Below are 130,784 nucleotides of genomic sequence, written 5' to 3' on the forward strand. Positions count from 1 at the left end.
TGGGCCTGTAGTGAATCTCTAGGGTAGAGAGACAGTGAAGCCCTGTTAATTAGATGACTTGGGAAGCATGCAGCCGGACAGCTGGTCAACCCTCTACATACCACCCATTTCTCATCTGTAGAAGGCAGTGAGAACAGCTCTTGTCAATAGGGTGGGTGGGAGATAAAACAGAACACAGACAAACACTTGAGAGCGCCTGCACAGAGGAAGTAGTCAGTGGTGGGAGCTGCTGTCTCTATAATCCCCTGAAGGCAGCAGAGATGGAGGAACTAATGGGCTTTTGAACTGGAGTTTGAAGAATGGACAAGATGGGAACCTTCTCTGAGGCTCAGTCTGTCTCCTCAAGATGATGGAGCTTGATAAGTTTATCAGTTCAGTTCAGTTCAGTTCAGTCGCTAAGTCGTGTCCGACTCTTTGTGACCCCATGAATTGCAGCACGCCAGGCCTCTCTGTCCATCACCATCTCCCGGAGTTCACTCAGACTCACGTCCATCGAGTCAGTGATGCCATCCAGCCATCTCATCCTGGGTCGTCCCCTTCTCCTCCTGCCCCCAATCCCTCCCAGCATCAGAGTCTTTTCCAATGAGTCAGCTCTTCGCATGAAGTGGCCAAAATACTGGAGCTTCAGCTTTAGCATCATTCCCTCCAAAGAAATCCCAGGGCTGATCTCCTTCAGAATGGACTGGTTGGATCTCCTTGCAGTCCAAGGGACCCTCAAGAGTCTTCTCCAACACCACAGTTCAAAAGCATCCATTCTTCGGCGTTCAGCCTTCTTCACAGTCCGACTCTCACATCCATACATGACCACAGGCAAAACCATAGCCTTGACTAGACGGACCTTAGTCAGCAAAGTAATGTCTCTGCTTTTGATTATACTACCTAGGTTGGTCATAACTTTTCTTCCAAGGAGTAAGCGTCTTTTAATTTCATGGTAAGTTTATAGGTAATCATTATTTTTTTTTAAATTTCACACAGAGGGATATGACTGGAATCATTTTGGAATCTTCAGTCTCTTCTTTCTCCTCTCTCCTTTCTCTTGTTCTTTCCTTTTATCGATTTTATTGGCTTGGCTAAAAAGTTTATTCCGTTTTTTCCTATAAGACTATAGAATTGTATAGAACTGAATGAACTTTGGAGCCAACCCAGTATCTGGTCTTTGTGGCTGCATGCATACTAAGTCACTTCTGTCGTGTCCAATTCTTTGCGACCCTGTGGACTGTAGCCCACCAGGCTCCTCTGTCTAGGGATTCTCCAGGCAAGAATACTGGAGTGGGTTGCCACGCCCTCCTCCAGGGGATTTTCCTGACCCAGGGATCAAACCCGTGTCTCTTACATCTCCTGCATTGGCAAGCAGGTTCTTTACCACTAGCGCCAGCTGGATCCAGGGGTTCAAAGAACCCTTAATTTGCTGAAGAGAAAGGACTTCAGACTTGCCTGCCGGCGCCTGTGGTAGTGGACTGAAGGGAAGGTTGGGCGTCTTTGCGCATCCTCGTCTGACATGCCCTCTAGTGTCTCCTCTTTATCTGTCCCCACTCTCCTGGGCTACTAACTGTTCAGCACGTCCCCAGGGCTTGCATACAGTAAGTGCTCTGGAAAAGCTTATGGAGCATACGGTGAATCAGTGCTCCATTTTTCCTGCTTGGAGACATGACTGCTTCTCACTTCACTGGGCAGGTGCCCTTGCTTTTGCTGTTTTGCTTTTTTAATAAAAAGATTTTATTTGTGATCGAATGACAGACAGTTCTTTCAGAAAACGAGAAGAACTGGTTTGGACCATTGTGAAACTCCGTTTTAATAGCAAGAAGACAGGGCTCTGGCAGCTTCAAAAAGGGCAATCAAGAAATTCTTGTTTGGGCAACAGAAGGAACTATTTAGAGTGGTTACATGGGTTCAGAGTCGCTCCAAACTCCATATAATTCCAACTTCTAATGGCTTTTTTGGCCTCTGAGGTAATTGGTGGAAGTTAATTTACAGGAGTGTTCTAGGTTGGTTTCACCAAATTGCCTACTGTCCCAGGCATATCTGGAAACATCACAGGAGAAATTCGGCTGGGAAGGAGACATGGGTAGGGTATGATTTCCAACGTGTTTTCTCTGCTCTTGGCATGGTTCACAAAGCAAATATTTTTGAGCGTCTCTTCTGCCTGGCACTGATGAGACAGGAGAGGGAAGGAAGATGGGACTGAATTAGTGCAGTAGAGTGCGGTCAGTGTGAACCCCGCACCCGCCTGACTCAGGAGAGCTGGAGGGGTGAGGGCAGCGTTGGATATGGAGGGGCTCGCCATGGATGAGAGAGGGAAGGGCATTCTGGACAGTGGTCACTGCACGAACAGCATCCCAAGCGAGTCAGTGAGAGGTAAAGCACGTCTGCACGGTGCAGCCTTGTGTGCAGTAAGGCCGGGATCCCGTGTGTTCCATCTAAGGGGAGCCGTTGCCACTTAGCTGTACCTGCCTGTGGTCACGTCGGAACACAGGCCCAGGGTGGCCAGAGCTTCAGATTTTCTTTTCTTTTCTTTTTTTTTTAAGAGAAGCTCTAGATCTAGAATTTTATGTAACATTTCCTAAATTTCTAATTATGGCAACTCATTGAAAAATTTTTAAATAATGTAAACCGTGCTCCCCCCACCCCGCCCCGCCACGCCCAAACCCATTCCAGGCCACCAGCTAGTGAAACCTGTTGGGGGAGATTGAGAGAAACAAGGATGAAGAGGGACTCAGCCTGCCATGACCTGTGTCCTGTCCATTGCCAATGTCAGGAAAGAGAGCTTGGCCTTGAATTTTGAAATGGAGGCCAGGTGAAACCTGACCTTCCCCAACCTTATTTACTTTGACTCAGGGAATGGGAGTCAGAAGTTTTGGACTTTTAGGTTTTCTCTTTATTACTACCCACCCCCCCTTTTTTTTCCTTTGCTAAAACTGCATGGGGAGTGTGACGGTGACAGGTGGAGCTGGTTTGCCTCTTAGGACTTCTAAGCTCTCCTTGCCGCGCGCTCCCACCCTGCATGGTTCTGGCCCCATGGGAATTTCTCCCCTTCCTACCCTTTCATTCTGTTTTGTGGGATAATGGAGAGAGGGCCGGTTAAATACACTCTTGAGCCTCAACTAGCCACAGTTAGCCACATATGCTCATTTTTACCCTGAAGTAGATGGATAAACATTTTGTTTAAAATTCTTGTTCTTAAATTCATAACACAGAGTTGTCCAGTCGAAATATAATGTAAGCCACATATGTAATTTAAATTTTCTAGTATCCACAACAGAGGGGAAAATGACAGTTGAAATTAATGTTAGTAACATAATTTATTTAGCCCTGTACCTCCAAAATGTTATCGCTTCAACATGTAACCAATATAAAAATTATTTTATGCTACTATATCATTATATACTATATTATTATGTTTTTAATTTCGTACAAAGTCCTTGAAATCTCTATTTTCCACAGATAGCCCATCTCACTTTGGATTCATTACAGTGTTTCAAATGTGAAGTCACATGTGGCTAGGGGCCGTCACGTTGGACAAGGGTGGCTGTTACAGGTGCACGTGAGAAGGTGACATTCCACAGACACAAAGGAATATACAGACCAAGGACTTCCCTGGCGGTCCAGTGGTTAAGACTTCTTGCAATACAGCGGGTGCAGGTTCAATCCCTGGTCCGGAGGGCTAAGATCCCACATGCCTTCTGACCAAGAAACCGAAACATAATACAGAAGCAATATTGTAACAGATTCAATAAAGATTTTTAAAATGGCCCCCCAAAAGTCTTTAAAAAAATATACAAGCCAGCTGTGAACTATCTTCCCCGGTGACCCACTGGTCAAGAATCTGCCTGCCAATGCAGGGGATATGGGTTTGGCCCCTGGTCTGGGAAGATTTCAAATGCCTTGGGGCAGCTAAGCCTGTGGGCCACAACTACTGAAGCCCAAGCTTTAGAGCCCAAGAACCACAACTAGAGAAAGCCCACATGCAGCATCGAAGACCCAGCACAGCCGTAAATAAATAAAGAATATTTTTAACAAAAGGGCACGTGTAATGATGCTTTTCCCCTGCCTTGGGTTGCTCTCCCTTCCCCTCAGGATGGAATTCTGTGGGCTCTGTCCTCTCTTCAGCTCCGTCTGCCACTCTCTCTCCCTCTGTCTTACCAGACGGGCCTTCTCTTCTTCTTCAACGTGCCAGGCACCTTCCAGCCTCTGCGCCCTCATACGGGCTGTTCCCGGTACCTGAATTGTGCCTCCCCCGTTTCCACCTCCTCCTTGGCCTTGCTGCATCTAACCAGTTTCCAGGTTAAATGTCCGTTTTTAGGGAGGTCTTCCTTGATCCTCCTGCCCTAAACTCCAGGCTAGATTATGGTTCCCTGTTTAATGCTGCCAGGAGGGGAGGAGAGAAATCTCTTTCTTCTCGGCACCCAGCACAATCATAATTACCCAGTTATCAGTGAGATAATCATTGAACATGCCTCTGCCCCACTGGGCCATGCGCCCCAAGAATGCAAGGACCATGAGTGTGTTGTTTGCTTGTTTTATGCACAGCAGCTCCTGTGGCGGCTGCAGGAAATAGATTATTAGAAAATATGAATGATGCAAGGCTGAGATTCAGTCTTGTAGAGGAACCAGGGGCCACAGACCCCAGAGGGCACAGACCCATAGCAGTGAGGCGGTGGGCGGGGTGGGGGGCTGTCCACCCTGTGGTCAGTGCTGATCTGCTTTCTCACCGGCAGAACCCACCACTCCCTGTCCCCCTCTTGACTGGCTTTCAGTTGCCTGTAAATTATATTTTTGGTGGCTGTTAATAAAAATATAGGGCTGGGGAAAAAAAAAAGACTTCTCCTAATAGAATTTTATTAAATGGCACTAGTTTAAAAATGTCTTGTAAAAAGTTAATTAATTTGGGATTTGGGGATGAAAGGCGTGATATAAATGTCAGTTATTATTATTACAATTTCAGCCTCACGCTTATGCTCTTGATCCAGCCCCTGATCTGGAGTTTCTCCTACACCCAGGGACTGGCAGCTCTGCTGAAATGCCAGAGGCAAATTTGAGCTTTGGGGCTCCATCAGGGACAGAGGGACTTAGCCAAGTGAGGTCGTCCTGCCTTTTCATAGAGGATAATGCCAGGCCGTGAGAGCTGGCGCCACCAAGTCAGGGCCGGGCGCGCTTCAGAGCGGAGTGGTCTTGGTGCTCCAGGGAGCTCCGGGCCTTCGAAGCATCCAGGAGCATCAGGGTCACATGCTCAGCCCGAGCCTGGTCACAGAATCCTGTTGAGCTGTCAGACCTCTGAGAGATTAGAGCCCACTCTCAGTTTACAGAAGGGGAAACTGAGTTTGAAGAGGGGTGGAGGCTTACCTAACCCGTGGTCACATAGCAGGTTAATTAAATTTGTAGAGAAAAAGGCAGTGAAAGCAATTAGTGAAGTGGGGAAAACCTTCCAAAACAGAAAAAGAATTCAGGCAATTTGTCGGTGACGGGGCTAGAAACTGTTTGCCAAGGAAACAAGGAGTCCTGGGACTTCCTGTGAGTTCAGAGAGACAGACAGCCTTTCGCTCCTTCAAGACACACACCCTCCCCCATCATTCCCCTGACTGCAGACATAGTACCTAGAGGGAAGAGCTCCAGACCTGACCCCGTGTGTAATTACTTCCGCGAGGTGGGGGGCAAGCTGGGATGTTAATCACCATCACAGACCCTTACATTTCTCTACTGATTGTGGGCCAAGCAGTGAGGATCTGTGTGTTTCTGTCTCCTGTTCTCTGCAGCAGGGTGGGAAAACACCCCTTGCAGGGGTGTGATGGGGAGCAGGTGGGTGGCAGAGTGTGTGTAAGTGGCAGCTTGCAAGCTGGGAGCCTCGTGCTCTTAGACTCACTTGTGCTTACAGAGCTGAAGGGGAGACACGGGTGGCTGGTTGGTTATCCAGGGCAGCCTTCCCAGATGTCTGTCCCTGAGACAGGATTCCCAGCCAGGCTGGTCTGTCTCATTTCCAGTGATGGACTTCACCTGATTCTTCCCTGCAGCCCATTCATTCTCTGGAAGGGCCTGCCTTCTGTCTGTGATTCTCTAATCCTTGTTCTGTTTTCAGGATTAATCTCTTCTCTCCCAAGTGAACCCAGTGTTTGTACACCCCACCCTTCACTCAAACTGTGTCGGTTGAGTATCTGATTAAGAGGAGGGGCTCAGAGAAGGTTTGTAGAATGAAGGAGAGAAGCAAGCTTATGCCCATCTGGGTCTCTTGACAGTCCATCCTGGGGCTTTTTAGTGAAACCTTATCCATCAGTGGGTTGGGATCTTCCAGGGTATTTGGAAATCCAGTAGAGCTGGATTTGAACCTGGGCTTATTCATGTAAACAAGATACTTAAATCTTAGTAGTTCTGTTTCCTCATCCGGACAGTTGAGTTGTGGAATACCTACCCTGCAGCATTACTGTAAGGATCAAAAGAGGTGATGTGTGTAAAGTACTTAGTACATGCACAGTGAGCGCTCTGGTACCAGGGATTACCCTACACTCATGGTGCGTATGTCGGAGTTGGACCATAAGAAAGGCTGAGTGCCGAAGAATTGATGCTTTCGGATTGCGGTGCTGGAGAAGACTCCTGAAAGTCCCTTGGACAGCAAGGAGATCAAACCAGTCAGTCGTAAAGAAAATCAACCCTGAATAGTCACTGGAAAGGCTTGATGCTGAAGCTGAAGCGCCAATACTTTGGCCGCCTGATGAGAAGAGCTGATTCACTGGGAAAGACCCTGATGCTGGGAAGGCTTGAGGGCAAGAGGAGAAGGAGGTGACAGAGGCTGAGATGGTTAGATGGCATCACGAGCTCAATGGACATGAGTTTGAGCTAAATCCAGGAGATGGTGAAGGACAGGGAAGCCTGGTGTGCTGTAGGTAATCCATGGGGTCAAAAAGAGTTGGGCACAACTTACTGATTGAACAACACTACCACGACACTGATCCAATTTCCAGGAGACAGCATCCTGGCCCTCCTCCATAGCAAGTTCCTTAGGTGTCCGTTAAGTCCCACACAAGACTAGACATACAGACTTGTAGAACCTTCCAATTCCTATGGCCACATGCTTCCTCTGATTATTAAGTGATTGTTCAATGGAACTGAACTGAAGAGTTTTGGCCTGTGTTAGAAAGCTCAGGGTCACATTCCTGGTTTGGGACTAGGCCTGCCACGTCTCTCTGACTGCTCTCCGCAGCTGGAACCAGCCCTGATGTGGGCGCTTTTGAGCAGGTACAAGGTCTCCTAGCCTTTTATCAAGTGAAAAGAGCCAGCAGTTGTCTCCACTCAAACTTTTACTCCTCCTGCCCCATCCCTCTCCAAAAAAAAAAAAGAGAAAAAAGAAAAACCCGCACAGCTGCCTCAGACATTTAAAAGGCCTTAAAACTGGAACCCTGGAGCAATGTGGGGGGAAAGGGTGAGTCCAGGGTATCCCCTTGGCCAGCATCTTGTTGCCCTTGACGAGGAGCAGCCAGTTAGCTGTTTGTCTTCCCATTGGTCGTTGGCAGAGCCAGGCAGGTTGCATGGAAGGAGATGCTGTGGCTCTCTCCAGGCAGAGCAGTCTTCCTCGCCTCTCATCTTTATTGGATTTCAATGAATCTGTCTGCCCTGGGTCATATGTGCAGTGCAGCCCCATAAACGGTGCGGTGGAATTTCTGCTCCCTTTGTATGGAGAGCCTCAAGCACACTCTAGCTCCATTGTCAACCCGAATGTGGAAAATGCATAAAATTCAGCGGAACTCACTTCTCTCAGGCATCCCTGAGGTTTAGAATATGACCGTTCTTGTCTTGTAGGCACAAGCTAGTCAGGAGGTAGGGCGGGGGAGGAAGGCAGATGGTGGAGTGGCAAGCAGTCTTTGCCTGCAGACCCAAAGCCTCACACTTTTCTGTGGAATGTTTCAGGGCTCTAAAGAGGTTTGCTCCCTGGACCTCACAGCTTTGCAGTCGTCAGACTCAGAGGAGGATCTGAGAATGTATGTGGCCTTGGGAATTGGAGAGTTCTGGAAAGAATCTAAGCCCTCTCCATGTTCAATCACCTGCTGGTTCGATCCCTGGGTTGGGAAGAGCCCCTGGAGAAGGAACTGGCAACCCACTCCAGTATTGCCTGGGAAATCCTTTGGGCAGAGGAGCATTGTGGGCTACAATCCATGGGGTCGTGAAAGAGTCGGACACGACTTAGCGACTAAGCAACAATGACAAGAAGCCCTCTCCTCTGAACGTGAAGCTGAGATGTTTACAGACAAAAACTCACTTGATTAAAAGGACGTGTGCCATTTCAACAGCTCTGGTTGATGCTTAAGTAGGTTGATCCACCTACTTTTGAGTGCCTGCTGTGTGCCAGGCATTGTGCTGGGAGCCAGCTGTGCTGAGGTGAGCAGATGGGAACCCCTGGCAGCGTGGCAATGCCAGGTGTAACGATTCAGAAGGCAGTGGCCTCCGTGGATGAGGTGTGTATACAGGCTCAGATACGTGTGGTGGCGTTATTGCTACACTTACTGGCTTGGGTTGGAAAGTGTGCTGGAGATAGGAGTGGTTTTGGTGTGTGTGCTCAGCCTTCCCTGGTGGCTCACACGTTAAAGAATCTGCCTGCAATGCAGGGGACCCAGGTTTGATCCCTGGGTCGGGAAGATCCCCTGGAGAATGAAATGGGAAATGGTAAGTCACTCCAGTATTCTTGCCTGGAGAATCCCATGGACAGAGGAGCCTAGCGGCCTACAGTCCATGGGGTCTTCTGTCCCTGGGGTCGCACAGAGTTGGACACGACTGAGCAGCTAACACTTTCACTTTTTTTTCAGTGATGTGCGACTGTAGCATACCAGGCTCCTCTCTGTCCATGGAATTTTCCAGGTAAGAATACCTGCGTGGGTTGCCATTTTCTACTCCAGGGGATCTTTCTAACCCAGGGATCGAACCCACATTTCCTGTTTCTCCTGCAGTGGCAGGTGGATTCTTTACCACTGCACCACCTGGGAAGCCCATGGAGTTGTTTGTACAGTCCCTCAAAGGCATTTGGTTCTTCCTCCTGGTTGATTTCTCTGCATCCTCACCACAAGGTCATCCAACTTGAATGCCTCTGTTGTCAGGGTGCTCACTATCTCTCAGCTGTCCTCTTTGCCTGGAGGAGAATGTTCCTCTTCATCCTGAGCTCAGAGCTGCCTACCTCTGACTTCTGTTCCCAGGGCCACAAAAACGGTGTGCTCTCTCTGCATGGGACCACCCTCCCATAGTGGAGGCAGGTCCCTGGCCCCACACAGCCCTGCTCCATCAGCTGCCGCCACGCTGGCTTCCACTGGGGAAAGCACTGCCCGCCAGTGTGTAAGTGTGTCACTGCCAATAATAGTGCAAAGGCTCCAAATCCAAGTCTTTCTAGGATCGTTTCCTGATTAATTAGGTCAGCGTCTCCAAAATCAATTTCCAGTGAAGTCGCGCCGCCCGGTAGCGCCGTTCCCTGCCCAGCCGGGCGAGTGAGTTGGCGCGGGAGGCAATTCCCCGGTCTCTGGTGCAGTTCAGGCCTCGTCTCTACCTGGGAAGAAAGTCACATTGCACGTCTCTTCTGTGATTATCCTGACTTTTTATTTTATCTGCCCTCCCTCCTCAAATCTTCCATTAAACCCCCGTAGATCCTGCTTCAAACAGGCAATTAGACTAACAACGTAATTATATCCCTCAATGCTAATTGTAACTGGTTTAGGGGAAAAACAAAGAGAAAGAGGCTTCAAAATCTCTGGGAACTGAAAGCGGCTGTTATCATTTCCAGGTATTTCTTGTCCCCGTGTGTTTCTTTGGGAGCCTGGCTACTGGCCGGCGGGAGTCTGCGTCCAGTAGCTCTGGCTTTGGTCCCCAGCACCCTTAGGACGACTCTGGCCTGTCCCCTCTCGCCTCCGCACGTGCTCGTGGCATCATCTTCGTGTCCTCCTGTACTTTGCTGTGTCTCTCTGCTCCTCTGGCTCTCATTCTTTGACTCTCTCTCTCAACCCTTTTTATACTTTTAGAGCCACTGAGAAAAGGATGAACAAGCAAGGAGGTGGATGTTTTGGGGAAAATGACATTTCTTCTTGCCAACACTCCATCATCCCCAATATCTATAGGCTGCTGGTTCGTGTGATCTCGCTTGGGGAGGCTGGACAGAGCCAGACCTCGTTCAGGGTTTGAGTCTGTCATATGACAAGGATGCTGTAGAGAGATCTCCTGCCACCCTGCCCATTCATCCTCAGCATTTTCCAGGTCTCTTCTCCTGGCCAGGAACTCTATGTGCTCAGAGGTGAACAAGCGTTGGGGGCCACCCATGGCCTGGGGGAGAAGGCAGGCTGGTAGGTAGTGAAGCAGTGGGGCCATTGAGAAGAATGTACATCACAGGGGATCCAGCCCTGCCTAGGGTGGCTTGGGGCAGGGATGGGAGGTGGAGGAGGGCAGGGTGGGGATGTTGAGAGTTTTCTAGATGGAGGTGATATCTAGGATGAGACTTGAAGGACGAACAGGAGAGTTAGCCAGGCAGTGAGTGTGGGGAGCAGAGGCAGGAAGCCTGGTGTGTCTGGAACATTAGGTGTAAGGGTTGTGGTAACGGGAGACGTAGAGGAGCATGGTGTTTGCCTTGCAGTAGAACGGCAGCCTGTGAAGGGTTTAAATGGGAATGGTCGTATTTAGATCTTACAAAGACCATGCAGGCTGTCGGTGGAGGCTGTTGGACTAGAGGGCCATGAATGGAGGCTGGAGGCCTGTTAGAGGCTTTTGAAGAAAGTCTGGTGATTTTTTTTGAGTTTTGACTTCCCAGGTGTCTGCCCGCCTTGATGTTGATCCACTAGCTGTGCTGTGTGACTTTGAGATGGTCATTTCACTTCTCTGAACCTTCCTCTCCTTGCGAGATTAAAATGAGGCTAGTCATATTTACCTTTCCATGTTGTAGGGGGTGTGTATGAGAAATAAAGTCTGTAAAGTTTCTGGCTCTGTGCTTGACATAGAATAAACATCAGAGTGGTACTTTTGAAAAGGGAGGGTGTGCCCACGTGGCCTGGGATATTTTTCCAAAATTCAGGTATACCCCCCCACCCCCATTAACTTACATTTCCAGAGGAGGGAAACTCAGGCAATTACATGGTGATGGACTTCTTGAGAACCCCAGCAGAACGTGATAGCTCCTCAGTTATCACGACTTTTACCATTTCTGGAGTTGAGTCCCAAACCTTGGCCTCTTGCCTCGGAACAGATTCCTGGTTCTCTGCCATTTTCCTTTTCTCAGAAACAGGGTCTCCCAGTTTGACGATGGAACGTGCTGATGATGTTTTCCTTAGGGTAGATGTCATGCACAGTGCCGCTTTGAAACCTGGAGTGGAGACTTTGTCGTCTTTCAGATATCGATGAGCTTGGAACCCCGCTTTCCATAAATGTGTGCAAGCTTTTGTGACATCCAGTTTGGGCTGTGAAATCCCAGGTATTTCAGCCCTCGGTTTGCCATCAGTTATGCGGATAGGGTGTTTTCATTAAAATTTCCATTAACTGCTTTTTTTCTCATTTTTTAAAGCCAGTGAGCAATTTATAGATTCATTAACTTTTTACTACACTTGTGAAGTCGGGAAGAGGGGAAAAGAGGAAATGAAATATTTGGTAGTCCTTAAATATGGAGGATGGAAAAGCTGGATGTTTAGAGCTGGTCTGTGGGAGTATTAGGAAGGCCTGAGATTTTCCAGAAGAATTCAGAACTGGAGCAAGGAACACCGTACCTTTCGCTCTCTTCTTTTTATCCCCTCCCCCTAGAGCAGATCCATCCTTTTGTTTGTAACATTGGCTATTTTTTCTCCAGATGGCTGTCCTTTCTCTGATGATGCACCTCTCCCCCAGCAAGCCCACCACTTCTGGGCAAACTGTGCGGCTCTAAACATTGTTTCCTTATTTTATTTTGTTTGCTTGCTTTGGGCCATACCCTGTAGCATGCCGAGCTTCCCGGACCAGGGATTGAACATGCAGCCTCTGTCGTGTCAGTGCAGAGTATTAACCACTGGACCACCAGGGAAGTCCCCTTATTTCTTTGTGTTGTGTTTCAGTCTGATTATTTATAATGCTTTTATTTCATTTTATTTGGTGGGTGAGTTAGTTACGGCACTGTAGTTGAGTATATGGACTTTGGGGCCAGGCAAGCTTGGGTACAGATTTGTTTACTAGCTGTGTGATTCAGGGCAGGTAACTTTACCTTTCTGAGCCTCACTTTATCTGTTAGTATAAAATCACAGTAGTATTGGGGATTCTGGGAAGCTCCAGGGATGTGGCAACAGTATTCTTCACTGTACACAAGTGGCAAGGATAAAATGAGATGGTTTACTAAAGAACCCAGCTTCACGTTCCAGACTGTGCCATGCACTGGACGACTCAACTGTGAACGTTCTCGCTTGGACCCAGTTCCCTACCACCTCCCTGGACCTCAGTTTCCTCAGTTCTGAAGTGAATGAATGATCTCCAGATAATGAGGATGTTGGATGATTGCTCACATGTTTAATGAGCCTTTTAGAGTCATTGGCACAACGTAGTATCTCAATCCACACTAGCAGTCATATAGTTTTTGTGGCTGCAATTACATACAGCATAAAAACCTCACTCTCAGGGTCTACTGGATTAAAAAGGGAATAGGCTAAGCATTACCTCCCCCAGAGCCTCTTAGGGAAAAGGTCAGTGCTTAAAGATGTTCCCAGGTCATCTTGTCTCAACGCTGGGTGGAGCTTGGCTGCTCTGAGTGCTTCCCAGTGGATGGATGTGTACCTGGGCTCAGCCACCGTGTCTAGTGGCCGCATCCTGAGAGGACACAAGGTAGATTCAGGTCTTCGGAGATTCACGGATCTTTAATCTGGAGAAGGGTAGCATCCCAGGAAATTCCCTTGTCCAGATACCTGCCTTTATAGATATGCAGGCTGGGTCTTTTAAAGTTTGGTCAGAGTTTTTCCTCAAAAGTAATAGTGATAGAAAGCTAACTAGGAAGGAGAGGAAAAAAGTTGTCTAATTTTTTAGTCATCCAGGGCTGGTGCTTTTTGGCATATTGTATATGTGCCTGCAGTGTTTATATAAAATTGTATACATATTTTTGACATACATATCTTTGACTCTGTTCACTGTAGTACATATGCGTTTTTCATGTAGGTCTCCACCATTCATAAGCATGCATTCTAATGGCTTTGTAAGAAGGTATTTATTTACATTGTTGTACACATAGGTCATGGGCTTCCCAGGTGGTGCTAGCGGTAAAGAGCCCGCCTGCCAATGCGGGAGACATAAGAGACGCGGGTTTAGTCCTTGAGTTGGGAAGATCCCCTGGAGGAGGGCATGGCAACCTACTCCAGTATTCTTGTCTGGAGAATCCCAGGGACAGAGGAGCCTGGCAGGCTATAATCCATGGGGTCACAAAGAGCTGGACACGACTGAAGCAACCTTGCAAGCATGCATATAAGGGTCACAATGATGTGCTCTGTTTTTGTACACTTAAGACTTCATTTATAATAGTGTCCGCTGTTATAAATAACACAGTGGACATCTTTGTGCATGAAGCCTTTTCTTTCTCTCCTACAATATGGATAGGATTTGTTCCCCAACGTGGTTAAAAAATGTGAGAGTTGGTAAGCTGGTTGTGACAGTGAACCAAGTTAAAATTCGAGAAAGGCGACAGTGGATATGACAGCTGAGGGCACGCAGCTGCTTTGGAGAGTCTTTGGAAGAATCCCATTTGGGCAGGTTGACATGGCAGAATGCTTCCTTCTCACCCTCCATCTTAGCTGAGGTTGGAAGCCGATGACTTGTTTTATCTGCCCAAAGACTTCGGATCTAGTGGCTGGAACACTGATTTTTTTTAATTTTAACATGCCTAGCCTAAAACGTGTATGCCCATGACTGCAGCGTCCCGCACGGGGCTTCGCAGAGCACTGTGCCTGATAAAGCTGACACCTGTGAAAGGGAGTTGCAGATGGCACTAAAATGCATGTGACCTCACTCATTTTGCTCCCACTCTGGGCCCTTATTTTCCATCTGTATAACCGACTCCTGGCCCTAAAGAGTGTGCACGGATGAGAAAGTATTTTGTGCACTGAAAGTGTTCCCCACTGAAGTCCATCAGGGAAGGAGATTCAAGCTTAATTTTGAATAAAGTGTTCGTGGTTGCCTGGTACAGGGGAGGTCGGTGCTTTGAGTAGACTTCTGAGAATCATACAGTGTCTTCCGATGCCTCCTCTTAGCTGTTAAGTCATTTGCGCTTCGGTCGTTTTCCAGTTTTAATTAAATGTAGGCATTTTCCGTATTCTACTGCTTTGGCTATCAAGTTTGCTGACTATAGATATTGTGATGGGTTGACTTTTTGAAATGAGCTTATGGATGGAGAAATAATGGTGGTACCAATGAAGACAGGGGTAACCGTTACTTACATAGCACTTAGTCTGTGCCAGGCACTGTTCTAAGTGCCTTACATTTATTAACTTTTATCACCTAATGATTTCATTTAATCAATTCATTTCATGAAAGAGAAGCAAGACAGGGGATCTTGGAAAGGAAGACTGGAGCCAGGAGACAGAAGGAGCTCAGTATTTGTGCTGGAAGAAGACTTGGATTTGAAATTCTGCCCTGCAAGTAACTAGTAACTTTGGGCAAAGTTCCTTAACCTCCACTCCCTCCTTTCAGAAGGGGAAATTGTGGCTCCTACCTTGTAAAGAATTAAATGAAGTAATGGATGTAAAAATCCCATCAATCACTAAACAGGTATGAATCACTGATAGAAAATGTTATTCCTGCCTCACCCCAGACTCAGGATTTGGGGAAGCTGGGTCATTTTCTCCTTCAAGGATACCGTGTAGACGCTTTCATCTGTTGGGCTGTGTGGTAGGCTCTGGGGAATCCAGAGGCATGGCCTCTGTCTGGGGAAGATGTATGGTCCAGCTGGAAAGACAGGTCATAAAAAGATGACTGAGTGTACCAGCTGGTTGATCAATACTATTTGAATGGCTCAGGCAATAAGAGAACAGGGGAGCGAGGTCAGCCTAGGAAATGGAGCCTTCAGTGAAAGGGAAGGGTCTTCTCTTTCTTTGCAGAATGTAGTGTGAAGCTACGCCTTTAGCAATAGCCAGGACAAAGAGGGACACAGTTGAGTGCATGCTCCAGGGGACAGGAACGCACCTGTCCCTATGATACGGTTTAGAAGCCACCACCATGCCATTGCAGTGTGGATCTGGAGTGGCCTTTGAAGATGGACGGTTCTGGGGTCTTCGCAGCCCCATCCAGCTGGCATCAGACTTGATACCTCAGAGCCCCTACTCCTGATTCTTGGAACACAGTGTTCTAGATCTGGTCAGGAGATGCTTCTAGAGTATCCACTGGGTGCTTGGGTCTTCCAAGTAATTTTAAGGACAGCTGGCTTTTCAGGTGACACTCGTGGTAAAGAACCTGCCTGCCAATGCAGGAGACGGAAGAAATGTGGGTTCGAAACCTAGATTGGGAAGATCCCCTGGAGGAGGGCATGGCAACCCCTACTCCAGTACTCTTGCCTGGAGAATCCCATGGACAGAGGAGCCTGACGGGCTGTAGTCCCTAGGGTTGCAGAGAGTCAGACACGACTGAAGTGGCTAAGCACACGAGCTCACAGACTTCCACATTATGCGTTTCCTGTCAGTAGTAGATTTCTCAGCAACGGCCAGAAGCAAAAATATGTGGGAGGCCATTCAAGCACCCCCATGTTGGGGCGCTAGGACTGGAGGGCCAGGCTTCCATTTCTCAGACCGCCAGGATCCTTCCAGCCCTGAGCTGTGACTGCTGGATATTGTGGAAGACAGTGAAGGTCAAGGGACGATAGTCGTTGCCTGTGAGGAAGTTACAGTCTAAACAGGGCAGCAGGACCCAGATGGGCCCTGGGGTAGACTGTCAGGACCCTGCTGTCGAGGAGTTGCAGCCCTCCAAGAGCTTTCCCATCTGAATTGATCAGCTGTTGGTTTGCCCTCAGCTGCATCCCTTTTGGTCCTCTGTGTGCTGTGAATTTCAAGAAGCCATGTTTCTCAGATATCCTTGCTGTCTGGCCTTTGAATGGTTTAGCCGGAAGGATGCACAGCAGGAATGTTGGGAGATGGAAAGAAGGGAGAAGCCAGGGTGTTTCTCCCCACTCATTCCCTGCCTCTCGTGGTGTTTTCCATGTAGTTCAGTGCCTCCCTCTGAACCACTCCTATTGAGCGGTGCCTACTGAATTGTCCCAACTCTGGTTAACATGTGTTCCTGTCTCTCCAAGCCTAGAGGGGGTAGCAGCTGCTCCTCACGTGCTAATCCTCAGCTGCTTTTCTGCCCCCGTGTGTCTTCTCTGCCCAGAGTTGAAGTCGTTTGTGTGCTTGGTCGTGTCCGACTCTTTTCGACCCTTTGAAATGTACTCTTTGCAACCCTTTCAGCTGTAGCCTGCCAGGCTCCTCTGTCCGTGGGGATTCTCCAGGCAAGAATACTGGAGTGGGTTGCCAATTCCTACTTCAGGGAATCTCCCGACCCAGGGATCAAACCCGCATCTCCCGTGTCTCCTGCACTGCAGGTGGATTCTTTATCCACCGAGCCATGAGGGAAGGAGTAGCTTACTCTCTCAGATCCCGTATTAAACTGCCTCCACTTTAAAGATCCAAAGTGGCTTGTCTTCTGCCCCAGACCCTGAAGCACGTACCACCCAGATCAGACCCTGCGGAGGCTTTGGTTGCTCCCACTGTGAAGAATCCCGTGGAAGCTATGGTAAAACAATGGGTGCCCTAATGAATTCAAGATACCAGATTTTGTTTTCCCCTGCAAAGAAAACAGAGTTGTAGAATAATTTCAAAATAGTCTGGCTGTCTTGATTTCTCAGCAGGCGCCCATGGGGATGTGTAGAATCGCAGTCTTTCTTTCCTTCACGGGCCTCTCATTTTGAGGGTAATGGGCAACTCCTTACTTTCCAACTGTGAGAAGAACTATTTTGATTTTTTAAAAAAAATTTGTGCAGTCATTTTCCCCCTCCCCCTATTTGCCTGGGCTGTTGATCTTGTGATATATTTATAGAGATTGTGGTTGGCTGACCAGGAGTTATTTTGCAATAGGAATTTGTAAGATTTCTACTTTGAGCATGTGTTCCAGACTTTTCTTTCTTTAAAAAGAAATAAAAAATCTTCCGTAGAGCTTCCACTTTGCCCTTCTGTAATTATTTCTCTTTCACAACCCAAGTAAGCCTTCTGTTTTGCATAGTTTTTTAATGTGTATTTTGTTTCTCTCTGGTCTTCTCTCTCCTTTGGTGTCTCTTTTTAACTTCAGACTTTAAAAGGCCATGGTTCCTTCTTCATGTAGGAATGTTTTTGCAGATGAGAATGTGAAGACTGGAAAAAGGGTGCTTTAGAGACCAGGAGACCTCTCTTTCTCTATCTGTAAAAAAAGAGTATTGGGCTAAATTTGTCGGGGCAAGCATGCTACTGTCCCCAGCTTTACCTCACTCACTGCAGACATCAATAATCAATCACTCTTCCTAGAGGAGCGCTGGTGTGGCCCCAGCATCCTTCTCAACACATTGCCCCAGGCAGCCACAACTAATCGTGTGGAATTGGCGCTGAACAAAAATGCCTGTTTGCCATTCTTGGACTAGATGATCCCCTTGATCCCATTCTCCATAATGGTTCTCTAAGTATTGTCAGTGTAATTCCTTTATTCTTTAAATCAGTTGAAAGTTGTGTCTGACTCTTTGTGACCCTCATGGACTGTAGCCCGCCAGGCTCCTCTGTCCACAGAATTCTCCAGGCCAGAATACTGGAGTGGGTAGCCATTCCCTTCTTCGGGGATCTTCCCAACCCAGGGATCGAACCCAGGTCTCCTGCATTGCGGGCAGATTCTTTACCGTCTGAGCCACCAGGGAAGCCCCTTAAATCAGTTGTCTGACCTTTATCACATTCCTGTGTGCTGCACAGCTGCTAGCCACCCTCATGGGACTTGCAGTTTGGTGGGGAGCAAGGCTGCAGAGTGGTGATGTTCCCAGGTATGCTCAGGTGCACCGTTGGTGCTGTAGGAGATTGCCCCTGTGGTCAGGGAAGCCTTTTTGCAGCAGTGTCAGGGGTCCAGCGGGTCAGAGTGGAATGTAGTCTAGGCAGTGGGACAGCTGGAGGAAAAACAAGTTTCAGAACTAAGAGGGTCCTCAGAGCTCATGTGGTCAGAACTCTCTAGATTATAGCTTAGAAAACTCAGGCTCAGAAGACTTGCTTGAATTTTAATAAGTGATCATTATTTAGCTAATGTTTAATACACAATAAATCATTTTGATTTATCATGAGAAATCATCATGAGAAATGCTGGGCTGGAAGAAGCACAAGCTGGAATCAAGATTGCTGGGAGAAATATCAATAATCTCAGATATGCAGATAACACCACCCTTATGGCAGAAAGTGAAGAGGAACTGAAAAGCCTCTTGATGAAAGTGAAAGAGGAGAGTGAAAAAGTTGGCTTAAAGCTCAACATTCAGAAAATAAAGATCATGGCATCCGGTCCCATCACTTCATGGGAAATAGATGGGGAAACAGTGGAAACAGTGTCAGACTTTATTTTGGGGGGGCTCCAAAATCACTGCAGATGGTGACTGCAGCCACGAAACTAAAAGACACTCCTTGGAAGAAAAGTTATGACCAACCTAGATAGTATATTCAAAAGCAGAGACATTACTTTGCTGACTAAGGTCCATCTAGTCAAGGCTATGATTTTTCCTGTGGTCATGTATGGATGTGAGAGTTGGACTGTGAAGAAGGCTGAACGCTGAAGAATTGATGCTTTTGAAGTGTGGTGTTGGAGAATACTCTTGAGAGTCCCTTGGACTGCAAGGAGATCCAACCAGTCCATTCTGAAGGAGATCAGCCCTGGGATTTCTTTGGAAGGAATGATGTTAAAGCTGAAGCTCCAGTACTTTGGCCACCTCATACAAAGAGTTGACTCATTGGAAAAGACTCTGATGCTGGGAAGGATTGGGGGCAGGAGGAGAAGGGGACGACCGAGGAGGAGATGGCTGGATGGCATCACGGACTTGATGGACTTGAGTCTGAGTGAACTCCGGGAGTTGGTGATGGACAGGGAGGTCTGGCATGCTGCGATTCATGGGGCGTGTCCGCAAAGAGTCGGACACGACTGAGCAACTGAACTGAACTGAAAATCATTTTAATAAATGATAACTATTCCTATAGTTAATACTTATGCAGCACTCTGTGTCAGGCGTGTTTGCTTATTTCTGGTTGCACTGGGTCTTCGCTGCTGCGCACGGGCTTTCTCTAGCTGCAGTGTTGGGGACAGTTCCTTGTTGTGGTGCATGGGCTTTCACTTCGGTGGCTTCTCTTGTTGCGGAGCACAGACTCTAGGCTCATGGGCTTCGGTCGTTACAGCACCAGGGCTCCCTAGTTGAGGCTCACAGGCTTTAATTGCTCCACTGCATGTGGAATCTTCCCAGACCAGGCATTGAACCCATGCCCCCTGCATGGGCAGGCGGATTCTTATCCGCTGTACCACCAGGCAAGTCCTGTCAGGCATTGTTTTGAGAGCTTTAATATATTAACTGATTTAGTCCTAAGTAACCTTGAAGAATTGATGCTTTTGAACTGTGGTGTTGGAGAAGACTCTTGAGAGTCCCTTGGACTGCAAGGAGATCCAACCAGTCCCTTCTGAAAGAGATTAGTCCTGGGTGTTCTTTGGAAGGAATGATGTTAAAGCTGAAACTCCAGTACTTTGGACACCTCATGCAAAGAGTTGACTCATTGGAAAAGACTCTGATGCTGGGAGGGATTGCAGGTGGGAGGAAAAGGGGATGACACATGATGAGATGGCTGGATGGCAGCACCGACTTGATGGATGTGAGTTTGAGTGAACTCTGGGAGTTGGTGATGGACAGGGAGGCCTGGCATGCTGCGATTCATGGGGTCACAAAGAGTCGGACACAACTGAGCACCTGAAGTAAACTGAACCTTGAGAGATGACCAGTATTATTTTTCCTATGTGGACAGGTGAGAAAACTGAGTCCCAGAGGGTTAAGTGATTCACCCAATGTCACATGGCTTGTAAGTGGTGGAGTCAGGATTTGAATCTAGGCATATCCGGCTCCAGAGTCTCTGCTGGGAACTTCTGAGCCTAGTAAATCCTGTTGGGAGTCATCAAAATACGTTGTCTTATTATTTTACTGTGTTAAAATCTTCCTCACCACCACCACCAGTGGAATCATAGTGACGGCAGCCAGATCTCTGCTCTTGTAGTCCTGTTAGCACCAGCTGAGAGTGTTGCAGACATACCTGGCAGCTGTGGTTCATGGGGATTTTTCTCTCTTTTACATACGAAGAAACTGAGGCTGTGAGGGATGATGTGACTGGAGGCAGATCGCAGAGCTGCGTAGTGTTCCCGGCAGAATCTGAAGTCAGGTCTGCCAGACTGCAGATGTCAGAGTTGGAAGGTTTCTGAGAGGTCGTGAGTCCAGCAGCCTCACTGGGTCGGTGGGCAGATGGAGGCCAGACATTGCCTCTGCCAGCAGCCAGAGGCAGGGTCTTCTGGCCTGGGGGGGCTACTGCTCTTTCCTCAGGGTTGTCCAAACATGCGCGCATCACCACGCCCTTTGCTTGGTCCTCTTGAAGAGGTTTGAGGTCCCCTTACTTTGTTGTTGCTCAGTCTAAGTCATGTTCGACTCTTTGTGACCCCATGAACTGCAGCACTTACTTACTGCCTTATTTAAAAATACCTAAGGGGGGTGGTCATGGTTTAACGGAGTTGACTCAAAAAAACTCTGTCCCCCAACCCCCCAATTCTGGGTTCACTAATTTGAAGCTTGACACACTCTGTATTCATAATGGATTTCTCCCCCCATGAAGCAAAAAAAATTTTTTTTTACCCACCCTCCCCAAGTTCCTGCTGATCTGAAGCGAATATTTATCATGTATTTAATGAGTAATCTGAGTCTTGGCTTGGTGAGGCTGTACCAGGACATAGTTTATGGCTGATCTGGTTTTAACTCGCTCCAGGCGGTTTTCCCTGGAGTTTTCTGTAAAATCATAAACCTGGAGAGAGAATTTTTGTGGAATCCAGTCACATGACTCGCTCTTTTGTAAATCGAGAGATTAACTGTGTGACGGTAAAGAACTGAGATGCAGTTCTTTTTTCAAAAGAAAACAAGCAGTGAGTATTCGTGTACCCAGAGGAGTGGGTCCTCTCCTGAAGGTGGGGAATGTCACTCTCCAAGGTCACCCTGCTGGGCCTTGGAGCAGCATGGCACTGGGTTTGAGAATGTGAACTTGAAATTGGAGCATCTGGATTGGAGGCTGGGCTGAGGCTCTTCCTGGCCATCCCAGCACCCTGCAAACTCTGGGTCCTCGCCTGGGCAGTGGGGGTGAAGGTGGTCCCTACCGCTCAGGGTTGTCATGGAGATGAAACGGTGCACATGATGTCTGTGTCCTGGGCTGGCATACGGGAGGTGCTCAGTAGATGGTGGGCGCTAGGGATTGCTGGTGCTATCCCTCTTGATGCCCTTCATGCTGGACCAATAATCCAGGCTGACACTGTGCGGAGTAAAGGTCTTGCTCTAAGTGTGAGCCTGAGGAGCTCAGTTTGTCCTCCCGGCAGCCTGTGAGGTGGCCACTTGGCGTCACTCTCATTTTACAGAAGAAAGCACTGAAGCGCTGAGAGGTCAAGTCACTTGGCCAGGGTGCAGCTAGCAAGTGGCAGGGCTTGTGCCCACCCCCACCCCCACCCCCTTGCCTGACTCCCAGTGCCCAGCACCCCTGCTGCTGGGGCCCTTCTTCGTGGTTCAGCCTTAGAGCCTGAAGGCTTTTTGACTGCTGGGCCTAGGGAGGGAAACTGGGCTTCACCTTGCTTAGCTCAGGTCTCAGCTGACCCTCCCTGGGTGCTGGCATCAGCCCCTGAACTGGTCTTAATCCCTGCGTATCACCCCTTCCAGCAGCCCCGTTTACAGACAGAATCCCTATAGTTTCTCTGCAACTGTCTTATAAATGCAACATTATTTCGGTATAAAAAGTAAGAAAGCAAAAACAAAAACTAATAATCTTGCTGGGCCTGACCCCAGGAACAGCCTCATGCTTTTTGATGCAACCTTAGAACTCTCTATGATCCAGCCCAGCTGAGCAAATAGGATTTATACCCATTAAGCAACCAGGAACTATTCTAGATCCTTTAGTTCCAGGTAGGGGCTGAGGGTTCCCATAATGGTGGCGTCCGGCACCCTGGGATGAGAATGAGGCTTGTGGTTTAGGGGTGAGTCCCACACGGCAGCCCAGGGGAGGCTGTTGCCCCTCCTCTCTGAACCAGGACTCCCCGCTTCTTCTGAGGCCCATGAGTCAGGCCTCAGGGGTGGAAGTGGATTCGCCTTTTACTCCCAGTTGTCTGCACGCAGTCCACAGCTGACAGAGTTTCTCAGCAGCTGCAATGGTGCATTTATTTTTAAACCTGTCACTTATTGAGCAACTATTGCATGCTAGCTCCACCCCGGGGACTTTCCAAACGCTATCTCAGGAGATCTTTGTCACTCCCAATAGCTCTAGGCCTTGGAGCATTCTCTCTTCGACCACGGTTCTCAGAGCATCATCTCTTCTCTGGAAGATGACAGTGGCCTCTGTGGTGGGCTCCCTGCCTCCGTACTGTAACCAGTAGTTGCTTTCAGAGGTGCACGTGCCTTCTGAGCAGCCTATGAGCCTTAGAGTAAATCTGAAACTCCTCAGCCTGGTTTACAGATGCTCAGTAGTTACCAGCTGCTGGTGGCAGTGACAAAGTCGATGCTGGTGATGCTGGTGGTGGTGGTGCTGCTGGTAGTAATGATGGTAGTGGTGGTGATGATGGTGATACTGTTGGTGGTAATGCCAGTGATGGTAACAATGACAGTGGTGGTGATGATGATGGTGGTGGATATGATGAAGTCAGTAAAAGGAGCCTGCTCCAGTCTGCATGGCTACCCCCCAGAGAGGAGGAGAAACTTGCATAAAACAGAGACAGCCTGTGCTGGTTCCATTCCCAGGAAGCCTGATGTATTCTTGACACATGTCTTCAGATAGCAAGGGCTTGGGGAAGAGCAAAAGACATGGTAACCTAGAGGAATAAAGACATTGGTCATTTCCTATGGATTTCTCTAATAGTCAGAAATCTGGCCAGTCAGTGAGGGGCCTGCCTGCCTCAGCTGCTAGATTCTGGCCTGGGGTCTGGTCAGATGCTTCCTGTGTGAGCCTGGCCATATCAGTTGGCTGGTCCCTTCCTCCAGAAGTAGAGGCCGTCAGAGAAGGCTGTAGCCCCACAAGGTTCAGAGACCCAGGCTTTCCAGCTGGGCCAGATGGCACCCTTCTGCTGGCTCGCTGGCACCCAGCTTGTGTTAGCGCCATTTGCATTAGATTTTGCATTCCCACTATTGAATGGGAGTGCTGTGTGCCCTGTTCCAACATCCTTCCCACAGGAAAGTCCTTCCCAACTCTGTCATCTCAATGGATCCTGTTGTCAAAGATACTCAGGGAACTCAGGCCTTTCTCTTCAGAGCAAGTCTCCTAGTTGATAATTATAAACTGAGTTCAAAAAGAGAAATAAACCAAGTTCAGTTCAGTTCAGTTGCTCAGTCTTGTCTGACTCTTTGCGACCCCATGACTCGCAACAAGCCAGGCCTCACTGTCCATCACCAACTCCCGGAGTTCACTCAGACTCATGTCCATTGAGTCAGTGATGCCATCCAGCCATCTCATCCTGGGTTGTCCCCTTCTCCTCCTGCCCCCAATCCCTCCCAGCATCAGAGTCTTTTCCAGTGAGTCAACTCTTCACATGAGATGTCCAAAGTATTGGAGTTTCAGCTTTAGCATCATTCCTTCCAAAGAAATCCCAGGGCTGATCTCCTTCAGAATGGACTGGTTGGATCTCCTTGCAGTCCAAGGGACTCTCAAGAGTCTTCTCCAACACCACAGTTCAAAAGCATCAATTCTTCGGCGCTCAGCCTTCTTCACAGTCCAACTCTCACATCCATACATGACCACAGGAAAAACCATAGCCTTGACTAGATGGACCTTAGTCAGCAAAGTAATGTCTCTGCTTTTGAATATACTATCTAGGTTGGTCATGACTTTTCTTCCAAGGAGTAAGCGTCTTTTAATTTCATGGCTGCAGTCACCATCTGCAGTGAGTTTGGAGCCCCCAAAAATAAAGTCTGACACTGCTTCCTCATCTATTTCCCATGAAGTGATGGGACCAGAGGCCATGATCTTCATTTTCTGAATGTTGAGCTTTAAGACAACTTTTTCACTTTCCACTTTCACTTTCATCAAGAGGCTTTTCAGTTCCTCTTCACTTTCTGCCATAAGGGTGGTGTCATCTGCATATCTGAGGTTATTGATATTTCTCCCGGCAATCTTGATTCCAGCTTGTGTTTCTTCCAGTCCAGCGTTTCTCATGATGTACTCTGCATAGAAGTTAAATAAGCAGGGTGACAATATACAGCCTTGACGTACTCCTTAGAGTGTGAAGTAAATAATCATGATCTGCCTCCCCCATTGTTCTTGTTGCTATTGTGTCCACAGTAATTATCTTGGTACCCACCACATAGTAGGCACTTAATGGGTAGGGTAAGGAGCCATGTGAGTTCCCCCAAGGCCTTGCTCAGAATCACACATCTAGTCTGAACTTTATAAATATCTATTGAAAAGTGGTATCAGCCTTCTGGGTTCCAGTTCTTTTAACTCAGAGTCTTCTCAGGCAGCCTCCACTCCATCCCTCATGCTTCGGATCCTTAAAGCACCCGTGTTCAGTTGAGAAAATAAATAGAAAATAAAACCACATACCACATGGTAGAAACATATCACTGACTGTGATCTAAGAAGCAGGATCTAATTAGGGAATTTATAATATATTTAGTTCCCTGGGAATGGAATCCTCTTTTAACTTGCAAAGCTTGTTGTTCAATGCTGATGCAGTCACGCTTAATGGGTGTGTTTCAGGAATACCTGGTGAGTAAAAGTGGGGACTACCTGTGTTTGAGTTGGAGCCCAGTGGTTGAATAGGAAAATAGTTCATCTACATTGTTTAGGACCAGGCTTGATTCATCAGTTCTAGAGATGAAGGGCCAAGTATGTAGAGGAAATGACCGTGGAGTTAGGTGAGAGACCTGTGTGAGCCCTGCCCAAGCCTTGGGCCAGCTGTGTGACCTTGGGCAAGTCACTTGGCCCCCTTGGGTGCTTGGTTAATTCTTGGTTAAAGGGGCATAAACTGCATTGTCTTCTTCATGGGGTTATTTGGAGGATTCAGTGCGGTGGGACAATCTGTAAAGTGATAGGCTGATGATTAATATTCTCATCAGCAGACGAATGCAATTCCATTTTTCTTGGTCCAACATTTTTAAAATCTTTCCTGATTCTTCTTTTTTTATGTCTCGTATCCAGTTTATCAGCAAGTCCTGTTGGTTCTACCTTCTCATATATTTAGAACTGAGAATGCCTCCTCAGCTCCCATACTCCCACAACCCTCGTGCCAGCCACCTTCATCTTTTACCTGGATTGTGACAGTAACCTCCTTACCAACCTCCCACCTGCTTCCATCCTTGCCCCGTGGTCTGTTCTCAACAGAGCAACCACAGTGATTTTTTAGAAAATGGAAGTCAAATTATATGGCTCTGCCCAAACCTTCCAGTGGCTCCACAGTGTAAAAGCAAAGCCCTTCAGTGGCTGTGAGGCTCTACACAGCTGACCTTCTCTCATCCTCGCTTGATCTGCCTAGACACGCTGGCATCCCGTCTGTGCATTGAGCATACCGTGCACACGCCTGCCCTTCGGTCTTCCCACTGGCCATTCCTCTTTTCCCAGTCACCGCATGGCCAACCCCCTCACCTTCCATTGTTTTCCCAGTGACACCTACTCTGATCCACTTACTTAAAATTGCAGCCCACAGCTCTTCCCTAGGCCCAGCATTCTGATTACCCCCCTGCCCTTGAGTGTAATTATACTTGATTATACGCCTTCCCTGGTGGCTCAGTGGTGAAGAATCCACCTGCAATGCTGGAGTCACAGGAGATACAGGTTTGATCCCTGGGTCAGGAAGATCCTCTGGAGGAGGGCATGACAACCCACTCCAGTATTCTTGCCTGGAAAATCCCGTGGACAGAGAAGCCTGGCGGGCTACAGTCCATGGGGTTGTAAAGAGTCTGACATGACTGAAGCCACTTAGCATGCACACACACACACACACACACTGGAGTATGGGGCTTCCCAGGTGGTGCTGGTGGTTAAGAATCTGCCTGCCAGTACAGGAGAGCAAGGAATGTAGGTTCGATATCTGGGTTGGGAAGATCCCCTGGAGTAGGAAATGGCAACCCACTCCGGTATTCTTGCCTGGATAATCCCATGGACAGAGAAGCCTGGCGGGCTACAGTCTATAGAGTCGCAAAGAGTCAGACACGACTGAGTAACTGCCACACAGACTTGAGTGTGATCACCGTGAGGACAGGGAAATAATAACAGATTCAACCATATTTGCCTAGAACAGTGTCTGGAACATAGAAGGAGCTCAGTAAATACTTGTGAGATGAGTGAATAACTTTCTCCTGACTTGAGTCATGTGACTCACTGGGACAAAAGTTCAAGTTAGATTTGAGGGATCCGTTGGTGGTTGGAAAGGAAAGAGATATGTAAATGGGGCTTGAGTTGTTTCAGACCCACTTGCCCTCCTGTCCTCTGTAAATTGTAGGGGACATAGAGTCATCCTCTGGGCAGGTCCTGAGGCTCTGGTAGGTTCTTCTCAAAGGTTTGGTGCCTCCTGCAGGCCTCCAGGTCAAGTGCACTTGATTTCATTCACTGCTGAGGCTGAGCTTCTTCTTGCAGGGTCGGTTGTACCAGTTGGTAATTTAAAACAGTTTTTATGTGCAAACTAAAGTACACAGACATATTTTGGACCAATATGCATTTGGTGCTTGTGAATATAACAGTCACGTGACTTAGTAAGAAAGAGGATGAGACTTCAGAAGGATTTGAACAATCAGGGAGCATCCCTTCCTCCCCCCATTTGTGTCCACTCTTCCCTTCCAAGGATGGACGGAAACCGAGAAGCAGTGAACACTGGGGGTATGGAATTGTCCACCAGTGGGTTTGAGGTTGTCCGTCCAAAGCCGAGCATCGCACGTGACACATAGTAGGCTTTCAAGAAATATGTGTTGAGTGAATAAAGGATTGATTGATTATTTAAGATCGATTGTCATAGCTTACCCATGTATAATTGCCAGTGGAATTTATCATTCATCGAAGCAACCTCAGTATCAGAGAAAGTGAAAGTGAAAGTCACTCAGTCATGTCTGACTCTTTGCCACCCCATGGACTGTGTAGTCCATGGAATTCTCCAGGCCAGAATACTGGAGTGGTTAGCCTTTCCCTTCTCCAGGGGATCTTCCCAACCCAGGGATCGAACCCAGGTCTCCAGCATTGTGGGTGGATTCTTTACCAGCTGATCGGTATTACCAGAGAAATAGTAGTTAATGGATTCAACCATATTTGCTGGGTATTTGGCTTGTGCCAAGCCCTTAGCTGGGTGCTAGAGACAAAACCACATGTGGGATGTGGTCTTTATCCAGGAGGAGTCTGGGGCAACACAGGCTCTCCAGGAACTGTGGTCCCCGTCCCGTAGAGCTGGCGAAAGGCACTGGTGGTAGGGTGTTAGCCATGTTGGGAGAACAATGAACAGGGGCTAATCAGATCTGGTGGGGGGAGGGGGAGTCATTTAAGTCTCCAGGGAGGAAGCAATTTTTGAGTTGCAGTGGGGGAGGGAAAAGGCAAGATCTTAATTATACTACCACGGAAATGTGCTGTCTCAGGTCTGTCCTGGGCTTGACCGCTGACGCGCCATCTTGGAGATGCCTGCTCCATCTTCTCGGAGCTCCAGGGCCACGAGCCCCCACATTTCCAGTGGCCCCTCAGCCCCCCTGAGCCTCTGGCTCTGCTCTCTTATCGCAGAAAGGCATTTCATTCTTCCAGATCAGGCAGCCAGGACCCAAGGAGCTGTTTTCCTCCATTGTGCAAGCATGACAAATCATTAATTTTTGATTGATTTGCTTAGAATTATGGGCGCCCCAGCATTCTTTCCGCCGCTGAACAGCTGTATAACAAATGAATATATCAGTGTGCACAAAAGATCGGCAATCTAAGGGAAGCAATTACATTGGCCACCCTCCCCCACTCTCACCCCTTCCCGGGCAATGAAGGGAGGAAATTTTTACCAGAAATTCCTCAAGTGGCTTTAAAAAAAATGCCTTTTTATAATTGAATTAAATCTTTATCTCTTCATCTTTTGCAGCAGATTTCCAAACACACACCAGTTCCCCATGTGCTTGCTTGGGTTCCATCCATCCAGGAAGAATCTTTAATAATGAAATTTCAACTCATGAATTAAAACCAAAATGGAAAAAAGAAAAAAAAAAGGAGCAAATTCTACCCCTCCTGTTTGCTTTTTTTTTTTGGTCGCTGCTATTCCTTTAAGATTTTGGAACCGTACCAGTGCACTAAATGTGACCTCCATAACTTTTAAATTAAGAATTTATGCTGGCTTGAAATTTATGAAATATTTCAGCATGAAAGAAAGCCTTTTTCCCTCAGGAAAATTGAGCAATAAATCACAGCACTGTGGATTTACTGCCCTGGAGCCAGCGAGAGATAGGATTTTTTTTTTTTTTTTTTTTGCTTCATTCTGAAAAAAAAAAATGTAATCATATAAGACAGCTTAGCTGCTATCCTCCCACTCTCTAGAATTTTTAATTTCAGCTGTTTCTGCTTGGATTTATTTCCAATATTCCTGCTCGGCTTTTCAATTTCCTCAGTTATTAAATTTTAATTCAGTGCATTAGCATTTAAATTAAAAAAGGGTTTATTTTATCGAAATCGTTGGCCAGCCCCCATCCCGTAGCACACGAATTGCCTGTTTCTGCCATTTGCACAAAATGTGAAATGCAGCTAATGTCTTACAACTTACATTTGCACAAATTTAGAAATAAAATTTCTGGGTTAGGAATAATATTTTCTTTCCAAGAAAATCCTTAATAAGAGGATGGAAAAGAACAACTCAACGTTCATTTGGGAGGGAAGAGGAGGGTCGGATGAAACCAAAAATAGCCTTGCTCAGGCCCTGAGAAGCTGGTGTGGTAAGGAATGGGTGGGACTGGGTGCCCTTGTGGGGAGCTGGTTGGGGGTCTGGGTTTGGGTCCCTTTACCACCACCTGCATAAGAGGAGGAAGGTCTCTCATGAGCCCACTCCCCCACCATATTTCATTTACCCTTGAGAGGTCTGGTTAGGTTTGGTCAACTCCACATAGAGCGTCAGAGATGAAAGGAGGTGCGATGATCTGATTGAACTCTTGTGCCTCCTGTCTCTGTTTTTACCTATGAGAACCTCAGGTCCAGGGAAAGGAAAGAGCATGCCCAAGGTTGAAGGTGAGACCCAGAGAGAGCCAGGCGGAAGCTGCATCTTTAGGCGCACGTGGTCCAGTGGTGGCATCAGCAGTAGAATTTCCATTTCTACACATACCTGGCCTCTGTTTAGTACTTTACCAGCATCACTGTGGGGTCTCACAGAGTCGGACACGACTGAAGCGACTTAGCAGCAGCAGCAGCAGCATCACTGTATTCACTGTCACTCTGACCAGCCCTTTGGAGAAAGCCTCAAGGCCCTGGGTCTGGTAGATGCTTATGACCTTCTGTCTTACAGCGGAGGATTCAGATCAGGCCCTGGGACAGGCTGGGAAGACATGTGGCTCGGTCTAGGACTGATTCTGCCTCTTGCCCATCTGCTGTGTCCTCTTGTACAACTCACTCTGCTTTTCTATGCCTCAGTTTCTTGGGCCCAATAAATGGTACCCTTTATAGCTATATCTAGGGTTGTTAATGATTATTATTATTATTACAGCTGGGCTCACACTAAGTAGTCTTATGTATATAGCTTATTTATCATGTTTAAGTCTCCCTTCAGTCCCAAGAGATAGATCCTAGTGTTGGCATATTGCCATTTTGCAGATGAAGAAACTGGGGCCTAGAGAGTGCAGATGGCTTGCCAAGGATTGTACAGCTCAAAAATGGCAGACCCAGGACTTGAATTCAGACCCTCTGACTCTTAAGCCCTGTGCTCTTAAACTCTGGTTCAAATTGAGAATCAGATCAGATTACACTGGGTAATCTGTGAGTTTGTGGTTTGGGTCAAATTGAATGAAATTGCTGGTAGTAGACCATTTGGGCCCAGGAAAATGGCAATATCAACTTAATTCAAATAGTAAGACTTGCTTTGAGATATTTGTGAGGACACAGACAAAGCCAGCCTGGCACCTTAGGGATCTCTTCAACTGAGAATTGGTGTCCTCAGCACTGTGGCTGGTGGGGGTGGGAGGCCCATCGAGGCTGTCCCCTGTTGTTAAAGTAGTCTGGTTCAGTTTGGTTCAGTTCAGTTGCTAAGTCATGTCTGACTCTTTGTGACCCCATGAACTTCAACACACCAGGCTTCACTGTCCTTCACCATCCCCGAGAGTTTGTACAAACTCACGTCCCTTGAGTCGGTGGTGCCATCCAACCACTTCATCCTCTGTTGTTCTCTTCTCTTGCCTTCAATCTTTCCCAGCATCAGGGTCTTTTGCAGTGAGTCTGCTCCTCACATCAGGTGGCCAAAGTATTGGAGCTTTGGGTGGGTCTGGACTCAGGCCCAAAAGCTGAGACTGAGAGAGGCTGTGATACTGACGTGTGCTCTCTTGAGCATCTCTCACTCGTGGTCCGTGGTCCATCTCTATCACCCTCCCATATCTGCTTCTCATATCTGCCAATAAACAGACATTTCCCACCCTGCAGGGATGCGCTCTTCCCTCCAGTTATCCCACCCTATCTAGGCTTCTACAGAAAGATTTGCTTGGACAGCTATTTGAACATTTTTAGCACTTCATCTTAATTTGATAAAAATGAATGGAAAACAAAAATGTATGTAGCTACCAGTGATGAGAAGTTCAAATATCATGAACACAATAAAAGGGAAAATGGGAACACACATGGAGATGGGCAGCTGTGCCAAAGAGAGACTCTCTTCCCTGCCCAGTTGCATGTTCAATACACTTGAACTGGTCAACTTTGTGTGAAATTATGTGTGAAGGAAAAGGACAAAAAAAAAAAAAAGATAATATTAAAGAGAGGTATGAAATTCTACAAATACACACGTAGTTGAGTCTGAAAGGTGTGCTGGAGGTTTTACTGTGTTTAAGCTCTCTGGGAACAGAATTTCCACCCCTACCACTTTTGCCTTTTCTGATATGAGCAGTCAAACAACTCCTTGCATTCTTTTTCCTTACAAGTTTGAGGAATGCAAGATGTCGGAAAGAGGCTGTAATTGATCCTGTTCTTTTGCTCCCAGTGAAATTATTTGCGAACCATCTTCTGTGCTCTTGTTTCTTCCATGGAAATAATACACTGGCATCCCATTAGCTGTTCCCTCCCAAGCCTTGTGTTTCTGCCTCCTTGTTTCTCCTTCACCTGTCCATTTCCTTCCTGTGGGCAGTGGAGGCTGTGTATATTCACCCAATTTCCCAGTTGGCTCTCTTGAGTGTTGGAGAGAGATAAAACATTCCAGAGCTGAGGAAGGTGGGCATTAGAATGACCCACACCTGGACTTGTGGCTGTGGGATGTTGGATGAAAGTGAAAGTGAAATTCGCTCAGTCCTATCTGACTCTTTGCAACCCCATGGTCTATACAGTCCATGGAATTCTCCAGGCCAGAATACTGGAGTGGGTAGCCTTTCCATTCTTTAGGGGATCTTCTCAACCAAGGGATCGAATCCTGGTCTCCCACATTTTAGGCAGATTCTTTACTAGCTGAGCCATGAGGAATGTTGGATAAATGACTTAAATTCTTTGACCCTCAGTGCCTCACCTGTAAAATGGAGAGATTGTGTATGTGTGTTGGGAAACCTGTCCAGAGGATTAAATGAGAAGCATTCAGTGCCTGTACATTAGTGCTGGGTGGGAAGTTGGCTGCGGAAGTGAGTCTTGGTACCCACAGGGGACTGGGTGGGGAAGTAGACAAGAGAGGGTGGTGAGGACTGTGGCTAACCAGGTAAGTCAACTCAAGGTGATTGGTCACGTGGGACTGTGTGTTGCTTTTAGAAGCTGAACATCTGGCTTTGGGGGGGATGAAATCCCTTTATTTTTATATATTGACTGTTTAAATCAAAGTCCACCATCTGGTTTTGCCAGTTTGCAGCTTCTCAGAGGCACTCATTACCAGGTAGCTGCTGCTGTTTTTAAGTCCTCAGTCCTTCATTTGCAACCCTGAATTTCAAAAAGCTTGGAAACAGACGTTTTCTAACTGGTGAGGTGACAGAACTTGACCAGAAGAGGGAAGAGGCTAGTTGCTGGCTTCATGTCACCCATGTGCTGACTGCATATGTTTCACTACAGAAATATCCACCTGCTTGAGCACCTGGTGCTCCCCAGACCCTTCCAGGGTTGTTGCAAAATATAGAACACATGCAACACATTCCCATTCTAAAATTGGAAAGAGTCCGAATTTGGAAACACATGTGCACTTGAGTTTTGAACTTGCATTATTCCAACTGTGGTTACTATTATCATAAATGTTTCCCCAAAGCTGGGCAATGCATCTCCAACTAGGGGTCTTGGAGAACCCATGGCCTTAGTTTTTCCCATGTCCATGGCTTTGGCATTGAGGTCTCTCCCGCGTGGGCCTAAGTGTCAGGATCGCTGGGTGTTTGTGACTCAGTCCTCATGAGACTTCAGGCAACTCCCTTCTCTTCTAGCGCCTCAGTCTCTCCAGCTGAACCAGAATTTTATGATTTCTGAAAATTTCATTTGGTTAGCCTTATCTCCCTACCTCCCACCCCCCAAATAAAAGTGATTACAAACCAGCATTCTCTTGCCTCCCTCTGCTTGCAGGGTTGGGGGACAGCCTATTTTAACATAATAGGATTTTCCCCCTCCAGTTGGTAGGAATAAATCTGCGGCTACTGTTTTATTGGAAATCCCAGCTGAAAATAAAAATGGTGCAATTCAATCTCAGATTTAGCTGGTTACTTACTTTTCACTGAGTCCCAGGAGCTCTGTGGTTGCTGGGTTTATGTTGGCAGTGGGTGTTCAGCTGGATTTAAAGGGCCAAGCAGATTGGTGGTGGAGGGTGGGGTCGGGGTATGGCTGTCCTGACCCCCTCTTGCCACTGGGGGCAGATTTTTCCAGCCTGGAGGAGTGGAGCAGGGGGTGATGGCCTGCTCGCCCCTCTGAAAGCTGGTGTTTGAGTGGGAGCTTGGTAGGGTACAGTGGGTAGCCTCTGTGTCTTCCTCTTGGCTGATATAGGTGTTCTGGATTTCCTTTGCAGGCTGACGGAGCCAGTGCAGCTGGAAGGAAAAGCGCGGCAAGCAGGTATGCCCCCCTCCCCTGCCCCCCGCCGCACTCCCCTTTCCTTCATCCCTGGTTGCATGGCTACCTCTGTCTGGTCATCACCTGCCACCTGAAAGAATGGCTGGTCCAGGCCAGCCCCCTTTGCTGAGAAGTAGCCATACTTCCCTGGAGGACATGGAGCTGTGAGTAGCACTTCCCAGCTCTCCTGGTACCCTCTGTGGGCACCTGTGACTGGAATCTAAGGATGACTCAGTGCTGAACTGGCCTTGGCTGCTCAAGTTAGCAGAGACTTGGGGGTGAAGTGCAAGACTGGGCAGGAGGACCTGGGGTTGAATCCCATCTCGATGGCCTCATCATGAAGTCCAAGGGTGCCCAGCCTAGTCTGGAATTCATTGGCCTGACTTCGGTCCTGTGCTCCTCCCCTAAGCCCGTCCCTCCAAATCAGGAGGGTGGAATATTCTGCTTCGCCAGACCTCACCCTTGGAGCTGGCAGGGGATGGCGGAAGGGTGGTCCCCAAAGGAGAGCGGGAAAGTCATGACCGAAGATAGGGGGAAAGCAATGCTGGACAGGCCCATGGAGCAGACGTCTGCCACCAGGGGCGCAGGCAGACACTCACTTGCTATAAACGTGGTGCTGTTCCTGCTGTTCCATTGGATAGAGCAACTGGAGTGGCCAGATGACCTTTATTTAGGGCATTGATGGCAAGAAGAAGGCAAGGGACAGCCTAGAGAGAAGGCTTCCCAGGCCACATCCACAAAATGCAAGACAGGCTCTAGGATTACCTACTGGAGCTGGGTGTGCCGAGCACAGGAGTATGCCCTTCAGCTCATGGAACACTGGTTCTTTAAATGTTAATAGATTTTTATTGGTGGGGGGAAGGGTTCTTTGGCCAAATAATTTGAAGAATGGCGAGTCAAAGTCCGCAGATTTCTTTGCTGTGGGACTTTCCAAAGCATTTCACGTGCTAGGGTGCTTGCCTGAGAGCATCCGAGAGAGAGAGGAGAATGACATGTTTCTCAAACTTACTTAACTGTGGCATGCTTTTATTGAAGTTTATCCCGTGGAGCTAGTGTTCCTTGTAATGTGCTTTGGGAAACCATGCAAGCAGAAGGGTACGGTGCTCAGCTCTGCGTTTCAGCGAGATCACCCTGGCCCCCATTTGCAGGATGGATTGGAGATGGCTCGAAAGGAGGAATTGACGCCAGGCTGGAGATCAGCGTAACCCACGCAAGCCAGCATGGCCTGGCTTCCACCCACCTCCCCGGTCTTCTCGCACGTCTCCTCCTTGCTCAATCTGTTTTAGCTACCCTGACCCTCTAACTCTGTAAACCAGGGGTTGCCCGTCTTTACCTATGAAGGGTCAGATAGTCCTTCACACTCCACAGGCTGTAGGTCTCTGTGGCACCTCTGCCAGCATAATCCAGAAACGGCCACGGATGATACATAAATACAGGAGCGGCCATAGTTTGCCAGCTCCTGGCCTGAGGGGCTTTGCAACTGCTGTTCCTTTGCCTGGGACGTTCTTTTCCCCAGTGTTTCCATGATCCTTTCCCTTTCATCCTTTAGCTTTCAATCCCATCCTCCCCTCTGAGACGCCTTCCCTGAGCCCCTCCAGCCCCACCTGTGGCCCGTGTCCCTTGTGGCCTGTTTATGCTCTTCAGTTACTCCTCGTATTTCTGTGCTTTTCTCTGCTTTCCAAGTGCCAGCTCCAGAGGCCACTTCTGTCTTGTTCAGTGCTGTGGGCTGATCCCCAGCCAGCCCTCAGGGAGTGTTTATGGGATGGGTGCCCTGAATGAGGTGGGAGAAGATGGGATAAGGTAGGGGCAGGGAGTGTGGGCTAGATTGAAGGGCTGAACAGTCGAGCCTGGGCTTGGAAATCAGACAGTGACTCACGTAGCCAGTGGCTGCCCAGCGCCCTTGTATTTCTCTCCTGGGCCCCTGACATTAGAATCTTGCGTAAGAACAGTGTGTGAGGCTGTGGGTAGTGTGGAGTCCCTAGACTGCCAGTGCCTGAAAATGCTTCCTAGATCTGAATGTCAGGACTGAAAGGGGCTTGGGCTTTGTCTAGTCATTCCCTTCACTGAACGCATGGGGACAGAAGGCCCTGCTCAGGGTCATGTGCTGAGTGAGTGGCAGTATCAGGCCTTGGCCCTCCCTAAGCTGGTACTCTGTCCACTTACTGATGCTGTACTCGAGTGAGGGTCTAGCCAGCTGCCCCCACCGCCCTCTCTTGTTCATTGAACACCTGCTAGGTTAGACCCAGTAGTCTATGCTATGGATTCAGATAGATTAGATGCTAATTTTTCCATCCCACAGACATTTGAGCACCTGCTCCGTGGCAGGCACCATTCAAAGTGCTGGGTATGCAGCAGTGAATACATTTCCCTTCTTTCCTCATCACTTGTATGTGGGTGTGGCCCTTGCCCTCACTCTCTAATGCACGAATCTCTCCCAGGCTACCATCTCTGCCTAGTGACCGGAGAACAGCAGATGGGTTTCCCCACAGTGCTAACAGGTGCCTGAAGCTCTATATTGTGTCTTATCAGCCCAAGGCTGTAGTGAGTGCTGAGATCAGCTAGAGATGCCTGGCCTGGTCAGGGGAGGTGGGAGGTGGCCTGTGTGCCATCTGTTTGCTCTCCCTGATTAACCTGTATCTGCATACACTTAGTAATGGAGCCCCATGTTATTACCACAGTGCCAGAATATACACCAGAAAGAGTCAGCCCAGACCTTACTGTATGACTTGCGATGCAGAGAAAAAAATTCTAATAATAACTACCATTTAGCCAGGCTCTGAGCTAAGTGATTTACATTTATTAAGCAATATCATCTTAATGAGGCTTCCCTGGTAGCTCAGCTTGTAAAGAATCTGCATGTGTGCAGGAGACCCTGTGGTTTGATTCCTGGTTTGGGAAGATCTCCTGGAGAAGGGATAGTCTATACCCACTCCAGTATTCTTGCGCTTCCCTGGTGGCTCAGAGGGTAAAGAAACTGCCTGCAGTGAGGGAGACCTGCGTTTGATCCCTGGGTCGGGAAGATCCCCTGGAAGAGGGAATGGCTACCCACTCCAGTGTTCTTGCCGGAAGAATCCCATGGACAGAGGAGCCTGGCGGGCTAAGTCCATGGGGTTGCAAAGACTCAGACATGACTGAGCAACTATACACAGCACAGCCCATAATCTTTATCACAGCTCTGTGAAGGATGATCTTATTATTCCCACTTTACTACTGAAGCTGCCGAGGCCCAGAGAGGTATGTACACAGTTGGAAGTGAGCAGCACAGCCGGGGTGCCTACCCGGGTCTGACTCTTCTGATGCAGGTGCCTCGCCACCGTGCCCTCCTGCTGTAGGAAGCGATCAATCAGTTCACAGAGTTTAGAGGAGCCTGTGAGGGGACCAGGGCTGGGCCGTCGGCTGGGGTCTTGTCCAGAAGGCGGGGCCTCGGAAGGAGCTCACAAGGGATTTTATATTGATTCTGTCTTTAAAGCTAATAGAGCATCTTTGAAAGACCAGAGCAGTGTTATTGTCGAGTGACCCAGCAATCAGTGTGAGAAGTGAGTTCTGCGTTAAACGTCCAGAGAACATTAACATAGCCCTAAGCTGATGCCACTGGTGAATTTGACTCTTGGACAGAGGAGCCTGGTGGGCTACAGTCCATGGGGTTGCAAAGATTGTCAGGCATGACTGAGCCCAGATATTGGGTTAGATTGGCCAGGTAGGGTTAAGAGTCTTGGATGCTTTGTGGAGCATTAGACTCATGCAGTCCCAGCTTCAGATGGAGAGACTAAAGCCCGAGGCTCCCCGAAGTCAAGAGTGAGGCTGGATGGGCCCGGTTGGGACTGACCCTGACGGACCTGTGACTCTCTGGCCGCCGCTCCAGGCTGTGCCATGCATGCTGTGTTATCACACCAGGGTCTGCTTTCGTCCCAGCACCTTCCTTTTGGCCCAGAACACCTCATGTTGTTCCTTCTCCAGAGGGCCTCTGGCTAAACCCCAAAAGCAACAGCATGGGCTGCTAAGGAATTAGTGTTAAATTGAGGGGGACAAGGAGAGGTGGTGTTTCTGATCCTAGGAGACAACTGCCGGTGGTTTGGTTTACTTCCCTGTAACCCAGCCTGGATCGGTTTTACGCGACCAGTGATCTCAGCACTTGAGGTTAATGCTAACCTGGTGTTCAGGTTACAGATCGCGTAGCACAATGCATTTAAACCTCATTTATTCTAAGAGGCGTGGAGGGCTATGGGGCCTTAACTGTAGAAAATCCTAGCATTCTGAATGCAGTTTTCATAGGCAGATAAATGTAGCTTCAGCCTTGCTGTAATGAAGAATTAGCCCCCCCCCCCCGCCCCGCCTTTTTTTGGTCAGTTGAAGGTTTTTAGAGCTGGAAGGACTTTGTCGATAATCTGGTCCAGCCCTTTCATCTGGAGATAAGGCAGGCCAGGGATAGAGGCGGTGAGGGACTCATTTGTTCGCCATGTGTACCAGTTGCCTAACAAGTGATCCAGGCCGTACAGACAGGGAGGCTGGGGTGGAGGAGAAGGTGATAAGACCAAGGCTCATTCATTCATTCCACAAACACTTACTGAGTGCCTGCTAAGTGCTAGGGTCTGACCTTGGTGCTGTAAATAGAGTGGTGAACAAAACAGAAATGCCGGGTCTTGTGGAGCTCACGTTCTTGTGGGAATGGGGGAGACATAAATACTGAAACTATATCACCTGTCATATGGTAAGAAGTGCTTTGGGGGAAGGGCAGAGAGGGAGATGGGGAGAGTCAGGAGTACTGCACCAACAAGAAGGTAACATTTGAACAGAGATTTGAAGGAAATGAGGGACTGAGTCAAGCAGTCATTTGGGGAAGTGCATTCTAGGCAGAGAGGACAGCAGGTGCAAAGGCCCTGGGGCAGGAGTGTGCACAATGAGTTGGAGCAGCCACAGGGAGACTGATATGGCTGCATAGGGCCTTGGAGACTGTTGTCAGGACTTTGGCCTTTACCCTGTGTGAAATGGGGAACCACTGGGGGTTTTGAGCAGAGGAGTGACATGATTTGGTTTTAAAAGGATCATTCTGTCTGCCAGAAGAATAAACTGCAGGGGCAAGATGTTAAAGAGGTACTGCCAAAAGCTCAGGACAGGCAGGACCTTAGACAGTAGGCTTGGAGGGGAGTTTCTGAAAGGCCATGTTTTTCAGGCCTGAGGAATTCATTTCAGCAAAGCATTTTGTGAGTCCTCCATTCAAAATGCACAGCCTTCTGCTTGGTCCTGGGAGAGCCCCAGAGTGGAACAGGATGGTCCCTGTGGCTCCCACTTTGCATGCCTGGTCTGTGGGGCATCTCACTCACCCTCTCTCTGAGCCCACACTGCCTGGGTTTAGATCCTGGCACCAGCTACTGTCTGGTTGTATGACCTTAGGCTAGTTACCTGACCTCAGTTTCTTCATCTGTAAAATGGGGGGGTTGTATTCATACTGCCCTCAGAGAGGTGTGAATGAAGATTAAGTGCACTAATGACGATATGCAGGGACTTGCCTGGTGGTCCAGTGGCTAAGACTCCATGCTCCTAATGCAGGGGGCCTGAGTTTGATCCCTGGTCAGGGAAACAGATCCCACATGCCGCAACTAAAAGAGGCTGCATGCAACAACTTTAAAATAAAAAAAAAGATCCTGTATCCGCAACAAAGCCCTGGCACAGGCAAACAGTTTTCTCTTTTTTTTAAGTGGTATTATATACCCTTAGCCCAATGCCTGGTCTGTAGTAGATATTCGGTAAATGCTTGTTTTTATTGCCACTGTCGCTGCAATGCTGGATTCCATTCTCAGGAGGAGGGAACAGTGGGTGGCAGTTGACTTCTCATAGAGCCTGGACATCAGAGGGATCCTGGAGGTGGACTATGGGGATGGAACTTATGTTTGAGGGCCCTCCACGATCCACTTCCTGTGTCCTGCAGTTTGCGCATCTCAAGGCACCAGTTGGCATCTCTCCTTCTCACAGGGCCTGAGAAAGACTGTTCATGGTCAACCAGATAATCAGATGGCTTTGGGCCTCGCTGAGTCTTGTCCTTTAAGCCAAGGTTTTCCCCCCGATGGACAGTTAAATCTCATAACCACATGTGTATGGCTGTGTAATTGTTTTTAAATGATAGCTTCTTCTTGTTTAGCGTTTTGGCTTTCAGCAGGAAAATTAAAGTAGCCCTAAACAAATTAACCTTATTTGCACAAAATTCCATAGTACCAGTAGGCCTGATGCTGGTCAGTGACCAGGATGGTATTAGCAGAATGAATTATATGAGAACCAGCCAGGCGCCATCTTCATCTTGGCTTCCCTGGTGGCTCAGAGGGTAAAGCATCTGTCTGCAATGCGGGAGACCCAGGTTCGATCCCTGGGTTGGGAAGATTCCCTGGAGAAGGAAATGGCAGCCGACTCCAGAATCCTTGCCTGGAGAATCCCATGGACAGAGGAGCCTGGTCGGCTACAGTCCATGGGGTCGCAAGAATTGGACACAGCTGAGCGACTTCACTTTCACTTTTCAGTCTTTATCTTGACTCTTGGTTTGTGTTCCTGTAATTGGAACTCATTTGATTTCCAGAAATGTGTGTTCTCACCCAACCAGACTTGGGACCAGAGTTTGGCTATAAAAATCATAAACTGCAGGCTGACTGTAAGGGTTCATCTGCTTACTCCAAAGGGACCCCTTGCTTTTCTGATGGGCACAGTTCACTCTGCTTAATCAGTTACTGTTAACTGTACAAATAAGGCAGATGCTGGAAAAATTCAGACATCCTTAGGATTGTCCTCTGGAGATGGCCACAAAAATGCAAACTGCAAGTCATATGTATCAAAAACGGTGAATTGCTTTTCCAAATGGCCCTGCGGTTCTCAGGCTTGGGGTGGTCCAGCAATGGGAAGTGATTGGGGTGTCTCGGGAGCCCAGACTGTCTAACCACCCAGCTCGAGTTTCCCACCTGTGCTCCTTGAGCATATTTAAGAAAGTTCTCATGAAGCTGCAGTGGCCAGTACAGAGCATCTGGAAGTCTTCTCTTGTCCTGAAGAAACTCATTCTTGAGCATGGAACCAGGATGATCTGACCGGGTTGCTTCTCAAAAACTCCCCCTGTTTTAAAATGTGTTTGATGGTGCCAGGTCTTAGTTGCGGCATGTGGGATCTAGTTCCCTGACCAGGGACCGAACCCGGCCCCCCTGCATTGTAAGTATGGAGTCTTAGCCCCTGGATCACCAGAGAAGTCCCTTGAACCCTTTAATGGCAAAAGCCCTCAGTCTGAGAAAGCAACCCTGGAAACGTCCGCAGCCTCACTGTCTATATCGTTCTCCTCACCCTTGGCTTCCGCCTCCTCCAGGTTTCACACAAACCACGATGGTTAAGAACGTGGGTACATCACACCCACCACCTTGATGACACCACCTTCCCATCCTGCAGTGAACCTGTCCACGTGTGTGCCCACCTCTCCTTCCTCTTCATTGCGGATGTATGCAGGGGCCCCTACCCTCCATTCCTTTGGTTTTCACAGGGGCTAAGCACTCCTCTCCTGCCTTCATTTATGAGTCTCCACCTGTGACCTAAGAGTTCGTCTTTTCCACAGTTGGACCACACTTTTCATGTTTTGCCTGACAAGTGCTTGGTGGAGACAGGAGAAGAGAACTAACTTACTGAGCGCCACTAGGTGTCTGATGCTGTGCTGGGCGCCTTATGAACATCTCTGTGCTTTAATCTTCTAAATAACCCTTCAACGTTAGTGCTTACACATCAGGAAAGAGAGGTGTGTGCAGGTTAGGAAGCTTGGCAACAGCCTGCACACCTAGTTTATCATCTTCAAACCCCTTGGGGAGACTGGACTGTGTATGGAGGAGTCTCGTTTGTGTATCCGGGGGCAGCACACCTCTGGGAAGTGAGGGACCAGGCTTGGGTGTTCATAGTAGGGCGCATGGATGGAGCTGGCTGTGCATTCCAGATCCCAGACAAGGTCATCAGCTGAGCTGGTGGATGGAGAACAGAGGGGTGGAGGCCAGATGTAGTGCCAGGATGGGGCAAGCACGGTGGAGGGACGGCAGAGCTTTCTAAGCAGCTGGGCAGCTCCCGGCATCAGTTGTCAAGGTGGGCAGGAGAGAAGGGGTGCAGTCCTGTCGGGAGGCCTCTTTACATTTCATGCCAAGGTGAATGGCCAGGAGTGTTGGGCATCAGTGATCGAGGCTAAGTCACAACCTCAGTAGGAAGTAACGTTGATGGCAGAAGGGGTGTATTCTCTGTATTGCTAGTGTGAGAGCCTAGGTGTAGCCTCACTCTTCATGGTTGAGACACCTGCTCCCGGGGTCTGTGTAGGACACCATGGGTGCCCTGGAATGTGCAGGACAGTGGGCATAGGCTCCTATGTGGCCTCACCTGCCCCACCTGCCTGTCGAGGGCATTCTGAGTGGGTGAGAATTCCTGAGTCTGTAGAGTCCCCAGAGTTGTGTAGGGAGAGTCATAGCATGGCAGGTCTTTAGAGAGCAGTGCTCATTGGTAGCTGATACGTGTCATACCATGGACCAGCCCATTGGAAAACACAGTCAGTACCTCTGTGTAAGATACTGTTAATAGCAACTCTTATTACTGACCTGGGCCAACCTTCCATGTGCCATGACTCCTTTGAAAGAAGCTTCCAGCTTTCCCCGGAGGGCCCCACCTGCTAAATGTCGGAGTTTGTGACTTGACAGCTGTTGCTCAAGACTCCTGCTCTTCTCTATTTTAGGTTTAAATTAACCAGGGAATTAACTCGTAATATTTAAGTCTTCACGCTGTCTTTCCGAGCTGCGGTATTACCCGGCGTTGTGGCTGACTGACAGCCATACATTGTAGAAAATTAAGTGCCTAAAAATTAATTCAGACTAATGATATATTTATGCATTGTAGGATATTTTGAATTTCTAGACTGTTAAGAGTTGTTTAATAGGTTAATAGTTTTTAATCTATTAATCTAATCTTTCCTACTTGACTATTTATTAAAATATTTCAGTGATACATGAGAGAAGTGGATGATTCTGGGGGTTATTAAGGCATGGGTGATGGCGTGAAGATTTGGATCACGGGTGGAATAGTAAATATAGCTGCCTCGATACTGGGGTTTGCAGCAACTGGGGTTTTGCTGTAGGTTCTTTCTCTTTTGGCCCTTCCGGGTTCGTAGTGAAGCTGTGACCTTTATCCTCATGATTTCTGTTCTTGTGGCTGAAAACAGGAACCTTTTTACATCCAAAGGACATCAAGGAGAGCTGGAGGTCAGCGCTGAGCAGAGCCCAAGGACCTTTCTCTGCGGCAGCGATGGGCCCTCTGTTTCTCTGTTTCCTTGCATTTCTCTGTTTTCCGTTTTTAGCATTGAGCGTGTGCCTGTTCGGCCAAGATACCAAGGATACGGTAGGAGACAAGGAGATGCACGTGTTCCCCGTCTCTTGGAGCTTCTGGTCATTCAGTCTTGCATTTCTTCATTCATTCAACAAGTGTTTTTTACTATTTTCTCTAGAAAAAAAAAAAAAAACAGAAATCATCCAGATGATGGTTTTAAAAAGTCCAAGGATTGGAGTCAGACAGACCTGGTGGAATCCTGCTTCTGTCACTAGAAAGCTGTGTGACCACGAGAAAGTCACTCTGTTTCTCTGATCCTCGGTTTTTTTAATTTGTGAAACAAAATTACCTGCCGCGTAAGGCATTGTGAAGAGCAAGGAGATGGTACTTGCACACGGCCTGAAGCAGCGCCTTGCCCCCGCCCCCTCCTAGCCGCCTGGTGTGTCCTGGCTGCCCTGTCCTCGCTCACCTGTGACTGTATCATTGCATCAGCATCTCCACTTCATGTGCTGGCATTTTCACACCTGGCTGTTTACTGCTTGCATCGTGGCTGACATCTGCCAGGGTCCAGGTTCAGGGGTACAGAAAGCAGTGGGGTGGAGCCACAGGGAATTGGCAGTGAGACTCGGAGCCGGACCCTGTTAGAAGCAGAGGGGGAGCCCAGAGCCACTGGTCTGAGGCTGCAGGCTCCTTTGTGGGTATCACCCTGAGACTTCAGTGCCCTACCCCTGCCCAAAGGCCTGAATCTGCTAATGGAAGATATAATAATGGCCCTGCATCTTCAGGGGCTGGAGTCATTTTGTAATGCCAGATCACCATCCTGTCCACCTTGAACTTGCATGTTATATATCAGTTCAGTTCAGTCGCTCAGTCGTGTCCGACTCTTTGCGACCCCACGATCCACAGCACTCCAGGCCTCCCTGTCCATCACCAACTCCCGGAGTCCACCCAAACCCATGTCCATCGAGTCGGTGATGCCATCCAACCATCTCATCCTCTGTCGTCCCCTTCTCCTCCTGCCCTCAACCTTTCCCAGCATCAGGGTCTTTTCAAATGAGTCAGCACTTCACATCAGGTGGCCAAAGTATTGGATTTTCAGCTTCAGCATCAGTCCTTCCAATGAATATTCAGGACTGATTTCTTTTACCAATAGTATCTCAAAACTGGAGGAAAAAAAAAGTGATGGTGTCAGAGCGTTGCTAAGGCTGCCCTGTTGGTATTTCAGAAAGTAGGAAGAGCTTGTTGCAGTCAAGAAAATTTCCACCAGAAAGGCTGAAGACAAGACTGTGACAGTTCAGGAAGAAGCTTCACTTATTCAGAACTTTGGCTCAAATGAAACATCTCCAGCTCATGTCCTCCCGAGGGCCCGATGGGTGGGACGTTGCTGCCTTCAGTTCTGGGTGTCAGCTGAAGCAGTCTAGACATCAGCAGTTCTTTTGGGGGCTGGGGAGAGGGAGACGCCTCAAAGGCCACGCTGCATTGACCTTTGCAAGGTTCGTTCTTGGCTCCTTAGGCGAGCAGGCGTTGATTGGTCACCTCACCCAGGCAGCGCTGCAGGTGACCGCAGACCGAGGAAACAATGTCCCTGTCCTCGTGTAGCTCTCGTTCTAGCTGGGGAGACGTTGACGAGGACGAGCGGTAACAAGGGTGTTAACATGAGTGCATGGTAAATACTGAGCAGAACACGTAGGGCAGGGAAGGGATGTGGACGTTTGAGTGAAGACCTGGAGGAGGGGAGGTCCAGCCATGGGCATCTGGGGACCGGGGAGAGTATTCAGAAAGAGCGAAGAGAAGATGCAAAGGCTTGAGGCAGGAGCCTGCGCCACCTGCTCAGGGGACAGGGAGGAGGCTGCTGTGGCCCCCGGGGGAGGAAACGGGAGGGACAGGGTTAGCAGATGAAGTCAGTGGGCACGTGAGGTGTGTCTCAGAGCCCTGAGGGTTGAAGCAAGGAGTCTGGCTGCCACTCTGGGTGAGATTCAGAACCGTAAGTGGGTTTTGAGCCAAGGAGTGACATGAGCTGGCCTGGCCAGGATAGAAACAGGGAGACGGGCTCTGAGAATATTACAGCAAAACGGGAGCTGGGAAGGCAGCTTGATGAGAGTGGTGGCGGTGGGCTGGTAAGCGGTGGTCGGCTTCTGGACATATTCTGAAGGTGGGGTTGATAGGATTTGCGGGTAGACTGATGAGTAGGGAGTGAGAAGGAAGAGACGAGGATGGTCCCAGAGAGGTGGAATCGTGCTAACCGAAATGGAGAAGACTCCTGTTAACCGATGACTGTGTCCTTGGCTGCAGGGTTTAGCTGGAAGAGCATTGGGATTGTAGTCAGGAGAATTTCCTGACTTGGGGGAAGGGGCACAGCCGCAGCTCAGTTTGAACCTGTAAATAGGGGTGCCTGCCTGTTAGACATCCAGGTGGAGATGTCCACCGGGCAGTTGTTCAGGTAGGTCTGGATCTCAGGGAGCGGTCCAGGCTAAAGATAGGATTTGCAATTCATCATCACATAGTTCATATGTAAAAGCACGAATCTAGATGCAATCGTGTAGGAAGTGAGTATGAGTGAAAATAGAAGAGGCTTCCGAACTTATCCTTGGGACAGGTTGACATGGAAAGGTTGGGTTGGTGAAGAGGAATCACCAGAAGAAAGGGGAGTGGCTAGAAGGTGAGAGGCCCACGGGAAGGCCCAGAGCATAGCAAGTAAAGTGTTGGAGGAGAAGAGAGGGGAGCTCGTTAAAGCCTGCCGATAGAGATGTATTCAGTCAGGACCCAGTAGGGACTGTTGGACCTAGGAGCTTGGAGGTCCTGGGAGGCCTTGGAAAGAACTGCTCTGGTGGAATGGGGGCAGAGGGCAGAAAGCCCACTGGACCTGGAAGGCATTGCCGAGGAGGAGCCTCCCAATATCTGCAAATAAAAGTCATTTGTGCTTCAATTATTGGTAGGTGGGCAGCTGGGTAGAACTGGAGGACTGGGTCAGTGGTCAGCCTCTGCAGCAGGGTACACACGGCCCCTGACATCTTGGCTGGATGTGTGTGAGTTCATTTAACACTGCATGCATCCATGCATGCATAGAGAGTGTTGTGTTTAAGCGCAGCTTGAGGCCAGTTAACCCTCTTTTGTAATGAGTGGAGTCTTTTAATGAGGTTTTATTCTAGAGAGAGTTAACCCAGTCATTACTTACACACTGTGATTAGAGATCCCTCCCCACCAGCTTTAGCATTATTTCAGTGGCTAAAGTACCAGAGGAAATAAGCAGTGGCCTTTGGTGGAGGTGGAGTGGCCCTGAGGCTGAGCCTTGCCGCAGAGACAGGAGACACCTGTGGGGCAGAGGTCAGGCCTCCACCAGGGCCTTAGACATCTCAGACTCCAGCTCACTCATCATCAGATGGAAAAACTGACTCGAGTAGGGGCAGGACGGAAGTCCAGTGTGCTGAGGACTTCTCATGACCCCTGAGACTTGCTAGAATTTTAAGTGCTAGCATTTGCGGTGGGATGATGTAGAAACTCCACCCAGGAAGAACTTTGGTTGACTCCTGGGCATCTGGCATCGCTGGGACTCTTCCTTCAATGTGGCCAGAAATGGCATTTGTCTCTGGGCCTCCAGTCCACTGAGAAGTTGTTTGGTGGCTCTCTTGGACTGCAGGGCTTAGCGGGAACAACTCTAGGACAGAAGTTGCAAGAACTGGTCTCAGATTCATTGCTGGAGGTTGTGTGTCCTTGGGCACACCGTTCATTATGCATCGTGTTGATGAGTCTGTCCTGTGCAGCAGGCCCCAGGCTGGGGCTGGATGTGGAGCGGGGAGGAACAGATATGGGCCCTGCCCTCTGCTCTGGTTCCCTGTCTGGCCACAGGGCACTTGTGAGCGCCAGATGTGATGGGGTGTATATGAGCAGCGAACCGTCTGCTAAGACCCAGAGGAAGAGGTTTGTTTCTGAAACCTCCCAGAGCAGGCGTGTGGGCGCATTGACCAGATCAGACCTGGCCATGGGGATGAGTAAGAACAAAGCAAAAGAAAACTTTGGGACTGGCGGAAGCCACGGGTTTGCAAAGGTAACTGCTTTGGGGCTGTTTCTTCTAATTTAGTCACACATCATGTATTAGTTTCCTGTAGCTGCCGTAACAAATACCACAAATTGAGAAGCTTAAAACAAGAGAAATTCGATCTCTCACTGTTCTGGAGGCCAGAAGCCTGAAAGCAGGTCTAGACCGGGGTCCCACACCGTCTGGAGGTTCTGGGGGCAGATCTACTCTTGGCCTCTCCAGCTTCAGGTGGCTGCAGCGTTCCTTGGCTTGTGGCCACATCCGCCCAGTCCGTGGTCCTCCTGCCTTCTCATTTTCTCTGTAGTGTCCCCTCTTCTGTCTGTCAGATGTCACCTGTGTCTCTTAGAAGGGCACTTGTCATTGCACGTAGAACCCACCCAGAGAATCCAGGACAGTCTTGTCTCAAGATCCTGAAATGAATTGCATCTGCAAAGAGCCCTCTCCCAAATGAGTTCACATTCATGGATTCCGGGGATTAGGTCCTGGGTCTATCTTTTGGCTTCCCCAGTGATTCAGACAGTAAAGAATCTGCCTGCAGCAGGAGACCTGGGTTCGATCCTTGAGCTGGGAAGGATCCCCTGGAGGAGGGCATGGCTACCCACTCCAATATTCTTGCCTAGAGAGTCCAATGCACAGAGAAGCCTGGCAGGCTACAGTCCATGGGGTCACAAAGAACGAGACACCACTGAACGACTCACACTTCCTATCTTTTGGAGGGGCCACCATTTACCCACCCCCCACCCCCAACCACTAAAAGCAAAGTTGTTGGTATCAGAGACAGAAAAAGTGGTGTTCCTGGAGGCCTACCCACCACCATCCTTGTAATTCAGGCCCCATGGGTGCTTTGGGGCCATTGCTCTGGAACCACTAGGCCTTCAAGGATCACACTTCAAGAACCATTGCTTAGTGAAAGGCCAGGTCCCTTAGGGAATTCCTTGGGCAGGGACCTGCTTGGTCTGGCTCCTATCCTGGCATTCTGGCCTGAGCAGTAAGCAGTGACCACAGACATCATGTACTTACTGAGAAATATCCTTTTAGTGCCTGACTTTAGATTTTATGTTGAAGTGTGTCTTCGGTTAAATATAAAATTCATAGCATATCTTGAGCAACTATTTTGTAGTTATCTATATATAAATCTATTTTACAGCGACACAAATAGAATGGATTATGGAGTGTCAGCATGTAGATAGATTCCAAGTGCTTTTTCACTAATATACCTAATGATTCGTGCTGAGAATATCCAAGGGCTCCACTGTACATTTAAATGGATATAATTAAAATAATGAGCTCTATTTTAAAAAGTGATATATGAAAAAAATTTTTTAAAGAAGTTTGAAAGAGCTGCACTACTAATTCAAAGTGATATAAGGACTTCTGCAATTCCATTGTTATGAGGACACCTAATTAAATGTAAAGCACCCAAGAAAAGCAACATTTGGGCTTGTAAATCTAAATTGTGAAGCCAGAGGAAGAGAAGTCCCCATGTTCTCAGTGAAGCGTGGGCTCGGGGGTGTCACCTTTAAGGGAGTAGATGGTTGTGTGCCATTGTGCCTGTGGGCGAGACAATGGTTGATGTAGCTCCTGGTGTAAGAGTCGCCCATGCCAGGCTGGGAGGGGGGCGGTACATTCAGAGGTGGGGGGGTCTAACTCCATCCCGAGCAATCAGGGAAGGCTTCCTGGAGGCAGGGACGTCATCGTGGAGCTGTGTCATTAAAATGGCAGCTGCCATCCATGCACATCCATTCTGTGCAGCTCCCTGGCTCACCACCTGCCCCGCGCTGGCAAGGTTCATGGTGGTCCCTCTTTAACAGACAAGGATACTGAGCCTCAGAGAGGGCAATGTCTGGCCCAAGGTTGCAGGGTTTGTGGACACCCAACCTGTCAGACTCCCAACAGCCCAATCTGTCAGACTCCCAACAGCCCTCCCTTGCACCAGGATGGCAGGTGCTGTTGAGGTCCTTGAGGGCAGGAAGGGACCCTGAGTCTGCTTAGCTGGGATGGTCTCAGACCCCAGGGTGAGGGTGTTCTGGACAGGGGGCTGTCCTTCCTGCTCTGTGACGTCAGCTGCAGGGACCACTGACAGGTGGGACCCCTCTGCTCTGATGATCTCTTCTCCAGCCCTGGGAAGCATGTGGGCTCTGAGCTTGGGGCTGAGCGCCTTCTCCAGGCAGGGTCGGGGCCAGCCAGGGTCCAGCCAGGGAAGGGTCCTCAGTGGCCTGCCTGCCCAGCTGCCCCAGGACCTGTGGGCTGTGTCCTTGCCAGATTGGCCCCTGGCAATCAGACAGGGTCCCTGAGTCCCATCTCTGTGCCCCGCGAGCCTTAGAGTGGGCAGGACTGACCAGTGGTATCTCCTGGTAGGTCTCAGGGCAGGAATCGGGGTTTCAGCAGCTTCCATCAGAAGTTTCTCTTAGTCACTCTAGACTGTGTTCTGGTTCTACATTTTTTACAATTGATCCTCTTGAGGCCTTTTGAGTAGGTGCCGGGCTCCCTGCCTCCCTGTGCAGAAACAGGCTCAGAGAGGGTCAGGGCCCACACAGGGGTCCAAGCTGGGATGGCAGTACTGGGGTTTAAACCCCACTGGTTTACTTCTGCAGACCCTGCAGTAAAATCAGTGCCATGTAAGACTCTTCTCCAGTGTCCTCTGCACGCTTCCTTTCCCTCCCACCATCCTGTAGATGTTAGGTACCCTTAGAATGTCTCCACTGGGGCCATTCTTCTAGGTCCCTTGCAGACGCTGCCTTGTATCTGCATCACAGCACTGTGGAGTAGGTGCTGTGTTTATCCCCGTTGTATAGGTGTGAAGACTGAGGCTCGGGGAGTGACGTCACTTTTGCAGGAACCCACAACTTGAGAATTGCAGTTCTGACATTTGGCCCTGGGATGATCCAAATTTAGTTCCTTGCATCCTTTTCCTGCCAGGCCGTTAGGCCTCCTCTGTTCCCTCTTCTTGGTTTGCAGACAGCCTCCTCTCTGTGTCCTTACCTGGTAGGGAAGGAGTGGGAAAGATCTTTCTCTTTCTTCAAAGGCCACAGTCCTATCAGATAAGGGCCCCACTGTTCTGATCTTCTTTAACCTTAATTACCTGGTAAAGACCTTATCTCTAGATGCGGTCTCATTGGGGATTAGGACTTCACCCTATGAAGTGGGGGTGGGGGGTGCAGTGCCATCCACAGCCCCTCCCCAGTGGCCCTCCTGTGCCCCCTCCTCATCAGCTAGGGCCTTCCTTCTCTGTCTCTGCTCAGTTCCCCCACCTGGGAGAAAGCTGAGACCTGGGAGGGACAGTAGCCATGATAAAGTCCATGCTCTTGGGGTAGATGGAGCTGGAAGCCCAGAGGGGGAAGAGTCGTCCAGAGTCACACAGCAAGCCCCCTGCCGATCCAGGATGAGACCCCAGGTCCTGCCTCCCAGCCTGGACACCTCCGCTAAGCTCCAGTTGGTATACTAGCTGGCCCTGACGGAGCCTGCCTGGGTCTGGGCTTGAAGTTTACGGTGCAGCTGCCTTTCTGGAGCAGTGGTGAGGGCTGGACCTGGCCAAGGCAGCATCACAGGCCTGGAACATGATCAGATTCCCCAGCTTGTGCATACCTTGGCTTTTCCAACCATGCCAGAAGGACGAGGGGCCCTTGTGATAAGACAGAGAGTCTCCCTGAAAGGAGAGTGGTTCCAGTGGATGGCAGGAACTGGCTTCTTGCCTTGGCTGGCCACCAGTCTTATGTGTGGCCCTGGGCAGGTCACAGCTCTGCGTGAGACCTCAGTGCTCTTCTCCATATTGAGCGTATTAACTTGAGGATGGTTTCTCTTATTTGAAGAGCCACCTAGAGGCCAGAGGGTGGGGGCCTAGATTGGTTCCATAGCTTCCCTGCCTTTCGGCTTGTATGTTTCTCTCTATAAAGCAGGAGGAACTCTGCACCCCTTCTGCAAAGGGTGGGGCGGACCCCACTCTGCACACATCAATCCGCTGACACCCCTACCGCTCCAAGTGTAGCACCTGCCCCCCGGCCACTTGTTAGAAATGCACGCTTAGGCAAGACCCCAGACCTGCTGAACCAAATCTGCATCTTACCAAGATTCTCAGCTGATTCATGGGCACATCGAAGCTTGAGAAGAGCTGATTTCTTCTAGCCAGAGCTTTCCTTACAGGTCTCATGTAGCTCCAGTTATAAGAATTACTGGTCACATTTAGACCTCAGCTTCTCTATCAGCAAAATGGGTGGAATTGGAGCCATCAGAGCCCAGTGATTTTCAAACTGTGTTCCTCAGAGCCCCCAGGGTTCCCTAGAGGATCCTCAGGGGCACCTGAGTGGCCTGTGCTTTTTAAGGTAATGGTTACTTGAGAGGTGGGTCTGTAGCTGAACATTTTGCAACCTCCTGGACTGGGAGGGGGGTTTTCCAGGTAGGTCTGGGGCGGTGCTGGGGTCCAGTCTGAGCAGACTGTCTTCTTTGCCAGGGAGCGCTTGAAGCGCAGCCAGAAAAGCACCAAGCTGGAGGGGCCAGAGCCCGCACCGGCTGAGGCCTCGCTCAGCGCCGAGCAGGGAACGATGACAGAGGTGAAGGTCAAGACGGAGCTGCCGGACGACTACATCCAGGAGGTGATCTGGCAGGGCGAGGCCAAGGAGGAGAAGAAGGCAGTCAGCAAGGACGGAACCACCGGCGATGTGCCTGCCGAGATCTGCGTGGTGATCGGCGGCGTCCGCAACCAGCAGACCCTGGGTGAGCACCTCTCCAAAGGGTCGGGCGCGGGGCCGGGGCGGGAATGTGCGGCAGAGTGCTGGAGGAGACAGGCTTGGGATCCCTGCCCCTCCCTGGCTGAAGGGGCCTTCTGTGGCTCCCCTCTGCCCTCAAGGAAGGGCCTCGGCTCCTGACACTCACCTTTACCTGCTCAGCTCTGCTCTGGAGCGCTTGTCTTCCCACTTGACGTGGCAAAAGCTGACCTGTCCTTTAAGATTTCGCTCAGGTCAGATGCCTGGAGCTTCCTGCGGGCCTGGTGGAATCCCTCCACTGTGCGTCCAGCACAGCACACAGCACTCAGTGTCCTAAATGCCCGTCTGCATTTCTTCCTTCTGGGCTTCCCCGGGGGCGGCTTTCAGTGTGGGTCCTGTTCAAATTAGTTGTCTGATCAGGATCGGATGAGTCGTCGTCTGGCACTTTCTTCTACCACTTGTGGTCTGGGCTGGGCTCCGAGGAGCTCAGAGAAATGAGCTTCTTAGAAACCATCTCTCCCCGCTTCTCAGCGTGAGCCAGGGGATACCCCTCCGAGGCTGCGTACAGTCCTGCCAGGTTTGCAAACGCAGATGCCCGCAAGGCCCAACAGATACGTTTATTTAGCGTCGTGGAGATGAGCCAGACAGGCAGGTGGTGGGGCTCGGGTCCAGCTGGAGAGTTACGGTAGCTAACTAGGAAGATGGGCTCAGCGTGGCTAGATCTCTGGACACAGCGCATGCCAGAAATGAGAATTTTAAGGTAAATTATTCTGGCTTTAAACGTTGGTGACTAATTTGACTTTTAAAATCTGCCAAAGGAAACATATCTGTGGTCAGAGTCCTTCCATGGGCCACCAGTTTTGCAACTCCGGCCTGTAAAATATTACAGTCCACGTGTCCCATCCTGGCACAGAGGCCTTGCCTGGTCGGTTCCCAGACCTCCATTTGCATCCTTGCTGTCCTCCGCATTCGCGTGCTCAGGAGGCCACCTGCCTGTCCCTCCTGGGGCAGCTCTGCCCACCTCCTCCTGACTTCCAGGCTCCTGTCCTGTGAGAGGCAGGCAGGGCCTGGTGGGGGGAGGCTCCCCTAGCTCTCTTTCCCGAGTTTAAACTCAAGTCCTGTTGCCGTTTTTCCCGACCGCTGGGGATCAGCCTCGAGCTCCCTTTCCCCGCTGTGCCTCAGCTGGTGGTGGTCTCCATGCCCCGCCCGGGTCGCTCCAGCGTCCTGCTGGCAGCCTGCTTCTGGCATCGTCCGGGTGAGTCAGGGAGCATCCTCAGGGAGGCTGGAAAGCTCCATCCTCCCCTGAGACAGAAGGTGAATGAGCCAAAAATGCTTGCTGAAGAGCGTGAGTGACCTAGCCCGGTGTCGAGTGAAAGAAGGGTCTGCTCTGGGACTCTTGTCTTAGCTCCCTCCACCCGGCTTCACACCCCACGGCCAAGGACTGTGTCAGCCTATAAGGGAGGTGTTCGTTAACTGAGATGATCTGCCCATGCTCACTTTTGCGGGGTGGGCGGTGTTTTAAGACTCACTGGACTCAGGAGCTATGTATGCCCTTCACTGGGAGATGTCCAGTGAAGGGTAGTTGAATCTAAATCTTGAGATGGGGTCGGCAGTCAGGCTTCAGGGGGGATGCCTGGAGCGGCCACGCTAAGGAAATGCTGGGGTGTCCTCTCTGGGTCAGCTGCCTGCACAGTGAGAGGCCCCAGGGCTTCGTGCCAGCCACGGACGCTGGTCTCCAGTTCAGCTGCTTCTCAGCAGCAGGCTCCTTGCCCTTGCTGTGCCTCGCTCTCCTCTCCTGCTAAAGCAGGCATGCTCCCTGTCCTGGCTACCCCACGAGTGTGGGAACCACACAAAGGGGCAGTGGGTGGGGAACAGTGTTGTACGCGGAAAACCTCGGCTCTTCAACCTGGGAACGCAGGTTCCCTGACTTAGTGTCTGTTACAGCTTGGGCAGGCTGCTTGACCTCTCTGTGCCTCAGTTCTCACAATTGCAAATGCATGGGGCTTTGTGAGGATGCACCATGATCATGTGTATAAAGTAGTCAACGTCGTACTTAGTAAATAATTCACCATTATTCTCAGTAATACTCGAGTTGATAGTATAACATACCCTTTCAAAAGGAAAGAGTAATAATAGTTTCTGCTTTTCCCCCAAGTCTGAGAAACAAGCCAGTGTGCTGTAGAGAAGAAATAGGATGGGGAAGAAAGTCGGCACTGGATGAGGTGTCAGAAGACATGGCTTCTTGATTTTCTCACCTGAGCTCCTTTTAGTACTGCTCCGCCTTGCCCCGCCAAAATCCAGGGACTTTCAGGATGTTTTCAGATTTCTGAGTAAACTGCTTTTGAGGACCCTTGTGGAAAAGGTTTAAAAGCCATGGTTAGCTGTGGAGCTGCCATTTGGGAGCTGGTACCAAAGCTGGAGCTGGGTACTTCCTGTTGGTGGTGATGGTTGTCTCACACCCATCAAGGCTGACCTTGCCCCTTGAGGGTGTAGTTTCTGCCAAGGGTCAGGCTTGAAGGAATCTGGCTTGGCCTTTTAGTAGCCAGAAAGAAAGGCAATTAAAAAAAAAATTGATGTTAGAATGAAACCTTATGAACTCATCCCTTCTCAGAATGGCGTGTAGACATTATCTGATGGGCCAAGTCCAAGCAGTCGCTGCTGGCTATTAGGAGTTCCGTGCTGAAGGTTCTGAAGGGTGGCATGATTGATTATTGATGTCTACCATGGATGTGGAAGTGGGCAGTGGAGCCCCACGTGCTACAGATTTGGCACGCGGCGCCCTCATTTTACAGAGGGGCAAGCAAAGCCCTGGGAGATGGAAGACTTGGCACCTCCACTTCATAACACCCCGTCCCACCTGCTCCTGGAAGTAAAACAAGGAGGGAAGGCAGTCCCTGGGCTGTGGCCAGGGCGGAATGCTGGTTAGAGTTGCTCTTTGAATGAGCTTGTGCTACAGTGTGGCTGGGCACTGTGGAGTTAACATGTTCCCGAGGCACTTGGCAGGGACGCAGAGGGCTCTGGCCAGCTCTGTCACTGAACAGAATAGCGTTCCTATTCGATCAGCCAGTGCTATCTCATGAGGGAACCTTCCGTTTGCCTGCTCTCTGAGCTCCATCCCTCTTGTCCCCACCCCCAGGTCCTCACTGGCCCTTTAATAGCCATCGGATAAACAGTGTTCCCAGTGACACAAACATTATCCCAGACACTTCCTAAGGAGGAGCCTGGGTCGTGGACACATGGATGGCACTTGGCAGCTTCTCAGACGAGAAGCATGGGGAGGGGCGTCGGTGCCCAGGAGGCTGGCTGCCAGGCTTGCAAGTAGTCTCTGCTAGTTCCCTGCTACCCAGAAATTTTTTGTACCAAAAAGGGTACTTCTCACCTTTGAAAGAAATGTCACTGCCATTGAAATCATTATGGAGCTTGGGAGCAACATATCAAGTTTCTTTTATAGCAAGAAGAGCAGAGATAATATTGACCATGACAACTTTGTTGGGTAAAACCAAAAGTGAAAGGCATCCCTAACTGTTGGCTGCACATGTCCCAACAGTGTACCTCAGAATCCTTCTCAGCACAGTCCACTGAGAAGTCACGGCCAGTCAGCTAGAATTGAAAAATCTGAAATGGACACCTGCTTGCTGCCATCCTTGTCCTAGGCGATGAAGACAAGCCAAGCTGGGTTTACAGCAAAAAGCATGCAGCCCATGGAGGAATGGTGCAGAAGAGATGATGGAATATAAGTGTTCACAACTTACAGCATTTTGATGGGAGGGGACCGAGCAGACACATTCCAAGTAGCCCCAACTCCAGTGCAGGAAAATCACCAGGAGGTGATTGCAAATCAGTACGAGGGAGGGCTCTGTGATTACAGAAAGTGTTTGGTAACTGAAGACAGGCCTGTGAGGGAGGGAGGTCCTGTCCTGGAGATGGGTGAGCAGAAGGGGGTCCCTAGATCTGGTACAGGAGGGAGAGTCAGTCAGCTGGGAGCCTGGATCCTGCAAGGATGTTTCTAGGCAGCAAGCTTTGGGCACCAGGGCTTGGGGTGCTTCCACACACACAGGGCTGCCGGGGGAGGAGAGGAGGGGAAAAAGGAGGTGGGGGCTTGGCCACAGCTCTGGAAGGAGCAGCGGAAGAGCAGACAGCCATTCAGACACAGCCATGTGGGTTTTGGTCTGTTATGAACCTGAGCGGTGGGTCCTGCTTCGTAGTGCCAGCTGATAGTTAGTTTCCTGTTTCAGTTGGTGTTGGCAGTGCTTTGGGCTTGAGCCTGCCAGAAGCAACCCTCAGCTCTTTGCTGCAGCCACTCAGAAAGGAAGGGTTCTGGCCTCCTTCCCAGGAGCATCTTATCCCTGCTGCTGACTCTTCATCAGGTGGTCCAAGGTGGGTTGGGGGTCCTGATTGGAGGGTCTCCATGGCAAAAGACCCCTGGCCTGTAAGCCGAGAGACTTGGGGTCTGCCCCTTGTGGGGCTGTGCATGGGCCCCTTAACCTCTCTGAGCCATAAGGTCTTCATTGATCAGTGGGTATAATAAAATCTACCTGTCTTTCTAGTAGGATTGTTGATGTCAGAGTAAAGTGATTGGTATGAAAGTGTTTGTAAGAGGGGACCAAAAATGCAAAGTGGGGCTTCCCAGCTGGCGCTAGTGGTAAAGAACCCATCTGCCAATGCAGGTAGATGTAAGAGATGCAGGTTTAGTCCCTGGGTCAGGAAGATCCCCTGGAGGAAGGTGTGGCAACCCACTCCAGGATTCTGGAGACAGAGGAGCCTGGCGGGCCACAGTCCATCGGGTCACAGAGAGTTGGACACAACACGACTGAAGCGACTTGGCACACAAAATATGCAAAACGGAGGCCGGTGGTAGCAGCCGAAGCCCTGGATGTTGACATGTTCAGGGTTACCTCTGGAAGCGGAAAGGCTTCCGACTTCTTTTCTTCAGTATCTCCTAAAAGAATTTTGAGGAATTGTATTCTCTTCCACATTTTTGAGTTGACATCCAACATTTCTATCCAAAGTTTAAATAATAGCAAAGGACAGAATTTCTGGAGTACTGTGTTTTTTAAAATGTGGCATTTTGGAAATAAAACTGTGAACTACTCTTTTAAATGTATCCAGGGGACTCCAAACTCCACCGTTTCTGATATCCACCATCATTCATTAAAAAATAAAAATAAAAAACGTAATGAACAGGCTCGTCTTTAACAGTCAGAGATTTTTACATCTTTCCTTTTTCTCCTTGAACTCGTATTTCCAGTCCGCTTCTCTCACAGGATTTTATCCTACTGTAATATATTTTTTATGCTTGAGAGTCTTTTATTGATCACTGTTTCACACTCATCTCCCACAACAAGATGTACATAAATTGAAATAGAAATTTCTAAAAAATTTGTTGGGATCATAAAGCTCTACGTCTTAAAACATTTTTTCCCCTGATCGAGTTGTTATTAGCATATAATTTGTCAAAAGCAAATTTAGATAAATAGCAAACGTAAAAGTAAAACTTTATGGAAAATGCATCTCTTAATGAAATGGATGGGGCTTTCGGATGGGGCTTTCTTTCTTCTTCCATTGGCTCACGTTTCTGTGAATTAATATCTCTTATTGTTGAGCGAGACAAGATTCAGCGTTAATTTAATTCCTTTTTTTCCATTTTCTTAAGTGTAAGTGCTTAGAAGGCTTGACCATATAAATAAGGAGCCAGGGATAGGATGGAACCTTGTTTCAGCAGTGTCACTCAATTCCTTGAACTCCTTCCAAGTTGCATGCCAAAAATCACACGGGTCTATCATCAGACATTATTTTCAATGGCCTCTTCACTGACAACTCCATTAGATCCTTCTTCAGTTTTGTGGAAAGCAAAGAATTAGAAATCACCCAATTTACAAAAGGAATTATTCCCAGTCATTCGATGCACCTGCATTCTAAGTCCAGCTTCTCTTTGCTTGGAGCTCTCAGATGTCCATCCCCCCTTGTACGCCACTGTAGGGGAATTAGGGGTGAGTGAAAAGACCATCGTGTTAGCCGTGTGGAAATGGGTGGTGGTGACGAGACCAGTTGAGCACGGCCTCCCTGCCTGCTATGTCCTCTGGCCCGTTGGTTTTAGGGTTTTAGGAAGAAATGCGTTGGGCAATTGATAATTGGGAATTGATCCTCTTAAAATTCCCTGTGCTCCAGCACCCCCAGGGGATTTGTACTCTGTGTGGAGGACCTGGGCCCAAGGACATTCGTTCTGAGTCCATGCCCAGAGAGCCTCAGGAAACCTGCTTGTCCTCTTTCCAGCTTACCTCTCTGGGGTCCCTGTCCCCCAGTAGGCCGTGGGCCCAGCTCTGCTGCATGTTAGAATCAAGTGGGCAGGACGCTCCCGAGCACTGCGCTCCCGAGTTGCTTTGCGCTAAATACAGGGTTGCCTGTTGCGGTCTCTCCGTCCGCCCGCCTTGTGTTTTTCTTCTCTCCTTCACCTGCGCTGGATTTCTGCCTTGGTGCATCCTGTGTGTCCTGCAAGGCGTTGGAACTGATCAGGAGCTCGACGGGCACAAGGCACAATAGAGTTGAGGATTGCTGCCCACTTTGCCCCTTTACCGCGGCCTCCTACTTCGCCCCTCTGTGGCTTTGGAAGCTACACCTGCCTGCTCTCACCTGGCCCAACCTGGTCTGTCCAGTGCTTCCGGGAGGGAGCGTGAGCCAGGCTCTCTGCCAGGTTGTTATAGACAGTGCTGGACAGATGCTGTTCATCAGTACTTACTGATTCCTGTGTTACTGGTGACAGCAGGACGCGGAGAGGAAAAGACTCGAATCCGTGTCTGGCGTGTTCTGCCAGCCACCCTCAGGCCCTTGATACGGTGCTCTGGGGGGTCGTGTTGTGGTGCCAGACATGGTAGGAGGTTCTGCTCCCCAGTGCTGGGAAAGCTCCATGTCCAACAGGGGTTCACGGCTCCCACAGCATCTGGACCTGGCGTGAGGATGGTGGGTTGGCTCTGGATCCCTGAGGGCCAGCCTGGAGCCCAGTTGCTCACTAGCCACTAGGTGAGTGGCCCCAGCTCTGGGGCCTGAAACTTCACGTTCATGGTTGAAGTGGGTGTTGAGTTGGGACTTCTGGGAAGATGGAGGGTAGAAACAAAAAGCCTGGATATGCTTGGTAAATGGTAGCCATTAGCAGGCACCCTCTCTTCTTTGCTTGCTCCCGGGGGCTGACCCTCTTGTGATCACATACAGGCTCCGGAGCAGGACAAATCAGGCCACCTTCAGCCTGATCTGTGTTGCCCCATCGTCTGAAAAATGGGGATAATAATCACCTTTCTGTGCTGGACTTGTGAGGATGGATTGAGCTGATGGGTGAGAAGCCCCCGAGTTCACACCCCGCCCCACTCCCACCCGCTGGCTGTGTGAAGTGGGCAAATTGCTGCTTTCCCACCCATGCAGTGGGGTGCAGTGGGGTCAGAGACCAGCCCATGCGGAGATTTTGGAGAGGCACAAGTGAAGACTTGTAGCACCTGCACTGAGTAAAGAAAGACAGAGACAGGACAGGAGAGTAGTTGGGAAATGAAGCAGACTGAGGAAGCGTGCAGGGCAGGGAGTCAGGCGATGGAACGGGGACCATCGGAAGTGAGAGTCCCCGAGAGGGCCCTCCATCTGCCACTGCATCAGCCTGGGGTACACGGTGACCACGGGCCAGGGGGATACCAGGCCACAGCATGCATGAGGCATATCGCCCCTGGAGGGTCATTTTGCTGGCAGGATTATGGCGAGAAAAGTTGGGTTATGACCTCACGATTGCTGTAGAATTGATGCTTTTGAACTGTGGTGTTGGAGAAGACTCTTGAGAGTCACTTGGACTGCAAGGAGATCAAACCAGTCCATCCTAAAGGAAATCAGTCCTGAATATTCATTGGCAGGACTGATACTGAAGCTGAAGCTCCAATACTTTGGCCACCTGATGCAAAGAGCTGACTCATTTGAAAAGACCCTGATGCTGGGAAAGATTGAAGGCTGGAGAAGAAGGGTCGTTGGAGGATGAGATGATTGAATGGCATCACTGACTCGACGGACATGAGTTTGAGCAAGTTCCGGGAGTTGGTGATGGACAGGGAAGCCTGGTGTGCTGCAGTCCAGGGGACTGCAAAGAGTTGGACACGACTGAGCGACTGAACTAAACTGAACTGAACCTCATGATGGATATTTTTATGTTCTATCTATATTTTAAGTCAGGACAGAGGAAGCACAAAACTTCAGGAGCATTTGGTCCTGTGGCTGCTTGCTGCTTTCTGCCACACCCCAGCCTCCCTTGGGGAAGCATGGCTGCCGCTTAGCCAGCACAAGCTGTTCAGTGAAAAAGCAGGCAGCATGACCTTGTCCATCCATCTCGTGCGCAGATGGGGAAACTGAGGTGCTGAGAGCTCAGGGGACTGGCCAGCCCTAGACTCGAGAGTCCTTCATACCTGGCCCCTCCCAACCCACCCCATCTTTACGGGCTCCTTCTGATTTTTCACGTGATTCAGATGGAAAAGCACCAAATGGCAGCCCCCACGGCAGATCTGTGTGAGGTCAGTATTCGGGGACCTGGATTTTTGACCAAGCGTTGAGACGTGCATCTGGTACGTGATGGTTGAGGGGCAGGAGGACCCGATGGGGCCAGCATGAGGGTGGAGGTATGGCTGAATGTCGGCATCAACTGCAGACCCCTGAGTACGCAGGGCCAGTTAGTATCTGCAGAGACTGACCCTAACCTCCTCTACACCATCACTGCCCCCGGTTAGCAAATCTGAGCCTGCCTGGGACCCTGGAAGCTGACTGCTGGAGGGCTGGTAGAGCGTGCAGGAATCTGGGTGTTGGGAGTGTGGGGCCCGTTTTGGCAGAACTTGCTGTAGACTACAGCTCTGAAACGAGCCTTGGAGAGAAAGAAATTCTGTGGTCAAATTGGTTGGGAAACCTGGGGTTAACGGTCAGTTGCGTTCCTTTACTGCAGGTCCTCTTCCAGCCAGCACAGCTCCTGGGCGTGTCTACCCAGATGGGCCATGCCTCCCGCTTGCTTGACTATGGGCCCCTCTTCCCAGGACCCATTCAGGAAGTTGGGTCCAAGAGCGCTTCGGGGAAAACTGACAGTAATGCCAACTCTCCTTTACCAAGTGTCTGCTGTGTACTGGGCACTGTGCCGAGTGGTCTCAGTGTTATTGCTCATGTCATTTCTACCCCGTCTCCTTCGATGGGCACTATTTTACTGTGTCCATTTTATAGAAAGGAAGCCTGAGGTGTGGGCTTTTCCCTGGCTTGTCCAGGGCCCCATCTGTTTTGTGGTGAGCTGGGATTTGAACCCAGGTTCGCTGGCGCTGCTGCCCTGTAGGGCTGCCGCTCTGTTGCAGTCGCCCCATGCCCCAAACCCCTCTGCCCATCCAGACCCTTCTGCAGACAGGGCACCTGCAGCCTGGGGTCCCAGGGTGAATGAGGGGCAGGCAGGGCCTTGAGCTCAGGTGTCCCTCCTGCCAGCACAGTGTTCAGTCTTGAGACTCAGCATGCCGGGCAAGTGGTCCATTTTGCTCTGGGGCCAGGAGAGGGCCCGAGGGTGGTGAACTGTGCCCCTCTGACTCTGAATGGATGGATGTCTGTGCGCAAGGCTGCAGGTACCCTCGGCGCTCTGTGGGTTGAGGGAGAAGCCAGTGGGACTGACCTGATTATAAACAGTGTCAACTGGGTGAATGAGTTGGGGACATTGCAGCCCGCAGGCTCCGTCCATCAGCACACACTTACTGTACAGTTTGAGGAAAGACCTCAGGTCATTGAAGGCAGTTGGAGAAACTGAGGCCCAAGTCTTGTGGCAGAGAAGGGCAAAGACCTCATCTGGAAGTGGGTCAAATCTGAACAAGGCTGTGGCCTTGGTCCTTTGGGGAGAGAGAGCCCTGCCTCGCCTTCCATGGGGCTCCGGCCCCTCTACCTCCCACTTGCCTTGCCCTCCTCCTGCCTGCTCAAGTCCCCTGACCAGCCACCCTTGCTGCAGCCTTGTCAGGGTCCCTCACTGTGGCCACCAGGTCCTGCACTTGGCTGTCATAGCATCATCACCCTGCAGGTCCCCTTGCCCAGTGGCCTGTCTGCTTCCCATCAGGCAGAGGGCAGTGATCGCGTCCTGCTCATGGTTGGGGCCTCGGTGCCTGGCCCGTTGAAGATGTTCAGAAAATTCCCAATCATTGAAGGGGAATCAGCAGAAACTGTTGAGGAGCGGGTGGAAGCACAGGGAGGGAATCCAGGTCTTTATTACTCAGTGACAGATGAGGAGAACAGCAGGATTCTGTGAATTTACTGAGCCCCTGCTGTGTGCCAGTCACGGGGCTAAAGACAGGGAAATATATGCTCTGATCTTTGCCCTCCGTGTGTGTATATTTTTCCCGGTGAGACAGGGGTAACACATATAAAACTGTTGAATAACAGGATGCTAAATCCCGTGCTAAGGTCCGTCTAGTCAAGGCTATGGTTTTTCCTGTGGTCATGTATGGATGTGAGAGTTGGACTGTGAAGAAGGCTGAGCGCCGAAGAATTGATGCTTTTGAACTGTGGTGTTGGAGAAGACTCTTGAGAGTCCCTTGGACTGCAAGGAGATCCAACCAGTCCATTCTGAAGGAGATCAGCCCTGGGATTTCTTTAGAAGGACTGATGCTGAAGCTGAAACTCCAATACTTTGGCCACCTCATGTGAAGAGTTGACTCATTGGAAAAGACTCTGATGCTGGGAGGGATTGTGGGCAGGAGGAGAAGGGGACGACCCAGGATGAGATGGCTGGATGGCATCATGGACTCGATGGACATGAGTCTGAGTGAACTCTGGGAGATGGTGATGGACAGGGAGGCCTGGCATGCTGCGATTCATGGGGTCACAAAGAGTCGGACATGACTGAGCGACTGAACTGAACTGAACTGAAATCCCGTGCTGGTTTGGAGGACAGCGTCCCCTTGAGGGACCCACGGTGGCCAAGTGGCGCTGCCCACTGGTGGGCCTGCTGACTCATGGGTTGTAGCTCATTCATCCTGACCTTGATCATGAGACACAGGCATCATAGTCTTGTTTCACAGGTGAAGAAGCTGAAGCTCGAACTGGAAAAGGAGTGTGCCTGCTATTAAACAGCCAGGGAGGGGGTGGCAGAGCTGAGCTCACCGTCAGGCTTCCAAGCCCAGTGCTCTTCTGAATTAACCTGATACCTGGAGTTCACACCCAGTGGTGGCTCAGATCTTAAAGAGTTTGCCTGCAATCCAGGAGACCTGGGTTCGATCCCTGGGCCAGGAAGATCTCCTGGAGAAGGGAATGGCAAACCTCTCCAGTATTCTTGCCTGGAGAATCCCATGGACAGAAGAACCTGGCAGGCTACAGTCCATAGAGTCGCAAAGAGTCAGACACAACTGAGCAACTAACGCAGACGGCCCCTGGGCCTGGGTGAGACCCCCAGAAGGGGAGGTTGGTGGTGCCTCGACTCACTATCTGGTCTTGTGGCGGGAACACCACTCATTCTTCATTCAGTCTCCCATACATATTTTCCAATAAGGAGACTAACGCCTGGCCAGTAAATGGTTGAGCTGAGACTCTATCCCAGAGCTGTTGGATTTTAAACCAGTGGTTCCCACACTTAGTTGCTGAGCATCAGAATCCTCTGTGGATACTTGAGGGGGAAACCAGCCGTTCGGGTGCCCTGAGTGTGGAGTGGGGCCTGGGACTCTCTGTGTGTGCAGGCTCCAAGGCCGTTCTGTTAGGAAGGATGGGGCTCGGACCTCGGTCTGTGTGAGGGATGGGCAGGGCCTTCCAACTCCTGGGGCCTCTGCCAGGCTTTGCTGGCTTCCCTGCTGTGGGTCTTTGCCCTGCCCTGCATGGCTGGGCTCTGCCTTTGACCCGTCTTTGGTGCCCGCTGGGAACTCAGCCATTTCAGTCTCCCTGCCTCTGGGAGAGGGCTTCTCTAGTGGCTCATATGGTAAAGAATCTGCCTGCAATGCAAGAGACCTGGGTTCGATCCTTGGATCAGGAAAATCTCCTAGAGAAGGCAATGGCTACCCACTCCAGAAGGGCCTAGAAGAGGGCTGGAGTCAGGCATTTACATCAGGTTGATCTCTGCACATCAGAGGAAATAAAATGGCACCTCAGTAGATGAGAGGGGTCCTCTCCTTGCCAGACCCGTGCGTAGTAGGGCTGGGCACTTTCTGGGGGCTGTATGGAGCCACCCCTATGAGATAGGTACTTTTAGCCCCATTTTACAGTTGAGCAGACTGAGGCTTCATGTGTTCAAGGAAATTACCAAGGTTGTGTTGCTGGTAGGTGGCAGAACAGGGACAGGGATCTAGAAGTGTCTGGTTCAAAGCCTGTCCTCTTAACCTCTGTCCATCCTGACAAGGAGGAGTGGTAGCTGGAAATTATTCTGTTGCAGCTAAGGGATGATTTCCTTACATGGGTGCAGTTTATTCCTTACTCTGAAATTCTTTTACATTCATCTCCTTTTTCCTTTCAAGGAATAGCTATGAGTAACCTTAGAAGTTACATTCTGTGTCTTACAGATTTGGAAGCTGAGGCCCAGAGGTGGGAAGTGACTTGCCAAGGTCACTCAGAGAGTTGAGACGAAAACCTGAACTCCACCCCAGCCTCCCGGCCTCCAGCTCAGGGCTGTCTTTGCTGGTCCTTACTGCCCTCTTGCTTGTAGGGAACAAGATAGCCTGTTGGCACAGAGTTGGTGTTACCTGGGGCTTCCCAGGTGGCGCAGTGGTAAAGAACCTGCCTGCCAGTGCAGGAGATAGAAGAGATGTGGGTTCAATCCCTGGGTCAGAAAGATCCCCTGGAGGAGGAAACAACAACCCGCTCCAGTATTCTTGCCTAGAAAATTCCACGGACAGAGGCGGCTGGCGGGCTACAGTCTGTGGGGTGGCAAAGAGTTGCACCCCGCTGAGCACACCTGCTGTTACCTGAAGTTGTCACCAAGGGCCTCATGCTTGTGGGCATCAGATGCTGGCTGACCAGTCCCTTCTTTCCTGGTTTCCAGGGTCCTATGAGTGTGGAATCTGTGGCAAGAAGTACAAATATTACAACTGTTTCCAGACCCACGTCCGGGCACACCGCGGTGAGTGGCGTGTGCTGGGGCAGAGCCAAGGGACCCCGTCCTCCCCATCCCCTGCCTGTTTTTTCCACCCCGACCCCTCGAGGACGACCTCAGAGCACTTTTTGCAGTGGAAGTGGGGCCCGAGGCGAAGGGGAGAGGCCTCCTTAACTTGGGGGAGCACCCTGGGGTGGGGATGGAGTGGGGAGGAGTGCACAGGACGTCCCCCCGAGCTTCTGCCAGCAGTGCTCTGGACTGCCGCACGTGGGCCCGCATCCTCCCAAGGGGCTTCGGAACCGCCCGGTGTCAGCGGCCTCTGCCAGAAGGGACTCGTGTTACCTCGTGTGTTGCTCACGGGATAGCACCCTGCTGGAGATGAGGACGCCGGGGACAGGAAGGGTGGTTGCCGCTCCCTGAGTCTGACCCTGGCAGGTAGGGACGAAGGGCACCAGGTCAAGGCCTGCCAGGCGGCAAGAAACCCAGGGAAGGCTTTGGGCCTGATCTTGAGTGGAGCAGGGGCATCCTTGGGCTCACAGCGTTGGCCTCTCCTGGCCCCCACATTCTCGGCTTCTCTCCCTCTTGGCAGCGGCCCTTCCACTGTCTGGTCGGCTCACCCCCTTCTTCTCTCTCTCTTACAGACACTGAAGCCACCTCAGGGGAGGGAGCCTCCCAAGGCAGTGAGTATTTTTCCCTCCTCCTGGGCTGCGGGGGCTGAGAGGGCCAGGGGTGGGGAGAGGAGGGAGAGCCAGGGCCGGGGTGAAGCTCTCAACTCTACACCCCAAGATGGCCCTGGGCGGCTTCTAGGAGGCACCTGAGAACACCTTTGCCAAAGTGTGCTCCATGGCATAGTCGTCCTAGGGAGGTTAACAGGCGATCAAGGGTGCTCTGGCCAGATCACCTGGGGAAACCTTGAATTCTGCCAAGATGAACATGTTTCTTTGCTGGAGACTTCTCAGGGCCCTTCATTGGCAAAATATGTACATGCACCCCTAAAGGGACCCAGTGTGTGCACTCTGTTCTTTTAACTCCCACTCATGGGTTGAGGCGGAGAAGGCGATGGCACCCCACTCCAGTACTCTTGCCTGGAAAATCCCATGGACGGAGGAGCCTGGTAAGCTGCAGTCCATGGGGTCACGAAGAGTTGGACACGACTGAGCAACTTCCCTTTCACTTTTCACTTTCATGCATTGGAGAAGGAAATGGCAACCCACTCCAGTGTTCTTGCCTGGAGAATCCCAGGGACGGGGGAGCCTGGTGGGCTGCCGTGTATGGGGTCGCACAGAGTTGGACATGACTGAAGTGACTTAGCAGCAGCAGCAACAGCATGGGTTGAGGGGCACCCCCTGTTGGTTCCAGTGCTAAAGAATCCGCCACCAATGCAGGAGACTCGAGATCAATCCCTGGGTCAGGAAGGGAGGAAGAAATGGCACCCCACTCCAGTCTTCTTGCTGGGACAATACCACGGCTAGAGGAACCTGGCGGGCTACAGTCCATGGGGTCGCAAAAGAGTCAGACAGGACTGAGCGACTAAGCACGCACTCATGCACGCATGGGTCGGGGGTCGGTCGCCATAACTGATGTTTGGGAAATGCTACTTCGGAGAGTTATTTCAGGAGCACTCACAGGCATGAATCCTGGGGCGTGGTGTCCCCGCCCTGGGGATGCACAGAGCCTCAGCATCTGGGGACAGTGTTCCACTTGGCTGCTTGTGGGGGCCCTGCCTGCCTTCCCTCCAGATCTAAACCCACAGGGCTGGTAGGCAGCCAGCCAGAGGGTGTAGGCGGGGGTGGAACCTCTCCCCACTCAACAGACCTGAGCTCCAGAACCCAGAAGTTCTCCTCCCAGGTGTGTGTGTGCACATGTCCACCCAAAGCTGGGAATTAAGACATTCTTAGCAGGGACTTCCCTGAGGGTCCAGTGGTTAAGACTTCACCTTCCAATGCAGGGGGTGCAGTTTCGATCCTTAGTTGCTGAGCTGAGATCCTGCATGCCTCAAAAAAACCAAACAGAAAACAGAAGCAGTGTTGTAACAGATTCAATAAAGACTTTAAAAATGGTCCACATCAAAAAAAATTTTTTTTAAAAAAGATGTTCTTAGCAGCACTGTTCATAACTGCTTCAAACCAGAAACCACCCAGGACTAGCTGAATAGGTGAGTAACTCACAGCATGTTCTCACAGTGAACTACAGGACTACAGTAGAGCCGTGAGAAGGAAAGACGGTGGCTACACACAGCAGTGTGTGTTACCCACAGACGGAACGTTAGCAGAAGGAGCCCGGCAGAAAGAGTTCCTCCTCTTCCGATCTGTGTATAGAAAGTGTAGAGGCAGAAGGAAACTAACTCATGATGCAGGAAGTCAGAGCCACAGTCACCCTCGGAAAGGGGCTTCTGGCTTTCAAGATTGGAGCTGGGTACTGGCTACACAGATGTTTGCAGCTTCTGACAGGGTGATGAACTGAACATTTAGGGTTTGTACATTTTTCTGTATCAGTGGTCAGCGTATTTTTTGGTAGGGGACCAAAGAGTAAATATTTTAGATTTTCCAGGCCAGATGTCTCCATCACATCTGCTCAGCTCTGCCATGGAGCATGAAGGCAGTCAGGGACCATATGGAAATGAATTCTTGACCAAAACAGATGCTGGGCAGGCCACAGTTTGGGCACCTCTGTTCTACTTGTTTGGTATACCACCAGAAAAAGTTTCTTAAAACGATAAATAAACAGGACTCCCCCACTGCTTGAAAATCCAAAACAGAGTAGTTCAAGGAGGTAGGAAGGACCTTAGTTCCATTGGGTTCTAACAGGTTTTCTTCTGAGGCGCTTTCTCATCCACTCTTTCTTTGGATTCTTCTTGTTCAGTTGCTAAGTGATGTCCAACTCTTTGTGACCCCATGGACTGCAGCACGCCAGGCTTCCCTGTCCATCACCACCTCCCAGCATGAGAGTTTGCTCAAACTCATGTCCATTGAAACAGGGATGGTATCCAACCATCTCATCCTCTGTTGCCCTCTTTTCCTCTTGCCCCTTAGTCTTTCCCAGCATCAGGGTCTTTTCAGTGAGTCGGCTCTTCGTATCAGGTGGCCAAAGTTTTGGAGTTTCAGCTTCAACATCAGTTCTTTCAGTGAATATGCAAGGTTGACTTTGTTTAGAATTGACTGGTTTGATCTGCTTGCTGTCCAAGGGACTCTTACCACGTGATTCTTACACCACATGAAAGGCCGGCGCGGCTGAGACTACCCTTCGTTTTCTGGAGAATCTGAGCATCAGATTGGCCAGGATCTGCCCCCAGGCCTGCAGAAGGAGATGGCAAATCCTGTGTCCGCTCCTTGAGCCCCACCCTGCCCCTGCCTGGCCCCTGGCTCCTTCTCCCTCAGTAGCTCCCTTCTCTTCACCTGCCTGTGGTCAGCAGCACAGTTGAAGAACTTCCCTATTTATCTTTCCTTTCTTGACTTCTCTGGGCCCCCGCCTCTCTGGCAGCCTCTCAATGCCCTGTTATGCTCCATCTGGCTTCCGTCGTTCCCGGAGGCTCACTGGTTGTGGAGGACTTGGGGACTGAGGTATTTTTGGTCCTTCCGTCACTTTTCCCTTCCTCCCTGCAGTATTCTTTCCCCGTGGCCAGTGTGCTCGACTTGACCCTCAATCTTGCATTGCTGCCCTGACCCCCCAAGCAGCCACGCCTGCTCATAAAGCCTGATGTCTTCACACCCCAGCATGTGACAGGAGCCTGGCCGTGGAGTCCTGGGGAGAAGATTCAGTCCAGCCTTGTTTTTGCAAAGGAGGATACCAAGTCCCGGATAGAAGTCACGCAGTTTGTTTAGGGTGGAGGTGGGCAGAGAAACCAAGTCTCACCCCTCTAGTCCAGGGATCTTTCATGTATTTCTTAGAAAAATAGCACAGGCATGCATAGCGGCATAGATCCAGTTACCAGTCTCTCAACTAAGAGCCTCGAAGATGAGCTCGACATCCAGCTTTCTAGCCACTGTTGCATTCATTCCCTTTGTTCAACTATATTAGGTGCCATTTACTGAATATTTATTGCATGTTATGCCTCATGCTTCCCTGGTGGCTCAGACGGTAAAGCGTCAGCCTGCAGTGTGGGAGACCCTGGGTTGGGAAGATCCCTTGGAGAAGGAAATGGCAACCCATTCCAGTACTCTTGCCTGGAAAATTCCATGGACTGAGAGGCTCCTCAGAGCCTGGTAGGCTACAGTCCATGGGGTCGCGAAGAGTCGGACACGACTGAGCAACTTCACTTTATGCCTTGTGCTCATTTATTCTTTATTACAATTCTGGGAAATGAAGAATTTTTTTTTATTATTATTCCCATTTTGCAGATGAGAAAATCAAGGTGTGGAGAGTTTAGGGCACATGTCCAACATTAATGACATCTGAAAGTGGTAAAATTGACTTCAAACTTGGGGAGCCTGCCTACAGGGCCTGCCTGCCTCCCAGGGCAGATTGGCAGTGGCATTCCTAGAGACGCTGAGCTCTCCTGGGGTTCTGGAGACATGGTCTCACTGACGAGAAACTCATTTTGCCTTTCTTCCCTTGGGTATAAATCCATCCTAATTCCCTCCAGCCCTTAGGTGAGCCTGGGGATGTGGCCCCATCCGTGCAGTGGTTTGGGATTTGACAGAGCAGGGTGGGGCCGCTTCTTAGCGGCAGAAAGCTGGGGGTTTCTGCCCATCAGAGGTGGCAGATGTACGTGGCCCAGTGGGTAGGAGAGAGGCAGTGTGGACAGAGATGATATACACGGGGCAGGTAGCTGCAGGGCGACCAGCAGTGACCAGTATGGGGGCATCGCAGGGGCAGGAACCCACCTGGAACCAGCAGACTCAGGTGGCCTCGACTTATCCACCTCTGTTCCCCAGATGTCCGAGAAGGATTATGGTCCAGATGGCACTTGATGGGGGAGGTTGTCTGTGCTGGATTGCTGGCCACGGGCGAAGATCATGTGCCAGGCTTGGAATTCTGGAACCGTCAGCATGGGAGAGGCCCTGGGAGTTGGCTCATCTACCACTCTCCCAAATTAGGCAGGAGATGGGGGACTCTGAGTCCCATGGTGGGGTTGGTACTTGCTGGCAGTCTGGGTGAGGCAGGCCAGGACCGAGACTCTCCTACACCCCCACCACCTCTCCCCGCACCACTCCGTGGCTGGCTGGGGCAGAGGCTTGGAGATGGAGGGCCCGGTAGGATGCTGGATGCCTGGTCCCCACGAAGGGCCGCGTGCAGGGCTGCCTTGCTGTGGGGCTCGCGGCAGGTCCCTTCCGATCCTCGGTGGCCTTGAGTGTTAGATGGTTGTTACTTCCTCCCTTGGCTGCAGGGACAAAGGCAGGAAACGCCCGCCGGCTCCTGGCCTGGCTTCTCGCAGTGCAGTGCTACACGTCCAGTCCAGTCGCTCGGCCGTGTCCGGCTCTTTGCGGCCCCGTGGACGGCAGCACGCCAGGCCTCCCTGTCCATCACCAGCTCCCGGGATGGTTATTCTCATAGAACTTCACAAAGGAAGGGGGGCCAGTTATGAACCCGGCCCTTAGGAGCTCAGCACACACGGGGTCCCATTGGGAGTGCCTTTGAAAGTGACTTCCAGGCTCCCCGGTCTCCTTCTGGAGAAGACTCTTAACACCCCAGGGGCTCCTCTCCATGGATCATCAGTTGGGCCCAGTCTGGCCCAGACCCACCTCTCACGGCCCCCAAGGGCCCGAAGCCCCGGTAACCCTGTGTCCTTCCGTCCTCCACAGACAACTTCAGGTACACGTGTGACATCTGTGGGAAGAAGTACAAATACTACAGCTGCTTCCAGGAACACCGAGATCTGCACGCGGTGGATGGTGAGTCAGGCCCCTCACCCCTGGGGAGTGGAGTCGTGTAAACAGACCTCTCTCCGGGGCTCTCACCAGGCCCCCGCCCCACCCTCAGTTTCCCCTCCCTCCCTGACCCAGGGAAGGCCAGGCCGCAGACAGACCGCAAGCGAGCGAGCAGAGTAACCAGCTTACGAGGATTCTGGGCGAGGGAAGGTCCCCACCATGCTCCCTCTATATATGCTTCTGATTAGGGTAACCCAAGTGAAGTTGCCATTTTTGTAGGTCAAAAATCAGTCGAATATCAGCAGTTTTATATCAGTTCGTTTTACAATTTCATGTTGAGTATTCACATGCTCTGGTGAAATTAAAGCAATTTTTAAAAATGAATGATGTTATTTTAGCATCTTAGATTATAGAGTTAGAAATTAGAACGATAAATTTAGGTAATTTATTTTTGGGATCTTAAGAATCCTGGAAATAGGGTCTTCGCCTGGGAGAGGATCCTGGAAAGTTCCCTCTCCAGCCCCACACCCACAGCCGGAGTCAAGCCCTGACATCCAGGCCCTATCCCTATAACCACTGGCCCACCCCTCCTCTCTCCTCCTCTTTCTCTTCCCGTCCCCTTATCCCTCCTTCTCTTTCTGCTGCCCTGGCCCCTCCAGTGAATGGCGGAGATCTGAAAACAGGCCAGCCAGAAAGCATCTTCCTGCCCTGGGGTGGTCCCAGCCCATGGGGAGGGTCCCAGCCCCATGGGGAGGATGAGGAACAGAAGGACGTGCCCTCCCGGGGCCCCTGGCTTTCTGGGGCATCCACAGTGGCTAAAGCAGGCTTGTGGGACCGAGGCCTGGGGCATCAGGCAGAGGCGGGGACTAACAGGGCTCCTGTTTGCTTCTTTCCTTCTGCGGCTGCCGCCTCCCGCCCGGGCGCAGTGTTTAGTGTGGAAGGGGCCCCTGAGAATCGGGCAGGTAAGTCCTCGGTGGCAGCCCACCTCCCTGTCCCCAGCTGAGCTCTAAGACCTGGTTACCAGGGTGCTAAGGGCCGTGTGTTCTCCCACAGACCCCTTCGACCAAGGTGTCGTGGCCACTGACGAGGTGAAGGAGGAGCCCCCGGAACCATTCCAGAAAATCGGGCCAAGTATGCAGGCCTCTCTGGGGCCGGGGCTGGGTGGGGAGACAGGCAGGGGGTGGCCGAGGGCAGCAGGGCAGGTCCCACTCCTGGAAGGGGTAGTGTTGGGAATCCTGCAGCAACTGGCTCTGGCCAGTGAGCCGCTGGCCTCCTTGTCCCTCACTTTGCCCACCTGTCAAATGGGTCAGTCACTCATAGGACTTTAGTTTTTGAGAAGCAACAGGACAGCACAGGGTCCAGGTCAGAGCAGTAAAGGTACCACAGGCTTGGTGGCTGGTCTGTTAGCCATCCTGAGCCCCGGCTCCTTACCTGTGGAGTAAGGGGGATACTTTGCCGCAGGTTTGTTGGGGGATTAAATGAGATCATGGATGTAAATCACCTATTCATTAGCACAGTGCCTGGTACATAGTAGTGCTCAGAAAATACTGTTGTTATTTTTGTCGAGTGGGTTTATTAGCCAGTGAAGCTGTCCAGGGGAGCCATGCGCGGATGCTCTAGTCCTCACCCCAGTAAACCCCTGGAGGGCAGGAGCCATTCACTTGACCTGCCTGTTTGCAGCACATGTGTTGAGTGTCATAGGGACACAGCAGTGAGCAGGACAGATGTGGCCCTGTTTTGGGTAATTTACACGGTGGGGGCAGGAGGTGGGCATTCGGTCAATAAGCGAGTAGTTACAACATTAGAAGCGCGGGGAACAGTGAGGCCAGGAGGCGACTGACCAGCCTTGGGAATCCAGGAGGCTTCTGTGTGGGGCTGAGAGTGGGGACGAGCCCCTGCACCCCACGTGAAGGCAGGAGGGCTGCGCTTGTCCCAGAAACTGAAAGGCTGATCGGGCCTGAGTTTAGGTCTTAACAGAGCCTTGGAAACCAGAAGAGGGCAGTTAGACTTCATCCCAAGGGGACTGAGCCAGTGTTTACCCAGTGGAAAAGGGACCTGATCAGACTGGCATTGTAGGAAGGTATTTTGGCCGCTGCAGGGAGTATGGATTGGGGTGGGGCACGGGGGTGGGGTTTTCACAAGTGAGTTCTTCAGGATTTTGCGTACTTGCTCCTTCCTCTCTGTTTCCCATGCCTCTCTTACCACTCAGCAAGAGGAGACCTCCGCTGGCGCTGCTTGTTGCAGTGAGGATTAAGGCAGCTTGTGAAAATATACTCACATACGCAGATTGAAGGGATGAGGAAGTTTAGCAAAGGAGAGTCAAGGAAGCTGGGACAGCGAAGCCAGAGACAGATCTCAGAGGGTGGGACCTGGGCCTGGCCCTGGGAAAGCACTGGACGGACCTCTGAAGAAGGACCTTCCTCCTTCCTCTCCTTTTCTTTCCCTCTTAAAACACTCAGGGAACTGGAGATGTGATAACATCTGTAAAGGGGTTCCACGGTGCCTGTCATGTGCATGATAAAATCTGATAAACAGTGACATTAATATTCTTGAAGAAAATGATGAGATCCTTCACACTGAAACTGCTGGAAGTTCGACTGTGGGAAAACCCGGATGTAAATCAGACATGCCCCACGACAGACACTCGTAGACCAGTACAGGACAGGGACGTTGGGATCTCTGACCCTCCCCTCCCACTGCTCCAGTTCCATCTAACAGCAGCCCCAGCACAGCACCCCCACTTCCATCTGTAGCATCATATTTAGGAAGACTGAGTGTAGACTACATAAGCTCTAGAATCACACAAGCCCAGGTTTGAATGCTGACATCCCCAATTTACTAGCTACTTACCCCCTCTGAAAGTGGCTCAGTCATGTCTGACTCTTTGTGAACCCGTGGACTATAGCGTCCATGGAATTCTCTAGGCCAGAATACTGGAGTAGGTAGCCTTTCCCTTCTCCAGGGGATCTTCCCAACCCAGGGATTGAATCCAGGTCTCCCACATTGCAGGCAGATTCTTTACCAGCTGAGCCACCAGGGAAGCCCAAGAATACTGGAGTGGGTAGCCTATCCCTTCTCCAGCAGATCTTTCCAACCCAGGAATTGAACCGGGGTCTCCCAGATTCTGCCTGCAATGGGGGAGACCTGGGTTCGATCCCTGGGATGGGAAGGTCCCATGGAGAAGGGAAAGGCTACCCACTGCAGTATTCTGGCCTGGAGCATTCCATGTACCATATAGTCCATGGGGTCACAAAGAGTTGGACACAACTGAGCAACTTTCACTTTCTTTTACTCCTCAGTGTCCTTTGACTCATGTGTAAGTTGGAACAAGAGCATCTATCTCAGAACTTCCCTGGTGGTCTGGTGGTTAAGACTTCACCTTCCAGTGCCAGGCGTGCCATAGTTGAGTCTGGCAGGGAGCTACCCCACATGCCTCAGAACCAAGACATTAAACAGAAGCAATGTTGTAACACGTTCAATAAAGACTTTTTTTTAAAAAAAGAACATCTATTTCTTCTTCAGCGCTGTTGGAGGATGACCAGCCACATCAGGTGTCTAACCCAGCACCTGGCTCATGTTCCGGGCTTAACAAATGAGTGATGTTGCCGAGAGACAGTGGAGCGTTTAGAGCCACCCCAGAGATGAACCCCAGCTCTACACTTAATGCCTGCGTGACGTCCTGCAAGTTTTATAATCTCTCTAATCACAGTAGTGACAGTGAAACTCACCTCTCAGGATTGCTGTGCTGATTAGATGAGATTATATTTTTAAAGGAATTAGCATAGTCCCTGACATTGACATGGAAAACATTAAATCCGTGGTACCTGTTAATTACCCAGAAAGGTACAGAGCAAGCTGAAACTTGTTCTTTGTGTCAGTATCTACATCTGACAGCCAGCCAGTTGCTGGGACCTGGGACAAATTATCACAAATTATATGGAAGAGAAGTGCATTGAGAAAACTGAACTGAGTTTGGCTCCCAGCTTGACGCTGTGGAACTGAGATGTCTGTATAAGAGTTACAACTCGGGGGCTGCCTTGAGAGAGAAGAATCCTGCTTCTTGGGCTTCTGGCACTTTTTGTAAGCTGGCTGATGCTATAGAACCGTGATGGTGATGAGCCACAGAATAAGAGGAGCTGGTAGAGGTACAGTGCTCTGTGGGGAGGCTCGTTCCCATGGGTAGAACTCTGTAGGTGAGAGAAGAGGAGAAACAGCGGCAGCGGAGCATGCTGGGAAGTACACCTTCCACATCCATGTCAGCTGTGCAAAGCAGAGAGCTAGGTACTCAACGAGGAGAAATCCAGAGCCAGAACAGAGCAGAGGAGTCCTGCCAGAAAGAGGGAGTTGGTCTGAGAGGCCCCCTGTGTCAGCTTGCTCTTCAGCTGCACATCTGAAAACTGCTCCCCTGGTGATGGTCTGCCATGATAATGGGACGATCAAGGACAATTCACTCAAGTCTGTTGAAACAGAGTAAATCTGGATTTAGACGTTAACTTGATTTTTATACCTAGATAAGGAAGCATCCAGTCCCAAAGGTAATGCCAGAGAAGGTTCAAACTATCGCGCAGTCGCACTCGTCTCACACACTAGCAAAGTAATGCTCAAAATTCTTCAAGCCAGGCTTCAATAGTACGTGAACCAAGAACTTCCAGATGTTCAAGCTGGATTTAGAAAAGGCAGAGGAACCAGACATCAAATTGCCAACATCCATTGGATCATTGAAAAAGCAAGAGAGTTCCAGAAAAACATCTATTTCAGCTTTAGTAACTATGTCAAAGCCTTTGCGTGGATCACAACAAACTGTGGAAAATTCTTTAAGAGATGGGAATACCAGACCACCTGACCTGCCTCCTGAGAAATCTGTATGCAGGTCAAGAAGCAACAGTTAGAACTAGACATGGAACAACAGACTGGTTCTAAATCAGGAAAGGAGCACGTCAAGACTGTATATTGTCACCCTGCTTATTTAGCTTATATGCAGAGTACATCATGCGAAATGCCAGGCTGGATGAAGCACAAGCTGGAATCAAGATTGCCAGGAGAAATAACAATAACCTCAGATATGAAGATGACACCGCCCTTATGGCAGAAAACTAAGAAGAGCTAAAGAGCCTCTTCATGAAAGTGAAAGAGGAGAGTGAAAAAGTTGGCTTAAAACTCAACATTCAGAAAATGAAGATCATGGCATCCAGTCCCATCACTTCATGGTAAATAGATGGGGAAACAATGGAAACAGTGAGAAACTTTTATTTGGGGGGCTCCAAAATCACTGCAGATGGTGACTGCAGCCATAAAATTAAGACACTTGTTTCTTGGAAGAAAAGCTATGACCAACCTAGACAGCATGTTAAAAAACAGAGACATTACTTTGCCAACAAGGGTCTGTCTAGTCAAGGCTATGGTTTTTCCAGTGGTCATGTTTGGATGTGAGAGTTGGACTATACAGAAAGCTGAGCACTGAAGAGTTGATGCTTTTGAACTGTGGTGTTGAGTCCCTTGGACTGCAAGGAGATCCAGCCAGTCCATCCTAAAGGAAATCAGTCCTGAATATTCATTGGAGGGACTGATGCTGAAGCTGAAACTTCAATACTTTGGCCACCTGATGCGAGGAACTGACTCATTTGAAAAGACCCTGATGCTGGGAAAGATTGAAGGCAGGAGAAGAAGGAGACGAGAGAGGATGAGATGGTTGGATGGCTTCACTGACTCAATAGACGAGTTTGAGTAAGCTCCAGGAGTTGGTGATGGACAGGGAAGCCTGGCGTGCTGCAGTCCATGGGATTGCAAAGAGTCGGACACCACTGAGTGACTGAACTGAAGGAAGAGTGACTTTAAAAGTTTTTGGTTTTTGGTTTTTAAAAAAGAAAAGTTGGGAATTACGAAAATTCTGCATGACAAGAAAAGGAATTTAGGAAACCTAGAGGAAGAGTATGCCTCTGAAAGTGATGTACCAGTGAGCCTGGGAGGAAATCCTATTAGACAGCCGCAGTTGAGTATGAGAAAATATGACCTTAGTTCAGTCTGGCTGCTATAACAAACTACCCCAGACTGGCCTGCATAATAGAAATTTATTTTTTCACAGTTCTGGAGGCTGAAGTCTGAAATCCGGGTGACAGTATGTTTGGGTTCTGGTCCAAGGATGTTCTTTCTGGCTGTACTCTCACATGGTGAGAAGGAAAAAAGAGCAAGCTCTCTGGTGCCTCTTGTTATAAGGATACTAATTCTATCATGAAGGACCCCCCCCCCCCCCACCCCATCCCCTGCCTCCATCCTCATGACCTCATCTAAACCCAATTACTTCCCAAAGGCCCCATCTCCAAATAGCATTGCATTGACATCTATTGTGGAGATAGGGCATCAGCCTCTAAATACGAGGGCGGGGGAAACAGTTCAGTCCGTAACATGACCAGCGTGAGAAAGGAAGCTGCATCATGGAAAAGCAACAAGATGAAAAGGCAAAGAGAGAGGAGTGAGATGAGAAAAAAGGGAGAGAGAAAGGAAATAGAAGAACAGAATCGGTATGTAATTAAAGCCTTCATTATAGATAGTAAAGAGCAGAATTGGTCTGCAGAGATGGAATTAATGATGTGAAGGACAAACTTGAACAGATGAGCATCGTAAGAGGAAAACATGATAAATACAGAGAATAGGGAACCTGTTCCAGATCATTGTTGTTCCTCTACCAGTGGGCCGGAAGCAATACTCCAGAGACTCAATAGAAGAAACAACTGCTCAGCTCAAGGAAGACCTATGTATGCAGATTCAAAGGCTTGTCATATGTCAGGTAGTCAATATAAAATACCCATAACTAAAAGATATTAGTGACTCCTAATGAATATAAGGGGGAAAACCATACAGGCATGTGGAAATAAAAAGCAAGTTATTTTCAAGTGACTCAGTGACTCCAAGGTAGATTTGCCTTGGATTTCCCTACACTACTAAATACTGAAGTATTGTGGAGTATATTCTGAACGGGAAAGGTTGCAATCTTAAGAATTTTATATCTAGACAAATTTCTATTTATGTGTAAAGAAAAAAGCAAGGGCTCAAAATCAGGCTGGTTCTCCTGTGAACCCATCTTCAAAAAAAAATTACTTGAAGATGTACTCCAATGAACTGACTGGTTGAATAGATTTAAGGGCTCAATTTTGAGGCATTAATTCATAGCCCCATCACTTCATGGCAAATAGATGAGGAAACAGTGGACACAGTGGCTGACTTTATTTTGGGGGGCTCCAAAATCACTGCAGATGGTGATTGCAGCCATGAAATTAAAAGATGCTTACTCCTTTGAAGGAAAGTTATGACCAACCTAGACAGCATATTCAAAAGCAGAGACATTACTTTGTCAACAGAGGTCCATCTAATCAAGGCTATGGTTTTTCCAGTGGTCATGTATGGATGTGAGAGTTGAACTATAAAGAAAGCTGAGCACTGAAGAATTAATGCTTTTGAACTGTGGTGTTGGAGAGGACTCTCGAGAGTCCCTTGGACTGCAAGGAGGTCCAACCAGTCCATCCTAAAGGAGATCAGTCCTGGTTGTTCATTGGAAGGACTGATGTTGAAGCTGGAACTCCCAATACTTTGGCCACCTGATGCGAAGAGCTGACTTATTTGAAATGAGTCAACCTGATGCTGGGAAAGATTGAGGGCAGGAGGAGAAGGGGACAACAGAGGATGAGATGGCTGGATGGCATCACTGACTCGATGGACATGGGTTTGGGTGGACTCTGGGAATTGGTGATGGACAGGGAGGCCTGCTGTGCTGCAGTTCATGGGGTCACAAAGAGTCAGGCACGACTGAGCAACAGAACTGAACTGAACTGAATTCATAGTATGGGAGGACTTGGGTGAATACTGAACCCAGGTAAACTAGAAGTAAGTTTAAAATGTTGCAAATCTGATTATAAAATTAAATGAGGAAGACAGAGATTATTTTAAAATATTACGAATGAACTTTCAAACCCGAGAAGGAAGGAACAGGTGAGGGATACAATGAAGTAGGTTAAGTCAGTCCTCATAGTGCAGTCCCCAGACCAGCAGCATCAGCATATCCTGGAGGCCTGTTAGAAATGGTAACTCTCAGGCCCTACCTACACCAGACCTGTGGAATCAGTATCTCCAAGGTGGGGCTCAGAAATCTGTTGTAACAGCTTTTCTAGATGATTCTTATTCAGGCTAAAGTTTGAGAGGTACTGAGTTGAACTGCCCTTCTCAATGGTAATAGATATAAAAATAGCACTTCTTGCCTGAATATAAAAATTAGAGAAATGTATCTTTTCTCTAAAAGCAAATGAGACCATCTAAAAGCAATGGAGAATATTGGAAAATGATGGAATACCAGAGAATAATGGAAAAGCAAAGAAAAGGGTTCATACATCAAACAACCAAAAGCTAAGGGGATAAACCAGAAAAAAAAAAGAATCATAAAACCAAGTCAATAATAGCAATGAAAGCAAATGTCATAATTTCCTTTATTAGAAGACAAAGATTCTCAGGTTAATTTAAAATAGTCCATGGAAGTCCAGTCATTAGGATTAGATGCTTTCACTGCTAGGGCCTGGTCTCAATCCCTGGTCAGAGAACTAAGATCCTGCAAGCCACATGGTGTAATCAAAAAAAAAAAACAACATCCAGTTGTTACTAGTGTATTAGAGACATAACTAGTTAATTCCTTATTTTTCACACTTCTCTTTCCCAGGGAGCACTTCCCTACTGTCATAACTAAACTGAATTCCCTGCTAGGGTTCCCATAGCGCTGTTAACATCTCCTTAAGAACACCTGTTGTGCTTCTAATTTTAAATTTGTTTGTGTCATTATTTCATTATTTGTATTTCCTTTCTCCATTTCTAGACTGTAAGCTCCTTAAAGGCAGGAACCATGACTGTTTTTGCTCAGCGTTTTGTACCAGCATTTAGCAGAGTACCTGTTAAATGAAAGTACAAAAAATTTTAGTTTAATGGCCTTAGACACGTGTGAACAAGTAGCAGGAAGAATCTAACACAGTCATTATCAAGAATTAATAATATGAATACCAGACAAACTAATAAAACAGTGTAATTAAAAGAGCAGCAGTTCTTAACTTTCCCACACTTCAGGATTCTCTGTAGGACCTGTTAAAACAGTTTGCTGGATCCCATACCTTGGATTTTTCTTTCAGAAAATCTTGAGTAAGTCCCGAGGATTTGCATTCCTAACAGGTTCCCAGGTGATGCTAATGAGGGACCACCATCATTTGAGAAGCACTGTGTTAGAAAATAGAGCTTCCCCCGTGGCTCAAAGGTAAAGAATCCACCTGCCAAGGCAGGGACTCAGGTTCAGTCCCTGGGTCGGGAAGATCCCTGGAGAAGGAAATGTCAGCCCACTCCAGTATTCTTGCCTGCGAAATCCTATGGGCAGAGGGGCCTGGTGGGCTACAGTCTATTAGGTCAGAAAAGAGTCGGACATGACTTAGTGGCTAAACAGCAGCAGCAGTGTTAGAAAATAGTGTAATATTAATAAAGGATCCAGTTCACAGTGGAGGTTTTGATCTCATGAGCCTGTCTGCATCAAACGACATTATATCTAATATACAAACTAATTTTAGAAACACAATCAAATGGAAAAATTGATCACAACACTTAGTCTTTGACAGAGCGAGAAGAGAAACAAGATTATATAGAGTCTGAATAAGACAATTAATAACAGTTGATCTAACAACTTAAAAGCCTACAAAGAGCAAATAATATATCTTTCCCAGTGTTGGTGATTCAGTTACAAAAATTACTTAGCTACTAAAATTTTTAAAGCTTCTGTATGCCAAGAAACAAATGTAAACAGACTTAAGAAACCAATCAAGAGAAAATAGATGTAACTTATAGAAAATGTTGATGTCCTTAGTCTACAGAGTTCTTGGCGATTTTAACAAGGTAAACATGCATATAGGAACGTTGACTGTAAATTCAAATAGGAAAGCCAAAGAAGAAAAACCGTAGTTCATTAATCCTGAAAAATAGCTTCCTGAGAACTCAGAGAAATGGAAAATAAAATCAGCAGTGCAATATATTTCTCCCTCTCAGGCACAGTAAGAAGATGATAGTACTTAACTCTGGAAACAGTCATTTTCATATTTTTCTTATGGGGATGAAAATTGACCCAACCTTTCAATAAGTAGTTGGTGCTTTGGTGATCAAAAGCCTTAAAAACACACACCCTTAATTTATCCTGAAGAAGTATTGTGCACAGATTATGAGGGATAATCTTTATTTTGCAGTGATGTGCAAAAATAATGAGCAGATGTGCAAAAATTTCTATGAGGATGGAGATCGCAGCATTTTTTTTTTTATAAGGAAAGAATTTTGAAACAATCTCAGTGTCCTCTGGTTTAGGAGACTGGCTCAGCAAATTTCAAAGTCCAGTGGGAACCAGGCAGCCAATAAATGCAGTGGAGATCAATGCTTATTGATTTGAGCAAGATGTCCACAAAATATTGTCAACTGAATGCGCCAGGTTACCAAGAGCATATAGATCAGGGCCGGTTAATTCAAGGCCTGTAGAAGACTGACGGCTGATGTCAGTGAGAGATGAGATGGGAGTGAGAGGTGGGGTCTAGGGCGAGTGGCCAGGTGAATGCTCCACCCCGTGGGGTACCTGCTCCTCTTTGTTTGGGGATTATAGATGATTGAAGTTTCTCTTATATTTAAAATTTTGTATTTGTATTTATCAGTATTTTATAATTTTCCCCCAGTGAACAATATTACATCAGAAATTTTTAAGAAGAAAGAAGTTAGGCAGTGCCAAAAGAGAGGTAAAGATGAAGTCCGGTGGGACCCAAGAGGAAGAGGTGACCCCTTCTGCCAGGGGGTGGGGGGTGTTTGGGGGCAGGGAGCGTCCTGGAGATGAGGGGGCCCAGGTGTGGCTATTGCAGAGGGCAAGGCTTGAGCAGGGGGTGATGAGGAGGTTAGCACTAGAGGCCAGTCAGTTCACCACGTGTTTCCTGAGCACCGGGGTCTAGGGGTGGAGCAGTGGAAGAGGACAGCGTGTGCCAGGTACTGTTCTAAGCATGTGACACACAATTTAATCCTCACAGCAACCCTATAAGGTGGGCCTGTCATTACCCCCATTTTACAGATATGAAAACTGAGGTTCAGAGAGGTTGAGAGATTTGCCTAAAGTCACACAGCTTGAAATAGAGGAGTTGGGATTTGAACCCGGGCAGTCTGACTCAGTGGGGCTGCTGATTCTACCTGGTGGTCCCAGAAGGAGGAGTTTGGGGGGAGGGAGCACACTGCTGCTTCTGGATGGGAACCAGGCGCCCATTCCCACACTTGTCTCTTCTTGGACAGAAACCGGCAATTACACCTGTGAATTCTGCGGAAAACAGTACAAGTACTACACGCCCTACCAGGAGCACGTGGCCTTACATGCCCCCATCAGTGAGTACCTTCTCTGCTTGGGGGAGGGGTGAGCCAACCACAGGCTGAGGCTCTGGAGTTTTGCCAGGGGAGGGCCAGTCTCTCGGTATCCAGGTCTGACCTGGGGCCAGCTGCCTGCAGGGGCTGGAAAAGTCCCACCCTTAAGCCAGGAAAGCCTGAGACCTCCCCCGAAGGTCTCAGAGGCCTGGGGCCCACGGGGATCTGGGGTTAGGAAGGGTGGGCATCACTTGCCCGAGTCCCTCAAGGGCCGTGTCCTCACCTCTTCTTGTCTGTTGTTGTTGTTGCTAAGTCGTGTCCGACTCTTTGCAACCCCATGAACTGCAGCACGCGTGCTTCCCTGTCCTTCACTTTCTCCCGGAGTTTGCTCACACTCATGTCCCTTGAGTCAGTGATGCCATCTTCTAAGCACCTGCACGTCATGTGGTTCCTGAGTCCCTACCCCTGAAGCCAGCACCTTCAGTCTGAACCAGTGCAGGGCCTAACGCAGGCTAGAGCATGGTTGGCTAGACGAGACAGCTTTGCCCTTGGAGGTAGGAAGGGTGAGAAGTCAGGAGTGCCAGGCCAGGCCTCAGAAGCCTTGGATATCAGTTCCAGTGGGGTCACAGGCTTGTGTGTGGTCTTGGGCAGGCTCCATCCTGCCTCTGGCCCCCAATATCTCCCTCCTTCTCTGGCCTGGAAGAGAAAGGGTTTTAAGGACCCCTACCACAAGGACATCCTGGCCTTCCATTCCGATTTGCCAGCTTCCTTTCTGGGTGTCAGAGGTGCTATATCCTTAGATCCCCAAGTATATGAGCCCTCAGTTCTCAGCCAGAGTCCTGACAGGGCGGGGCTTAACCAGAATTGCAGGGCAGTGGGGGGGAATGTCTGCGAGGTCTTTGGGAGTATCTCTGCCTTTATTTGTCCCAGCAGAGCTGTGGGAATCTCCCTCCACAGTCAGTGGGTGGAAAGATTTAGGTTGAGGAAGGGGGAGGGATTATGCAAGGTCATCAGGGTTCAAGGTGTCTGGAGTGTTGGAGGCCCGACCCTCCTTGAGCCCTGATATTGGTACAGGCACGTGACCCGCTCAGGGCCTTCAGGTGGTCCGGGAGAGATGTTCAGAGCCCCTGAAGGTGGTGGAGCCAGCTTCCCTAAGATTCTTGTCTTGCTTGGCCCCTGACTGCTGCATGACCTTTGAGTCTGTCACTTCCCTTCTCTGGGCTCAAGTTTCCCTCCTATGGGAGCTCTCAAGGTCTTTTCAGCCCAGGAGTCTGGGTCCAAGTCATCTCTTCCTTATGGAGACCTTCAGGCGGGTGTCTGCAGTGGCCCAACTAGAGGAACATGTCCCACCACCCATGCTAAGGATGTGTGGCTTACCTGGCAAGGTCCTGCGAGTGGGGGAGGGAGGACCCAGTTTCTTCCTGGTGGGCACTGACCCATCCATTTTGCCCATTCGTGTTGCTGCTGCTGAGGCATTAGGGCTGCGGCTTGAGCGCCATCACTCAGAGCCTTCTGAGGTCCCCACTTTCCATGGGCGGGGAAAGGGTCCACTGCACGTGGACGCCTGCTTACCCGTGCTCTCCAGGGTATACTTGCAGTTACTCACCCAAAGTGCACTCGCGGTGCTGTTAGTCACAAAGCCAGCCTGCCACTTGGGTTTCAGCCTTTGGAGGAAACTTTCAGTGCTGTTTCTCCTCTCTTTCCCCCAAATGACTCTTGGAGCAAGTTGAATAAGATCATGGAGTTAATAAGAAGAAGGACTTGGCTTTGAGCCCTGACAAGCGACCTCCAGGCCCATGCTTGTAACTGTGAAGTTCTCCTGCATCACGTGTCAGGTGGTGCAGTGGGAACGGGTACCTCATCTGTCCCCTGATTCTCTTCCCGCTAACATCCAGGTACTTCTCTCCTGAAGGGCTGTCCTCTCTCCGTTCCTCATTTTGTTCTGTCCATTGTGGAGACTCTTTGTCTTTCTGCATCTGTTTGTTGAACGCATCTCTTTATTGCTGAAGGCTAGAGACTCTGGGATCATCTGTGTTTAAAATACAGAGTGAGAGATTTAGGCTGAATGCAACAGAGGACTGATTCCTAAAGCTAATCAAGAAGTAGCCCCTCCCGTGGCCTTTGGATCTAGCGATTTGTATGTCCATAGGTTTTGTGTGGAATTGGGGGCTGTACTTGATGGCTTCATCCAGGGTAACCAGGGCCAGGCCTTGAGAGCCCCTGGGCCTGGTGAGGGCATCCAGAGGGACATAGGCTGACTGTGGGTGGAAGAAGATTCATACATGTTGTTGTTACATCAGTTCTTTTTTTTTTTTTTTTAACTTGTTAGCAATATTCTGTTGCATGAAAATACTAGTTTGTTTAGCCATTTGCTTGTTCATTTGAGTTGTTTCCAGCTTTAGACTATTACGAATAAAGCTGCTATGGAAATGGTTGTATCAGGCTTTCTGTGGACATATGTGTTCATTTCTCTTGGATAAATTCCAATGAGTAGAATTGACAGGTCATAGGGGAGAGCGTGTTTACCTTTTTAAAAACTGACAAACCATTTCCCAAGATGACTATCGCACCTTAGACTCCCACCAGCCGCGAATGGGAGTTCCACTTGCTACGAATTCTTGCCAACATTTGGTGGTAGGAAGCAATTCACTTCGAGCTAGTCTGGTGAGTGTGTAGTGGTATTTCACTGTGTGTTAATTTGTGTTTTCTTGATGACTAATGATGTTGAGCGCTTTTTCTTTTGCTTGTTGGCCATTTGTATATTTTACTTTGGGAACTGTTGCAGTCTTTTGACCATTTTTTTGGTTGGGTTGTTTTTATTGTTAAATTGTGCCAGTTCTTTTTTTTTTTTGCCATGCCACACACTCCATGGCATGTGAGATCTTAGTTCCCCTGAGGGATTGAACCCACGCCCCCTGCATTGGAAGCTGGGAGTCTTAACAGTTGGACCAGCAAGGAGGTCCCTAGGAGCTCTTTATATATTCTAGATCCAGGTTCTTTATCATATATATATATATATATGTATGTATATTTTGTTGTTCCGTCACTCAGTTGTGTCTGAGTCTGTGACCCATGGACTGCAGCATGCCAGGTTTCCCTGCCCTTCACCATCTCCTGGAACTTGCTCAAACTCATGTCCATTGGGTCAGTGATGCCATCCAACCATCTCGTCCTCTGTCATCTCCTTCTCCTTCCACCTTCAATCTTTCCCAGCATCAGGGTCTTTTCCAATGAGTCAGCTCTTTGCATCAGGTGGCCAGAGTATTGGAGTTTCAGTTTCAGCATCAGTCCTTCCAATGAACATTCAGGACTGATCTCCTTCAGAATGGACTGGTTGGATCTCCTTGCAGTCCAAGGGACTCTGAAGAGTCTTCTCCAACACCACAGTTCAAAAGCATCAATTCTTTGGCTCTCAGCCTTCTTTATGTTCCAGCTCTCAAACATCCATACATGACTACTGGAAAAGCTGAAGCTTTGAATATATATATAAAATGAACATTTTCTGTTAGTCTTCGGTGTGACTGTTGATTTTCATTCCGTATCTTTTGATGAGCAGCTGTTTTTCATTTTTAACGATCTAATTTATCAAATTTTTATGACTAGTGTTTTCTCAGTTCTACTCAGGATATCCTTGTCTACCTTGGTAGTGAAGATATTCTCCTTTATTATATTTTAGAAGCTTTCTACTATCAACTTCTGCATTTTAGTCTCTGATCCATTTCAAGTTAATTTTTGTGCATGATGAGAAGTGTGATTTGAGATTCACTTTGTACCATATGGATACCTGGTTGTTTCAACACCATTTGTGGAAAAGATTGTCCTTTATATATTACATAACATTGGGACCTTTGTTGAAAATCAGTTGAATTCATGAGTAGGTGTGAGTTTATTTCTGTTCCATTGAGCTGTTTGCCTATGTTTATGCCAACATGGTCTTATTTACTCTAAGGCTTAAATCAGGCGTTTCCAGTTTTTCAACTTTGTGTATTTTTAAGAAACAAGGAACTTTGCCTTGCAATATAAATATTAGTCTTCTTGCCAATTGCTGCAACAAAATTACATCTCGGATTTTGTTTAGGATTACACTGAATCTATGGACCAATCTGGGGAGAATAGACCTCATAATATTTGATCTTCCAATTCATGAACATAGTATGTCTCTTCGTTGGTTTAGGTCTGTTTAAATTCCTCTTAGCAATAATTTATATTTTCAGAGTAGAGGTCTTGCACACATTCCCTTAAATTATATCTAAGTTTTTTACGGTTTTTTTTCTGTGCTACTGTGTTTTTTCTTAGTTTTTGTTGCTATTACATACAAACAATTAATTTTTATGTATTGAATTTGTATCCTACAATTTTGTTAACGTCACCTACTAGTTCTGTTAGCTTTTTTGTAAATTTCTTGAAATTTTTCTTGTACGTAACTCATGTCATCTACTAATAAAGACTGCTTTACGTCCTTTTTTCTGATCTGTATTCCTTTTATCTTTCCTGTTGTGCTGATTAGGACCTCCCAGTTAGATGCTGAATAAATGAAATGAGTGGATGGTTCCTAATCATAGGGTTCAGGTTTTCATCATTAAATTTGATCATTTTCATCATTAAGCATTGTATTAGCTGAAATAGGTTTTCATCGATACCTCTTTATCTGTTGAGAAAGTTACCTTCTATTTCTAGTTTATGAAAGTTTTTGTCATAAATTGGTGTAACGTGTTTTTTCTGCATCTGTTGAGCTGATCCTATGATTCTTATCTTTTATTCTGATAATGTGGTGAATTACATGGATTGATTTTTTTTTAAGTTATCATGCCTGTTCTTTACTAAAATACGTTGATTATCAGAAAACCGTAAAATGAACTAAAAAACATTACAGAATTGGAATGCTTCTTCTCCAGAAGAATGACTTCTTTTTTTAAGCTTCTTTTTCTTGGAAAGGCGTCTAAATTACTTTGAGACCTAGGGTAGTTTATGGAGTTAATCTGTTATCAAGCATGTGTTTTCTGATTACTTCTATCTAAAATTCCCTAGGGTTTTACCTGGGCTTTTAATATCATTTCCAAAACTGACCCTTCAACAGTGGGAAACTACAGTCCTTGGATTAGGAGAGTGGCCCAGATTCAGTCATTGGTCCATTAATCATGGTCATAATCAAGAAAATAAATATTTCTGGTGTTTTTAAGATACCAGAAGTATTAATATGTCATCATCCAATAAAGTACCTTATTTAAAGTAAATAATTTGTCCTGTGTATGCATCCGTGAAACCATCACCACAATCAAGATAGTGGACATGCCCATCACCCCCAGAAGTTTCCTCGTGCCCTTTATGACCCCTCACTCACTCTCCTCTCTTTCTGGGCGAGCACTGCTCCACTTCCTGTTACTACACATTAGTTCATGCATGTTCTGCGGTGGTGGTTTAGTCACTCAGTCGTGTCCAACTCTTGCAACCCCGTGGGTATTGCCTGTCCATGGAATTTTTCCAGGCAAGAATACTGGAGTGGTTGCCAGTTCCTTCCAGGGAATCTTCCCGACCCCTTGCCTCTCACATCTCCTGCATTGCAGGCAGATGCTTTTACCAGCAGAGCCACCAGGGAAGAAGGCCCATAACATTTTCTAGAATCTTGCAAATACGGAACCTTATCTACTACGTGCGGTGGGGTCTGGCTTCTTTTGTTTAAAGATTCATCCATATTTAAATGTGTCAGTAGTTCATCCCTTTTGATTGAGGAATAGTAGTGCTCCATTGTCTACCTACGGAGACCACATTTCCTTCATCTGTTTACTTATGGATTGACACTTAGCTTGTTTCCAGTTTGGAGCTAATATAATTAAAGCTGCTGTGACTGTGTCTTACTATGGACAAATGCTTTCATTTCTCTTGTATAAGTACCTAGTCTGGATCATATGATAGGTGTCTGTTTAATTTTTAAGAAACAGTCAGACACTATGCCATTTTGCATTTCAACCAGCAGTGTTTTTACTTTTCTTGTAATCAGTTCAGTGCAGTATCTCAGTCATGTCCAACTGTGACCGTGTGGACTGCAGCACGCTGGGCTTCCCTGTCCATCACCAACTCCCAGAGCTTGCTCAAACTCATGTCCATTGAGTCGGTGATGCCATCCAACCATCTCATCTTATCATTCTTGTAATGTCGTTGTCTGGATTGGGTTTTAGAGTAATGCTGGCCTCATAAAGTGAGTTGGGAAGAGTGTCCCCTGAGTATAGTGTCAATTAGGTTAAGTTGGTTAATAATGTTGTTCAAATCTCTTATTTTGGCACTTCCTGTGTGTCTTTTGGGCACTTCCTGCACGTCAGGGAATGAGCCCTGGTTGGGCCAAACTGGCAGAGTCCCTCCCTCACAGAACATACAGGATAATGGGGAAAAACACATTGGTTGAAAGATCACACCAAAGGAGAGGGGACTGAAAGATACATGACCAAGTAGGGCATCAGGGAGGGCTTCCGACAGAAGTGATGTTTAGGTGGAGCTATGTAGGACCTGAAGTAGTGGTCCAGGCAGAAATGAGGGAAGAACATTCTAGGCATAGGGAACGGCATGAGCAAAGGCCATGAAGCTTGGAAGATGGAGGGGGCAGGAGGTGGGCAGGCCCCAGGCCAAAGCAAGCAGGTGTTGCCCTAGGGTTCATTGTAGCAAGTGTTTCTGGGTGTTCTGAGCTCCCTGCCACAGGGAAGCAGGGACGCTCGCACGTGGATGCCAGGATTTTGACAGCAGGATCGAAGACCATGAGATCTGATCCAGAGGGTCTCCTAGAAACCATTCTGCATTTGGAGATGAGGCCTGAGGGAGGAAGCAGTGTGCTCTGCTCTTTGCTCAAGAATTCTCCGTCCCTTGCGCAAAGGTGCCCAGAGTATTTGTTAGTGCCTAAGGGGACCACGTGGTCTTGCACAAAGGCTTCTGTGGGAAGCTGGCAGCATTGGGCCCCATCCCATCCTGGCCCCGACTTTCTATGTGACCGTAAACTTATTAACCATTCTGGGCCTTGATTTCTTTAATCCTAAAAAAATACCATTAATACCTAGTTACATTTGAAGAATAGTTTATTTAAGGTGCTTCTGTGACTTGTGTGGATTCCTGTAAAATCCCCGTCAGGTTGGTAATGCAGAAATGGGTGTCCCGCTTTTATCGGCGGAGTTGAGGTGGGGAAACTGAGGCCAAAACCATGGAGGCCAGAGATGACTGACCTGGAATTCAGAGGTGGGCTGAGCTCACAGCACACTCAGTGCTGGTTCCATTACAGCGAACCACGAGCTGTGGTCCCCAAACTGTGCTTCAGGGAGATGGGGGAGAAATCAGAGATGGGACACTGGACATCTCCCTCAAGCTTTGATGTGTAGATTTATTCTGTGGCCAAAAAAAAAAAAAAGAAAAGAAAATTGGAAAGTGTGAGATGAGCCACCTTCCGGTTGGATTCAGGGCCTTCAAGTTCCTTTTCTCTGGAAGGAAAGGAGAGGGAAAGAGGGGACCTATGTAAGTATCCTCCCCCACTTGCCCCCTCTCCAGGTCCTGACTGAGAAAGTAAGAATCCAGAACGTGGGGCAGGGACTTGGGGAGAGAGTAGTGGGGGACAACCGTGTTCTCTGCAGTCTGAGCCTGGGGGGTTTCTTTCCAAGTTCAGGGGGGCAGGTGAGTTCTTGCTTAGGGGTCATGACTGAAGGACTCTGCACCCGCAGCTCTTGGCATCTGGCCACTGCTGTGTTGGGAAGGCAGTGACTCCTCAAAGGGATGGGGGGCAGCCTGAGTCCTGTGAGCCCACCTCAGGGCCTGTGCGACCTTGAACCCAGCCCTGCCTCCTGCTTCTCCGGGCCTGCGCTTCCCCTTCGGCCAGGGATGGGCAGAGGTGGAGGAACAGAGCGCGCACATTTGCTCTTTGGCAGTGAAAGTGGCAAGCACAGCATCTGTGCCCAGGATGGGCACTGCCCTGGGAGCAGGGGTAAGGAGGCCTTGGCAGGCTACAGGGCAGGGTCCTTCTCAGGTCCCAGCCAGGCTCTGTGGCAAGATGGTGCCCTCAAGATGTTCCCACTGCTCTGGGTCCTGGGAGCCCCAGAGCTGACTGACTCTGTCAGTACCAGAGAGGTCCCTTCTCTAGCCGTCTGATCCACTCTCACCCTCAGCAGAGAGTTGCAGGGACCAAAGCCACTGCCTCCCCTCTTGGTTTGAAGGTGGCACTGTGGTCGCGATCGGGGCTTGCCAGCACTAGTAACCATGTCTCCGGACCATGTGAAGGAGGCAGACTGCTGCCACCCGAGACCGCCAGAGCTGGAGACCACCTGAGGGTCAGGACCCCCACACACACCCCTGCTCTCAGTAAGCCCAGCTTCTGCAGAGGATGCAAGCCAGGGAGGCAGGGGATATGGGCATCGGTGACACAAGCTGCCCTTGACACCGCCAGGGAGCTGCTGCACTTACTTAGGCATCGGTCGTCGGGTTGAGCGCTGTCCCCTTAGAGCACCTGCCCCAGGCAGTGTCCAGGAGCACCACCAGCCCCTTCCCCTGAGGCCACGGGGGACAGCCACCCCCTGCTCGTCCCTTCCCCGAGCCCTGCCCCGCCCCGCCCCAGCCGGCCGGCCCTGCTAGCCCCTGCCTCTCTGTTGTCTGCTTTGTCTTCTGAGCCAGCCTGCCTTAGGAAGAAAAGAGGCTTAGGGACCTACGTTTTAGAAAGTGCATTTGACCCTGGGTTGACTCATCCATGCCCCAAGCATGGGTCCCAGGGCGAGTTCTTAGACACTCAGAGCCTGGACTGTTCAAGGGTTATGGGTGACCCACCCTGTGGACTGGTCAGTGGCCTCCAGGTAATGGTGAGTGTGAGCTGGCGATCAGGTTTCGCTCAGGGAGAAGCCAGAGAAGGTTCTAGACTCTCAGACTTTCTTGGGCTCCAGGTGGTAGCCAGAGAGGCGTTTCGACCCTCAAACATAGGGGTCTGTGGCCCAGCTCCAAGGGCCCTCGGCAACTGAGAGCGTGACCCTCTCAGGTACCGCCCCCGGGTGGGAGCCACCGGACGATCCAGACACAGGCTCTGAGTGTTCGCATCCAGAGGTCTCCCCGTCTCCACGCTTCGTGGCAGCGAAGACCCAGACGAACCAGTCGGGGAAAAAGGCTCCGGCCTCCGTGGTCCGATGCTCCACCCTCTTACACCGCACCCCTCCAGCCACCCAAACCCAGACGTTCCGCACTCCAAACTCGGGATCTCCAGCAAGCAAGGCAACCGCAGGTACCAACGGCCTCTGTTTCCTTCATGTTCCTTCCGCTCCCTGCTCCTCTTCCCCGGCCTGCCACAGCTGTGCCTGCGGTCATTGTTCCCTTGCAAGAGCGAGGGTGGAGGGCCCGTGGCTCTCTGGGACAGATCTGGGTCCCTGCTCTGCCTCCTGCTGGCTCTGTGATTCTAACGAGCCACCTAGCCTCTCTGAGTCTGGGTTTCCTTACCCTAAGTCAGAGGGTTGTACAAGATGGTTTGCAAACTAATTTTTTTAAGCAGGAGAGTGTTTTTTCAGAAGTCATGGCCTACGGGGTTTTAAATTTTTTTTAATTATTTGCTAACATTTGAACGTTAGGTGTTCTTGAGAAACTTGACTTCTCGCTGACATGGAAAAGTCAGATCTGGCAGTCCCGGGCTCACTTTCCTGCAGGGCAGCCAGTTGCCTTGAGGCTGAGTCACAGAGCGCATGCTCTCCAGTTTTCCACAGTCCCCACCGCTCCCTCCCGCCTCCCCAGCACAATGGCCACTTGGCAGGCGCCATTTCTCATTGTGATCACGCTGTTGTCTGTCTCACATCCCGCCCAGTTCATCCATTTACGTCACCTGCCTGGAACCCCCTGGCATGAGTTTGCACCTCCTCCCCCATCTTTCAGAAAACCCAGTCGAAAGACTCATTTCTCCGAAGAGCTGCTCTGCGTGAGGAAAAGCGGTTGACCGGGAGCTCTGTTCTCCTGGCCTCTCTCTCTACCGGGTACTACTCGTGAAACCCCTCTCTGAACCATAGCCTAGCAGGAAGCCAATGGATGTGTGCTCCAGTGTTGTCTGAGTCTATGCAGGAAGGGCCCAGATTGCAGAAGGGTGAGCAGGCAGTGAATGGTGCACCCCAACCATTTCTTACCAGTCATCAGGGAAAACTGCGGAGACACACTGTGCTGAGAACCAGCTAATCGAGAATCCTGATTCATGCCTGGATGGAAGGAGCCTTGGGCCGCCTGCCTGGATATGTGGGATGTAGGGTGGAGTGGTGACATAGCCCTCCTGGGACTACGGGCCTTTCAGGTGTCTTCAGGAGGCCCAAAGTCACCCCTGAAATGTACAAGCAAGTAAATGGAGAACTCGCTTACATGAGTCAGGAGGCTGAACCGGAGACAGCCAAGGAATGAGCTGTGCTGCTTTATTCTGGTTCAGAGGGCTAATCAGGAGCAAGGATGTGGTTCTTAAAAATGTACATCTCCACATTGGCAGGCGGGTTCTTTACCACTAGCACCACCTAGGGAGCCCCACCCCACCCCCTCCGCCAGCAAATTTTGAAGCTATGCTTATGTGCTTACATCTCCCGAAAGGAGAGTAAGTAATCAGCCTTGAAGGTTATGGTTTTCAGGTACTGTGTAGAGAAGAGCTGGGGTTTGACAGCAGTAGTCATAAATGAGTTAAACAGGCTGGTCATCACAGACTTACTCGTGGTAGATACCAGCTCAACTAAGGATCATGGCTTTTATATCTTGCTTTTACTCTTAATCTTGTGGCTGGGAGTTTTTGTACCTGCAATTTCTGCAGAGAACTGCCTATAGGGTTTGTGTGGTTTGTGGCAGCTCTTGGAACCCAGTGTCACCATGGGAGCTTCCAGCGAGCCGTGGGGCTTGCCTCTGGCTGCCTTTACGTGACATACAAGACTTGCGGTGGGTGTCACACCTGGGTTACCAGCTGCACAGGACATGAGCTACAGCCCAGCATGTTGAAGCTACAAGTGACCACTGCAACTCTCATGCTAGAACAAGACAGGCGGCCCCTCCCATGCATGTGTGTGTACCTGCGTGGGGATGTCCCCTGCAAAGGCACTCAGTGGTTTCCAGGCAGAGGTGCCTATAGCAGGAATAGCTGATCAAAATCTGCATTACCAGCTGAGTCATAGGAGATTGATTATAATAGTTTGTAACCTCAGTTGTGCTAAATTCTACCAATATATTGGTCAGACTGCATAAAAATCCTCCACAGATGGGTAACCATTCCCTGCATCCATGAGAAGGTGGAGAAAGGAATCACTCCCCTGGCCCAGACCTTTTTAAAGAGGAAGGCTCTGTCCCAGAAATGAAATCTCCTTATTCTGCCGTTTTCAGGGGTTAGGAACGTAGCCCCAGGAAATTGACAGCCTCACTTTCTCTGGGTTTTCACCTGTAAAATGGGAGTGACGACGTGGATCTCACTGAGCTCTTGGGGGGTGAAGGGGGACCATGAACATAGAGCATATGGCTCATAGCAGGTGCTTCATAAATAAGAGTCCCTCCCCTTTTCCCTAAAGAATTGAGGGGCTTTCTCTGCCAATTTACAGATGGTATCTTGAAGCGGGCAGGTGTGTAGCTCTCGGCCCAGGCATTTTACAGACACATTTGGAAGAGAGGGTCTTGCCTACGATGTTCTTGACAGCCTCTGCAAAAAGGAAGCCGCATCAGAGGGCATTGTCAGGGTCAGGCACAGGGGAATTGAGCGGGGCCTGTAGGAGCCATCTCTGGCTTTCTTTCCCATCACCCCAGTGATTGTCTGGAACACTGGCCCCTGACATTCTGAGCACTTGCCTTCCTGGTATCGGGCAGCCTGGGGGACAATGACACTTCCCAAAGTGGGTTCCCAGGATCACCATTTTTGAGAGATACTAAGAAATCTCTTATTTCTACTTTTTTCCTTTCTTTTTTTTTTTTTTGGCTGCATATGGGATCTTAGTTCCCCGACCAGGGGTTGAACCCATGCTCCCTGCATTGGAAGCAAGGACTCCTAGCAATTAGACCACCAGGAAGGTCCCTCATATTTTTTAAATGGGCTTCAGTTGCCAATTATGTTTGAGAAGGTTGGGTTAGACAGAGCTAGACAGGTCTCTCTCCGGTCGAACTTCTCAGAGCCTTTGCTGTCCTCACCCGAGTTGTTGGTCAGATGCTCGTCCCAAACTGACTTGCTCCCAGAAGCCTGTGCCCCCTGGCGCCTCCAGCATCCCCGATGGGCGGCCTGGAAACGCTGCGGCCGAACGTCTCAGCGCCTCCTGCGGGTGGGGGATGGGTGTGAGTTGCTGTCCGCCACCTGGTTGGGCCCTCTCTTGACTCCAGCATTCACAGGGAGTTACGGGAGCCTCCCAGGAAGGCGCCCCTTGTCTGTGGGGACACCCCAGAAATCACTTGGGAAGCCAGTCCCTTTCCCTGGGTGAACCCTGACCAGACAGGCCTCACCTGGTCGCTGGCCTCCCCGATTTGGAGCTGCCCCGGCTCTGCCTGTCACGACTTCTCTGCCACCCAGGGGCCCCAACAGCCATCGGGCCCTCCTGCTCTGCCTGAGCCACCGCCAGAAAGCAGTCTGCCACCCTCCCCGCTCTCTGGTGGGTCCACATCACTTAGATGTCACCTGTGACTCCCCAGGGGCCAGAGACGGGAGACCCTGGCCCATTCACCGTCTGCTCCATCAGCTTTACCTCGTGTGTGTGCCTACATCCCACATACACCCCACGGTGCCTGGACCTCCACCCACCCTGGGCACTACTGGGGGGTCTCCTGGGGTCCCGAGGCGGTGTCAGGCAATTCACGTGAGCCTGAGAAGCTGGAAGTATGTGGTTTGGGGTTCTGGAGCCCCTCACTGTGCTGGTTCCCAAGCATAAGGCCTCAGGCACTCACCCAGCCCAGGGGCTGGGGCAGGTCCCACATCCCTGGCTTCCCAGCCGCCCCCTCTCTGGCATGCCCCCTCTCTGGACCTGGTACTGACCAGTCACTGTGGTTTTTTTTTTTTGCTCTCTCCCCTCCCCTACCCAGCAGAAAGCGCTTTCAGTCGGCGGGTAGAAGGCAAAGCACAAAACCACTTTGAAGAGACGAATAGCAGTTCCCAAAACTCCAGCGGTGAGTTGGTGAGCGGTGTGCCCCGGGACCGCCGTCCTGAGCTCTGGAGTCTTTGCGATCTGTGCTGGGCTAGGGTGTTGGGAGGAGGCAGGGGGCAGAGAAATAGAAGGCGGCCAGGGTCAGGCAGGGTCAGGAGGGTCCCTTTCTTCCAGGCACGTCCCTCTAGGTCCCAGGAGCATCTTGGGGACTATGGCCCCTCTTTGTCTTTCCATGGAGAGAGAAACTCCCCTGTCTCCACAGCCTGTGACATATTGACTCGGATGGCCCCCTCTGAGCCATTGCTGTGTTTATAGGGTGAGCGTTGCAGCCACTTTTTCCCCAGGAGAAGCAAAGTGGGTACAGTAGACAGGGCTGTGGCGTAAGAGCCAGAGGCCCCATGTTCTGGTCCCTCTGGACCTGGGACCATCCAAAGGTTCCCTTCTAGCCCTCACCAGCCAAGTAGGTGTGCTCGAGGTTCCTGGTGGTGTTTTGGCGCCCCCTGGTGGCTGCCTCTTGCCAGACCCTGACAGAGCCTTAGCACCTTAGAACCGAGCGACCGTTAAGGCCACTGTCCCCAGACAGACCTGGGGCCAGCCTGGCGGAGCCATGAGCGATCACAATCAGCTGCTGTCCGAAAAAGGCACAGCAGGCTGGTCTGCACAGTGCCAGCCAAGGCAGAGTATGAAAAGGATTCTATTCTGATACTTCCTTTACACTAAGGTAAGGCATCGCTCCCTTTCTTGCTCAAAGTTTTCACTCCCCAGATTAGTTATTGGCCTGTGTTCAGCTGAGCACAGGCCCTTCTGAGCCCTGGCTGGGTGTGGACAAGTGATGAACGCGACTTGACCATGAGTCAGGGGCTTTATGAAACACGCAGGAGCCCAGGCCTGCACATGAAGTCTTCCTCACAGTGACTAGAGCTCCAGCTGAGGCTTGACCCCAGCTCCACCATCGACAAGCTGGTGGCTTGAGCTCGCCCCTCGTTTCTCCTCTGCTGTAGAGTGGAAATGGCACACACGTCCCTGTGGTGGGGGATCATTCAGTGAGGTCCCTGCAGAGATACACATCCACATGGTAGGCTGTTTGGGGGTGTGTGGCGGGGGGTTAAGTAAACCAAGCGATTTCATGAGTCAGTGCCCGAGGCAGGCAGTGAGGTGTGCCTTGGGAGCCCTGAGAATGTGGACACAGTCCTTTAAATTAGAGAGAACATCAGCTGTTCCAAACTGCTTCATCCTTCTGAAAACTGTAATGCCTCTCCGAAAGGTGGGCCTTAAAGAGATGGAGTGACTGGTCCAGGCCTTGCAGGGATGAGCAGCAGAGCCGGGACCAAAACCCCAGTCTCCTGTGAGCCTTTGCTGTCAGCCAGCCAGGCTATAGCCACTGCCTCTCCTTCCATCAGAGTCCATGTTCAGAACTGGGACGCTCCTGCTGGCAGCCACCGTTTATTGAGCGCTTACTGTGTGCCTGGCATCTGTTCAGAGCTGTATGTGTCTCACCTGTTTCCACCCTTGCCACACAGCCAGCGAGGGTCAGTGTTACTGTTATCCCTGCTTCTCGGATGAGGAAATCGAGGCTCAGGAGAGATCGATTGTCGCCCCGGGCCCCTAGCTTGTAAGTGGTGAAGCCAGGATTCCCCGGGGTAGTCTGTCTGCCCCATTCTGCTATCCCCTGCCCGTGAGGCTCACCTGACGATACAGAGAGGCATGGGGAGCTGCCAGCAGACAGATGGCAGGATGGAGACACATGAAGGGAAAGCGCAGCACTCCCTTGGCTGCCCTGGTGTTTGGTATCAAACGCGTCCACCCCAGGTGCCCAGACCTAGCAGCCGCCCCAGCTCCCTGTCCTGAGACGGGCAGCCACATGTGGGTGTTTTCTCATGGTGTTCTGTGGGCTCCCTGGGTGAGAGCTGGGGGTGTCCTGGAAGGATGGCCCTGCCCGATCTCACCCTGTCCATGCCCAGTCCCACCCCAGACACCCGCCTCCCCGTTCTCTGAGAGCCCATCTGGCCCACTGCTGCCCAAGACCAGAAATCGTGACAGTCAGCCCCGAGCACCAGAGCTGGAAGAGACTTAGCTAAACTGTTTCTCTTTTGCAGAAACTGCAAGTCCCCTGATTTCCAACCCTTTCCCTCTCCTACAGAGTAAGTGAGGGTCCCGTCGGGGGGCTGGAGAGGGCCAGACAGGGCAGGGAGTGAACTCAGCCCGCCACACACTCCGGACCCCTCCCAGGCAGACCCAGCAGCTGGTGGAAGCAGGGGGCGGCCCAGCCCAGGTGGGTGGAGGAGTGTGGACAGCCTGCCTCTGCCACCCCCAGCCCTGCAGAAACAGGGCCTCCCCTTCCTGCCCACGGGGCTGGCCTCACAACGCCGCTCTCGAGCCCCACCTCCACCGTCCTCCTGCTCTTTTCCTTACTTGTCTTTGCTCTCTTCTCTCTTCCTTCTGCGCCTCGGTGCCGGGCACGCAGAGATGAAAAGATAACAGGCCCTGCACACGAGCTCCTGTTTTTATACGCACTCATCATTCCCACCGTCCCGCCCTCGCCCCTCCTCTTCCCTGTCTCATGCCTGCTTCTCTGGCTCTTCGCTGTTTCTCTGCTTCTCACCCTTTATCTCGTCCCTTCCCTCCTCTGTCCTTCCCTCCACGTCCATCATCTTGTCTTTGGTTCATTCATACCTTTATCCGGTCGTCCGCTCAGCAGACTGAGCCGTCTGTGTGCCTCCCCCAGCCGAGAGAGAGAGGTCGGCTGTGGAACCGAGAAGATGCGGTCTCTGCCCTGTGTCGTCCCCAACGCCCAGAACAGTGCCTGGCACACAGTGAGCCCTCGATAAATGCCCCGTGGCTGCACCCGATGGTCTGTTACCTGCCATCTTCCTCTCTCCATCGCTCCTTCCTCCCCAGCCTCTGCCTCAGTAGCTAGTGCCAGGGAAGCCCCGAGGGCACCGCCCCCTGTGTGTCTGGGTGCCCAGCTCCAGAGCTGCCCGCGGCCCCGCAGAAAGGCGCTGGGTTTCGTGCAGCCCTTCAGACAGCCGCTCTGTTTCTCCCCGCAGAGCCCTACACGTGTGGCGCCTGTGGGATCCAGTTCCAGTTCTACAACAACCTGCTGGAGCACATGCAGTCTCATGCGGGTAAGGACCCTGCGGCCCCCATCCCCTTCCTTCCTCCCAGATCCTGCAAGGGGCAGGGCCAGCCTGGGGCCACGCCCTCAGGTGACAGTCACAGGACCTGGGAGCTCCGGTCAGTCCTTTGTAACCCAGGGTAGTGTGGAGCTGAAGAAGCTTCCAGAAGCTGTGGCTTCTGCCTGGAGCCTGTATAGGCGATGAACAGACAGAGATGTGGAGGTGTGTGGTTTGAGGTCCAGGGGAGCGGAGGTGGGGAGGGCAGTGGAGAAGCTCAGCCCAGGGCAGCCTGGGGTGAACCCTGTCACTTTCAGGGGAAAACCCTGTCGCACGAAGCAGCTGTCGTCAAACCTGAGGCTGCCTCAGTCACTAGGAGGGCTGGTGGAAGCACGGGTTTCTAGGCTCCTCCCTAAACTTCAGACTCATGGGTCTAAGGTGGGGCCCAGACTTGCATTATTGGCAGGCTCTCACGCCACACACCCCTGGCTTGTCCAGGGGCCATGCTTTGAGAACCGCTGCTATAGAGGTAAAGAATCTGCCTGCAATGCAGGAGACCTAGGTTCAATCCCTGGGTCGGGAAGATCCCCTGGAGAAGGAAATGGCAATTCTCTCCAGTACTCTTGTCTGAAGAAGTCCGAGGACAGAGGAGCCCGGCAGGCTACAGTCCATGGGGTTGCAAAGAGTCAGACATGGCTGATCAACTTTTACTTTCACTTCAGTGGCAAAGCTAGGAGTCTGCTATCTGGACAGTTTGTTTATCAACTGTTTCTCCATCTGCCCAGCTTACGGTGTCAGCTCCCTCACTAGACCATCCAGCCTCCAATTTTAGGTTTTTATCATAGTAGCACTGATTTTTGATCTAGTCAGGGAGACACTAACAGGTAAGTCCCAAATTCTCCGTGGTTTGACATAACCACTTACCATCTCAGCCCTAGCACAGCCTGATACAGGTGACCTTCCACGTGGCCACTCGGGGACCCAGACTCCTTCCTTCGTATGTCTCCATCCTCCTCTGGGTCACAGAGTCCTCTTTTTCTGACTGGCGGGCAGAGAGGGGGGCACCCTTGCCTCTTTATCCTTTAAATCACAAATGACACACAGATGCTCCAGTTCCAGGGGAATTGTGGGAAGCTGCTCAGAGGCAGCCCGACACTCCGCGGAGGGAAACGGGAATGTGAGGGAAGCAGCTCACTGACCCCACCACCCCTCCTTCAGGGTCACGGGAAGTGATGTGAGAAAAGCACTTGGTGGTGGTTCAGTATAGGCCAAATAGAAGCTGACCAGGAAAAAGGTATGACGTAGAGATGCAGTGTTTGTTAAGCTGCTGTTATTTTTTCTGTTGCTGTTATTGTTAGTTATTGTCTATCTTAGGGCTTCCCTGAGTGGGAAAGTGGGAAGAGAACCTGCTAGTGGTAAAGAACCCGCCTGCCAGTTCAGGAGACAGAGGAGACACAAGTTCAATCCCTGGGCTAGGAAGATCCCCTGGAGGAGGGCATGGCAACCCACTCCAGTATTCTTGCCTGGAAAATCCCCGTGGACAGGGGAGCCTAGTGGGCCACAGTCCGCAGGGTTGCAAAGAGTCTGACACGACTTAGCACACACGCTCGTCTCACTTAGGTTTATAAATCTTCCGTATCATCTTCCAGGCTGGGCCTGACTAGCGCAGTGTTACAGGGCTAGATGCTCTTTAGACAGGCACTGTCCTGTCAGTGTGACCTCTCTTCATTTGTTCACTTATTCAGCATATATCTGTTGGGTACCTGCTATATGGTTCAGTTCAGTTCAGTAGCTCAGTCGTGTCCAACTCTGCGACCCCATGAACCGAAGCACGCCAGGCCTCCCTGTCCATCACCAACTCCCGGAGTTCACTCAAACTCATGCCCATTGAGTCAGTGATGCCATCCAACCATCTCATCCTCTGTCGTCCACTTCTCCCGCCTTCAACCTTTCCCAGCATCAGGGTCTTTTTCAAATGAGTCAGCTCTTCACATCAGGTGGCCAAAGTATTGGAGTTTCAACTTCAACGTCAGTCCTTCTAATGAATATTCAGGACTTATTTCCTTTAGGATGGGCTGGTTAGATCTCTTTTCAGAGCATCTAGCATCTGCTATGGGCTTCCCTGGTGGCTCAGAGGTTAAAGCATCTGCGTGGAATGCGGGAGACCCGGGTTCAATCCCTGGGTTGGAAAGATCCCCTGGATAAGGAAATGGCAACCCACTCCAGTACTCTTGCCTGGAAAATCCCATGGAGGGAGGAGCCTGATAGGCTACAGTCCGTGGGGTCGCATCTGCTATACACTAGGTACCAATTCATATGATTTTAGGTGGAGAGGGGAGATTATTTATTTCTATGGGTGTTGATGGGTTAGTTGCCTAGTCGTGTCCAACTGTTTGCGACCCCACGAACTGTAGCTCTTCAGGCTCCTCTATCCATAGGATTCTCCAGGCAAGAATACTGGAGTGGATTGCCAGTCCTGTCTCCAGAGGATCTTCCTGACCCAGGGATCGAACCCAGGTCTCCTGTGTTGCAGGCAGATTCTTTACCATCTGAGCTACAGGGAAGATCTCATTTATTTCTATTGTAGTCATCAAATCAGTGCAAAGCAGGACTGGCTTCCATGACATGTGAGTTCCAGTCCTCTCTAACCCAAGGGTCTCCATACCACGTACCGAGCAGGAGACTTTGTCCTCCTCTCTTGAGACTCCATCTCTAAAAGAAGGGCTCACAGATCTCAGCTGCCCTCTTCACACCAAGGTTCCATCTCCGCATGTCTCTCACCTCCAGCTTGCCTTTGCCATCAGGCATCCTGCAGCAGGGAGGGCCTTCACAGCGTTTAGACTTGACCCTGGGCAACCAGTGGCCAAAACTGGAAGGCTGCTGGGGACCCCTGCCTGAGCACAGCATTTGGGTCCCTTGGGCCCAAGACCCCCATGACCCAGCCCCTGCTCACTCCTCCCCTGAGGCCCTCTGCCCCGCTGCCACCTCTGGAATGTGCTTAGTCGCTCAGTCCTGTCTGACTCTGTGACCCTTTGTGTTATAGCCCGCCAGGCTCCTCTGTCCATGAGTGGGCTCCCACTTCGTCCTCCTGGGGATCTGCCCTAATCAGGGATTGAACCTGCGTCTCCTGCATCTCTTGCACTGCCGGCGGATTCTTTACCGCTAAGCCACCTGGGAAGCCCGCCACCTCTGGAAGCTGAGCTCTAATTAGGGAAGAGTCTGGGTGCCAGGGCTTCCCTGACCCTCAGGCAGTTGGGCGGGCCATTAACATGCAAATCAAGGATTCGCCTGTGGGGCCCCGCCTCCCCCAGGCATCCCAACGTGTTTTCCCCAAGAAGAGCTTTGGGCTGCTTTGTTCTGGTTCAGTGCCAGCAGAGAATGCCTCGCCAGCAATCGAGTGCAAAGCCAGGCTGAAGCCCAGCCAGGCTGAGTCGGGATTAAAGGATTGACTCCATAGAGAGAAATTAAGCATCATGATCTGTGCAGTTCACAGTGCTGCTGATAAGGGGGATCAACCTCGAATAACACCAATCTCATTAAGAGGCTGCTGAATGGCATAGAGTAATTCCCACTAATAAACTTCCTTTCTGTGTGGTAGGAAAACCTGCCTGGTCCCTGGTGACAGTTTAGGAGCAGGGTTTGTCAGCAGTGATACTGAAGGTAGCTAACACTTAGTGAGCAATTACTGTGTGTTGGGCCTGGTTATAGCATCAAGGCTCCTCAGTAAGCTGGCTAGCATTATCATCCCCATTATACAGATGAGGAGACTGAGGCTCAGAGAACATAATCGCTGACCCAGAGTTACGTGACTCATTAATCCCTAACATCGTTTGAGTTCTTACATATTAGCTCATTTGATCTTCAGAAGTCCCTCTGAGTTAAGTGTTCCAGTTAGCTCTCCTTTATAGAAGATAGAAGCACATATTGTGGGCAGGAAAGTGTCAATTAAAAAATATTTATCAGGGACTTGCCTAGTGGCCAAGTGGTTTAGAATCCATAATTCCACTTCTGAGGATGCAAGTTTGATCCCTGATTTGGGAACTAAGATCCCCCATGCTGTTCAACACTGCAAAAAAAAAAAAAAAAAAAAGCACAATTTATCAATAAGAAAATTGTTAGCCCTGTCCAGCAGTTAATGATTTAAATAATGATACAATATTTAATAAGCATAAGCTATTCCCATAATGTTTTGCCTCCAGAATGCAATAGGTCATTCCCTCAACTGCTATCAGAAGGGGAGATGCTCTGATTTTTAAAATTTTTCCATCTTGCAGTGCTGTATTGCTTGTTTGTGTTTAGAAGTGAGCATTATACAGCTCGTTTTAGTATGCTATTGCTATGTTGTTTATTTTTTTTTGTTCTTTTCATAGAATGTGTGAATTATAAGATAAAATGACTAAGTAACTTGCCCAAGGTTCTGCAACCACTGAATCAGACTATGATTCTGACCCTCTCGTGAACTCAACAGGCAGGTGCCCTCTTCAGCAGGGTGGTTGGGGTGGAGGATTAGGGATGGGGGAAGCGTCTCAGAGGTCATCCCTTCTAGCCTCTTTTCAGCTAAGTATGGCCTGGGGACTTTCCTAGGAGGCAAATATATTGGCACCTCAGAGTGGTAGGATGTGGGAATGGCCACAGTGAACTTCTGGTCCCTTTGAGGGATTACCTAATCACCTTTCTGGGTGTCAGTCTTCTCATCTGTAAAGTGGGTTCATCACCATTCTCCACAGCCTGGATGAGGGTTCTGGAGATGATGCATGTAAAATATTGAGGACTGTGGCACATTCTAAAATAAGACCAAATAATACAAGTTTTTCCTTTTCCATCTGCTGCTGGAAACAACCGCTTTCTCCTTCCACCAACTGGTGCCTCCCTGGGAGACATTCTTTATTCCAGCTTTGCGTCCAGTCCTTTGCAGACATGTATATCTGTTCGTGTGTGAACATGTGTATCTGTGATACATGGGAATGTGAAAGTGAAGTCGCTCAGTCGTGTCCGACTCTTAGCGACTCCGTGGACTGCAGCCTACCAGGCTCCTCCGTCCATGGGATTTTCCAGGCAAGAGTACTGGAGTGGGTTGCCATTTCCTTCTCCAGGGAATCTTATAGCCACACTGAATAAACCTTGTTTCCAGCTCAAGCTATAAATCAGACCATTCACAGAGCATTTACTGAGTGCCTCACCCATTCAGCAGCATTATCTATGAGATAAGGAGAAAAAAGGTTTTTATTAATCAACCAAGGCAATGGCACCCCACTCCAGTACTCTTGCCTGGAAAATCCCATGGACGGAGGAGCTTGGTGGGCTGCAGCCCATGGGGTCGCTAAGAGTCAGACACGACTGAGCGACTTCACTTTCACTTTTCACTTTCATACATTGGAGAAAGGAATGGCAACCCACTCCAGTGTTCTTGCCTGGAGAATCCCAGACACGGGGGAGCCTGGTGGGCTGCCGTCTCTGGGGTTGCACAGAGTCGGACGACTGAAGCGACTTAGCAGCAGCAGCAGCAGACATCATTATCAAATTTGAGGTTGAGTAATACAGCCTTCCCTGGTGGCTGTAAAGCGTCTGCCTGCAATGCAGGAGACCTGGGTTTGATCCCTGGGTCGGGAAGATCCCCTGGAGAAGGAAATGGTAACCCACTCCAGTACTCTTGCCTGGAGAATCCCAAGAATGGAGGATCCTGGTGGGCTACAGTCCATGGGGTCTCAAAGAGTCGGACACGACTGAGTGACTTCACTTTCACTTTCAATCCCGATTCCAAGACTTGCAGAAAGGCAGAGAATGAGGGAACCACCCTGCAACCATAATCTCACTACTCAAAGCTAACCACTGTTCCTCTTTTAATGGTTTCTTTTAAGCCTATTTTAAAATCAGATTTATAATTTACATAAATTAAGATTCACCAATTTTAAGAGTTCTGATGATAGGTTTTGATGAACGTTTAGTCATTTAACCGCCATCATAAGCAGAATGTATAATGTGACCATTGACCCACAGAGTTCCCTTTGCAGCAGGCCCCTTCCCCAGACCCCCCCGCTGGCACCCTGTCTGCTTGCTTTTGTTATAGTTCTGGGAATTTTGTGTGCGTGCATTCATTGTTGCTTAAGTCGTGTCTGACTCTGTTGAACCCTATGGACTGTATAGCCTGCCAGGCTCCTCTGTCCATGGGGTTCTCCAAGCAAGAATACTGGAGTGGATTGCCATTTCCTCTTCCAGGGTAATCTTCCTGACCCAGGGATCGAACCTGTGTCTCCTGAGTCTTCTGCATTGCCAGGCAGGTTCTTTACCACTAGTGCCATCTGGGGAGCCTGCAATTTCGTATAAATAGATTATGTATTTAGTCTCTCGTGTCTGACTTGGGTGTCTGACTTCTTTCACTTAGCATACTTTTGAGACTCATTTATATTCTATGATACTAGTCTTTTAATTTCTGAGTAGTATTTTATTGTCTGGATATACCACAGTTTGTTTACCTGTTCCCAGGCTTCCCTGGTAGCTGAGGTTAAAGCATCTGCCTACAATGCAGGAGACCTGAGTTTGATCCCTGGGTCGGAAAGATCCCCTGGAGAAGGAAATGGCAACCCACTCCAGTACTCTTGCCTGGAGAATCTCATGGATGGAGGAGCCTGGTGGGCTACAGTCCACAGGGTCGCAAAGAGTCGGACACGACTGAGCAACCTCACTTCACTTCACTTCCCCCAATTGATGGACTTTTACGCTGTCTCCAGTTTGGAGCTATTATGAATAAAGCTGCTGTGAGTGTCCAAGTGCAAGTCCCTATGAAGACATGCTTTTAACTACTACATAGATGCCTAGGAGTGGAAATTCTGGGTCATACAGTCAGTCTGCAGTTAACCTTTTGAAGAGCTGCCCCTGTTTACTAAAGTGTCTGCACCATTTTCACATTCCCACCAACAGTGTATAAGGGGTCCAACTTCTCCACATCCTTGATAACACTTGTTATTACCTGACTGGTTATAGCCATTCTAATGCATTAAGTCAGGGTTCCCCAACCTCTAGCATCTAATGCCTGGTGATCTGAGGTGGAACTGATGTATATAATAATAATAATAGAAATAAAGTGCACAGTAAATGCAATGTGCTTGAATCATCCTGAAACCATGCCCCCACCCCAGTCCATGGAAAAATTGTCTTCTGTGAAACTGATCCCTGGTGCCAAAAAGCGTAGGGACTGCTACATTACGTGCGAGGTTTCCCCAGCGGCTCAGTGGTAAAGAATCTGCCTGCAGTGCAGGAGCTGAAGGAGATGTGGGTTCAATCCCTGGGTCGAGAAGATCCCCGGAGGAGGGCATGGCAACCCATTCCAGTATTCTTGCCTGGAGAATCCTGTAGACAGAGGATCCTGGCAGGCTACAATCCATAGGGTCACAAAGAGTCAGACATGACTGAAGCGACTTAACACACACACACACATTAACTGATATCTCATTGTTATTTTAATCTGTGTATTATTGTAGTTGTTCAGTCGCTCAGTCGTGTCTGACTCTTTGCTACTCCATGGACTGCAACACACCAGGCTTCCCTGCCATTCACCATCTCCCAGAGCTTGTCAAACTCACGTGTCCAACTATCTCATCCTCTGTCGTCGTCTTCTCCTCCTGTCTTCAATCTTTCCCAGCACTGGGGTCTTTTCTAATGAGTAGGCTTTTCACATCAGGTGGCCAAAGTATTGGAGCCTCTAATGAACTGAAGCTTCCACTTTCATTCTAGTCCTTCCAATGAATATTCTGGATTGCTTTTCTTTAGGATTGACTAGTTTGAGCTCCTTGCAGTCCCGGGGACTCTCAAGAGTCTTCTCTAACACCACAATTCAAAAACACCAATTCTTTGGTGCTCAACCTTCTTTATGGTCCCACTCTCACATCCATACATGAGTACTGGAAAAATTATAGCTTTGACTATAGGGATCTTTGATGGTAAAGTAATGTCTCCACTTTTTAATATGCTGTCTAGGTTTGTCATAGCTTTTCGTCCAAGGAGCAAGCATCCTGTAATTTCATGGCTGCAGTTACCATCTGCAGTGATTTTGGAGCCCAAGAAAATAAAGTCTGTCACTGTTTCCATTGTTTCCCCATCTATTTGCCTTGAAGTCATGGGACTAGATGCCATGATCTTAGTTTTTTGAATGATGAGTTTTAAGCCAGCTTTTTCACTCTCTTCTTTTACCTTCATGAAGAGGCTCTTTAGTTCCTCTTTGCTTTCTGCCATAAGGGTGATATCATCTACATATCTGAGGTTATTGATATTTCTCCCTGCAATCTTGATTCCAGTTTGTGCTTCATCCAGCCCAGCATTTCACATGCTATATTCTGCATATAAGTTAAATAAGCAGGGTGACAGTATACAGACTTGGTGTATTCCTTTCCCAATTTGGAACCAGTCCATTGTTTCATGTCCAGTTCTAACTGTTGGCTTCTTGACCTGCATACAGATTTCTCAGGAGGCAGGTAAGGTGGTCTGGTATTCCCATCTGTTTAAGAATTTTCCAGTTTGTTGAGATTCACACAGTTAAAAGCTTTAGCGTAGTCAGTGAAGCAGAAGTAGATGTTTTTGGGAATTCTCTTTCTTTTTCTGTGATCCAACAGATGTTGGCAATTTGATCTCCAGTTCCTCTGCCTTTTCTAAATCCAGCTTGAGCATCTGGAAGTTCTCGGTTCACATACTGTTGAAGCCTAGCTTGAAGAATTTTGAGTATTACTTCGCTAGTGCACGAGGTGAGTGCAACTGTGCGATAGTTTGAACATTCTTTGGCATGGCCTTTCTTTGAGATTGGAATGAAAACTGACCTTTTCTAGTCCTGTGGCCACTGCTGAGATTTCCAAATTTGCTGGCATATAGAGTGCAACAGTTTAACAGCATCATGTTCTAGGATTTGAAGTAGCTCAGCTGGAATTCCATCACCTCCACTAGCTCTGTTTGTAGTGATGCTTCCTAAGGCTCACTTGACTTCGCACTCTAAGATATCTAGGTCAGTGATCACACCATCTTGGTTATCTGGATCATGAAGATCTTTTTTGTACAGTTCTTCTGTGTATTCTTGCCACCTCTTCTTGGTATCTTCTGCTTCTGTTAGATCCATACCATTTGTCCTTTATTGAGCCCATCTTCGGATGAAATATTCCCTTGGTATCTCTAATTTTCTTGAAGAGATCTCTAGTCTTTCCCATTCTGTTGTTTTCCTCTATTTATTTACATTGATCGCTGAAGAAGGCTTTCTTATCTCTCCTTGCTATTCTCTGGAACTTTGCATTCAGATGGGTGTGTCTTTCCTTTTCTGTGTATTCCTGATGACAAATGATGTTTAACATTTTTTTATGTGCTTATTGGCCATTTAAGTATCTCCTTTGGAGAAATGTTGGTTCAAATCCTTTGCCCATTTTTTAATTGGGTGTTTTGGGGGTTTTTTATTACTGAGTTGTAAGAGATCATTTTATCTCTGTAGAGACATGAAGCCTCTATAGATAGATGATTGACAAACATCTTCTCCCATTCTGTAGGTTGTCTTTTCACTTTCTTGATGCTGTCCTTTGAAGCACAAAAATTTTTGATGAAGACTCTTTTTCATTGTTTGTGTTTTTGATGTTGTGTGTAAGAAATCATTGCCTGATCGAGGGTCACAAAGACTTAACTCCTGTTTTCTTCTGTAAGAGTTTTCTAGTTTTGGCTCTTAGATTTAGGCCCATATTCCGTTTTGCGTTAATTTTTGTATGTGGTTTGAGGTAGGGGTCAAACTTCATTCTTTTGCATGTGGGTATCCAGTTTTCCCAGCTCAGTTTTTTGAAAAGACTATTCATTTCCCTGTTGCATTGTCCTGGCACCCTTGTTAGAAATCAGTTGACTGAAAATTTGAGGGTTTATTTTTGGATTCTAAATTCTGTTTCATTGGTCTGTATGTCTATTTTTGTGCCAGTACCACACTGTCTGGATTACCATGCCTTTATAATAGCTTTGAAATCAGGAAGTCTAAGCTCTCCAGCTTTGTTCATTTTCCAGAGTGCTTGGCTGTTCTGCATAAACTTTAGGATCAACTTGTCAATATCTGCAGGACTTTTGATAGGGATTGGGTTGAATCTGGATCAATTTAGGGAATATTGCCATTTTAACAATATTGTCTTCTAATCTATGAAAATGGAATGCCTTTTCATTTATTTAAGCTGCCTTTGAATTTTTCAGACATATTTTTAGTTTCAAGTGTACAATCTTATTTTATAATTTATTCCTAAGTATTTTACTCTTTTAGAAGCTATTGTAAATGGAATTATTTCCTTAATTTAATTTTTGGAGTGTTCATTGCTAATGTACACAAGTATAATTTCTTTAATATGTTGATCTTGTATCTTAAAATCTTGATTAACTTATTTACAAGTTCTAATAGTTGTGTGTGTATCTGTGTTTTCCATAGGATTTTCTATACACAGTGATGTAGTATGTTATCTATAAATAGAGATTATTTTACTTCTTCCATTCATCTGGATGCCCTTTCTTTTTGTTTTTCTTTCTTTCTTTTCTTCTAATTGCCCTGACTGGAACCTCTAAATGCATGTTGAATAAAAGAGATAGAGTGTTCAGTTTTACCTTGTTCCTGATCTTAAGAGGAAAAATTTTAATGTTTAACCATTAAGTATAATGTTAGTAATGGGTTTTTCATAGATGCCCTTTATCAGGTTGAAAAATTCCCTTCAATTCCTAGTTTGTTGAGTGTTTTTATCATGAAAGAGTATTGAAGTGAAGTGAAATGAAGTCTCTCAGTTGTGTCCAACTCTTTGCAACCCCATGGACTATAGCCTACCAGGCTCCTCCATCCATGGGATTTTCCAGGCAGGAGTATTGGAGTGGGTTGCCATTGCCTTCTCCAGGGTTTCTTCCCGACCCAGGGATTGAGCCCACGTCTCCCGCATTGTAGGCAGACTCTTTACCATCCAAGCCACCAGGGAAGAGTATTGAATTTTGTCAAATAATTTTTCAGCATCAATTAAAATGATCAGGTAGTTTTTGTCTATTATTCTATTAATATGGTATTGATTTCTGCATGTTGAACCGACCTGTATTCCTGGAATAAATGCTGCTTGGTCATAGGGTGTAGCCTGTTGTATGTGTTGTTGGATTTGGTCAGCTGTATTTTATTGAGGATGTTTGTATCCATAGTCAAAAGGCATAGTGGGTTTCTTGTGACTTCTTAGTCTGGATTTGGTGTCAGAATAATACCTGCCTCATAGAATGAATTGAGAAGTGTTCCCTCCTATTTTCAGAAGAATTTGTGAAAAGGTCTTTACCATATGATACAGTTCATCAGTAAAGGCATCTGAACCTGGGCTTTCCTTTGCTTCTTTTTTGTGGTCAGTACTTTGATCACTAATTCAGTTTCTGTATAGGTATATCCAGATTTTCTGCTGCTTAAGTCAGTTTTTGTAGTTTGTGTTTTCTAGGAACTTGTCTGTTTCATCCAAGTTGTCTAATTGGTTCATAGTATTTCCTTATAAATAATCCTTTTATTTCTGTCAGATCAGTAAACTTAAGGGTTCTTATAGATGTCCTTTATCACGTTGAAAAAGTTTCCTTCTCTTCCTAGTTTGCTGAGATTTTGTATCATGGGTGGGTATTGGATTTTATCACTTTTATAGTGCATTTTATCTATGGAGATAAAATGATCTTTCTTATTTTTTTCCCCCCCTTAGTATAGGAAATTACACTGATTGGTGTTCTTTTATTAACTACCCCATTTCTGGAATTAACTTTGCTTATTCATGATGTGCTATTATTTTTATTTTTTATTTTATCCCATATGGTTTGTGGGATATTAGTTCCCCAACCAGGGATTGAACCCAGGGCACAGCAGTGAAAGTTCTGAGTCCTGACTTGTGGACCACCAGGGAACTCCCGTGATATGTTATTATTTTTATATATTGCTATATTTACTTTGCTAATATTTTGTTAAGCATTTTGTGTATATATTGAGGGATATTGGTCTGTAGTTTCTTTTCTTTTTTTAAAAAAAATATTTATTTATGTACTTATTTGGCAGTGCTTGGTCTTAGTTGAGGCAAACAGGACCTTCCAGCAGGATTTTGTAGTTAAGGCATGCAAATTCTTAGTTGAAGTAGAATCTAGTTCCTTGACCAGAGATTGAATCTGGGGTCTCCCTGCACTGGACGTGTGAAGTCTTAGCCACTGGACCACCAGGCAGTCCCTGTACTTTCTTTTGTTATAATTTTGCTTTAGTTTTGGATTGAGGTAATGACAGCCTTGTAAAACAAATTGGGAAATGATCTTTCCTCTTCTGATTTTTGGGACTATATGTTTGGAATCTGTATTATTCCTTCCTTAAATATTTGGTCAAACTTTGCAGTCAGCTCATGTGGGAATATTCTTTATGGGAAATTATGTGAGCTATGATCTGAATTTCTTAATAATTGCAGAACTTGAGATATTTAGGTTACCTATTTCTTCTGAAGTGAACTTAGATACTTTATATTTTTAGGTTTATTAATTTTTTTTTGGCCTCACTTAAATGGTTGAATTTATTGGCATAAAGTTGTTCATAATCATTTTTTAAAATATTTGTTTGTTTGGCTGCATCAGGTCCTAGCTGCAGCCCGTGGGCTCTCTAGCTGTGTGCGGTCTCCAGAGTGCTAGAGCTCAGTAGCCACAGCATGCGGGGCTTCTCTAGGTGCCCTGCTTGGGCTTAGTTACCCCATCGCATGTGGGATCTTATTTCTCCGACCAGGGATCAAACCTGTGTCCCTGCTTTAGCAGGTGGCTTCTTAACACCTGGACCGCCAGGGAAGTCCCCATAATCATGTCCCCATTCATCCCTTTAAAATGTGTAGCATCTGTAGTGATGTCCCCTTCTTTTATTCCTACTACTAACAATTTGCATTCCTCTCCTTTCTTTTTTTAATCTTTCTTATTAGAGGGCTATCAATTTTACTGATTTCTACCAAGAATTAGCTTTTAGTTTGATTTCTATTGTGTTTATCCATTTTCTGTTTCATTCATTTCTGCTTTTATCTGTATTATTTCCTTCTGTTTATGTTAGACTCAACTTACTCTTTAAACGTAGTCTCTAGATCTCTTAGTGGTGAAGCTTTGTGACACTGATTTTAAACCTTTATCCTTTTCTAATAAAACTTTTAATGTTATAAATAACATTCACTTAGATGTACCCATGAATTTTGAAATCTGAGGTTTGCATGTGTTAGTATTTAGTTCAAAGCATTTTCTGACCTCCCTAATATTTCTTTGGCCTCTGAGTTACTTACAGGTGTGATGTTTAATATTCAAATAGTTGAAATATTTCCAAGTATCTTTTTGTTATTGGTTTCTAGTTTAATTCAGTTATGGTCAGAGACTATACTTCATATGGTCTCGGTGTTTTTCTGTTCTGCCCCCTTTTTCTGGGAATCCAATTGTGTGCATACTGGGCTGCTTGATGCTGCCGCTCTCTGTCCATTTGCATTCGGTCTTTTCTCCCGAGAGTAGCAATTTCTGAGAGAAGACAGCTTGAAATTTCCAGTCGTAGGTTTGGTCTGCTGTTTCTTGTCCAGTTTTCTCACTTTTGCTTCATGTAATTTTGATGCTCTGTTACCACTTGCGCACAACATAGGATCATTATGGATTCTTGGTGATTTGACTTCTTTATCATTATGCACGGTCTCCCGTTACCCCCGGTCATATTTCTTGTTCTGAGGTCTGTTTTTTCTGTAATACTACCACATGCATCTCCTGCCTTCTCTTCAGTACTATTTGTGGAGTATACTTTTATTTAACCTTATACTTTCAACTTATTCATATCTTTATAATCTTGTATTTTTTTAAAGTATAACATTCTCTAACTTTTATTTGGAATGTGGAGATCATATCATTTACATTTAATGTGATTTCAATATTATTGGATTTAAATCTACCATTTTCCTATTTGTGTACTGTTTCATTTGTTCTTTATTCCTTTTTCTCTAATTTTTTTGCCTTATTTTGGACTGAGAATTTTTTATGATTCCATTTTTATCTCTACAATGGATTTCTTAACTGTAATTCTTTGGGTGTTTTTAATGATTTATTTCAGTTTTATACTATACATTTCTAACTTATTAAGTCTACCTTCAAAGGATATTATATTGTATATTGTGTGAAAAACTTTCAAGAAAATCTTCTGTATCATCTTCCTAATCTTTCTATTATTGTTGCCATACAGTTTATTACTACTTGTAATTACCAGAATTCATTGTTACTATTTTCCAGTGAGCAGTCAGTTACCTTGTTAAAGAGATTTAAAATGAGGGAAAATAAAAAATAAAAAATAAAAAAAAATAAAATGAGGGAAAATATCTTTTATGTTCATATATATACAGTTCCCAGTACTCTTCTTTTCTTTCTGTAGATCCAGATTCTTATTTGGTATCATTTTTTTTAATACCTAAAGAACTTCCTTTAGCATTTCTTATAGTTGCAGGTTTGATTTTTTTTCCCTTATTTATTTCCATTTGTGAAAGATGGTATCACTGGATTTAGGGTTTTATTATTTATTTTTAAAATATTTTTGTAGTTTTTTTAATTGAATTATAGTTGATTTATAATGTTGCATTAGTTTCAGGTATACAGCATAGGGATTCAGTTATATTCAGTTATGTATAACTGAATCCCTATGAATATATATCTTTTTTTTAGATTCTTTTCCCTTATAGATTATTATAAAATATTAAATATAATTACCTGTGTTATACAGTGGGTCCTTGTATATTAGTTTGTATATGTTAATCTCTAATTCATAATTTATCCCTCCTTCCTTTTTCCCTTTGGTAGCCATAAGTTTGTTTTATATGTCATTGGTCTATTTCTGTTTTGTATGTAAGTTTATTTGTATCCTTTTTTGTTTGTTTTTTAGATTCCACATGTAAGTGACATCAGATGGTATTTGTCATTGTCTGGCTTACTTCACTTAGTGTGATCACCGCTAAGGCCTTCCGTGTTGCTGCAAATGGCATTATTTAATTTTTTAATATTTATTTGGCTGTACAGGGTCTAAGTTGAGGCATGTGGGATCTAGCTCCCTGAGCAAGGATTGAACTTGGGCTCCCTTCATTAAGAGCATGGAGTCTTGGCCACTGGACCGCAGGAAGTCTCTCATTCTTTTTTATAGCTGAATAATATCCCACTGTATGAATATAACTTATATCAGTTGCACGATGATATCTTCTTTATCCATTCATCTAGGGCAGCCCTTAGAATTTTAGATTGACATTCTCCTTTAACTTTGTTCTGTTGACTGCTGGATCTGTTTTTCTTATTTTTGTTAACCTGTACTTAATTTTTCCTCTTCTCTGGCTGTTCCTGTCATTGGTTTTCAACAATTTTGTTATGATAGTGTGCCTTGGTGGTGTTTTCTTTGAGTTAGTTGAGCTTTTAGAACTTGATTTTATGGTTTTCATCTGGAAAAATTCTGGCCATTTCTTCAAATATTTTTTCTGCCTCACCCCCTTTTTCTGGAACTCCAATCATATGTGTGTTAAACTGCTTAATATTGTCCATACTCCATTTATTTATTTACAACCTTTTACCCAGTCTGGTTTTCATTGGATTTTTTATTTTTTATTTTTTGCTCTGTCTCCAACTTCACTGATTTTTTTTCTTCTGTGGCATCTAATTAGTTTTTATCCCATACAGTGTATTTTTCCTATATCACTTATTTTATATTCAGAAGTTCCACTTGAGTGTAGTTTAGTTTGCTCTTTTTTACATCTCCCATTTCTCTCCTTAGGCTATTCGTGTTTCCCTTCATATCTTGAGCGTATTTATGATGTTTACAACTGCTGTTGTAAGATTCTTATTGGCTAAATACATCATCTCTATCCTTCCTAGGTCTGTTTCTATTGATTAGGTTTTGGGGTTTTTTTTTCTGGTTATAGGTCATATTTGCCTACTATTTTGAATGTCTGGTACTGATTAGATGAATGACATTGTGAATTTCATATTGTTAGGTACTAGTTTTTATTTTTTAGAGACTATTAAACTTGGCTTACAGTTTGTTAACTGGAATCACTTTAATACATTTGAGGCTTGTTCTTAAAATGTATTAGGGCAGGTCTAGGGCAGCGCTTAATCAATGGCTAATTTAGCTGCATAATAAAGGGACTGTCCAGGGCTTCTCAGGTGGCACTAATGGTAAAGAAGCCACCTGCCGATGTAGGAGGCACAAAAGACATGAGTTCAATCCCTGGGTTAGGAAGATCCCCTGGAAGAGGGCATGGCAACGCACTCCAGTATTCTTGCCTGGAAAATTCCATGGACAGAGGAGCTGACTGAAGTGACGTAGCATATACGCATGCATACAAGGGAACTGTCCAATTTCTCGTGCATTGAGGCTGGTCTCTCCATTCTGGTTGAGGGAACACAGGTGACTTCCCCAGTGGGGTAGCCCTAGGAATTATCATCCTATTGCATTTTAATGATTCTTCCCCCATTCCTGTGGAATTTGGTCATATGTAGTGGGCTTCCCAGGTGGCTCAGTTGTAAAGAATTCACCTGTCAGTGCAGGAGATGCAGGTTTGATCCCTGGTCAAGGAAATTGCAACCCACTCCAGTATTCTTGCCAGGGAAATCCCCTGGACAGAAAAGCCTGGCAGGCTACAGTCCATGGGGTCGCAAAAGAGTCAGACACAACTTAGCGTCTAAACAGCAACAGGTAGGTTAGCTTGATCAAAGACTCCAGGGAACCCCCTACAATCTCCAGGGCTCCCTCTTTCTGATACTTCCTCTGCCTTAGTACTTTTCCGTGTAAATTCTAGCTGTCTCTGCCTGAATTTTGATCTCTGTCTCTTAAAGGTGACCACTGTGCTTGTTCAGTTCCCTGCCTCCAGGCAGTAAGCAGGGCAGTCGGAGAGCTCACCACATGCTTCTTTTTCTGGGCTCACACCACGGGTTGCCTGTTTGAAAGCAGTTGTATCATGATCAGTAGTTGTTTGAAACTGGAGAGCAGTTCCTATGGTAGGGCATCCTTAATGGGCAGAAGTGAAAGTCCCCTCCCCATAGATTTTGATGCATAAATCTGTTTATTCTTTGACTTGTAAGTTTAAAGTACATATCTCTAAAAATACATATGAAATTCTGATTAGAGTGTGCTTTTCATTATCTTACGCATTTTCACATGTTTCTCCAGGGTACACAGCCACCTTTTTAGTGGCTACAAAATATTCCTTGAATGCCCATCCCAGAGTCTTCTAGCTGGCTGACTGTGAATATGTAGAAGTTGGAGAAGTCTCTTTTCTAGGTATGAAAATTCTGGCCTTGACCTCTAAGGTCTGATGCCTTAAATTGAGAAGAAAGGAAGAACAATGTCTGGCAATCCTGAACAGAGGCCACTGACCCACTGATGGCCTCAGGTTGTGAATTCTACCTGTCAGATGATGTCTCAAGGAAGTGCACCCACAACAACAGTAAAAGAGCACAGAAAAACAGTATTAGAATATTGGGCAAATAGGTTCATAGCAGAATAGTCATACTGGAAATGGCACAGCCCTGAAGCTCAGGACCTAGGGTGTAGTTAACAATTGGTAAGGTATGGTGCAGTAAAAGATGGTGTGGTCATTTCTGATGGCAAATATGTAACTCAGATAATTTCTACTTAGAAACAGTTCTACAAAAATGTCAAGAAGTGACCATGCATAGAAGAGTATGGCGTGTGCCCATTACTTAAAACTGAATACCAATGTAAACATACAGGTTAACAAAAATTAGGGGAATTCATGGAGGACGCACCCAGGTACCAAAGGACCTGGGCTGTCCATCCCGGCTCTGCTGCTGGTTTTCTGTATGATCCTACGTGTGCGCTTTAGTTTCACCCTCTGCATGTCATGAGGGGGTTGTGAATTATATACTTTATGTCATACAGGGCTTTGCTTTTGCTGTGTTCATCTAATTAAGTTTCTAGTAAATACACTAAAAAGACAAAAAGACACACTTCAGAGAAGCAAGAGTGTGAGATGCTTTCTGCCTCTTGGGGCATAATGGGCACCCCTTCCCCAGTCTCAGAACTTCGTGCTTGTGGGTGTTGGGGAGCCTCCCATCCAGACTCAGAACATAGTGCTTCCCATTCCCCGAGTGCTTACTCCATGCTGGGCGCTGTGCCCCCTGCTCTTTCCCTATATTGTCTCTTATTAGTTCTTCCAGCAATTGTGGGGTTATCTTCATTCTTCCAAGTGTTGACCATGACGCTTTGCAGGCATCAGATAGTTGTCTAAGGAGCCGGGATTTGAACCCAGGCCCTGGTCCCAGAGATCAGTCTCGTCTTCACTTTCATGCTCTAGTTCTCTCCTTGTTAGCTAACAGGCCTCTGGCGCTTCAGGGAAATACACTGTCCCCTTTGTGCCCACAGCGGACAACGAAAACAACATCGCCTCCAACCAGTCCCGATCACCCCCTGCTGTCGTGGAGGAGAAGTGGAAGCCCCAAGCCCAGAGGAACAGCGCCAACAACAGTAGGTCTTTCCCAGGCGGACGCCGGGGACTGGTGGAAGTCTGCTCCAGCCGCTCCCCCTGCTTGTTCCCCTCTGCCCCCCTCCACACCCCTGTACCTCCCATGGTGATGCGAGACCATGCATAATGCTTTACCAAGCACTTTCACACCTGAGACCTAGTTGATGGGAATTCTGACCTCACGGGATGGACAGAGGAGGCCTGGGGAGACCCGATCTCTTTGTGATCAGAGGATACAAATTCATGACAGAATCAGAATTAGAATCCACTCCCCACAATTTCTCTGGTCTGCTTTTTCCTGACACTGTGGCCTCAGGTATCTTATTCACTAACGCCTTCTGTATCAGGCTGTTTCTGTTTTGAGGAACAGGTTAGACTAGTTAGCTTCAGAGGTCGAGGTGAATGGCACATGTAGCAAATATTTGCACACATACCACTACCCTCTGTTCCCGTGCCCATGGCAGGCATTACTAGTCAATCACAGAACTTCATTCCCAGGAGACTGTCACATGTTAAAGACTTGCCAGGACCATCAGTTTGCACACAAGATGAAATCACTTCGTAATTCCTAATACTAGATGCTTGAGTATTAGGCTGCTGCCAGACCAAGGAGCCTTGAACGCCAGGATTAATCACGCCTCTCTTTGTGTCTCCCCACACCCACCAGCCACGACCAGTGGTTTGACACCCAACAGCATGATCCCCGAGAAGGAGCGGCAGAACATCGCAGAGCGGCTGCTGCGGGTCATGTGTGCCGACCTGGGTGCTCTGAGCGTGGTGAGCGGAAAGGAGTTCCTGAAGCTGGCCCAGACACTGGTGGACAGCGGCGCCCGCTACGGGGCCTTCTCGGTCACCGAGATCCTGGGCAACTTCAATACGCTGGCGCTGAAGCACCTGCCGCGCATGTACAACCAGGTGAAGGTGAAGGTCACGTGCGCCTTGGGCAGCAACGCCTGCCTGGGCATTGGCGTGACCTGCCACTCACAGAGTGTCGGCCCTGACTCCTGCTACATCCTCACGGCCTACCAGGCCGAGGGCAACCACATCAAGAGCTACGTGCTAGGCGTGAAGGGCGCGGACATTCGCGACAGCGGCGACCTGGTGCACCACTGGGTGCAGAACGTGCTGTCAGAGTTCGTGATGTCGGAGATCAGGACAGTGTACGTGACGGACTGCCGGGTGAGCACGTCTGCCTTCTCCAAGGCTGGCATGTGCCTGCGCTGCTCAGCCTGTGCCTTGAACTCGGTGGTGCAGAGCGTGCTGAGCAAGCGGACGCTGCAGGCCCGCAGCATGCACGAGGTCATCGAGCTGCTCAACGTGTGCGAGGACCTGGCGGGCTCCACCGGCCTCGCCAAGGAGACCTTCGGCTCGCTGGAGGAGACCTCGCCGCCGCCCTGCTGGAACTCGGTCACGGACTCGCTGCTGCTGGTACATGAGCGCTACGAGCAAATCTGCGAGTTCTACAGCCGGGCCAAGAAGATGAACCTCATCCAGAGCCTCAACAAGCACCTGCTCAGCAACCTGGCGGCCATCCTGACGCCGGTGAAGCAGGCGGTCATCGAGCTGAGCAACGAGAGCCAGCCCACCCTGCAGCTGGTGCTCCCCACCTACGTCAGGCTGGAGAAGCTGTTCACTGCCAAGGCCAACGACGCGGGCACCGTGAGCAAGCTGTGCCACCTCTTCCTGGAGGCGCTCAAGGAGAACTTCAAGGTGCACCCAGCGCACAAGGTGGCCATGATCCTAGACCCGCAGCAGAAGCTGCGGCCCGTGCCCCCCTACCAGCATGAGGAGATCATCGGCAAGGTGTGCGAGCTCATCAATGAGGTCAAGGAGTCCTGGACTGAGGAGGCCGACTTCGAGCCCGCAGCCAAGAAGCCCCGCTCCACCCCCGGGGAAAACCCTGCCACCCAGGAGGACGACCGGCTCGGGAAGAACGAAGTGTATGATTACCTGCAGGAGCCCCTCTTCCAGGCCACCCCCGATCTCTTCCAGTACTGGTCGTGCGTGACCCAAAAGCACACAAAACTCGCCAAGCTCGCCTTCTGGCTCCTCGCGGTGCCGGCCGTGGGGGCCAGGAGCGGGTGTGTAAATATGTGTGAACAAGCACTTCTCATCAAAAGGAGGCGACTGCTCAGTCCAGAAGATATGAACAAACTCATGTTTCTGAAATCCAACATGCTTTAAGACTTTCAGATTGAAAAAAAAAATGAAAGAAAGAAAAGAGAACGTTCAAAGAAGGAAAAAAACCCACACAACACTGTCGCAAACAAAGAAAAGGAATTTAAGTTCTAAACACTGTGGACCTCATTATAAATGCCCCCTGGAAACTTAAGTGCTTTTTTTCAGTGTGTGTGTGCATGTGTGTGCACGGGCAGCTCTGTGCTCGTCTGCGTGGCTCCCGAAGTGTTGCACACACGTGCACATACACACTCCCCTGGTGCATGCATGCATGCCCCCTCGTGGGCGTGTGTGCATTAAACTGGGCGTGTCAGGAAAGCTGAGTGTTTGGGAAAGAGGGAAGATGCTTCACTTCCTTTTCTCAGTGAGGGGGCTTTAAAAGACTCCATTTTCAGGTGTGCAGATTGTACAAACTGATGTTGTGAAATGTTCAGGCAGCTGAGATCTGAAGTGACTTGACGCTCTCTGTCCTTCACCCTGTGGTCCCCCTACTGCCCGCCACCCCTGCCCCCAGTCTTCCTGACCCTATCACGCCCCACTCCTCCCCAGCTGCCCTGCCATGGATTCTCCAAACTGCATCAGATGGACAGCTTCTGCACTGGACTTTGTTCTCGTTCACCTTCAGGGCATTGAGCTGCTGCCTTTACGATACCCCTGGGTGTCAGGGGGCAGCCGCCTTAGAAACACACCTATCTATCTCCCCAAATCAGGAAAGGAGACTTTTAAGAATATAAAGCTGACCTTTTGCTTTTTAATATAAGAGAGAAAAAAAAAGACATTTTCAAAGAAGTATAAGATAACTGTCTCCACTCCTTAATAATTTTTTTCCTAACATTTTAGCAGTTTTTGCCTTTTTTTTTCCAATTTGATTTAGACTCTGCTAGGAGGCACTGAATGTCTATAACTTATATTTTGGAGGGGTTTTTTTGTGGTTTTTTTTTTTGATTGCCCTTTTTGTTCCTCGAGTCACACTGTAAACTAGCTCATCTCAGTGGTGTATTCAGTATCCTGAGGTTTTTATCAACCTTCCTTGTACGGTCCAGTTTTCCTGTATTTGAAACAGCCAAGACCGTGAACTTGGCTGTGCTGTTTGGAGACCAGGAGAGGTATTGGAGTCACAGGTCTCGCAGACGTGGGATTTGGTGGAAGCCACAGAAACATGTGGCTTAGGAGTGCTGACTGTAAGTGGAAGACCGCCCTCCTGGCTCGCTGCGTCTGGTACTGCGAATGTCTGATTTCTGTACCCAGAGTGCATTACACTACTTGCCGCATCACTGACCCTTCCGGCTCAGCAGGGAATCCTGAGTTGATCCATGTGCACATCCATCACACCTCAGACCCACGACCTCCTCTTCCTCCCCAGGACCCCGGAGATTCCAGGGGTTCCACTGCCCATGGCCCCGGGGGTCCCCCACATGAGCCTCAGCCCTCCTTCTAGGACGGTAGTTGAGCACGGTGCCTTGCGGGCCCAATGACGGATGTTTGAGGGTGGAATGGCATTAGGCCACATTCAACTTGATGCTGTGAAAGATGGTTTTAGGCTTTTCTTCCTCTGTGAGCGGTTTAGGTTCCACACACTTAGCCTAAATGCCAAGAGGGTGACCCTTTCCGCTCTCAAGAGGTGGTTTTGTCAGAATCAGTGCTCAGCGTCCCACCCCACCTCTCAGTGAATATATGCTGGTGGTCCAGTATCCCCTCGGCGCCCACCATCGCGGGGGGAGCCGTTTGCAAAGGCACAGTCTACCATCCTGGGGGGCTGACCAAGTCCACCACATCCCTCCTTAGTAATAAAACATTGTTCAACTGCGAGATACCTCGATTTCAAAAAGCACTGTACAACAGCCCTCTCCCTACTCCCCGGTCCATGGCAGTGACGTTGAGGAAGTTAAGTTGATTTGAAAACTCAAGGCTTAGGATCATGGACCAGAACACTGTCCCAGGTGCCAAGCCTGCTCAGTTTGCCTCATGAGAACTAACCCTCCGCATCTTGGACACACTGAAATGTATCCCAGAGGGTCGTTTCCACGTTCTCTGCAGCAAGCCATGGTCTCAGGAACCACCATGCCATTTCCTCTCTCAGAGAAGTTCTGGGCATTTACTCTACAGAATTTCCAAGGGGTGTCACACCATCGGAAGAGCCTCTTATCTGCACTGGACAGTCACCTCGTATCACGTTCTATAGTATATGGGAGCATTGACAGGCTATTTGATGAGACTGGGAGATCTTCCAGAAGGTGGCTGCAGGCTTGCTGATGAGGGAGATGCCTACAACCAAAGGCCTCCAGCCTTGCTGCCGGGGAGGCCTGGCACTCTGAGCCACACAGGAGGGTGGAAGCTGCCTGTGTTGTGTAGCTGGTGGGAGTCAAGCCTCAGAGCCCATCCTCTCTCTCCTTTTGAGCGGGGAGCTGTGCTGGTCCTGCCTCATTTTAGGGGCCATTCTGCAAATCGGCATTTCACTGTCTTGCAAAGCCATCAGGACCAAGCCCAAGTATCAGCGTCCTCCTTGGAACTCGGGGATGTCTGCCCTCCAGCGTGAAATTTTGAGGAAGTCTTATAAAATCCAGGTATCCAGTTACACAGTCACCTCCTGTTCTGTTCCTCCTTCCCACCTCAGTTCGATCCTTAGGGCTTGGCTTGCTCTGCAGAGAAGGTGTGAGTGCCGCAAGGTTTCTGAAGGCTGTTCCTGGGACTGCCTCATCCAGATAATGGGCACAAGGTTGCAGGTAGTCATTTCTCTCTTCCAGTCTTTCATCCTTCAGATACTCTTGTTGCCAATAGGAAGGGCTGTACCAAGGTGTCCCCACTCCGTCTGCTTTCTCACGCAGGCAGCTCGCCTACTGTAGATCCCCTTGCAGTGAACAGCTTAATAAAACCCAAAGATCTCACAGGCCCAGCCACTGGCCCCTCGTCTCCAGCAATATCCACCCTATCCAAATTCTAGCTCAGCCAAAGGATTGAGGTCGGCTCTTCCAGCTCATCTCCTGGCGCCTGCCCTGACATGGACCTTCAGAAAGGTCTGTCTTCTGCCTCCAAGTTCTGTGGCCACTGGCCACTGTGGGACTCTACAGCTCAAGGCAGAGTCTGCCTTGCTGACTTGGACACAGTTTGCCAGAAGTGTGTGATTCCCAGGACAGAAGGGGCCTTGCTGCTGACGTGCACGGACCCCAGCGAGGATGCGGAGAAAACACACATCCACTCTGCAGGGTTTCCCGCCTCCTCTGAGGCTAGTCAGCTTCGCCACCAAAGCCCAAGCCAAGGACCATAGCCTCGTGGGCGGTGCCACAGGTGTGGAGTAGCCGAGGGGTCTCTGCTTCACCAAGAGCAGGCGTGCCATCCCAGTTGTCATGAATGGATGCCTGGACTTGTGCCAACATGGTCCTTCCCTCTGCCCAGGTCCACCAGCCAGGCCTCCCTCCAGATGGTAGCTAGAAACCAGGAAACAGGGGGGCCGTCAGATGAAGCTCCTTGTGGCTACTCTTCATTTTAGGGTTCACGGCATAGAAAACCACCACCTGTGTCTGTGAGCGAGGACACTGCCATCACCCAGCCTGGCAGCTTCATGGTTGGCATCCAGGCTTCGGCTCTTTGCTGGGGAAAGGGTGCTGAGGTTTCCTGGTGAGGAGAGAGCAGTCCGATGATGCAGTTGAGAAGCTATACATCTCCCGATTGGGAAGGACTCTCTCGGATGTCAGCTCTGTAGGCTGGTGAGCCTCCTGTCCTTCAGGTTGCTCTTTTCTCTCCTGCACTTTCAAGAAGCACCAGAGAAAAACTCTGCAGGGCATGTTTTCCACCGTGAAGCTGACCCTCTGCCCTTAGGGGTCACCCAGGCTTGTGCTTGAACTTGACTAAACTCCCTGAAAAGTGGGCACCCGAAGAGCTGTCAGGGATGCCACAGGCACTCTGGGAGGCCACAGCTTCACAGGGAAGGTTTGGAACGAACCTGGGCTGCTGATGGAGAAGGGAGGTCCCGTGAGGAATGACCCAGAAGGGGACAGTACTGGGATGTTGCCATGACGACGGGTGTGCTGGCAAAGATGGAGTGAGGAGCATCCAGGGCACAGCTGGATGTCTCCTTCTGCCCCCATGGAGCTGGGGCAAGTTCATAGCTCTGCCCTTGCCTGGGGAACAGCAGCAGCACCTCTGTGCCTGGGATGTACCTAGAGGAGGGCTTCTAGAAAGGCTGCTGGTGTAGATGAAACCAAGAGGCTAAGGAAGGCTCAGGCTGTCCCCTGGAGACAGTAGGTGGGGAGGGGGGCTCCTGTCTGGGCCCTGCCGGCCCCGCCTCGGCCCCCTCTACCCAGTCGGGAAGGGGCCTGCCCCCTCGTCACTGTGGCTAATGTTTGCTAGGCCAGTTATGGTGAACCAATGATACAGTGTTTTCCCTCTTGCGTTTCCCCTCCCAGTTCTCCCTTCTCGGGGTTTTCTGGAGGATCTTGTTGAGTTGTTGTTTTCCTTCCTCCCTCTTTTGGGTTTGAGGATCGTAGTCCATGGAGCCCCACCATTCTCTAGAGGGGCCCTGTGGTTCTGTGCAAAGAGGCGCCTGCTCCCGCTTTGATGAGGGTGAAGGGCATCGGGTTGCTGTTTGTATATTCATGGCCCCACCGCCGCCACCACCATGGGCATTGCTTTAAAGATTCGACTCTGGTACCGAGAAGGATGTGCTAGGTCTGCAGTTGGGTGTCTGCATCAGGACCCACCGGGGGCTTCCCCACCCACACGTCCCACCGGGCACCTTCGTCTCTTTGAACCAAAGTTCCTTTTAGGGGCACAGCCCAGCCTTGTCCACAACCTCAGGGGCCTGGGATCCCTGTGGCGCTTCCTGAAGTCCAGGTTGGCAGAGACCATGGAGTCTGAGGCCAACCGGAAGGGGGGCTCCTCCCACAACCCAGGTGCCAGCCGGTCCCCGCCTAGGACCCTTCCCTCTCACCCAAACAGGGTCCCAGACGGGGTAGCCGGGTTCCAAAGCAGTGAGTGAGCTCGTGGACTGGCATAGGGGTGGAACTCGCCAGCCAGGAGACAGAGGGCCCCACGGGGCTGGAACCTCCCAGACCCACTGGGCAGTATGTCCAGGGCCATTCAGACTCCAAGCATCAGGAGGTCATTTTGTACAACCACCTGAAGCAGAGAGATTTTTTAAAGAGCATAAATTATTTTCGGTTGTTCTCTGATGACCCTACCTTCCCCCCCCCCCCCCATAACTTCATGTCAGTGATTCTTTCACATCAGGTAAATCTTATGAAAGCCTTGGTGCCCCCTCCCTCCCAGGCCCCACTCAGTAACCACGTGTGTGCACCCCCATCCTTTCTCAGTAGTTAAAGACGTTCTAGGCAATACCATGGGCACATCTGACTGTGTCTCTCTCTTCGAGTGCAAGAAACTCAAGTCATCTTAAAAAAATACAAAAAAAAAAAATTTACAAAAAAAAAGAAACACACAAAAAAATATCTTTTTTAGGCCAGAGTTTTCTACAGGTATTAATGAATATTTTTCTTAATCCTTATAAGTTTTATGTGTTTAATATTTCTTAATACCGGTAGCATTAATTTATACTTTTGTAGCAACACAATATTTTTATAAGCAGCCAGTGCTTGGCTCAAGTCTCCACAAGGGGTTTGTGCAGGGTTTTCTTGGGACCCTGTGTACCATGTACTGTATTTAAAAAAAAAAAAGTTACCTAGTGTCACCCTTGCTGTGTTAATTAACAAAAGACGTTGTTTGCGGTCTCCTGTGTCGTCGATGTGGATCCAGCAGTTCTACAAGGAGTCACGTTGCATGGGGGTTGAGTTGATGGTTTTTGTGATTTGTAAACCCCCGAGACCAAACTTGAGGGTTTATTTAGGGTTTTCTGTTTGTCCTCTGGGTTTTCGGTTTCCTTTTGGTTTGGGTACCGTTTCTCCATTTATAGCCAAATCAGTTTTGTGGTGTTTAAAACTTTTACTGATGTCAAATGGAGGAAAGGAACAGAAAAAAAAAATTTTTTTTACAAAGTAATAAAATTTAAAACTGAGCTGTTTAAATGTTGCTGTTTTTACCTGTCTGTTCTTGTCCAAAAGTGGGACATTCCCAGGGTGAAGAGGAAGGGTCCACTTGGTTCCTTAAATCGCCAAAAGCCCCAGCCCAGAATTCAACACCCCCTACCCTCCTCCCCTGAATTCTTGCAACATTATTTCCCGGTTGGTTGATGCCAAGGCAAAAAGACATCCTTTTAATGGTTAGAGAGAATCAGTTGCTTAAATAAATGATTTCATGTCAGTGTTGTATTTATGGTTTTACAATAAAACGACCTTTAGGAAGATGGCAGTGCGTGGCGTTATTTCTTGGGCTTGGGGTTGGGCCATGTCATCCAGGCAGGAGCTGGGCACTGGAGAGTAGAGATGGACAGAGGGTCACCTGGGAGGGATGGAGCTGGAGTCCATCCCGAGGGACATTGGATGAGGTCGGGGTGGCCCTGGACACCAGAGCCGGGTCAGTGATAGCTGACAAATGAGGCCCACGAGCATGTGGCCCCCGGGGCCTTGCTCTTGAGCGCTGGCCCAGGGGAGGAAGGGTGGCCCAGGCCCCCAGGAGCATACCCAGGTGTGCCTAGACTGATGTCATTTATGTGATGTTGTGGGTTGTGTGTACCGTCCGTTTTCTGAGGAAGGGTGCCCGTGGCTTTTGCCAAATTCCAGATGGCACCTGTGACTCTGAAGAATCAGTGGGAGCTGTCGGAGACACATTCAAACCCAGTGTCTGGACACACTCCAGACACTGGAGTCTCCAATGCGGCCCAGAGTGGAAAGCCTGCCTGGGGAGGGAAGGCACTCTCCACCCCAGGAGAGGTGCAGACAGGGCCCAGACACTACACTGGGTGCAAACGCGGAGGCCGGTGGGGCTGCCAGGCAGCCAGGCCAGCTCCCTTGGGTGCCCTCCTCTCTCTGTCCTGAAGCTCTGAGCAGCGTCCCGATGCAGCGGCCCACTCAGGCTCCCCAGTGGCTTTCTCACAGCACCCCCTTTCCTAAACCTCCCTCCCCATTGGCTGACTGCTGAAACGCTGCCATGCTCCGACCCAGCTCTCCCACTCCTCCAGGACAGGGTGACTGTTCCCCACCTGCCCAGAGTTAGCACACCCATCTCCTAAGTGAAGCACTCGTCCACATTCACCTTGCCCTGTGGTCACATGCAGGCCTTGTGCTCCTTCGCCCCCCGGCACTGGCCTCCCAGACCGTGTGTGTGGAGTTTGAAGTGTCTGCAGAGGGGTGTCTGGCCCTGCCAAATTTCCCAGGGCGGCCATCACCCTAGCCAGGTTAAGAATCAGAGCCCTCCACAAGGGCCCTGCCAGGGTGGACTCGCCCTGAGCCTCATGCTGCAGACAGGCTCATCGACGCTTGGCTTGGATAGTCGGACTGAAGGCAAGTCTTTGACAGCGCCACCAGAAGACAGCTGTGGCCTGAGCCGGGAGCAGGGAAAGAGGGGCGACAGCTTCTCCTGAAGCAGATCTGCTGTTGCCAGAACAGCCGGCACCTTGGGCTTCATCCCTGTCCTTAACCCGATACAGTCAGCGAAAGTAAACGTGGAAGTTGCTGTCATGTCTGGCTCCTTGCGACCCCATGGACTATGCAGTCCATGGAATTCTCCAGGCGAGAATACTAGAGTGGGTAGTTTTTCCCTTCTCTAGTGGATCTTCCCATCCCAGGAATCGAACCGCGGTCTCCTGCATTGAAGGCAGATTTCTTTACCAACAGCTCTCAGTGCACTCCCCGAAAGGGGTGCACTGCTGGGTCAGCTGAACAACTTCCCATCAATCAAATCGCAGGGGTCACAGCATGAATGGGCTGTGAGTCTGGGCCAGCCTCCCAGAGGCATCAGCCCTGCCCTCAGAAGCCCCTTCTGTGGGAGTTTCCTGCTGTTCAACGTACCATGTGGACGTCCCAGAGCCGGTGGGTGAAGTTCAATCGAGGAGTTTCTATGGGCTCTGAAACAAAAGTCAGGAGTCCTGCTGAAGCAGAAAGACCCCTCCACCCCCCACCTCAGAAAACCAGGATCCAGTAAGCCCAGGGCATGGCCAGAGCCTTGGTATGGCTGAGGGGCCAGCCCCTGGATTTTAAAATTAAAAAACAAAAAACACATTTTTCTGAGTAGCCACGTCTATGTTGTAGAAGAGATGAGTGTGACCTGTATCTTTAGGAGAAAATTTAAGATGAGATGGTTTAAGAATCAAACAGGTGGGGCTTCCCTGGTGGCTAAGCAGTCAAAAATCTGCCTGCCAGGGCTGGAGACACGGGTTCAAGCCCCAACCTGGAAAGAGCCCACATGCCTCCAAGGAGCTAAAGGCCATGCGCCACAGCTTTTGAGCCTGTGCCCTAGAGCCTGGAGGCCGCAACTATGGAGCCTGCGTGAAGCAACTGCTAAAACCCAAGGGCCCTAGAGCCCATGCTCAACAACAAACCACCGCAACGAGAAATCCATGCACTGAAGCTTAGAGAGTCGCCCCCGCTCGCCGCAACTAGAGCAAAGCCCGCGCAGCAACAAAGACCCAGCACAGCCAAAAAAAAAAAAAGCGTAGGTCATCTCAGCATTTGGCTGGGAATGCTTCTGGTGCCTTCTGAGATGAGGGGACTCCTGACTGGAGGAGTCCCCTGAGGTGGTAAGACCAGAGCCAAGGGAATTTTTTGTAGAGAAAGTTTTAGCAAGTGTCGTGGAAACGTCTCCAGAACCAGGCAGGGAGGCAGCAGGGGCTGGTGACCCTCAAGGGTGGCTCTGTGTACACGGGCCATGTCAGTTCAGCTCCTTCACCTTGGCATGCAGGATGCAGGCCCAGGGCTGCCAGAACTTATTTGTCAAGAGAATTGAGAAACTTAGATTTTGATATGGAGGTTCTTTTTCTTTCAGTCGTGCTTCCTGGTATTCGGGATCTTAGTTCCCCAACCTGGGATCAAGCCCCCGTCCCCTGCTGTGGAATTGCACAGTCTTAATCACTGGACTGCGGGGGAAGCCCCCAAGAGGTCCATTTTTAAATGGGGAATTCAGAACTGAAAGATACGTTATGAGCCAAAAAGGCCCATCCACCAGCTGAGCTGAAGGTGGCTGACCTATCTGTGGCTGGCATCCTCTGCTTTAGGCATTTGTCCCTTAAGTTCAGTTCAGTTCATTTGCTCAGTCATGTCTGACTCTTTGCGACCCCATGAACTGCAGCACGCCAGGCCTTCCTGTCCATCACCAACTCCCGAAGTTCACTCAAACTCACGTCCATAGAGTCAGTGATGCCATCCAGCCATCTCATCCTCTGTTGTCCCCTTCTCCTCCTGTCCCCAATCCCTCCCAGCATCACAGTCTTTTCCAATGAGTCAACTCTTCACATGAGGTGGCCAAAGTACTAGAGTTTCAGCTTTAGCATCATTCCTTCCAAAGAAATCCCAGGGTTGATCTCCTTCAGAATGGACTGGTTGGATCTCCTTGCTGTCCAAGGGACTCTCAAGAGTCTTCTCCAACACCACAGTTCAAAAGCATCAATTCTTCGGCGCTCAGCCTTCTTCACAGTCCAACTCTCACATCCATACATGATTACTGGAAAAACCATAGCCTTGACTAGACGGACCTTAGTCGGCAAGTAATGTCTCTGCTTTTGAATATACTATCTACATTGGTCATAACTTTTCTTCCAAGGAGTAAGCGTCTTTTAATTTCATGGCTGCAATGATTTTGAAGCTCAAAAAAATAAATTCTGACACTGTTTCCACTGTTTCCCCACCTATTTCCCATGAGGTGATGGGACCAGATGCCATGATCTTCGTTTTCTGAATGTTGAGCTTTAAGCCAACTTTTTCACTCTCCACCTTCACTTTCATCAAGAGGCTTTTTAGCTCCTCTTCACTTTCTGCCATTAGGGTGGTGTCATCAGCATATCTGAGATTATTGATATTTCTCCCAGTAATCTTGATTCCAGCTTGTGTTTCTTCCAGTCCAGCGTTTCTCATGATGTACTCTGCATAGAAGTTAAATAAGCAGGGTGACAATATACAGCCTTGACGTACTCCTTTCCCTATTTGGAACCAGTCTGTTGTTCCATGTCTAGTTCTAACTGTTGCTTCCTGACCTGCATACAGATTTCTCAAGAGGCAGGTCAGGTGGTCTGGTATTTCCATCTCTTTCAGAGTTTTCCACAGTTTATTGTGAGCCACACAGTCAAAGGCTTTGGCATAGTCAAAAAAGCAGAAGTAGATGTTTTTCTGGAACTCTCTTGCTTTTTCCATGATCCAGTGGATATTGGCAATTTGATCTCTGGTTCCTCTGCCTTTTCTAAAACCAGTTTGAACATCAGGGAGTTCACGGTTCACGTATTGCTGAAGCCTGGCTTGGAGAATTTTGAGCATTACTTTACTAGCGTGTGAGATGAGGGCAATTGTGCAGTAGTTTGAGCATTCTTTGGCATTGCCTTTCTTTGGAATTGAAATGAAAACTGACCTTTTCCAGTCCTGTGGCCACTGCTGAGTTTTCCAAATTTGCTGGCATATTGAGTGCAGCACTTTCACAGCATCACCTTTCAGGATTTGAAATAGCTCCACTGGAATTCCATCACCTCCACTAGCTTTGTTCGTAGTGATGCTTTCTAAGGCCCACTTGACTTCACTTTCCAAGATGTCTGGCTCTAGATTAGTGATCACATCATCATGATTATCTGGGTTGTGAAGATCTTTTTTGTACAGTTCTTCTGTGTATTCTTGCCACCTCTTCTTAATATCTTCTGCTTCTGTTAGATCCATACCATTTCTGTCCTTTATCAAGCCCATCCTTGCATGAAATGTTCCCTTGGTATCTCTAATTTTCTTGAAGAGATCTCTAGTCTTTCCCATTCTGTTGTTTTCCTCTATTTCTTTGCATTGATCGCTGAAGAAGGCTTTCTTATCTCTTCTTGCTATTCTTTGGAACTCTGCATTCAGATGCTTATATCTTTCCTTTTCTCCTTTGCTTTTCACCTCTCTTCTTTTCACAGCTATTTGTAAGGCCTCCCCAGACAGCCATTTTGCTTTTTTGCATTTCTTTTCCATGGGGATGGTCTTGATCCCTGTCTCCTGTACAGTGTCACGAACCTCATTCCATAGTTCATCAGGCACTCTATCTATCAGATCCAGACCATACATGACCACTGGAAAAACCATAGCCTTGACTAGACAGACCTTTGTCGGCAAAGTAATGTCTCTGCTTTTGAATATGCTGTCTAGGTTGGTCATAACTTTCCTTCCAAGGAGTAAGCGTCTTTTAATTTCATGGCTGCAGTCACCATCTGCAGTGATTTTGGAGCCCCCAAAAATAAAGTCTGACACTGTTTCCACTGTTTCCCCATCTATTTCCCATGAAGTGATGGGACCAGATGCCATGATCTTAGTTTTCTGAATGTTGAGGTTTAAGCCAACCTTTTTCACTCTCCTCTTTTACTTTCATCAAGAGGCTTTTTAGTTCCTCTTCACTTTCTGCCATGAGGGTGGTGTGATCTAAATATTTGTCCTTTGGGTCACTTCAAAACATCCCTCTTCAGAGTGGCACCTTCAGACTGATGTAGATGGTGGCCCCAGTGTATGACACGTGCCTGGAGGGGCAGGTATAGCTAGACGCAGGACGTGAGGACATTGGTGAGTTGCAGCCTGGAGAGCCTGTAGCTTCTCCCTGTGTCCCCGTCCCCAACTCCAGCCATTTCTGTCAAGAGAGAGTCCCAGCTATGCCCACAGATGCTGTCCCTCAGAACAGTCCTCTCTGTTAGAACCTAGAAGCCCCAAGCTCAGTGCTTTGGGGAAAATAAGAGGGAGGAATCTCTTGTGTGATCTGATCAACAGGGCTGCAGAGCTGTCTCCACCCAGAATCCTTGCCTCTGGTTTGTCCCCTCCACCGGAGATGTGCAATGCCCACCCTTCTCCCTTCCTGAGGGTCTCTTAATCCAGCGGGCTAATGGCGTGAAAGGGACTCTGGACCAAGCGAGCTGCCAGCCCTTAGCATGCTGTTTACCCCACGGAGAAGAGGTGCCGTCTCTGCCTAGGTTTCTGCTGCCAGGGTCAGCGTTCCATTTCAGTACACACGAAGCTGGGGTTTTTTGCTCTCTCACCAGCAGCAGTCCTCAAGGCTCTGAGCAGATGGAGCTAGCAAGAGGTGTTTATGAATGTGACGTTTGTAGATGTGGTCTGTGTGACCTGGAGGCTCCTGGAGCCCTGTGCTTGGGCCAAGGTGGTGCCCAAGCCATGCTGGACAGCCTATCTGCCCTCCTCCCCCAGGGAGGAGGAGGAGGAGCTGGGCTAGACCAGGGCTTGCAGCTGTGGTCCAGGG

General features: G+C 48.9%; 1 protein-coding gene across 1 annotated transcript; it reads left to right on the forward strand.

Annotated features, from left to right (window-relative positions):
* The first annotated feature begins 2,282 nt into the window (after window positions 1–2,282).
* Window positions 2,283–118,599, forward strand: ZNF618 (zinc finger protein 618). Its single transcript, XM_052644566.1, has 17 exons — window positions 2,283–2,348; window positions 4,144–4,281; window positions 33,319–33,362; window positions 51,152–51,414; window positions 64,396–64,473; window positions 65,088–65,126; window positions 70,188–70,277; window positions 71,180–71,215; window positions 71,307–71,384; window positions 80,981–81,040; window positions 81,579–81,668; window positions 90,637–90,876; window positions 94,650–94,733; window positions 96,808–96,852; window positions 97,759–97,836; window positions 116,213–116,314; window positions 116,980–118,599. The coding sequence occupies exons 1-17, from the start codon at window positions 2,283–2,285 to the stop codon at window positions 118,494–118,496; spliced, it is 3,048 nt and encodes a 1,015-aa protein (XP_052500526.1). The 3' UTR covers window positions 118,497–118,599.
* Window positions 118,600–130,784: the final 12,185 nt, after the last annotated feature.

This window comes from Budorcas taxicolor, chromosome 8 (assembly GCF_023091745.1).
Source record: "Budorcas taxicolor isolate Tak-1 chromosome 8, Takin1.1, whole genome shotgun sequence".
Classification (NCBI taxonomy): domain Eukaryota; kingdom Metazoa; phylum Chordata; class Mammalia; order Artiodactyla; family Bovidae; genus Budorcas; species Budorcas taxicolor.

Excerpts from the sequence above, each read along its gene's own strand:
- ZNF618 (XM_052644566.1), top strand. The coding sequence starts at position 2,283 with ATGGATGAGAGAGGGAAGGGCATTCTGGACAGTGGTCACTGCACGAAC. Across the intron at positions 81,669-90,636 it reads GGCCTTACATGCCCCCATCA|GTACCGCCCCCGGGTGGGAG; the intron begins GTGAGTACCTTC and ends TGACCCTCTCAG. Across the intron at positions 97,837-116,212 it reads GCACATGCAGTCTCATGCGG|CGGACAACGAAAACAACATC; the intron begins GTAAGGACCCTG and ends TTGTGCCCACAG.